The sequence below is a fragment of the Epinephelus lanceolatus genome, chromosome 15, assembly GCF_041903045.1.
Source record: "Epinephelus lanceolatus isolate andai-2023 chromosome 15, ASM4190304v1, whole genome shotgun sequence".
In the NCBI taxonomy this organism is placed as follows: Eukaryota; Metazoa; Chordata; class Actinopteri; order Perciformes; family Serranidae; genus Epinephelus; species Epinephelus lanceolatus.
In genome coordinates this window covers 12410233-12554411 of record NC_135748.1, presented here as the reverse complement: position 1 = coordinate 12554411, position 144179 = coordinate 12410233, and the positions used below count along the sequence as shown (strand labels likewise).

At 41.5% G+C, this 144179-nt stretch overlaps 2 protein-coding genes across 3 annotated transcripts; one reads left to right on the top strand and one right to left on the bottom strand.

The window, feature by feature from the left end:
- Positions 1 to 73884: 73884 nt before the first annotated feature.
- Positions 73885 to 122875, top strand: fndc5a (fibronectin type III domain containing 5a). 2 transcript variants are annotated; one of them, XR_013493332.1, is made up of 6 exons: positions 73885 to 74728; positions 104470 to 104585; positions 107708 to 107906; positions 116471 to 116560; positions 118148 to 118339; positions 118741 to 122875. XR_013493332.1 is itself a non-coding variant. In XM_033643609.2 (6 exons), exons 1-6 carry the CDS (start codon positions 74671 to 74673, stop codon positions 118798 to 118800), a joined length of 657 nt encoding a protein of 218 aa, XP_033499500.1. In that variant the 5' UTR covers positions 73885 to 74670; the 3' UTR covers positions 118801 to 122875. The 2 variants fall into 2 exon arrangements, 1 of the variants encoding a protein (XP_033499500.1); XM_033643609.2 differs by having other exon boundaries at positions 118148 to 118281.
- A 12633-nt stretch (positions 122876 to 135508) lies between these two features.
- On the bottom strand, positions 135509 to 143178 carry kop (askopos). The gene is made up of 8 exons (XM_033642420.2): positions 143110 to 143178; positions 142855 to 142942; positions 140723 to 141520; positions 140384 to 140523; positions 139411 to 139565; positions 139028 to 139128; positions 137225 to 137321; positions 135509 to 137113 (listed from the first exon to the last, which is right to left on the bottom strand). Exons 1-8 carry the CDS (start codon positions 143140 to 143142, stop codon positions 136990 to 136992), a joined length of 1536 nt encoding a protein of 511 aa, XP_033498311.2. The 5' UTR covers positions 143143 to 143178; the 3' UTR covers positions 135509 to 136989.
- Positions 143179 to 144179: the final 1001 nt, after the last annotated feature.

The window sequence follows — 144179 nt, the reverse complement described above, 5'->3', positions numbered from 1 at the left end:
ATTGTCACTCATAGGAATACAGTGCATCAATGTGAAACAGCTAAGAGCAGTTGTGTATTAGTAAAAGTATCACTAAGAACACATATATGGATCATTGTTGGCTGAATAAAGGGGGTGTAATCAGTCCTTCTCTTACTCCATCACTATATGCATGAGCCTGATAAATCCTATTCTCCTGCTCATTCTTATTCTTATTCATGTGTTTGCTGAGGCAACGGGCCACACAGTGAGACACAAGGATCTCTCAGCTTTGTATTTTACAAATGAAAGCGTAGCCACCCTCCATGTTTCCACATAATCCGCCAATTTTTAACCCTCCATCAGGGTGTTTGACTTTCTTCTCTGGATGCCACCTTTCAGGACCCTTCATCCAATTCAAGAGTTTTTTTTTTTAGGCTTTATAGACCCCCTCTCTGCTGCCTCACTGGGTGCACTCCAATGAAAGTGCTCAGGTGACCAGAAAATGAGGGCATTATCACAAGCATATGCTTGTAGTGACAGAGGATCAGGCTAGATTAAGGCCTATCATGGCTCAATAAAGCACTAAGCTGAAGAGCAAACCTGCGCTGTGTACCATAAGGCTTCTTTCTCTCTCCGCTGGTCATTGTTTAACAGGATCAGTGGCTAGATCTTCTGTATACACACACTGAGCTTTAATCTGGGCATGTGGTTGAGAGAAGAACCCATAGAGAATGTGCAGAAGCTTTTGTTTACCGCCATTTTTCTCAATGTCGCTTAGATATTGAGGCTCAGAGATCAAGATCATAGCAGAAGTGATCAGCAGGAGCAGATATATGAAATTGGTTCGCTTCATCTATGGATCTTAACGTTTCCCTCTGAGTACCAATGTATGGGGAGAGAGATATAAAATTGTTTCACAAAGTGTCTGAACGGGCTGACAAGTGTTTCTAAGAACTGAGAGTGCTGCCCTTTGTTATCTCTCACCGCTGGGACAAACTACTCGGTGATTTATTCATTTACACTGCCTGAAACAATTGCATTATCTGGGCCACAACAAAAAGACACAAAGGCGCTATGAAAATCCCCTAGGATGTTTATGAGTCACTAAAGAGTCCAATAACTTTCCCCTTCATCTTTAAGCGGCCACGGAGGGTCACATGCTGTGGAGAGCTGCGGGGCGAGAGGAGTCAGAAGGGGGGATACAGGCCCACGGAGAGATGCTGATTATGGGTAGGATAAAAGGAGTCCAGGCCTTCTCCGCTGGAGCTGAATGGGGCTCGGTCAGCAGGCTGTCCCATACACTGACCTGCTCCATGCTGCTAGAACTTCATAAATTACCCCACAATTACCCCGGGGGGACACCGAGGGAGGACAGACAGCCGAGAGGGGTAGAGAGTGAAAGGGGAAAGAGCAGAACCGGTTGCCGAGCAGACCGTCATCAGGAGGTGTAGGGCCCGGGTCCAGATGTTGGCCTTCAGGTTGCTGGGACCCAAATGATGGCGGCCTCCTGAAGACTGTCACTACTAAATGAGAAAGATTCACACCCTAAAGCGAGACTTTGTGCCTTTGTACTCTAAAAGAATAAATAACATGCTCTTCTTCTTAGAAATGAAAAAAGGTACCCAATAAAATGCACTCAGTAATTTTACTGTGACAGCCTTATTTGGTTTGGATTGACCAGCAGCTTATTGTGGTTAATGTTAGCTTATATTATTTACGATAATGCTGTAAATTGGACATTACATCACATCAATCAGATTGACTTTATGAGTCTTTTCATTTATCCTTCTCCTACTGTTAACTTTACATTTATCACCTGTGTTTAGTGAAGTTAAGCTCACTAGAGTAAGCTCTAAAGTTAGCAAAGGTCCAAGATGAAACAGGTGCTGTGTCCAAGAACCCTTCCTTATGCAGTCATTCATCACTCGCTATAAAATGGACACTCAATAGTTTTCAGAGTGGTTATTTTTGATAATATATACAATGAAAACAATTTGAAGATACATCTGTGAATTACTCAGAGAGATGGGGGCACCATTTCTGGAAGGATACCTCACTGCTGTTTTTTTTTATGTAGTTTTTTAAAGCAGTGAGCATCACACATAAAATTCCATTCAACTGCAATTTATTTGGGTGGAGACGGATATCTTAAAAGTTGGGCAAATGAAATCAAACTCATCTGCATGGCTATTATACCAATAGGGTTAAAGGAGCCATGTGCCATTTTTAGTGGGGATTAAGTGGTGAGAACTGCAGATTGCAACCAGCTGAAACTTCTCCCGGTTAGAATTTCGTCAGTGTTCTTTGAGATGAGTTACCTGCAGAGGTCTCTTCCTCTCCAAAACAAGTGGACCAAGTGATTTAAACTGGTCTAAACATGAATAACGCAGTTTCACATTACAAATCAGTGTTTCTTCAATACATGTCGGAGATGGTAGCCCAGCACCTGCTCGCCTTTTTTCTCTGATCAGAGAGAGAGAGAGAGAGAGAGAGAGAGAGAGAGAGAAAGAGAGGAAGCCGCAGAGGACTCTCCTCTCCAGCACAAACGGACCCGCTGATTTAAAGTCCATTCTCACTGAGGGCGAATATCTGCACGGATTATTCTCGTGGAAAAATATAAAAGTTGATTTCATGGGTTCTTATGGAAGTTTGCACACCGGGGCGGAACTTTCATGTGGTGAAAAAAGTTTCAGGTCAGACTTTGACCCCCCGCGGAATTCGCCAGCGGAACTACACAGCTGGGCCAATGAAATTGTTTGTTTATAGTCACGCAGACCCAGGAGAGTCCAAAATCCAGTCAGGCAGGACAGTATGGGAGAAAGGTTGGTAAACCTCGTTTCACAGCACCCCGTCCTTTTCGATAAAAGACGGGATGATTTTATGAACAGTGAATTAAAGGACAACATCTGGCAGTCCATTGTCCAGCTTGGTGGCTGCAGTGAGAGTGGTAAGCATTAGCTTACATTAGCTGGTACATTAGCTTGCTAGCTCGCTGCTGCTGCTGCTGCTGCTGCTGCTACTCGCGTCCATGTTCACCCACACCCGCACACACTGTACGGAATTGGAACACAACAACGCGAAATTCCGCACCGCGTCTGTACCGCGCCTGTGTGTACTCTATGGTTTAAACATGGAAAAGCGCTGCTTTGCGAATATTCCGCAAATCCGTCCCGCATTTCCACATCGCGGCAGTGAGAATGAACCTTTAAACTGGTAAAAACACTGAATGAAACAGTTTCACGTTAAAAAAAATCAGTGTTTTTTCAGACATTTCAAACGTGTTTTCTCATCGTAGAGGGGCTACTAACTACGGTCGTAGACATGAAAACATGAATGACCCTATCTGGAGCCAGTGTTTGGTTTGTCCATTCTGGGCCACTGTAGAAACATTGGGATGCAATATGGCGATGTCCATGAACAAGGACTCCCTATGTAGATAAAAATGGCTCATTCTGTGGTAACAAAAACACAACAATTCTTATTTTCAGGTGATTCTACTCTAAAGAAAACATTCCTATTATATTATATTCCATATCTGCCAATCTAGCCCCCTAAATCCTACACACTGGACCTTTAAGTAAAAGAAATATGATGGTGTTTTTTTTTTTGTTTTTTTGGTCATTTCATTGAAATGAGCTTGTTTAATAAATCAACAGTAAAATAATATGGATTGATTTAAATACAAGGGTAATTATATATACATAAGAATAAGTGTTTGAGTCTGTAAAGTTGTGATAGATTAGAAAAGGGATTACAACTGTAACCTGGCAAATCCTAATCAATCAAAAAAGCACACACACACACACACACACACACACACACACACAAGCCTGCAAGCCTATACAGATGCACACACTTCTACACAACACACACAAAGTGTATCTGTTCAGCATTGTGCTGGTCACACTTTTGAACAGTTGGCCGCTCACTGGTGCATGGGGGCGGCTTTGTGTCGGCGGTCTGCAGACTTCTGCCACTCTTTGCCCCCCCCATCCCCCCTCGTCTCTGTGTTATCCAGCCTGATAAAACAGGGGACCTGCTCACCCAATAATCTCCCTCCCTGAAACCCAGGCACGACTCCTGCCTTTCATCAGCACCATTGTTTCAGTCTGTTACCTCCACATGTGCTCCTTCACCACGGCAACACATGCACACACACACACACAGCCCCCCCGCCCTCCCTCCCTCGTCTCTGTCCCATCTGTGGATAGGCCTGCCATGTGTCTATTCATAAGGGTGCCGGCGGCGACGCCACTGTATATGGATCGTACATGATGCTATCCCTTTGTGTGGGGCTCAGTCCTCAGCTACTTACTGCTGACCCCGGGGTCACCGCACACAATAACCTGAGTGTTGGTGGCCACTGGCTATCCTCATTGGCCCGTGATTGATGAGCCGATCAATGGTCGGTGAGAGTGTGTCTTCACCCACATGTGTTTGGTTTCTATACAGCCACTGCAGACCCATTGAATCAAGTGTGTCTGTTTTTAAGTAATGGTCTTTTGAAGGCATCAGACTTGTTAGTGACACACAATTGAGTTCTTTGGCTGTTATCTTGATGTAGTGAAATGAATAACTGCAATTTAGCTCAATGGGCACATGCCTTGTCTGAAAACTGTGAAAGTAGTGTTTATGGAGCTTTATTGCTGTAATATTCACTTTCTGTATCTCTGTGTATCTAATTGGACTGGCATTAAAGTGCAAAAACTGAATGTGAGATCCTCCATTTGAAATTCTACCAAATCTCCTTAGTCTGTCATTTTCATCTTATCTGTTCCTTTCTTGCTCTTTTGCTCTCTTTACCCCCAGCCTCTTTCTTTCATGACACACACACACACACACACACACACACACACACACACACACACGAAGGGCTCAGGTGGGCGATTATGGATGCACATTAAACCTTAATTCACATATGGCTGGATCTGAATACTGATGAGGAGATCTGCTCCCGTGACACATTATCATCCAGTGTCCAACATGGCTGTAACATGGACAGCACCCACTGCGGATCTGTGACTGTGTCCCATAGGAGTGACTGATGAAAGAAAAACACACACACATACACACACAGTGACACTCAAACACATAATGTGAAGCACAAACTCAGAGTGGCTGTGTTGCTCTGCTGACAAAAAGCAGGCCATGACCCTGTGGTTTATAGACCTCTTGTTGTTTAACTAGTGGAGGGAAGAAGGGGGGCAGTGTTCTTAATGTGTCACACTGATGTCACTGAGTAAAGTTGTTTCATATTTTGGTTCAGATATCACCTTTAGTGATCTCATGTCAGTCTTTTTCCATATTTTTAAGATATAAGACCTGACAGTCATTATCCCACAAGGATTTTAGATAAGAGTCACTTTCAAAGAAGATGTGAAAGGCAGCTAATGGAGTCAGTGGAGTTATCCTTTAAGAACAGGTTTTTTTTCCAAGTCTGTTTGAAAACAATACTCACATGCTCACACTGAAAGGGTTACTGGTTGCTGTAGTTGTTCTTCCTTGATGCTTGCCATGAAGAGACCTCCTCTGATATAAGAGACTGAGGACGCAGTGGTCATCCTGTGCAAAAATACATTTCAGAGTTTAGCCAACGCTATAGTGAGACTTCACCAGTCTAATTTAGTCTAATCAAATGGGTAAACTCAAAAGTTGCAGTGTTATTAGTGGAAAATTCCCTCTTTGTTTTGCTTTGCTCCCTCTTCTGCAGCTCAGCAAGGAAACACAGTGCCTATTTCAAAATTCATACATGTTATTCCTTTGGTCTTAGACAGTCCAAATATATTAGTGAACAACTTTCTCCCATATCCAAAGCTATGTACTAAACTCTTATTTGTAATGCCATCAAGTATAAAGTGTGGAGCTGCTCCACACACAGTGAATTGGAAAAGATGACACAGAGAGCACCCAGGGGAATGCTCTGAGTATATGGGTAAATTTTCTGTTTCAAATCTAAGAACACTATAACAGAGTAAAGTTCATCTGAGTATGGAAAGAAAACAAATATTCTGTGGGTCCCCAAAATCAGACTCCCATTCGCTGTCTATGGAGCAGCTCCAGACTTTATACCCTATGACATCACAAGTTTTTGACTAACTTCTCATGTTGTTGGCTTTGAGATAGAGATTGAATTTTCCCAAGCCATGGAAATATACTATATCATTTTTTATAGTGTAGGAGAAATATTAATTTGTAACACAAAACTGCTCTGTTCAGTTTTTTTTTTTACCAGTTTTAATAACCTAAATATACAATACAACAATATACATTTAAAATAAACATTTCTTTTATTTTTTTTAAATTACACTTAATATATTCTATTATCTTGGAGGTTTGTATTATTGGTGCTGCTTGTTCTAATAACTTTTTTATTTGTTGTTGCACGCATTATAATTACACTGTTGTTTGGATGTTATTTATGTGTTTGCTGGCACTCTGTAAAGCACTTTGTGACCCATTTCATCACAGCTATGTTGTTATACAGTTGGTAGCGCAATTATAATCATTACCCTTTGATTATTTTAATCTTTATGTGGTCGCTAAGCAAATGTTATAATGTTATATATGCGAAATCTTCACATATGCAGACATATTACCAGTTCTTCATGAAAAGAGGCACCAAGATTCCCCCTCCGAGCAAAGAACAACAATCCTGTTTCTCAGATGCCAAACCAAGCTGTGTCATATGGCTGTGTGGCCTCTCAGTGGCATGAGTGTAGATTTATAGCACCTTTGTTATTGATATCATTCTTTGTCTCACTTTTCCTGTCTCGGAGAGGAACGGGCCTCTAAGTCTGACCCAGCAGACCCTGCTGAGCGCAGCATTAAATATCAATACACGTTTACGAGGGCCCATAAATGCTTGATACAGAGAAGAAGCGATGAAAGAGAGAGCCAAGCGGTGCATTTCTCCCATGTGCATGAAGATGGAAAAATGGGGCAGCGGAGGAAAGGAAGAAGAGAAAAGGAACACTTCAGGGTATCAGATAATTATCCACCTGTTGCAGCTGTTGTTGGATGGCATTCTGTCTGACAAACCAAACCGTGATACGTTTCACAACCTATTATGTATATCTTTAATTTTAGCAAGCATTAATGAATGATTTCATTTACATGTATCAAGCACTATTGATTACAAAGCATCCCTGTAAGTTTTCTCTCTGCTTCATTTTCCAAGTAATCTATTATTCATGATGTGTTGATTCCTAAGGAGATTTAAGGATCTGAGAGTAATGAAGGACTGTAGACCTAAAGGCAAAGTACGCGGCCCTTAAACAAAAGGTCCCGTAAAAGTACAGCTCTAGTGACTGTGTGGCAGTATATTTGGGGGACAGTGGGCAGGAGGGGGTGAGCCCCAGCTCCGGCCTTTAAAAGATTAACCCTGAGCCCACAAAGGCACAGGGGGCTATGGGGCCAGGCAGGGGCGTGAGTGGGCCGCTCACTGGTTAAACATTGGCCCTCTTGGATCTCCCGTCATTGTCTAGTTAGCAGTTCTACCCGGGCCCCCGTTAGCAGCGCAGACGCATATCTTGGCAGCCGGAGTGAGCCGATACAAAGGCTGTCGGTGCCCGAAAGGCAGAGATGGAGATGTATGGGTCCAGGGTGGGGTACTCGCCACGTGGGGCCCGTGGTCGTAAAGCCCAAAGCGGGACAGATTGGACAGCAGAGCCCCCCCTTCAGTCCTCCTCTTTCTGTGTGTTTCTGTGCTCTGACAGTGATAAACGGGACACACAGCCATCCAGAACAACAAACAGACACTGCCTCATTTCCCCAATGTGGGCGAGGGCAGGCATAAAGGAGGTGCCATCCCATTAGAGCCTGGGCTCAATGCTGCTGAGGCTGAGGCAGAGAGGAGGGGGGCATTTCACTAGTGCAGAGGGCCACTTGACCAGGGACCCCCAACCAGGAGGGGACAGCTCTGCTGTTTTGTTTTCTCAAAAAAGTGTCATAAAAAACTCTCCTTAATTGGTGCTCCATAAAATTAGCATCTCCAAGCTGATTAGATTTCCTCTCTCCTCAGTTACTATTGTGCCTCTCAGTGACCCCATCCCTGCCATTCAATTTCAGTCCTTTCACCATTTTATTGGGCATCAGAGAAAGAGGAAACTCATGTAAGATTTTGCCCTTTGCCCTTCACTTCTCCTCCTCCCATTTGAGTTAACACAGTCTATCATCCCTTTGAAACAATCGCCCGCTGCTCAGCTACTGAAAAGTCAACTCATGATCATGCATTGAATGTTGTTATGCTAAACTGGCCAGAAGGGATGCCTTTAGTGTCATTTCACTTTCTGGCCTCGAATGTGTGCAACACTTTCAGTGAAAACTAGTGTTTTTTATTAATGGTGCAAGACACATGCCTTTTTGTTTCCCCCAAAACCTAACTTCAGCAGATTTATGTGAATAACCACAGGGCCGGAATGAGCGATTGAAAACGCATCTAAATAGATTAACCACACTTCCTGAATGTAGAGCCATTGTGTCTTGATAAATTTAAGACTGCAAAAAAGTTTTCCCCTCAGCAAAACCCTGTTTATAGACATGTCGGAGCGGCACAGACTGAAATATAATCCCATTAACTTTGAATGGCAAGTCTCTTATTCTGTTGCATAATGTGTCTCGCACGGCATGGATAATCGACATCTCAGTGGAAATGGCGGTGAGATAAAGGGATTTGTGATGCCTTGACATCTTTATGGATGGTGTAATATGGTTGGTGGGACCATAAGCTCCCCCAGAAAAGTTTGGGCTGTCTATTTCCTCCGATCTAAAATGTCATCCGGCGTTGAGTGATACTTGACAAAATAACTTCATTATGGTTTATAATCTCATTTCACTGGATGGATCTGCTTTGTACGTTTTGGAAGCAAAGTAAGAAAGGAAATTTAAGAACGATAATCGGCAGTCAGTATATTTCTTATTGAAAGATTAACATACTTAGAAATGTCTCGAACAAAAACAATGTCTAGTTTTCAGACTAATAATAAAAGAGGACATTTAAACCATTTGATAGTTGCAGAGGGATTATTTGACAGTGTGGTCCCTTGCAGCAAAGTAAGCTGATTTCTGACATCACCATTATCCAGACAAAGTATTTTGACAGTAATAATAATAATTTCAGATTTATTGCTAACTCCGAAACCAACCTGACATACCCCTTCCCTTTATCAGATTTTTATCAGATCTTTAGGCAGATTTTCAAGATAGAAAGAATGCCATAACGAGAGTCAGGTAGCCCAGAGTGTGACCTGTATGTCAGGCAGCAGTGGGAGGGACACATGAGGTTGTTAAGGGGGAGGGAGGGGGGCATCATTGATATACGCATATCACGGGGAAAGTGAGGGTTAAAGAGTGGGAACGTACCAGCACATTGTGATGCAAAGGGCACGGGAGGGTTAAACCAGGTTCTACTCGGCCCCCTGACCCGGGAGCTCTTTGATGCCGAAGCTTTCAGGACATGGGCCTCCGAGGGGGCTCAGTGTGGCGCGGCCCTGGGACCAGGCCACTGCCCCAGAGACAGCGGGATTTGGGTACATGCCTTTTGTCCCCTAAGAAAATGTACGTGGCTTTGGGTGGGGCTGGGGAAAGGTCACATACAGGGAGCATGGGGAGAGACGGGCGAGATTAAAACAAACAAACTGGGGGGAAAAACATCAGATAACTTTCTCAGCAACAGGTTGGTTATATGATGCATGAACATTACTTGCCTTCAGAGACTGTGGCATAATGATAATATCACAATTTCCAGAACCTGAGAATCATACTATTTGTAATTTTTAAACAAATACATAATTGTAACTTTCTAATTGAGCAACAGACAGAAGACTAAGAATACTTACTTGTGTCAGATAAACACTTTCAAGCTTGTATTATGCTGCAGCTGTAGTCAGCAAGAGTGGGACATCATCTATTTCAGTGCAATTTCCTGTAAATCTTACAGTTGAAAACACCACAGAGGGTAAATGTCACATCCCCCAAGACACAAAATGCATCAAAACTTAAGATCAATAGTGGCAACTGTGAGGAAGCTAGTATTCTACTGAACATGCTGTGTCCCAAGTCCTTCTGGGAAGAGAAGAAGATGATACTCATTGTGTGTCCTGTTGGATGTTGGTTAGAGTTAAGAGAGTCTACAGAGAACAACTGGTTAAGACCAGAGACTGCACACCTAGTACTTCACTTTGACATTTGGTGTTTGTCTTAACCTTTCACTTATTTTGCATTCATTTCCTTGACTGTGGATTGCTGCTGCTCACTGTCATTAGTGTATTTCTGTGACTCATGTATTTAAACTGTAGGAGGTAATTGTCTTTTTTAAAAGAAAAAAAAAAAAAAAAGTTTGTGACCCATCCGCCATGCTGGATACCCACCAGCCAGACTAACTTTCAGATTTTACAGCTAAACAGTACACTAAAATATGTTTCTGAAAACAATTGAGATGAGGAATAGGCAACACAGTTACAGACGCAGTGATTGATGTGATTGACAGCTGTGTTTGAGACTCCCCGGCTCAGCCACAAAGGATTTTGGCAAGTGTTATTAGAAGCAATAGGAGGAGGCAGAGAAATGTGATTTTTTTTCACAGATGATCTGTCTCATGTACTGTTGTGTGGATGTAGTGACAGTTTTGCAAATATCACAAGACTTTTTTTTTTTTTTTTTTTTTGTTAATTTAAATGACCACCCACTGTTTTTAATACATGGTAGCTGCTGTTTTTGATACACTACTGACAGTGAGCAGCAGCAACGTATACTCAAGGAAATAAATGCAAAATAGGTGGAGGGTTTAAGAAATCCAACAGCCCATCCACGGGCCCTCCTCAGGTGATTTTTGATGATTGTGATATATAAAACAACTACTGTATTTGTTGGTGTTCAAGTGGTTTACTTATACAACATATTGTTTGAAAGCTACGCTCCTCACGGTGCCATTAATGGTGACCATTTCAAGATACAACCACCACAGCAGGCTCCATTAAGGCTTCCGTCAGACAAAAATGAATAAATAAACAGTTAAAACTCACCTATGAAGTGTTATCATAATCCACAGATCCATATTATCTAGACTGAATCACAGATGACACAGCTATCAGTTCATCTCACACACTATCAATAGTTAAGACAATCTAAATTTAGTCCGAACACCTTATTGCATGTATAGATATCCACAAACTCCTGTAGCATCATTTCAATATCATTTCATATATTATCCATAATTTCTCCCATTCTGCATGTAAACAAACAGAATGGCATATCTCAGAAAAAAAGGAGAACTCCTTGCCTTTCCACTGACACCTCACTTAAGCCAAATTAAGTTATATAAATAACTCAATGACCAAAGCACTTACATGTACTAAAAATGGAACAGGAACAGCTTTCAGATTGCGTATGCCTTTGATGGACGTTTTAGGTGAATTTTAGTGATTTTTACGAGATGTGTATGAGGTTAAGACAAAAACCAAATGTCAAAGTGAAGTTCTAGGTGTACAGTCTCTGGTCTTAACAAGTTATTCTCTGTAAACTCTCTTAGCTCAAACAGACATCCAACGGGACACACAGTGAGTATCATCTTCTTCTCTTCCCAGAAGGACTTTGGACACAGCATGTGCAGTAAAGTACCAGCTTCCACACAGCTGCCACTATTGATCTTGAATTTTGATCCACTATGTGTCTTGAGGGTGTGACATTTACCCTCAGTCTGTGGTATTTTAACTGTAAGATGTCTTTTACAGATTATCTGTCTTGTGTACAACTGTGTAAATATACTGACAGTATCATTAAATATGACAAAAAGTTATTTATATAAAAGTTAGCAACTCCAGCTTTAATGTTTACCTACAAACACATTTTCCTCAATAAGGGGTTACAGCTTCTAATAAATGCTCAGATAATTTGCAGCAGATAAAAGACTGAACTGAACTGTTCAAACTTGCTGCAGATAAGTTGGCAGGAGGTTGTCAATCTTAATGATGATTCCAAGAGCATCAAGAGAAATGAATTTGTTTCTATTGTCACATATGCATGTTAGAATTTGCTTCCTGAGTGTCATTTCCTACTACTGTTTCCACCCCTTACACTTTTTAAACTGTGTGTGTTTCGGTGTTATTTTAATCTAATACATTTGTAAATAGAAAAAAAGAAATTTGATTTAAAATTTCAGCTTATTAAAACATATGTCTTTGAATTCCAGGGGCAATGATAATGATTAACCCCAGAGAGAGAACTGAAAAAGTGCATTTTAAGGAATTAATGCGCCCACTAGTGGTTGCACTTAAACAAGTCACCATTTGCCTGCCAGACACAGAACAGGACACTCCAGTCCTGTGTAATATAAATGATTTATCTACAGGATCATATTTATCTATACATATTCTTGACAAGCTTTTTAAGATATTACATTCAAATGTTAATTAGATTTTTTTTCCTCATATCAGTTGTTTTGTAATACATGATAAAAATAGAGAATAATTTTAACTTCTTTGAGTGCATTTTTTATCAGCAGGGGTAAATGAAGTGCACTTTTCAGGTGACCACACACACACACACACACACACACACACACACACATACACACACAAGCTCCCAGCCCAGACCTCTCTGTGCTCTGCCAAAGGCTAAGACATTCATTTAAGATAGATGGAGTGTATTTGAGTCACTCATTTCCACTCTTCCCATGAATAATGCAGTGAAGACAGCTGATGAGGCACATTTGGTTGTCAAGTTGAGAGGCAGGCACACGGTTACATAAGAGCGCTGTGGCTGAGGATGTCTGACAAGCCCGCCTTTGAAGAAAGTACCCCCACCACCTTCACCTCCCGCTGGGACTCAACGTCATCCTCAGAGGGCCTGAACTCACCACCTTGGCTGGGTTGTGCGGGAACGATGAAAGAAGGCACTTTAATATCATCCTGAGGCTAAATTATCCCAGAAGACCTCATTTGATTAACAAGGTTCAAACGCAGGACTTTATCCTGGATGGTGTTCTGATTGTGTCTGCTTTCAAATGAAGTCACTTCAATTTTTAGCCCAGTTCTGGTGTTTTTTATGTATTTTTTAATTCAACTAAACTAAGCTTTTCATCACCTCGATCCACTTGTTCTCATATCTCGACGGTGAATATATGCCTTTTTTATATTTAATAGCATCAGTGTGTTTCGAGAAGTGGCCCTGACCGAGGTCAACACGTGCCTCTTCAATCATTTATGAGAGTTAATGCAGGGAGCGAGGGCAAGCAACAAAAACCTCCTCCCCTGGGAGACCTGCAGGCACCAGGAAATTACAAATCAGCAGCACTATAAACCATGCTGCCAGCAAGGGAGAGCTGTGGGCTCCGCTGGTGTACAACCTGCTTTCTTTAAGCATATGTTAGAGAAATGCTGATAAACCCAAAAAGACTGAACCTCCTGTTTGTGCACTAACAGGCCCGCAGCAGGCTTTGCAGGTGCTAATCTCTTGCATTTCTGATGAAGGAACACCGGCAGAAAGTTCTGCGTAAACAACATGACTTCCCTCCAGGGTACTTGTCCCTCCTGGCAGTGTGGATGTTATGTAATTGCAAACTTTCAGTCACTTTTATTTATGTAGGAGAGACATTTCACAAAGTCCTTCCAAAAGGACACGAAGATCATCTGCTCATCTTCAGCTAATTCCCTCACCTTTAATTTCCCTTCCACTCAAATACCATTTGGCACAAAAACACAATCACCCAGCCTTAATATGACCATTACCAATAGCACATCCCTGAGAAAAATCATCCCATATTTCCTGGTGAGAGCGGAAGAGGATTATGGAATCCCACTCATATTTGGCAGATAAATTGTCATATTATCGCCTCCCATTTCTCTGTAAATCTACCGCTCTAAAGCTCCTCAACTTTGGGGAAAGGAGACCGCGGCGATATCCTGGGGCGGAGGAAGCCTCTTTCTCTTCTTTTCCTCTCCTCCCCTCCTCCCCCTCTCACTCTCTGAAAAGTAATTTAATTCTGCTGCCAGTTTATCCTGTGAATAAAAGAGATGGAGAGGAGGAGAGGAAGAGCTCGAGGGGCTCACGGTTGTGTTAACTTTGTCCTTCCTTTTAATGCCTTTCAAGCTGAATTACAAAAGCTTGGAGCTAACAAGGATGTCATGATCACGGCTCGGGCGGCTGTGAAACATACAATCCCATGTACATCTGACTTTGTAGCTCATGGGCACAGCTAATCATCCAAACTCATCTCAGGTGAACTCAAGCCCTTAAAAGCCATTAAAATGCTTACACACAAGTACCTTTTAAATTACACCTGTGTATGATGACATAAAAAAAGAATATGAGGCTCAGACAAGGACAATGAAGGTAAAACATACTTTTAGTATCAGTCATCACACCCTGACCTTAACCAGAGGCCGTCTGGGGCGGCCTTACCACAGCCTGTCAGAAAAGGTAAGCTCCTGATTAATGATATTTCTCAGCAGTGGAATATTCATCTGTGTACAATCTTGTGCTTCCATCAGCACTCTCGCCCCAGCTCAGCAATGTCACTGTGACTTTGCAGAACCTTTTCCCTACTCCAGGACTGTCTATTTTACTGTGCGTTTACGGGCGAACAAACATTACGCGGCATTTTTAGTGACCTCAGGGGAGCTGCAGAGAGCTGGAGGGGGAGTCCAGAGGCAGGCAGAGAGCTGGGAGGTGGGGGTTGCAGGTACAGTGTTTCAGAGAGTTAATTGGACTTCGCAAGAGTTATTTCATCTTGTATGTGTGTGTTTGCCTCTATGTTTTGCTTTTGTGTGTGTGTGTAGTTAACATACAGACTTGTTCCAGGCTAATGGAGTGCAATAAAACATGTGAAATATCTGTCTTGTACTGTTGCCTGTAACTGACAGGGGGAGCTGTGGGTCTCCTCCCCAGTCTGACTCCAACATGTGAGGTACAGTGAGCAGACCCAGCATGCTGTCACATACAAAATCACACATCAGCGCTTACCATGCTGCGTGGCATCCTTTGCAATGTGCTGTCAGTGTGTTTTGATACAAAGATTCTCAGTAATCACGGGGGTTTGATTGCAGCTTATATAATTCTAGTTGCACACTGTATTAATTGGTCGAGAGACAGAGAGATAGATGGAGAAAGAGAGAGTGAGAAAGAGAGGAAGAGGTAGTATGTTGATATCAAGTGTCTCTCCATGGGGGTTTTCAAATCTCCTTAAACACCCAGCAGTGGAGGAAAGCCGCAGGGCGTCCCTGGGAGCTGTTTTACCTGCAGTGTGTGTCACAGAGGGAGCGGGAAGATGTCAGCGTGAGAACCATTGCACATTATGTATGTGAAGGCTACAGAAAAGATTATAAAATGGAAAATGTTTCCAGTACCCATAACGATACAGACACAGAACAGTGTTTCCTAACAGGTTTGGCAGGATGTGTAAGCAGAAAAAAAAATTATAATAAAATTGTGCACACAATTAGATTTATTTCTTTTTTATAATCTTTTTTGAATCTTTCTTGTTAGTTGCTGGATAAATTATTTAAAAAAAAATGGGAAAAGTCACTCACTGTGACAATTTAGACATTGCTTACTTTTAAAGAAGCATTTTAACATTTTGGGAAATATTTGCTCTCTTTGTTGAGAAGTTAGTAGAATTTGTTGAGAAAATAAAGACCACTTGTCTGTACATTAAAACTGTGGCAGACAGTTTGATTTTGGCTCCACTGGGCAAAAACCCCATAATAACCTTTGAGCATATTGTAATTCAAGTGAACTGAGAGAAAACTAGACTTCTTGCCTCCTCTTGGCTCTGTATTCAGGCTTTAGAAAATCTAGCTCATGACTTTGGTCAATCACAGGTCATTTCGGATAGAGGGCGTTCCTACTGGCTGTTCTATGAATGTAGATGCATGTGCACGTCCTTTCAGTGAAAGCCTGATTCAGTGGTTGAGAATCCTGCAGAGAAAATTGCTATTCCAGCATTGGCAACAACTGCCTACACTGCAAAGCAACCCAAAAAAGGAAGACTGACTTATCAAAAAGACAATCTGAAAAGGTCTGACAATAAACAAAATAAAGCATGTTGCTAATAGTTTAGCCTTCTGGTGCTAAAGGCTCACAGCTGCAGCTTTAAGTTCACATTTATGTAGCTAGAGTTAGCAAGAGCTTCGAATCACAGTGTGTCCTTCACCTCACTCCCCACTACGACAGACCATGTCGTCGGGAGGAGAGCGGGCAGCAGCTCAAAAGTGGCCCAGTCAGTGGCCACAGCGGTCCGAATCCAGCCAGCATAAACCCCAGCTCCACGGGACGGGGCAGCTCTGACCTCTACAAGAATCGGCAAACTTTCTGCTGCTGTTGTTACACAGGTTACACCAGGTGCAGGGAGGTTTGCACTGGCTGAATTCAAGTGTCTACAGCCGCTAACAGTAGGTCCATCTCCTAATCTGCATCCTGCTCTTGTCCAGGGGAAGCAGTCCACAGCGTCAGGGAGCGAGGTGAAGGGATCATGGGGTGGACAGCATGCTAAAGTTTGTCTTATTTGTCGTCTGATAAACGGAGAAAATCATGAAGGAATGCACGAATGAGCTACATGCAACTGTACAGTGATATAAGATTGAATAAATCACTGTATGGGAAACACTGTTACTGTATAAGGTGAGTGCATACAGTACAGGCCAAAAGTTTGGACACACCTTCTCATTCAATGCGTTTTCTTTATTTTCATGACTATTTATATTGTAGATTCTCACTGAAGGCATCAAAACTATGAATGAACACATGTGGAGTTATGTACTTAACAAAAAAAGGTGAAATAACTGAAAACATGTTTTATATTCTAGTTTCTTCAAAATAGCCACCCTTTGCTCTGATTACTGCTTTGCACACTCTTGGCATTCTCTCCATGAGCTTCAAGAGGTAGTCACCTGAAATGGTTTTCCAACAGTCTTGAAGGAGTTCCCAGAGGTGTTTAGCACTTGTTGGCCCCTTTGTCTTCACTCTGCGGTCCAGCTCACCCCAAACCATCTCGATTGGGTTCAGATCCGGTGACTGTGGAGGCCAGGTCATCTGCCGCAGCACTCCATCACTCTCCTTCTTGGTCAAATAGCCCTTACACAGCCTGGAGGTGTGTTTGGGGTCATTGTCCTGTTGAAAAATAAATGATCGTCCAACTAAACGCAAACCGGATGGGATGGCATGTCGCTGCAGGATGCTGTGGTAGCCATGCTGGTTCAGTGTGCCTTCAATTTTGAATAAATCCCCAACAGTGTCACCAGCAAAACACCCCCACACCATCACACCTCCTCCTCCATGCTTCACAGTGGGAACCAGGCATGTGGAATCCATCCGTTCACCTTTTCTGCGTCTCACAAAGACACGGCGGTTGGAACCAAAGATCTCAAATTTGGACTCATCAGACCAAAGCACAGATTTCCACTGGTCTAATGTCCATTCCTTGCGTTTCTTGGCCCAAACAAATCTCTTCTGCTTGTTGCCTCTCCTTAGCAGTGGTTTCCTAGCAGCTATTTGACCATGAAGGCCTGATTGGCGCAGTCTCCTCTTAACAGTTGTTCTAGAGATGGGTCTGCTGCTAGAACTCTGTGTGGCATTCATCTGGTCTCTGATCTGAGCTGCTGTTAACTTGCGATTTCTGAGGCTGGTGACTCGGATGAACTTATCCTCAGAAGCAGAGGTGACTCTTGGTCTTCCTTTCCTGGGTCGGTCCTCATGTGTGCCAGTTTCGTTGTAGCGCTTGATGGTTTTTGCGACTCCACTTGGGGACACATTTAAAGTTTTTGCAATTTTCCGGACTGACTGACCTTCATTTCTTAAAGTAATGACGGCCACTCGTTTTTCTTTAGTTAGCTGATTGGTTCTTGCCATAATATGAATTTTAACAGTTGTCCAATAGGGCTGTCGGCTGTGTATTAACCTGACTTCTGCACAACACAACTGATGGTCCCAACCCCATTGATAAAGCAAGAAATTCCACTAATTAACCCTGATAAGGCACACCTGTGAAGTGGAAACCATTTCAGGTGACTACCTCTTGAAGCTCATGGAGAGAATGCCAAGAGTGTGCAAAGCAGTAATCAGAGCAAAGGGTGGCTATTTTGAAGAAACTAGAATATAAAACATGTTTTCAGTTATTTCACCTTTTTTTGTTAAGTACATAACTCCACATGTGTTCATTCATAGTTTTGATGCCTTCAGTGAGAATCTACAATGTAAATAGTCATGAAAATAAAGAAAACGCATTGAATGAGAAGGTGTGTCCAAACTTTTGGCCTGTACTGTATGTCCGAGGTCATCTGGTGGGAGGGGCTTCAAACAGGGAGAAGGGCTGCAGGAGGAGGGTGTATTTTCATTTTTTTTTCCTGCCTACCCTAGTTTATGTATAGACATGGTTAGCCTAGCTTAGCATAAAACCTGGAACAAGCGGGAACATCTACCATAACTGTTCAACTTGCTTTAAGTAAAATAACACTCTCTGAAAGAGTCTCTACAAAAAGTGAGCATAATAACCTGATAAAGGTAAGATTTACTGCAGTGCTGTTGTATTAGACTGCATTCGTTTTAGACAGAAGCTTTTTCAGCCTCCATAGCTTTTAGTTAAGGCTAAGGTGAACTTTACTGGCCTGCTGTAGCTCCTGAAGTCCTGCACAGAAATGTCTTAAAGGATGAAAAAAGGGGATTCAGCCCCCCTGGTGTGAAGTACTCTCAGTGCCTGCGATGCCTCTCAGCTCTTGGCATTGTCACGTACGTTTCCCGGCTTTACACCAGGCCACACATCTCTCATAAAAATCCCCCTCACGTTCACTCTACCATAACAAGCCCAGTACACTGTAGCTTCTATTTTTACGAGCCCGTTAAGCAGAAGGCTTTAGCTCTCTGGTGCACCAGCCCCACACAGTAACTGAAAGAAAACTGGGGGCACATTTTGGAGGGAATCTGATTCATAATTTCACATTAATATTGATCATTTTAGGGTAAAAAGTTGCTGGGGAAGAGTTGAGGAAAACAACAGATAGAGTTTGTAGATTAACAAGAGAAAGGAGTGGAGCTGGAGCAGTCATAATGTTGGGTGTCAGCTTGAGTTAAGGTGGCCATGTGCAGCTTCCAGTGGCTTCACGCCAGCCAGGCAGAAAGAGAAACACTCTGTTCTGCTTTCATCTTCTGTTGTTTTGGCTCAGTAATTCTCTGCCACACTCCATATGTGACTGTAGAAACCTTAAACTGTAAATCATGGACACTTCAACAGGTAAATGATGTTTAACTGCCTTATGTCTGATAGTATATCACCTAAGAACATTTTTTAACTGTCAAAACTGGCATGGGATTAGATCAGATACCAGTGAATGAGCCGCAGGCTTTGAATACAATTGCGCAGCTACTGCCCATATCAAAGCTACAGTAGGGCCCCTGGGTGTACTGTCATATATGATCTAAACATGCTGGTGTCAGATAGCTGTGAGCTATGTGGATAATATAATCAGAGTGCATATAAAAGACAGTGAGATGGGGACAAACTCAAACAAACTGACGCGTGGTGCATATGGATGATACCGATTCCCCCAGGGAGCAGAGGCTCAGTGGGGAGCAGAGACACAGAGGGAGAATGTTCAAAAGAATATCTGACTTTGTGTCTGTGAAGGAGAGCGCAGGAACACAAGAATGTGCCATTGTAATTTTCACCGGGTCCTTTTTATGTTGAGGTATTGTTTGGGCAATTTGATGACCAGGTGATGGAAATCAAAAAAATATATACCATAAAACATGAGAAAATGAAATAAACCAGAGACTATCTTGCTATGGGATCACTCCAGCCATGAAACAGGGCTCCATGGCTACAGTAAATGTCAGCCAGGGGCGTAAATAGGGGGGCCAATGGCACCATCCCTACTTCCTACCCCTTACTTTCCAGCACCCAGATTGAGCAGAGGTAGAGCAGGTCATCCACATATCGGAAGATTAGAAGTTCAATCCCTGCCTCATCCAGCACGTCGAAGTTGGGCAAGAAACTGAACCCCAAATTACCCCCCGATGGCTGTGTTGTCAGTGTGTGATTGTATGTCAATGTTTAAATACTGACATCTCACTGACAGCCGCAGGAGATCGTTTGCATAATGCCGTTTAAATAGATCTAAAATAAGAACCATAACAGCTACAGTATTCATTCTTTTAGCAGCAGAGAGCTAAAGCGTATGTCTTCTGTGTCATCACATCACTACCTATGTTACCGTACCTCATGGCAGTGCATATTGTGCTGTAATTACACCGAAACATTAACCATGGTAGCTAGAGCATTCATTCTTTTTGCAGCAGAAAAGTAAGGCCTCTATCTTCGCCATCATCATGTTGTATGCTCGTAATGACGTTTGCACTGTTTGCTCAAAAAATGACCATATCTCAAAAACAAAATAATGTACATAGTTCAGATAACTTGTGACGTGTTAAGAAATGTATTTTTGTATGTTTCTGCATTTTTAAAATCTTTTGGATCATTATATTTTAGGCATTTATTTTATAAAATCTGATGGAAAAAAGTCACAAATGACACATTTTCAACATTCATCAATTATTAAAGTTTATTAACTCACACACCCTTTTAGCTTAGGTTGCACACATTTTAGGGTTATAAAGAATTCATGTGTGTGAATGGGTGAAGGTGGCTCTGTAGTGAAGAAGTGCTTGGAGTGTTGGAAAGACAAGTCATTGGGATGTTGCCATGGTCTGTATTTGTGCCATTGACTAATGTCTCGTAACTCTCTGCAAACCAGTGCCCTCTTGTGGAACAGTTTTTGCTTCGACAGAATATAGGTTTAATAAAAGTGAATTGTGCAACACAGCTAATAAACTGCAATAGCTTCCTCTATTTTGAACTCTCCAGCTCTTTGCCCAATCAAGCCTCAGCGCTGCTGGTCGACAGCACAAATTTGCATGTCACAGTTCATGGAAATTGAACTATGTGTGGTACTTCACACAGATTTCACCTCCTTGAGCAAATTCTCTGACTGAGCCAGTTCCATTGGAATTAATGGCTTTAGCTGCAAAAATAAAAAAATAAAAAATTAAATCCTGGTGCTCCTATGCTCATCTGGAAAGACATGAAAGGGGAGAAAGGTATTGTCCATGATGCATGGTAGCTTTAGTAGCATCCGCTCTGACAACTCCACCAGAGAATCAAGCTTGGCCCTCCTGCAGACACAGCATGCCTTCCTGATAAGTCTGTTGATCCTGTTTGTGTCAGCTGCAGCAAAGCAAAGAACAAAACACTGACCATTCCTGAATGATAAAACATCTGGAGCATGATCCTGCAGACATTAAATCACAAGAGCCTCCTCATCCAGTGTTTGTAGCACAACAGGCATTTACTGTGTGACAAACAACCTGGCATAATACAAAATACTGATTTGCTAAAGGCCACATTAAAGCCAGACCTCCCACATGAACACCCCTGCCCTACAAGTGCACTAAAGCACCATCAAAGTAAAGGTTAGGTTGAGAAGGGTAATAGATCTCTGAGGAGGAGCACTTGAACTTACTGGTAATGTGTCCCAGGAGGAAGTCACTTCAATCTGTATTTGTCAGGATGTGCAGTGCATATGATATGTCGCAGCCGAGTGTTCAGGCAGAAGGCTGTGGAGTTGAAATAGTCTGCATTAGAAGATTACTGAGGATTACTGAGAAATATGTGGATTTGTTGTACAACACTGACCTTGTGCATCACCAAAGGAATACTTGTTAGTCTTTGCAGATTTAACACGAGATGTTTTATTTCAGGGTCTTGATGGAGTCTTCTAACAGAGGAATTTCATCTCCTAGAGGCAGTTAGCTGCTTGGTTCAGATGGGAGGCAGTCCAAACTGCTTCAAGGTGTTACTGGCACAAAACCCCACCTCTTTAATATACATTACACACATTACTGTTGAATATAAGGCCCACAGTGGTATTACTGTAGGCAAATTTATGAAGTTATAAGCAGAGGAGTAGAGGAGTGGGAGGAGGTGAGAAACCCTATGGAGAGATCGCAGATAAACAACAGAATATCACGCAGGAGTTTGGGTTAATTGAATAAATCAGTGTTTGCAGGCAGTGTTGCCTGCTAGGATAACAAAGGAATCTTGAAGTTTTGTTTCTCCAAAGGATGGAACATATCATGACCAAGCTACAAGGGAAAATATTCCTTTTTCTTTTTATTTCTTTAATTTTTTTTTCAGTTAAAACACAAAACAGTTTAGATGAAAATGGGAAAAATGACCACACTGGTGCTGAAAATACAGTAAAAACAAGTTCAAAGTTGAATTTGTCATCAAACAAAGCAGTAATAGAGGAAAGATTACAAATAGGATGCTAATTAGATCATCAGAAACACTGCCAAACACTTCATTATGATTCTGTGACAGTTTTGTTTTTTCCAAATTAAGAGCATCTTGACTACAAGCATTGAACCTTGGAGGCCTTGGAGGCCTTGAAGTCCTCCGTCACTCCTGGAACTTAGGAGGCATTCAAAGGAACCCAAACCAGCTAAATGACTCCATTAGCTCAGGTGATAACGCTGTGTTATTGGTGGATTCATGCTATGTACAGATGCCTACTGGGAGCAAACAGCTCACTGGGTCTCCACGGTGATGAGAGGGAGAGTTGAGGTATCCATGGGAGAAGGTGGGCGTGATGGGATCCCCAGGGAGCATTGTGGAGGAGGTGAAGGAGAGCTTAATGTCTCTACTGTGAGAGAAAGAGAGCTTCAAAAACCCACAGGAGGAAAAGAAGCAGGGGAAATACATGTGGTGCAGAAGACACACATCACAGCACTCTTAACATTTTAATGACTTAAATGCTAAACATAAATGATAATTTTATGCTTCACAGGTCTTTGCAGGATAAAAAATACTTTAGTCATTAACACCATGAGACACTAAAACCATTAACTGTTGACATGAATGCATTATAGGCAGCCACATTGAGACTGGCATAATTGATGTCCCGAAGCTAAACATCCATTTGTTAATGATTTTTTTTTCCTTATCAAGCTCCAGTTTTTTTTATTCTTTAATTTCTTTGGATTGATAGTTTGACGTTTTTATTCTTGGCCACTTGGGGGCAGTACAAAAAGCAACAACACTGACATGTATCATTGTTAAGGTCATATAGCTAATGTATTATCATACAATCTATTCATACGTCTAGCAGACATGTAACATTAGTATTCAGCTAAAGCTGATGAGTGAATGTAATTTAAAGTCTTCCTCCGCTTTTTTCTTTTATTCATGTCCCCTAAAATTAAAAATCTTGACTTTACTGACTCATATATGTGCAAAAATCACATTCCTCTACTGAAGGGGGTGATGTCTGTGCACTTCCCCAAATTCTGAGATTCTAACGTATGCCAGTAAAATTAAAGATACATCACTAATAGGCTACAGAAGCCAATCACTGTTTATTAAGGAAAACACATATTGACCTGAGAACAGACTTCAACACAACGAACAAGGGTGGACTTGTCAGTACAGAGAGCAGAACTGCATTTGCATAGGGAGAGTTTTGACAGCCAACATTATATTTGGGGCCCATGAGGGTGGTATTTGGGGTGAAAAATGGGCTGAAAATGGGCCCTATATGGGACTATCCATAGGTTTCATAATGGCCTCATGAAAAGTACCTACATGGGTGGGTTTACCAAAGTGGGATCCACATGGGTTATACTACCTGGGCACCAAGTGGATATATGGGCCCAAAATAGACATCTTATCATGGGCCACTTCGGTAAACCTACCCATGTGGGCAATTGGCATGGAGCCATTATAGAACCTGTGAACAATCCCATATAGGCCCTTTTTCCAGCCCATTTACTACCCACATAGGCCCCACATACAAATGTTGGCTGGAATCAGACATATGTGAACACACTGACATGGAAGCAGATATTACTGTATGTTTCACAGCCATTAACACTGTGTCAAGAGTTGCTAACTAACAGTGTTGGGGGTAATGCTTTCCAAAAACAACGCATTACAAAAGTAACGCATTATGTTACGTTTTAGCAGTAATGAAGTAATATAATGCGTTACCTACCAACAGGATTTCAGGTAATATTATTACATTTACAGTGTCTCGTAAGTCTTTAACACCTGAAATAAATCGTTAATTGTTTTCATTTTTCATTTATCCAGGCTGATCTCACCTCCGCCAGTGTGCCACCAGAAAAAATATCATCCAGAGGTTATTGTGTCTTGTCATGGTGTTACAGACTACATTATAGAAGGGTTCTGGTGATCCACACATCTGGGTCAAGCCATGCTGTACATTATCAGGTTCAGTGTGTTTTCATGAATATACCTGCAACATCTACAACGTATCCCATTCTGCTTTTGCATTCTAAGGCTGCTATAAAGTAGGTTATGTTTCCATCCACATCTCCTACAACTGCAGAACAACACCGTGACACTGTCCCATTCTTATGCACAACTCTCTCTCGTTGTCAAGTTCTGCCTGTTACGTGCATTGTCTTTTATCAAAATACACTTCCGTTTTAACAGGAAATGTACCATTTTCATACAGTCTCTTTCAAAATAAACACAGTAGATCAGTACAACACCACAAACTGACATCTTTTTTCTCTCAACAACAAACGCATGTGGTTAGGTTTTGCCAACAAACACACATGGTTGGGTTACGGCAACAAAAGCGGGTGGCTGAGTTTAGAGAAGAAGAACAGGGTTTGGCTTTACAATATTACAGGAGGCTAACCGGTTGAAAGTCTGCGGTTGTTGGACCCATCCACCACCCCTCCCGTTCACCTTACTCAGACTGCCATTATAACGTTCGTTTCTGAGCCACCGCATTTCCAACTAATGCTGCCAGGCACCATTACAGTATAACAGCAACAGGCGTGTATCTTGCCGACATGAAAGGATGGCTTTTTAATGGGCGTCTGACGCCCGAAGTCACTGTCCAAGTGCCAGATTTTGACAACTTCAGCGTGAGCCCCTCGCTTCTCCACAGCACCACCCTCTCATCAGTCTCCAAAACCGGAGTCCACAAACCACTGGGTGATATCACGGTGGCCACGTCCTTTATTTTTCCAGTCTATGGTTTGACACCACATTCAGTCCGTTGTTAATCTAAAAAATGTTATCTCTATAGATATTGCTTTAAATAAACAGTGCCTCACCAATGTCTATTTTCATGTACAGATTCACAATGTAGCCTACATTATCTACCCGCCAACACATAACAATACCATCTCTCCTTATAGCATACACACTCATCAGCCGCTCTGTGTCTGCTCCCCTGTAATCTTGTGTGTCTCGGGTCCGGGTCTAATTGGCTGCAGTGTGTGTGGCCGCTAACATTCTCTGGAGCCCAAAGAGGTCAGCTAAGTCAGGGTTCATTAGTGGTAGAGTTGCTTCCATACTCCCTCACGGATCTGTTCTCCCTCCATCTATATAATTGCATGCGACTGTCACTCACAGATTCTGAAAAATACATGAGAATTTGCAAGAATGTGTCATGGTTGCAGCAGTCACAGTGTGGTGTTTAGATCCTGATCTTTGACCTACCTCATTAAACCACATCTGATCTCTTAAACACACCCTGTCGTGCTCCAGCACCAGAGAATCAAGGTCACTGACCTTGTTTTGTCTGCCTACTAAAAACTGTAAACACTACGGTCCCCTCTGTGATAATGCCCAGCCATGTCCTATTATTAGTTTTCTCATTTTCAGAGATGGGGATGGAGGGAGTCCCAGAGGCTATGCGCTTTTCCCACTGCCTTTCAATGATGGGCTTCTGGTGATGGATGAGGTGAGCCCGACCAAAAGCAGAGAAAATGAAGCTTTCATTAGACAACGCAACCAAGCAGTTGTGAGCCATCTCCAGAGTCCCTCTCCCCACACTCAGACACATTACCTACACCTATACAATGGCGCCTTTTAGATGCAATCAATGTGTTGTTCTCTTGCAGCCACCTCTGCACTTTTACACACTGAACCTCGAGTCAATTTCCAGGACTTGTCTGCGAGAGGGATGGAAGGAGACTCTTTAAGCTTCAGTAGCTGCTCACTGGTTTTTGCAGTGAGTGGAGCTTTAATATCCTCCTACTGGCTATTTTAGGCACCTTGGTGTAAAAGAAGTGTAGAGAAGAGAGTGGGAAAAGAATGAGAAGATGAAACCTAACTGGCTATTCGGCCAATGATTATTGATTGATAGAACAAGATGTCCCTTGAGGATACAATCAATAGAAGTCAGAGAGGAAGGGAGAGATTTAACTGCAAAGCAAACATCACCGCCTGTAAATCTGAGGTGGATAAGAGGCTCAACTTCATGAGGCTCATATACTCTGTAGGGCTTTGTATGCAGGAATGATGTAACCTGGTTAGGGGCATTCACACAGAAATCACGAGGAAATTTCACCCTCTGTCTGGCGACACTTCCGTCCCCAGGGCTGACGTTTGCCGCTTGGTTTTAGCCATGCATGACTCCTCCCTATCCATCTGCGCACAGTTTGGGGTCATGTTTTACTGCAGCATAACACTTCATGAATGAAATTTTAATGCTATTTTCTCTTGACAGCCTCGTGGAAGAAGTTCCTTGAGTCTTGTCCCAGTCCCTATGCAAGCTATTTGTAAGTGCACCATGAGTTCAAGGTGAACGAAGTGTTTGGTAACACTTTCTTAGAAGCAGGAGCAAAGACTCATCTCTTCAAGAGAAGAGAAGAGAAGCAAAGAGAAGCAAAGAGAAGAGGAGAGAAGAGAAGAGAAGAGAAGAGAAGAGAAGAGAAGAGAAGAGAAGAGAAGAGAAGATGACCCTGTACTTCATAGGAGATGAAAATTATCACTGTTTAATTGCCACGGCCTTGATAAAATATTCAACATATTATAAAAAGGTTGGAACCACATTTAGAGAATCTCTTTACTATTCTGTCTCTCTCTTCTCACTCTCTCTTCCCCCTCAGTAAGACAGCGGATACGTCATCCTTAAATATTGATGGAAATTTCCTGCGATTTGCCGGGTTTATAAACACCTTTGATCTTCGCTCATTTGCCCTCGCTTGTGTTTTGCTCAAATATATCCTTTCCTCTTGAGCCCAGAATTTCCACAAGAGTTCAGTCATGATGCAAAATTGTGGCTTCATCTCACTCATGTATGGAAACATACCCGTCTGTATGTTGCCCTCAGGTACTTATACTGTATGGCTGTAAAACACAGGCTTGTGCTTGTGTGTCTGTGTGTGTGTGTGTGTGGGTGTGTGGGTGTGACCAAGTCAGTGAGTTTACATCTTAAATCATGGTCGTTGTTACAGAAGCAGTGAGGCAGCACGGCCCTTTACGGGTCAAGCCCATCACTGGCGTCACATTTCAATCAGGCCCATTTAATCAGTGACACATTCACAACCAAGGACTCTGTCTGTCAACACGGGGCTCCATGTAATGACCTGGTCATTGACGAGACACCTCGCAGCACAATTACACACGGACACTCCACACACATCAATAACTCACAAGAACACCAGACACGCAGCCTTTACCCCAGAGCCATAAACAATGTCTAATAAACCTCAGAGTTACACACACAGCGATGATGAAAGTGCCGTATAACACACCCATTCAACTGCCACAATGAGGAACGCTGCGTGGCTGCTGTTTGATGAAATGTGAGGCACTGCATTTAGTGATAATGAAATAACTCAAACACCCACAGCTATAGGGGTTATATACAATATTTATGTGATAAAGTGTGTTTTATGTTGTAGAACAGAGTTCAGGTCACCCCTGTGCACACACACACACACACAAAAATGCATACATTTTAGTAATTGCTCGAGAAAAGATAAAATCGGAGATGTACACACTTGTTGTAATAAAACTGGAAACTTGGAGACTTTATATAAACACACAGTGAATCTATAAACTGCAGCACACATAGAGTATTTAGAGGAACGACCTCTTTGTCCTCATCACCATGCTTTCTCTTCTCTCTTCTGGAGTGGGTTTTATCAACTAGTCATAAATCCTTTTCAGAGCTTGTGCGTTAAGTCTTTCCTTAGCTCTCAGTGACAACTAGCTGGCTTCAGACTTATGATTTATAAATCAGGTTGCACTGATAAAGATTCCTATCTAGTCAAGACTTAAGTAATGTGGTATTTGTTTCCCTGGAGAAGTCTTAGCATTGTCTCATCAAACATAGTTAACTATATTAAGAGGAAGTCCCTGTAGCATCACAGTCTGTATGATCCAGTAACTGTTTAATGGTGCCAAGGGTTATAAAGTGGCTATAGTTAATATATTATATAATAACAGTGTATCTAATGACAATGTGAAAATAGTCAGGTTTCCATCCAAATGTATCACCGATTTTATCCAAATTTTTATGAAAATTAGCAAAACAAAAATGTGCACTAAATGTACTTTTCCATCCACTACTGTTTTCAACACCGGAAGTAGGTTTATCGGGATATGCATTAGGTGGCCAAATCTTCTAGTCAGGTACCACTGCAGAAGAGGAGGGCACAACAGCATGACATGACTGATAGCGTGCCAGTCAAACCTTAAACAAAGGGAAGTAATGGATGTATTATGACACAGAGCACAGTGTGCAATGGAAACAGTCGTTCTGAACAACTAATATTAGAGCTGTGTGCTCTCTGAAGAGTTCTGGTAACAACCCTGTGTGCAGACGTGTGTATTAAAAGCCATCCAGAGATGAAGACAGCTTGCATTGGCCTATGCAGTGACGGAAAGAATTTTTTTATCCACTAAATCTGTTTCCATTGTCACATCACTGTCACATTACTGATAAACTTTTCCACTTCCTTCAAGCATGAAACCTTTTTGCAATAATCCAAGATTTTTTTTTTTTTTTTGTTTTGTAGAATTTTTGGCATCTCCACTCAGTTTTTTTAATGCCTAATTTTAAATTTAAATAAATCAAGTGGATGGAAATTCACTTAATGTCAGTGGAGTTGCTCGCGCTGATGAGCTCCCCTCAGCCTTGTGGAGCTTTATAGTGAGTTTTAACTTATTGATTAGATGACTTAACTTTTTATCCACTCTCACCAGTCTCATAGTGTTGCTTTTAGTTGCAGCAGGCAACTGTTTTCGGCAAAAATAGCTGAAAACCCACTGTACACTGCTCAGTACCAAACAGCAGACAGTTAGCTAGTGAACAGAGTGGAGCATTTAGCAGCTAAATAGCTTTATATTTCCCTCAGGAGTTGGTAAAGACCAAAAACAGAGTGAGTGTTCAACATATGGACACAAGCATGACCCCAAATGACAGATAATGATTTTCTTAAACTTTTGGATACTAAGCAGCTGCTTGCTATCAGCCATATCAGTTTTAAAGGTCAAATGTTTATCAGTCTTATGTGTACAACTGCTTTCCACTGCCCCAGATGGTAAAAAGTAAAAATAAAAAATCAGTGATTGTAGGTTTAACTCCGATGCTTAGTAAATGTAGATATGATTTTGTCTTATTTACGTCTGCATACACTGAGAAACATATTTCAGAGTGAGTCTTATTTATTCAATCTATACTTTAAGAATGACTGGAAAATATATAATAATGCGAACCTGACTGATGCTTAACGTAGTTTTACATTATTACATTATTACATTACTGTATTTGTAAAATTTTGTAATTTCAGGTTATTTTTGTAAAACCAAACATAACATCTTCCCAGTTTACCTCATTATCAGTGTTTAAAAGTGTCAGGCCAGATATATCGACCATTATTTACTCTTCAATCTAAATGAGTCATATAGTCACAGTAACTACTGTAGTTTGTGTGCTGTAACAAGTGTTGGAAATTACCTTTATCTTTACCAGCCAAAAGGGCTGGTGGATTCTAAAGCTACTCATATGCATGGACGTCGGAACTATTTTCTGAGAGGGGGGGCCAGAAGCACGCACACTTATCACTGATTAAGGATTTGATTTGAAGTTATTAATAACATGCAGTTATAAGAGAACTAGAATGGATGAACACGGCATCTTTATTGTTAAGAACATGAAACTTTGATAACTAAATCAAGCCATTTAAGGAACATAACATTATTTGTAACCTTGAATGTAAAAAAGAAAAGTCTGCACTCCTGACTCAGGGCCGAATTCACAAAAGGATTGCGTGGCTTTTGCGGCCGCTAAACCGGTAAAAATGGAGCAAACAGATACCGTCTATTTCACAAAGCACGCGCAGAGGGTGAAATGCTCCACTAACTGCGCTGCCAAGCAGATTGCATCTCAGTGCTCCGGTGTTATTTGCACGTATTTAAATGAGGTAATATGCATATATTTGGCGCAAAAATATAATATATATTTATGCAAATGAGCCTCATTGATAAATAACGTCTAATTCACTAACACCAGCACTAATAGCCACACGCAGTTTGAGTGAAGTAAATAACGTCTTTAGAAAGCTGGTGCAAACTGGGCGCTCCTCTGTGGAAGCCTCTCGCCCAGACCTTCCAGTGATCGTGGCAGCAGTGATCGTCTGTTAAATCAGTCTGTAAATAATATTTTGACATTATTATTATAATCATTATTACTTTAATGGCATCAGAAGATACTGATGCGTTGAACAGGTGACAGTCTGCGGTCGTTCTCAAAACGCACTTCTGTCATGCACTTCAAAAGCAACTTTCAATAATTTATTTTACGAAACGGGGCAAACAAACGTGAACAAAAACGGTTCCATAATTCATATTAAATTCAAAAGATAATAAAAAAACAGCTACAAATGAGAGGGAATAGTGATAAAGTGGTCAAACTTGGTCAAATCCACAGCCTCAACCCATCCGACACTGTTAGACTGACTCACCAGCAGACATCACTACATGAGGGTATACAGTATTCAGTACTTTGCCAAACAAAGTCTGCCATTGTTCTGCCACGGTGTTCTTGGTGCAAAGCCAGCATTTATACTTTGCCATGTGGCTTATTGCAGTCAGGGGCAAATCAGGGGCAAACTGCACTCAGCTGCCAAACTTTGTGGGCGTGTTTGCGCTGGTATATCATTAGCGCAATATCCTTTGTGAATAGGATGTTAAGACGGAGCAAACTGCGGGTGCAAGTGAAGTGCAATTCAAGGTGCTATCAGTGGCCGCAGTTCATTCTTTGTGAATTCGGCCCTCAGAGCTTTCATGCATTTCCAAAAGTGGACCTTCTCTCAGTTGACCTACTGATGAAGATTTTAAGCAGGGTTGAGACATCGCTTTCATCCATAAGGTCACTGTGAGCGTTCATAATGGCCAAATGTGTTAGTCTCTCCTGCGTCATGGTGTTGCGCAGCCAGGTTTTCAGCCTGCGCAAGGCTGAGAAAGAGCACTCGGATGCCGCGACAGATATGGGCAGGGCCAGACAGAGCTTAATGAGCTTCTCCACCTCCGACAGCATGGAGCGGGTTTGGGGCTGCAAGGTTTGCAGGATGGACACAACATTCTGGATGCCAAGGCTACTGTATGTAGTCAGGCAGGTTGCATATTACATCAAAAGCATAGATCTATGCATTAATGATATTAAAGAGATAAATGTAAGTCAGACAAATTGAGTTTAAATTCAGATTCTTTATTTTTTTTAAAGCGTAATGCAGTGGGTAGGGAGGCTGGGGTGCGGGGGTGCGGAATTAGAGGGGGTGCGGCCGCACCCCCGCACCCCTAGTTCCGACATCTATGCTCATATGCCGTCATGGTGCCACAGCTGAATCATGCGCACAAGTTCATGCAGAGGTCACCACAACAAGCTAGTCAGTTACACTATAGCAAACGCAAATGAAACAGCAAAGCAGGAAACTTCGTCTGTGGGTTCCCAATCGGCAACCACAGCAGCAACAGAGAGAGTTGTGTGGGAGAAGATGAGGACAGTGTACTGGTGTGTCTCCATCGTTGTAGCTTATGTGAATGGAAAAACACTGAATATTCAAATGCACATTCAACTGCATTACCACATGTGCCAATCGCTAGGACGAGAAGAAAAAAAGACAAAGCCCAACTTAGATTGCAGCCTTTGTTTGCCCCTTTGCTAACCCGCCACCATGGCTGGTAGCTTGATCAAATTCCCCATTTGGCCAGTGGCAGGGGTTAGTTTCCATCCCTGGATGTGACCTATTTTAATTTTGTGATGTATCTACATTTAGTAAACACCTTAGGCTAAGTTTGACAAGCTGTTGCAACTGGCTCCTGATTCCCAGGAGATACTAAGACAGGGTTTTAAATTCTCTGTGTGGGCATAATTTACGAAAAGTGTGCTATGAACTATTTACTTGCAGTTTTTATAGTGCAATATGTTTCACAGCTCTCTCTTTCTCTCTGGTGCATCTGAACTCTTGTGGTTGTTAGATGTGAGCAGCTGGTGGAGTGTTAGACTGATGAAAGAGGGATGACAGCGGGATGGAGGGATGGGAGATGGAGGCGAAGTGGAGGGTGTCGGGGGGGTATCAAACGCTAGTCTAATGAGCCATCTGTAGTGGCAGCCCTGTGGAGGCCACTCTGACCTGCTCACTTCGAAAATTGTTCACCACTACGCAAGGTGACACCCACACACCAGCACATGTATTCCATTCTTGGGTTACTAATATGGTACAGTGCATTATGTTGGGCCAATAATGTCATATTACTAACAACAACTAAATGACTAAATGCCTAAAATTGAATCTTATTATTTGAATTATAATTATTTGTTTCCATGGGGGAGCTTTTGTGATACCTGAATAAAGTAAGAGGCTGTGGATACATTTTTGTTGCCTTTTGGGAGTGTGTAACATGCCTTAAGTCTTTAGAGACCTCATCTAACTCATTCATTTTCATCAATAGCTTGTTTGCAATTACATGACTATTATGCCTTAGGAAATTCAGATGGAGGCAGGAAGTAATCAATCCACATACTGCTTGAATAGGAAATAGAGCAACATGACTACCTAAAAGGGTTGGGTGAGTAAATGTGCTTGAGTGTCTTTGATATTTCAGCACTGTTAATGGATGCTCCGTTATCAGGCTAACATTAGTGTTAGCTAACTTCAGCTACTATTTTCTACCTAATAGTTGAAATGTTCCAACAGGTCTGGGTTAATGCTGTTAAAATCTGGGTCACGGCTAAAAACACGGAAGTTGTTGTATCCACACCTGCCACAAAGAAATGGACTCATTTTTATCCTTGAGTAAGTGCTTTGCTGTAAAACTGACATTTTTTTCTACATTATTTCTAAATCATACTCATATCTTCCCCCCCTCCCACTCCCTCACATAGTCCTATATATATGCAATATATCCATCAGCTTAAGTGAGGCAGGGTTACAACCCATTGCCAAAGAATCGTTCCTCCATTAAGGTCGTAATAATCACCCTCTGGGATATTGAACTGACAGAACATGATATAGACTGAAAGACAATTGGCTCTGAATACACCTAAGGGGCTCTGAGTTGTTCCCAGTCAATCACAGCAGTTTAAGCTTTAGGGACGGACATGTAGGTCACTAACTCCATGTGCACAAGGGCAGTGGGTTAACGTTTGATCCATAATACATAAGATTTAGAAAAAGTCAAAGTCCAGAGATTGTGGTAAAAGAAAAAATAAATGTTATTATGCCACATTGCCCTTTACCCAGACGTTTTCCGGTGAACCGATGAAGAGGAACCACTGATGCATCTCCTTAAATATCAACTACGTCAGCTCCACTTTCATGGAAACATTGTTATCAGCCAACCCTGCTGTGCATGTGTACAGAGGCAGAAATAAACATCTTCTCACACAGAGGCACGATGAATAGGAGGAAGCTGAGGAAGCAAATGTCGGCCTCTATGCTGATGCAGAGCTGAACACTTAATGGAATTATTGTGCTCGACGTCCTCCAAGAGCAGCCAGCAGCCACATTATCAATGCTTAGGTTGAACAATCTGGTGCTATTTTCTGTCCAAAGGCTGAATACCCCAAAGCTATGGAAATGGGGGGATTACACACAATGTGGTTTAAAGGGACGCCGAGCCTTGTCTACTTTCATGTGGAGCCAGCGATAGAGAGAGAGAGAGAGAGAGGGAGGAACGGGTGAGCTTGAGGCTAAGGAGTCGATTTGTCAATTGGAGCACTGAATGGACGCCTCATCGATTGAGGAATTGTGATGATTACAGGGTTCGCTGCTGTGTGGTAATGCAATAGGCAAAGCCATCACAGCCTGTACGGTTATCAGGCCCGATGATTTAGACCCTGCCTCGTTAATGACGGTCATCCATTCTGTTCAAATGGCTGGGAATTTATCCAACATGACTCTGTCACACATGAATAAACAGAAAGGCACACACACACCCTTGGAAGAAATGAACATGGAAAGGGAATGTGCTCTGTCCTGCAAGTGCTGACGTTGGTTTTTGCATCCAAACAGCAATCCAAGAAGGTGTCATCGGCCCAGGGCTCTGAATGATAATTGGCAATGAGGGAAATTTATAGAAGGCTAAAGGCAGTCGTGTATGTTTTCATCATGCCATGTCTGAACTAGAGTGAGGCTTGGGCCGCATATTTCTGTCCAAACTCAACCAGAGTCCAAGAGAATAGTAACCAAGACCCAACTGAGCCTAACAGATAATCTGTTTCTTATGTCCAAATCCAACCAGAATCCAAGAGAGTAGTAATCAAGCCCCACCTGAGCCCAACAGGGAATCTTTTTGTGTGTGTGTGTGTGTGTGTGTGTGTGTCTGAACCCGACCAATCCAACAGGTCATCTGTTTTTTTTTTGTCCTCATGCCCAAACCTGACCAGTGTCCAAGAGATTAGTAACCAAGTCTGACCCAAACCCAACAGGTAATCTGTTTTTATTGCCCCCCTTCCAACCCAAGCTCCAGGTTTGGAAGGAAGTGGATATTAACTGGGAAGCAAAGCATGACGCATGATTTCAAGTAGGCCAAACCAACCCCAAACCCAAACATCATTTGTCAATATTTGTCCACACGTGGCAAATATTGACAATATTGGGTCCTGTCGGGCTTGGGGCGGGTATTCATGAGATGCATCATCCCTGCTCTCATGACGAGTGTGCCACCTTGCTCTCCCCTCAGCACATTAACCAATCAGCACCTGAGGCCACTCTATATAGGAGGGCAGTGCCCATCTTGTCGCCCTCTCGCTCTTTGGCTCTGAGGCCTGCCCACTTCCTGGTTGCCTCACTTCCTCCTTCCCACCGTTGCTGGTGCAGGTAATGTGGCAGTAGCTGTCTTGCTTTGGTACCTGATTTCACCTGATTCGGCATGTTATTATATTGGTCTCTATGTTTGGTTTCAGACGTCAGATTGTCGGACACCGTGCCGACGTAACCGCTCATGGGGAATCTCCGTTCCGGCACACGTGGCTTATTGGCGGCCATGGTTTGCAACCGCAGCCATCTGAGCGTGAAGCTCTCCTCTCCTCTCCCTCATGCGGTCTGACGCAGCCTGATCGGTATGTACAGCGCATGTCAACCTGTCTCTCTGCTCTCACCCTTAACATTTAGTTTGTCTTTTATATTAATTTAGCTTATTTCTTTTTATTTATGGCAGACACTGACAGGTGGGCCATGTGACGCTGCTGATTGGGAACCACTGCTGCTTCGCTTGGGTCTGCTTTGCTTTGCCCCTGTTTTGCTGTGCTTTGCTGCTGCTTTGCACTGATTTGTGTACACCGCCATTTGCTGTGCCTTGCCTCTGGGCTGTGGCTTTCCTGCCTTGCTTCTGCCGGTGTCAACTATGCTGGCGTTGATAGGAGGCTCATGCAGCTAAACAAACGAACTGTATATGCTGACGTTCACAGCCCATTTTCCTTGGGCCCATATTGTGTACATGTGTGTGAGCTGTGGGGTTAACTCCCTTATTTTCTCATTTTTGTTCATTGGCTTCCCATTTGCTCCTTTTGTCACCACTGGAGGTGCACTCAATTGATTAGTTTCAATTATTTTTGTTTTGGTTATCTGATGTCATGTTAACTTTATTTTGATCAAGTGCCGTTTATATTGTGTTTGAATAATTCTGATTATTTTTATGTACATTGTTCTTGTTAAATTGTTTTGAAATATTTATGGCAGCTAAATTATTTTGTTAATTTGGTTAAGTTGTAAACTTGGTCGCTGCCCCTTTGTTAAAAGCTTTGTATTTATTTTTGTTTATTGGTGATTTGATTATTTCACACTCTAGTCTGAACATCCACTGTGGGGCTGTCCTGCCTCTGGCAACACATCATCAGGGTCAGTACCTCTGAGTTGGTTTAAGATTAAGCTGAATGATGAGTCAGAGCACCCGAAACCTCTCACACTTTAACAAAGGCTTCATGATTAAACACACATCCATTTTTTAAACAGCCTTCCCGCAAATGAATTACCTCGACCATCAAACAGCGCGAGTAGTCACTAAAGAAAGATGAAGGAGAGAGCAGAGTGGAGGGCGCTTTAAAAAAAAATGACATATTTGCTGCATTGCTATTCATGGTTTTTGTCCCGTCCATTAATTATGCTCCAGAGCGGTCCTCAAAAAACGAACCTGTGTGAAGAGCTTCTTCATGTTCCACAAAAAAAAAAAAAAAGAAAAAAAAAAGAGTCCTTCTTGGGATAACAGCGTTGACTCACCACGGTCCACAAAGTAATTAAGGCTCAGACATTAATAACTCTGGCGAGAGGGAGAAATTAAATGAAACACAGAGAGGATTTATTTCCTCATTCCAACTTCTATAGTGAATCCTATTTAATCTCTTTCACGCCGGTGTCTATTTTGAAAATTGCTCTCTCTCCATGTTACTCACTTCCTCTCTTATTCTGTAGGAAAAGCCCCAAACATTCCTGATCAATAATGTGCCAGCAGAAAAAAAGTAATTCTTTTTTTTCTTTTTTCCACTTCTACCTGCATTTCCTTTGCTCATATCGATGGATTTCAATTCCAGCAGCAAGGCATCTTTGTCTGAGGCTGTAACATGCTGACAGTGGGGGCAGCAACACTACAATACAGTAATCTTCATCTAGATAAATGGCCATTAAGGTGATACACAGCTCCATATATACTGTATTGCCCTGTGTTAGTGTGGAATAAAAGACTGGCTGATAGTTCTGTCCCAAGGGTTAATTAACTGGCCATCAGCACAAATGTCCCCTTCTCACCATTACCTCCATATCCCAGCTGAAGCACCTTTATTACTGCTGGTGTAATAAGTGTATATTGGGAATAATGCCGGTGGCAGCGCTCTGCTGTTGCTCCCACAGAACGTGGGAGTCGGTTATTATTTTGGGGAGTTGTCAGCTTGGAGTCCTCCCAACACAGGGTACCGTTAGTATTCCTGTGCTGATGCTGGCAGTGATTAGAGGTGGGGTGAGAGGCTGGCTGGGGAAAATGGAGGGGTGGCTCAGAGAGGTAATGAGTGCTGACTTACAGCCAATGATGAAGGAATGACAACATTAGCTGACAGAAGGTCCGGGCCAGGGGCCAACTTGATCGGATCAGGTACACACATTGGACTTTCCTACTACTATACCGCTGGTGCAGGTGAATCAGTGAATGTTTTGTTGTAAAATTCTGCACCTTACGATTTGTGTCCAATGCTAATGTTCAGCACCAATGTAGGACGTAGAATTACCTATATGTAATAAGGCAGAGGGTAAGGCACTGTTCTAGTGGAAACCCAAAATACAAGTATAAACCTGAAAATGAGCATAACAGGTCCCCTTCAATGTTTCCTTTTTATTAACTGTGACCACAATCATTCAGTGATCACAAATGAGACACACTAAATGTTTAATTGGCGAATATTGTTGAGTATATAGCCAAAGAGACAGATTTTTTACCACAGGAGTCAGTGGAGACCTCTTAAAAAACAGACATAAAAGGAGACCGAATATTGGACCTTCATCAATGACAAAATGATTCTAATGTTGTTCCGTGTCTGCTGGATGTGTGAATAGAACCCATTTTGCTTTATCAATATAAAATGTGATAATATGTGAATAGTTTGTTTCTGCCACCCCAAGTGACCAGTGGACTGGAAAATCATGTTTAAGTCCTTTTGCATCCTAGACTTTGATTCTGATGTCTTCTCTATTTTTAGGTGTGTTCAGGCCAATGTTCCCCCTGAGCATCAATGTGTGAGGGGGATAATACAGTCTTGCTAATAATCCCCGCCATTCCTCTCAGAAATTCATGTAGTGTGGATAAACAGCCATTCAACTGCAAAATAATTTTCAAAATAGATCCTTTGAGCTTGTGTGAGAAGTGAGAGCCCTCTTCTTCTATGGTGTCAATATTTTTTTCTAACTCAGCAGCATTGCCACTTTGGTAAATGGAGGGAGTAAAAGTCTAATCCATTTAGAGTATCTTGTGTGACCAGACTGAATATGAAATTTTACGTTTGAGGGTATAAATGGAGAAACCCTATGGAGATTTGAACCCAACAACATTTATGTTTCTTTGTGTAGCAATGCTTTAAATGTTAGGCATTCCTTCATATATTCACTTAGTGCATATATGATGCGTTTTTTTTTCAAGGTAAAACAATTAAAAGAAGGCTTGGTTAGTTTAACAGTGCAGAGGGGTCATGTCTAAACCTGTGACTATAAGTCCCCCTCCACTTAAAAGTGTGTTTTACTTCTGTGTATGTCCCCTAGATGTCTGACCTTAACTATTCTGACTTGTATCTGTTTGTCACTAGACAGGCTGTTCTCATGCACTGTTTGTACGTTATGTATGAATAGTAATGCCCCACAATTTATACATATTGTACATCATCATCAGCCAGTAATTGGTGTATAGATCATGTATTTGAGAAGTCTGTGATCGAGTGACCAATGCGCTGAGGTGTATAAAGTAGAAAGCAGTCTGTTAAGGAGGCCGGTTGGGTTGGTAACAAAACACAGGACTTTTCCCTAGGAGGGCAGTGTTCAGAACTGTTTTACCTCTGAGTGAACTTAGAGTCATTATAAGTACATCTTACCATGTTTATTTTCCTAAATCCAACCTGTGTAACTTTATTTGCCTGAACCCAACCTGTGTAACTTAACGTTAGATATGCAAATTCATGTGTGGGACAATAATATTATACAAACTGTTGTGAGTGCATTTTGGTAGGATGCGAACCGTTGTATGAAGATAAGTTGAACTCAAGACATGTTTTCACATTCCTCTATTGAAGGGGGCAATGTCTGTGCACTTCCCTAACATCTAAGATTCCAAAATACCCCAAGCAAGCCAGATTAGGTACGTCACTGATACGAAAGCCAGTTGCTGTCTAATACTGAAAACACATATCGACAGGGGAACAGGGTTCGACACAGCACTGTCAAAGAAACCTGAAACCTCCAGCATAGAGCGGACTTGTCAGTAGAGGGCAGAGTTAGCATTAGTAGGCCTACAGTAAAATTTGTGACAGCAAACATGGTAGAGTGTGCAGTTTTTGGATGTAAACGGGACCCTGGGGCTTCCTTCCACCACCTACCAAAGACCCCATCGTAGCAGATGTTTTTGATTGTTTCAGAACCACTAACTCTATGTTCATCACTGCCAGTTAGCCTTAAAGCTAACAAGCTAGTAAAACAAATGAAGTTGCTAACTACACTAGGTCTCACTGAGACTCACCACATGTATGGTTGAATCTCGCCACTGTTTGCTCCCACACTATAGCTAACTATCTTAAGGGTCCATGTCATTGGTCTGACAGCCCATTGGTCCGACATCCCATTAGTCCGACAGTCCGCGATGCTGAACGGCTCCCGGGTCAGCTGGGAAAGGCTTGAGGCGGAGCAGGCTCACAGCTTATGTGTTTGCCACTTTCTTTTTCATTTTAACCCACACCATGATCTTTTCCTAACCCTAACCAAGTGGTTTTTATGCCTAAACCTAACCAGACCTTAACCACAGGGCATCATGATGATTTCGGAACAGACTTCGGAACAGTGGGTTTAATATGGTCGGAACAATGGGATGTCGGACCAATGGGCAGTTCCCCTATCTTAATGCATTGGCAGCCCTTTCAGTGGTCAACCAAGCACAAGCGCCGCTACAAAAAGCGAAAGTGAGACCTACTGGGAGCACGGTGATGGGCAGGGCAGAGGCTTCAGTGAGAGAGAAACTGCTTCCAGCCCCTTTTCTTTTCAACTATTATGTCGGAAACCATGTTTAAAAAAAATATTATTTTTTAAATCTGGAGTGGGACTTTAAGATAAGATGAGGTTTAGTCCTTGACATAACATCGTAGCAAAAAAAACAAAAAAAACCCCAGGATAAATACATAAATGCAGAGGTGTCTTTAATGTGCCTTCTGCAACATCACCTGGCCTTTATGTTTAAATCTCTTTCCGTTATGCTGCACACTTGATCTCTCCCTTTGTGCACATCATAAAATAAAACTTTCCAGCATAAAAGTCTATGTGCACACACATGCAGGCACACATACATTTTTGAGTATATCAATCAAACGAGAGCTATGGTCACATTGACGTGTATACACAAACAGATGTTCACCCCGACAGAGTCATAATTTACTGTACCAAGGTAACATGGTGAAAGGTACACTCCATCACTGGGTTGTATTACAGAAAACACAAACACAACAACACATTATTTATGAACAACAGACATGGTTCATTTCATTAAATTTACCCACTGATTACAGCTACTGCAGTTAAATCACATTAAATATCATAAGAGGTGCCGGGCATACAGAGCAGCTTGAAGTCTAACAGTTGCTTCTTACACATTTCAAACATTCACATATAGCAGGGATGTTATCAGTTACAAGTGTATAAATGAGATTTTAGTTCATGTCGCAACAATAATCAGTGTGCTGATAAGAGGAAGGAACTGACTGTATTACTACACTTGGCAATTTTCAATATAAGCTTAGTTCATTTATAAAGAAAAATCTGTATATCAGTACACACTGTTTGATTGGAGAGGGCCAAAATCTGTTGTTACAAATACTCTTTGGGGCTGCAGTTAAATGGTTGCAAACTAAAAGCCCCAACATATAGCATCTGTACTCAAAAAGTTCTGGAACTATTTAAGATGGAACAAATCACATATGTGTTAAGGCCGCAAAGACCCACATTTATGAATCTGTGCAACAAAGAGTGACTGACAATCTTGAAAATATACCTTTAAACATTTTATTGTGAAAAACAAAACAAAAAAATAACTGGATAGCGGTCTAGGCAGCTGGAAACTTTGTAAACACAATAATGGAAAGTCAAATGATACACTGCATGTATGAAATGCTTTAGTAAAAGTAAAAGGTAAGTTTAAAAAAAAATGCATTGTTTGATTGAGACTTACCTCAGAGGAACAGCATTAGTTGTTTAAGCCATTGCCTCAACACAACATACAAAGTCCATGAATGGAAGAGATCAGGGAGGATAGATCAAACAATGTATTGATTCCAGTCTTTTTTCTAAGCCAGGCTAACTGTTTGGTGCCTGTAGCTTCATATTTAACGAGCAGATATTTGTCATGAACTTCACAAAATGTTGACCTGGCCCTTTAAGCTACATACAATACTCCCCTGTGAACTATAGCAAATCTAGCTGAAGCTATAAAACATGATCTTTAATTCAGAAAGACCAGCCACTGTAACTGCACAGCTGCATAAGCCAATATATCTTGTAGTGGAGAATAAAATAACTGATAACTAAAAATAACATGTATTACAGTTTCACGCTTCAGTGTAAATAAAGACATTGTACGTGTGCTTTTGTTTCAGAGGTAAAGCAGCCAGGTGGATGATTTAAGGTCATCACCTTCTGATAGTGTGCAACGGCATCACAACCCTGTATTTCAAAACTAAAATCCCTTTCAGGCTCAAAATAATCCAATTTACAAAATGCCACCACTACTGTTTATTTATCGATTGTCACTGTGAACAAATGCAATCGAATTTTCGTCTGAAACATGCCGACACCCCTGTGTGACTTCCATCAGACGCAGCCTTTTCCTTCAGGCAGTGGCCACACCACAACCTTCCTCTGGAGTGCAATTAAGTAAAGCTGGGCAGAGCCGCGGGCCTGATGAAATCATTAAACCTGCTCTCCTCTAATTGCTAATATGTCATTAGGCTTCGCCAGCTAAATGCTTCAGGCAGCTGGCTAGCATGAGCGAGCAGATGAAAGCCAGTGAGGATTAGGATCTGGCTGTTAGTGTACAGAAATGGCAAAGTTACAGTTTGCATGTCACTCATGCACTTACTCATGGCAGGGGATATTTATCCAAATGATGTACATAATAGCTAACCCCATGGGTGCCTTTTGATTTGTAGTCGAAGAAATTCACAGGTGAAATCATTTTGCCTCTCTATTGATCCATTCCCCTGGTGTGTGGTGCCCATCAATAAGGAACCACCCATCAGGTCTCCATCTGGCCTGGTGGCCTTTTGACATGGTGAGGAGGTGGTTCGTCCATCAGTGACAAACCCCTCACTGTCACCTGCCACTCCTCAGCTGAGAAGGTGGGCTGCTGTAGTAACATTGTCATAGTAAAACACTCACAGGAATTCAGGTAAGACTGTAGATGATTTAAACCATGTTTTTAGTTTCAGTTTGTTGTTTATTATTTATGATTATTTCTTGTATTTTGTCTCTTACCGACCCACTTGAGTGTCCTTATGTGTCTTAGAATAGGAACAGGAGAATAAGTCGCCCCTCAGAAAGAATACTCACTCAGTGAAATGTGACAGGAGGGAGCTTCCATCCTTTTTTATGCTAAAGTTTCGTCTCTGCTCTCTCTGAAATTGCATCTATAAAGTTCTTAGCTCTGTCTTGGCTGTCACCCTTTGAAGCAGAAAAGATGGAGGAACCTAGAACAAAGATACCGCCTTCTCCTACTGCCCTGTTCTTTGCTGTGCTGAAATTTAAGCACGGCTCCGTGGAAGACCGTGTATCTCTTTCAGTGGGTCCATCACTTAGTCAGAAATGTCTCATGAACATATTGGATGGATTGCTACAAAATTTTGTACAGACATTTGTCGTACCTTGACAATGAATCCTGACTATTCAAATGTTAGCATGCTAATATACTAAACTAATACAGTGAGCGTGCTAAATATAGACTACCTGCTATCAGCATGTTAACATCGATGTGCTTAACTATACAGCCTGACACAGCCGTTAGCGCGGCTGTAGACTTTTACATGTTGTTAAGCAAACACAGCAATCAAAACAATATGAAACTGGATTGCAGAAGAGTCCCAAAACGCTTTCCCATTATATAACCACTTTTCATTTAAACTATATTAACTTGGAGTTTTGTCAACCTTTACAAGACTGTTAATCAGTTAACCACTAAGAATATCTTTGGCTGGTTTTGTATGTAGCTGCCAACCCCTTTTAGCATAATTAACTACAGTATGTTATCACTGTTAGCTCTGTTAGCACCGACAACACAGCCGGCTAAAATAGTTAAGAAGAGGGGTTTACCGGCTCAAAATGAAGCTGCCTACTCAATGGGTGGCCTGAGAAGAGACCTGAGGATGGCCACCATGTTTCCACACCAGCGGTAATCTTGGCATGAGCAACACTGCTGCCTAGCTCCCACCCAACCCAGGTGGTGTGCAGTGCAGAGAGGCCAAGGCAAGCTAACCCATGGAGACCGGAGGGTGGACAGCGTTGATATATAAAGAAACCTGGATACAGTGTTGGAGTTGGGGCCCTGTTCATTCCTATGAGAGTTGCTCAGTGGTGCATGAAGCCAAATTGGTTCGTGTATAAAATTACCTGGCACTTCTTCTACACTGTAGGGCCGGTGGAGCAGGCACACTAGAGAATTACAGCGGCTGAGCGTGGCTAAATGGCTACCCCCCCCCCCCCCCCCCGCTGGCCAAGCTGACTATATCAAGTTTTACTTTCCATTAGTTTGAATGGGGATGAAATAATTCAATTATGCAGCTTTTGTAGACATTCCAAATGTTATTGGACCGAAAGGCTTAAATCCCGAAAGCAAAGCAAGTAATTTTGCAGGGGTTGTGACTCTCAAAAAAAATGTATCCACTGATTTACAGACATGTCTTTCAGCATGTCAGTCAATGTAAAATTTAATAAAACTGACATCCCTTCTTGAAGTAGTCTATACATGCTCATTATGTCCTTTTTTGCAGACATTCCTCTCACTAATGCACAGTTTTTTTCTGCTGAAAATGACCTGTCGACCAGACACACAGCACAAGTCAGTGGCCATGAACATGCATGTGCGTGAATACTAATGCAAATGCAATGAATTTCCTTTGCAATTTGAATTTAAATGACATCTCGGTGTGTAATTACAGCTGAACTGCACACATTCATGCATATTGTACCTTGTGGACCTCATCCTTTCTCCAAAGGCACTTCACCTAACTGTCACTCAAGCCAACCTCATTTCAAACTTCCTTCCTCATTCCCAAGACACTGCACGTGCCTTCTCCTCTGACTCTACTCTCGCTCTCGTGATATCCCTGCCTTTTCTATCCCATAAATCATTTTAAGTGTGTAAGAAAAGTCTCATCTGCACCGCAGACAGATATAGTCTGTGCCGCCCCCTCCGTGTAATCCCTCCAGTGAATGGAAAAGCGCTAATCCTGCCATTGTGCCACATGAATTGCATAGGGAATTGTCCACACCGTCACATGTTCAGCCCTGTGTGTCTTATCTTACTGTTGCTTACGGTGAAACGGTGTCATGCCTGTTATATAAATACATTGGCAGTAAACGATACAGTACTTGTAGCTTCAGGGAAATTTAGCAGATAAATTCTTTGTTGATCTTCATCAGGCACATTAGATGATTTGATTTTTTTCCACTGCATGGTGTGTTTGGAGGGAAAAATCTGACTTTTATTCACATGGATCATCGAAAACTCCTGAAATAGCACAGCTTGCAGATGTGCCAAACTGTCAAATCTCCCATCTACCACAACAGGAGTGGTAATACGTGAATAAACTCTTGCAATATGCACGATAGACGATTGGCAGGAGAGGGATAGGAATGACAGACAGGCCCAAATGATGTGTTTAGTTTGAGCATCCTTTCTGAGAAAAGTAAGTTTTACAAAGAACTGCTCGTTTGTCCTCCTCCTTATGGGTGATTTATACTGTAACTTCAGGCAGAAAACAGCACAAACTGTCAGTGCTCCTGAATATGGCATTCAGATTGCCGCACAGTGGCTGTGCTCTATACAAGCTGAGGGCTGAGGCTCATTCTGCTGAGCATGCCTGCCTACGGTAGCCTACATCACATTTCCCCAAAAAGCTCATTTGCAAGTGAAAAACACATAAGGAAGCACAGATTTGTCCTGTAGAGCATGTCATTATCTCTGCCAGGATTAGTGGTACACCTATAACTGGAGGCAATCACACTAAAAATGCATGCTTTATAGTTTCTCTAATGTCACATTGTAAGCCACATTATAATCACACTAGTTGCTGTTCTCTTGGTTCAGACACAGCAACCACAGGAAATGGATTGTGCTCACTTTGCATTTGCACTGATGTTTTGACATTGTCAAAATGCAGCTGTTTTTCTCTCAATTGATGCATCATGCATTAAAAAGTAAGATTGTGGTTGTTATTCATTTACAGGAGTTGTTGTCTTCCTGCCAAATGGGACTCTTAGGCACATTTAACTTTTCTTTTTTTTTTTTTTTACAGGAACTCCCAGCTCACTAAAAGCTGCTTTTGTTGTGCTGACACATCACTTTCCAATTTATTTATTTCACAGATGGCCCTACTTTTCCAGAATAGTTAAAAGAAGAGTTGAGGTTTTGTTGCCAAATAAAGAACAATGGAGACCGTGAAACTTAATGCTCTGAAGTGATTTTAGAAAACTGAAATGGCATGTTTCTGTAGGTGTGTGTGCCAAAACCATGAGGCTGAAATTTTCAGAAGAACTGGACCAAAACATGGTCCAGACTGTTGTTACTACCTGTTGTTTATGATGTTGTTTTGTTATCAGCATCAGTTTAGTGCTTACTTTGATTGGGATCTTAAAGTGTCTTATAGTATCAGCTATCAAATAAAGAACATAAACTGTAAAGCTAATAAAGACTTAAAGGTATACTATGCAAAAACAATGTATAGAAAAGTAAGTTCCTCTCAGTCATCACTTATTATGACACACTCAGGGCCGAATTCACAAAGAATGAACATGATGATAGCACCTTGAATTGCACTTCACTTGCACCCGCAGTTTGCTCCGTCTTAACATCCTATTCACAAAGGATATTGCACTAATGATATACCAGCGCAAACACGCCCACAAAGTTTGGCAGCTGAGTGCAGTTTGCCCCTGAATTGCCCCTGATTGCAATTAGCCACATGGCAAAGTATAAATGCTGGCTTTGCACCAAGAACACCGTGGCAGAACAATGGCAGACTTTGTTTGGCAAAGTACTGAATACTGTATACCCTTATGTAGTGATGTCTGCTGGTGAGTCAGTCTAACAGTGTCCGATGGGTTGAGGCTGTGGATTTGACCAAGTTTGACCACTTTATCACTATTCCCTCTCATTTGTAGCTGTTTTTTTATTATCTTTTGAATTTAATATGAATTATGGAACAGTTTTTGTTCATGTTTGTTTCCCCCATTTTGTACAATAAATTATTGAAAGTTGCTTTTGAAGTGCGTGACAGAAGTGCGTTTTGAGAACGACCTCAGACTGTCAGCTGTTCAACCCATCAATATCTTCGGATGCCATTAAAGTAATAATGATTATAATGTCAAAATATTATTTACAGACTGATTTAACAGACGATCACTGCTGCCACGATCACTGGAAGGTCTGGGCGAGAGGCTTCCACAGAGGAGCGCCCAGTTTGCACCAGCTTTCTAAAGACGTTATTTACTTCACTCAAACTGCGTGTGGCTATTAGTGCTGGTGTTAGTGAATTAGACGTTGTTTATCAATGAGGCTCATTTGCATAGAAAGGGGCAATTTTTGCGCCAAATATATGCATATTACCTCATTTAAATACGTGCAAATAACACCGGAGCACCGAGACACAATCTGCTTGGCAGCGCAGTAAGTGGAGCATTTCACCCTCTGCGCGTGCTTTGTGAATTAGACGGTATCTGTTTGCTCCATTTTTACCGGTTTAGCGGCCACAAAAGCCACGCAATCCTTTTGTGAATTCGGCCCTCAGTGTGTTGTGGTGTATTTATCTGCAGAAACTCTGCCCCCTGTATTTTCTTATTTTCATCTTATTTTGTTGGGGTCAGGACATTGTTGAGCATCAAATTTTGTGCAGTGGTGTGTAGCCCCCAGCCAAAAACAGCAGGCAGGTAAGGTTGGGACTTTATGAAAAGGTAGTGATCAGGTAGTACCAGCGTGCATCCATGAGGAAGTACGAAAATCACAGACACAGTGCAGAAAAAACGTTAATATAGTGAGGCAAAATGCCAAGTGGACAAAGCTTGTTCCAAAATGAGAGTGAAGCTGGGGTTTGCTTTCACTTTCACTGTCACAAGCTTTGATGGAGATAATGTGGATGAAGAGCAATGTGAATTTGGCCTGCTTCCAGGTAGGTACCAGTGATTAGCTTAGTTATCTTGTTAAAGTATCAGCTTTAAAGATATGTAATGTTGTTAAAATAGTATAGTAGCTTACAGTGGGCGTACAAGCAGCAGAGGTGGGACGAACTCATTGTTTTGCAAGTCACAAGTCTCCAGAGTTTGCCCTCAATCCCAAGTCAAGACAGTCAAGTACCAAGTCTAGTGCCAGGTCCCAAACTTTGAATCATGGGATGCAGTCAAATTGGTTCAAACAAAACGGATCTAGGAATTAACAGTCTTAGTTGATTCAGGAGAGGAATTGATTCATGTCATATTTTTTAATGAACATACTTTTTAACTGTTAGGATTGAGGGAAGGTATCAAGTATTTTTAAGTCAAAAGGCTCACATTCAAGTGAAGTCATGAGTCACTGTTGTTACATTCAGTGTCAAGTTGCAAGTCATTTTTGTTTGTGTCAAGTTGAGTCTAAAGTCATCGTATTTGTGACCCGAGTCTGTCTCAGGTTAAAGTCATGTGATTTGTGTCCACACCTCTGAGAAGCAGCATAGGAAAAAGAGGCTGGTTTTGAATGATGACTTGACAAACAATAACCAACAAGTCCTGCACAGTATACCTTTAGCAGCACACAAGAGTTATGGTGGATTGGACATAGTGTCATCTGCACACACAGCTGTATGGAGCTCAGGCTGTGTGAGCTGCACTCTTATCTGTTTAGTAGAGCCATGCATGTTCACTGTCACTCTGCACACACTATGTGCACTTCAAGCTGCACGTTCTGCACAGCACTGGTATTTAGTATGAGCTCTGTGTTGGGCTGAGTGCGGTACGGTGTGTGCTGCTTGGGGCTACCAGATGGACAAAGTCCTGTACCAGTCTGCCTGCTAATGAGTGCAGAGTAGCCAGAAGACACTGGCAGATGCTACATTGAAGGGGCACTTCCGAAAAAGCACATTTTGAGATACACTTCATTTTTAATCTCCTCGCATGGCCAAACAACACTGTTACACTGTTGGTTAATATTTCAAAAGGACTGCAAGGGTTTGTCAGGTCAATAAGAAGCGTATAGACTGTTGGTTCAATTTGCACAACTGGTGAAAGAATCACATATTCAGCACGGCAAAATCACGTGTAGATTTCAATCTGCAATGCCTCACACTGTCACATTAAAGTGTTAATATTCAGCACACAAAACCTGTATCCCTTCACATCACGTACTGTTCTCATCTCCTCACACTATCTGCAATTTGCCAAACTGCCCTTTTACCTCAGTCAGAATGGAGTCGGTGGGTTCCTAGCCCCCCTTCCCCACTGCAGGATTAGATTTAACCTGGCATGTCGCTCCCGCTCATAAATCATTCGCTTTATCATTTCTCCAGCCTCAATAAAACTCCTCTAAATGGAAATGCACCACCATCGTCACTGGGGCTTACTTTACGATAATAACCATATAAATCAAGTTTGTTTAAAAACCAAGCATCATAACGTGGCATAAAGTTCTGCGGCCCACAGATGATCAGAAACACACACACACACACACAAACACACACACACGAGGAGACAGCTAGTTTTCCTGCTCCAACCTGACCGGCTTCCCTCTGGCATCTGTCTATACAAAAGTGAGTTATCTACTGGGAGCTCAATCAGAGAGACAACACATGGCTACAGGGAAAGTCTTACAAGTCTGACAACATACTATGTGTGTGTGTGTGTGTGTGTGTGTGTGTGTGTGTGTGTGTGTAGGAGAGAGAGAACAGGAGGGACTATATTTAGAGCCACAGCCTGGCAATGAGGTGGGGCAGGGCACGTGGTGGATGGGGGTTATATAAATGATTAATATGCTCGATAATAACATTGTGCTGTAAGTAATATTCTTCAAGGCCACTTCTCCTTGATTTTCCCCCTCATTTAATTGGACATACATTTCAGCTTATTCCTGTTTCTGAATAACACATCATTTATTGATTTCATGATTCTATATGGATCTCTCTAAACAAAATAAAAACAATGCTGTACGTACGTAACTCTTTTGTGATTCAAGAGTTCACAGTCTCTCCTTTGATAATGACTGAATGTGACTTTCCCAGTTGATGCAGAACAGAGAAAGAGCTGCCTCTGCAAAGAAATATACATTTTGCATACATAGAATGAGAGATTGCAAGTGTAGCGCACTAACCTCGGAGCACAAAGGAACCAATCAGTTAAAATGAGAGCTTAATTCAGAGCTGGCATATGAGAAGAAAGACCTCCCAAAAGGGAGAAATAATTCACGGCTTGACCATTTATCACAGAGCTGAATGTTAAAGTGGTCAGATCGCCTCGACCGCTAAGTCCCGTCCTCTGAGTGTGCCCAATATGGAACAAAAGAGCCACTTTCATTAGGGAAAGAGACTCTTTATTAGTGCAAAGGGCCTTTGCTCGTAGTTTTCCCTTGTTTCCTTCCTTCCTCTCTTCTCACCGCCCTCCATCCTCAGTTCATTAGGGGCGCAGTGGTGATGAAATGACCGATCTGAGATGAGACATGGCCTGGCCTGAGCCGAATTCCGCCAGAGGGGCTTTCTGAGGCTGTTTGGGCTGGCGAGGAGGTGGCGTCTCCGAGGACCTTAGAGAAGGACATGCTTCATTAGGACGATTGAAGCAGATGGCAGGTCAGGGGCTATGAGGTGACCGATCATGAGCAAAGTTTTTCTTATTTGTCAAAATCAAGTGCAATCTTTTGTTTTGCACAGATGAACAATACCAAGTTTACAGTTGAACTTTTTTTAAAATTATCCTGATGGATGGATTTCATACAGAGATGAATCACTTCAGATCAAATAACAAACACAAACCTCGAGTCACCACAAACTAATGCAGCTTTGATATAGCTGTCAGAAGACAGGACCACCAGACATCAAAAGAAAAGCCCTTTGTTTTGACAGACACCCTCATTAAACTCAGTGAGTCACTCAGCTACATGACACAGCCGTCCTATTGAAGTTTGGCTTTCGGGTGTTCTCCTGTGCTTTAAAGACAACAAAGAAAAAGACAATCAGTGTATCTAAAGTGGCAAGACAACACTCTGATGCTACGCGGGGGATCATTTCTTGTTTATGATCAGCAATCCTCTTTTCCAGCCCCAGCGAAGTAGTCTTTGGATGTGGCCCTCACTTGGTTCAATTACAGTAGTGGCCGGCAGCGTTCTCTTTCAGCCAAAGAGCCAGGAAAAGGAGGTCAAGCGGGGCTAACCTCGTTCGGCTGCCAAATTCCACTTTGCGATTGTGTTCCTCATCATTCACACAGTAGTCAGAGTGCTGTACAGTATATTCTAGCAGTGACGTTGACAGCCCAGCACACTATTTCAGCGACGTGCCTTTTAGTCGTCCTCAGTGGATTCGAGTGAATGACAGATTGATCGCCTGCCTGATGGATGTCATATCCGCACTGTACGTTGTTTATGGCTCATATTAGACTGAGATGTACTTTGTGACAATTAAGAACAGCTCTTGTTATCCATCACCTGCTAATGAGTACTTTATTGAGCTTGGACACATTAAATAAGAAATACTTCATCTGTGCTCTGATCAATTTGATCAAACCGAGATGCTTCACTTTCCTAATTGCTTCCGTACTTATCTGCATATTTCTGAAGGGCATTTCTTCAGCAATGTAGAGGGGCAGGCGGAGAAGTATGTTTATGGTGCTAACAGGGTTTAAATATATGAGTGCTGAAGGTATTTAGATGGAAGGCTCACTGCCAAAGAGGAGCTCCAATCAGTGAAATACATGTTGGAGTGAACTGCACTCTGTCACACTTGTTTATATTCCAAATTTCTGCCAATAAGTGACAACATTTTTTCTAAAAGGAGCTGTACGTGACACTCAGAGCATACCTATGAGCCTGCGTATGGCCTCAACATGGAGGTGGCTAAGGTGACCAGCAGCTAATGGTGCTAACAGTGCAAATATTGCTAATTATGACAGCAGTGCTGACACAGCTAAAGGTGTTAAAATGAGGGGGAACTGGAGGGTGGGCTTACGATTCTGTGACAATGACAGCAGTGCCCCCACAAATTTTTCACAGGGGTGGTCAAATGGGGCCACTGAAAATCTTTGATTGATTTGATTTGATTATGCTGTTGAAGTATATAGGTTAGTTGAAAACTATATCAATATACTGATATATTTGGTTTCTTATTTTACAGTCACTAGTTATATGACATGCATGGAAAAGGGGGGGGGCCATGGCCCTCTTGGGATGCCACTGGACGACAACATTCCGTCAACATGGGTTGGTATGAGGTTATCGCGGCTAACTGAAGAACAGAGAAGCTTGGATCACATCACAGAGAGTGGAAAGCATGACTTCATTCTCCTCTCAGGACAGCATTACTCCACTATATCTTCACTAAACAAATAGCAGTTTGCTGTTATAATAATGTTCTGAATGTCATATAGGCTACAGCGCCTTTAACTCTCTTCTCAACAGGAACGCGTGATGTTTCTCTGTATGAAGCAGTGGGGTACACAACAGCTGCTGCTGGACCCACATCTCACAGCCCGGTCAGCCTGTGAATCATTGTGTGTTGTGGTGCTAAAGCTGGCTTCTCACTGGCTGTCTGCACCCTTCTTTTCTCCTCTGCTTCTGTTCCCAGTTTTACAAATGGAAATGTATACAAGGTGGAAAAGAAACACATTTATATTATATCCATGCATGCATGCACTTATATAAACCCATAAATGTACATATCTATGCAAATACATGCTCTATTCCACATACATGTGCACATGCTCAAATATTTATCTGTCTCACATGGGAATGCAGACATGTTACTGTGAAATGCATTTTTTTCCCTTTAATTTCCTTCATCATACATATTTTATATTGCTGTATGCTTTTGAGTTCACACTTTTATGCAAACTACATGTGTAAAATATCAATGTAGAATTCCAGTTTTTTTGCCATCACCATCAGATGAATGCCTTTGTTGAACCCATGTCAGTTGGGCCCCAGTCACACTGAAGCTCCATTCATGGTGGGGGACATAATGAGAAGGTATAGATCTGTTTACCTTGGATGTTGTTTGTTTCTGTTTCCAAATGTTTGCTTTAATTTTGATGATAAGCTCAAGAACACCTTGAGGGTATCTCTTCAGATTTAGCACAAACGTCCAGTTAGACTCAGTGATAGGTCAAGGTTTTTCAAGGTCACTGTGACTTTGCATCTGACTCTCTTGGATGCAAGACACCTTAAGGGAATTTTTTCAAATCCAACACAAATATCCACTTTGACTGAAGAATAAACTGATGAGAGTTTGGTGATCGAAGGTCAAAGGTCATGGTCAGTGTAACCTAGGGTTGCAATATTTGATTTATGAAAAACCTAGATATTTGATGCCCAATGCATGGTGTTAAACCATACTAGGACTCCCTACTGCCTCTCTTACCTCTATTTGTCCTGATGTGCAGCCAAACTGGTAACACTCAGCAGTCAGACGCAGCTGTTGCTCTCCTCTTTGACCATTTGTGGATATAAGCTTCAATAACTACACCTGACAATTTACTTAAGTAATAAGAAATTAATGTATGAGTAATGTGAGTATGCTGGGTTCATACCATGACCATGACAAAAACATGAGCACATAATCTCCATCCAGTCTTTAATAGGGTAGAGAGGCTGGTTGCCATGGACTCAGACACACAAGTTGTTTCAGAGCGATCCAGGCTTTTGATGCATGCGGTGATTTGTTAAAACTGACGTTACACATGTTGATCATCCCAACAGCAACACGAGACTTTAGAGTAGCCTAACTGCAACTTCCAGTTAGGGGCTTTCAAAATAAAATGATCTCTACACTCCAATGTGTCAGTTATGAAGTGTAAAGCTCTCACAGTACAGCAGGGAATACAGTAGTCTACTAACTGCACAAAATAATGTGAAATGAGTGGAGAGCCTAAATAAGACAGTGACAGCCCACGCAGCAGGTGCTAGGTGATAATGTAAACTTTAATATTTCTGCTACTAATTAAAAATAAGTATAGACATATGACCAATCTTTGCTGAGTTCTATTCATTTTTACCCTGTTTACAGATGTGGGATTGGATGTCTAAACGTAAAGAGGAAAAAATAGGCCATTTTTCAGGGCAGTCGCTCAAAAAAAGAGAACAATCCCAGGAAAACCAGAACATGTGGCATGTTTTTACTTCATGAATTCTTGTGCTAATTATGACAAAACTTCACACACATGCCTTATAGTATCATAATGATGACGTGATGACGTTTTATATCCAAAAGGTCAAAGGTCAACTTCACTGTGAAACCCAAGAACAGAAGGGGTGACATTTGGTCAGACACTGAATTAGTGACTTGGGTGCCCACCTTGAAACTGCTGATTGTATAGATCTGTGCTGCAAAGAGGAAGATGTGCGTGAAGCATCCATGTTTTCACAGACATGGATGTACAACTGTAAGCGAAATCTGGCTTGGACAAGGAGGCATACAATCACAAGGCAGTAATTCTGGTTAATTATAAACACAAAAAAAAAACACAGGCTGTCTAACATGCATGTATGTGTGAGCCTTTGTAACAATAGCACTCCTCACGTTTTGGTACAGAAGTTAGCAGTGGTTGGCGGTACAGTATACTGTGACTTAGTGTTCCAGATCACCCAGACTTACCTGGCCTGGTTTTGTTTGGATTCAGTACAATAGTGACCTGCTTCTACAGACTGAGGAGGCAGGTGTCAAGAAGACAGGTCTTCAGCATCATCAGATTCTCTTGATACCACAAAAAATATATTAGTGTTACAATTACTGCCCAAAATTTTTCTGCTTGCACCTGAGGGTCTCTCCATCTCAGTCCCAGTATTCCCTGGGTAGGCTTACTTCTTTCTAACTCCACACGTCCACATATATCAGTTCACACAGATCCCCCTGGAGACAGAAAAGGCTTTATACAACTTTATTTTCAAATATGCAGTGGTGGCTTACTTTCCAAGATCTGTGCGCAGAGTTCCCCTTTAATGTACTTTAGTTTGGGTTCATGTCACAGTGGTCCAGTGGTGAGCATTGTAGCCTCACAGCAAGACAGTTCCTGGTTCAAACCTGGTGTGGGGGGCTCAAACCCTAGGGTGCGGGAGCCCCTCTGTGTGGAGTTTGCATGTTCTCCCTGTGTCAGCGTGGGCTTTCTGGCTTTTTCCAGGTACTCCAGCTTCCTCCCACAGTCCAAAGAAATGCAGGTTAATTGGTGACTCTAAATTGTCCGTAGGTGTGAATGTGAGTGTGAATGGTTGTCTGTCTATATGTGTCTGCCAGGTGATAGCCAGACAACTTATTCATGGTGTACCCTGCCCCTTGCCCAATGTCAGCTGGGATAGGCTCCAACAGGATAAGCGGTTGTGGAAAATGAATGAATGAATAAATGAGTTTGGTTTGATTTACTCACACACATATGAAAAGAATCACAGATTCAGTCAAATTAACATTAAAAATATAACAAAAAAATGAAACTTTACTGTCTCTCTTCCTCCCAGGAAACACTCACAGTAACACTACTTGCATCAAGGTGCTCTGCTCTGCCCATCTGGCAAGTGTGACATTTTCCATCTGATGTGAAAATGACTACAGCTCAGGGTTGCATCTCTTTTTTTCACTTACCTGAGTGAATCAAACTGACTTAAAAATCCATTTAAGCTTGCTTTTTGTTTGTCTCTGTGATCAAACTGGATCTGATTATGTTCACGGTTAGCCATCTCATGATGTAATGTCTCTGCACATTCTCTTTTCCTTTGGTTTTCCTCTTTACCACATATTGCTAATATGTAGCCAGTACACTGTCTGTCTCCACCTTTTCGATGCTGATAAAGCTGCACACGGGTCATGTGTGTTAATATATGTCACTACACTTATGGCGAGGCTGCACAGTGTGATACTTACTTCACTGACCCATCTAGTCAGGTTCATCTTACACACCCCTTTCTACCCCTCTTTTTGTTCATCCCTCACTTTGTGGCCACCATCATCAGTATGTGTCACTTCAAGAACAATTCCCATCCTCTCATTTTTCACTGTCGCCCACCGTCTGCGTTCATCCATCACTGTCTGCAGCCCTTCGTCTGTCTGCGGCCCTTCGTCTGTCTGCGGCCCTTCGTCTGTCTCCCAGTGCACTGCTATCCTTCTTTTGGAGAATCTAAATCTGTGTTTTATGTCCATTGTCCACTAAATTCTTTCACTCCTTTGTTCTCTGGCCAAGCAAGGGAAATTATATAGTTGTTAATGCTTCAATCCTGTCTGTCTTTCTCAGTTTCTTCACACACAAACACACACACACACACACACACACACATACACACCACTGCTCTAAATATAAAGAGAATTTATTGTGTGTATGTGTGTGTGCATGGCGTAACATCAGAGAGAAGAGGTTGGAGCAGTGCTCTGTGGCTGTATCAGCATGAAGCAGGCAGGTCTTTGTCAGCCCCATGCTGAATAATGTCTAATAGGAATAACCTGGGAGACACAAAGACAATGAGGGGGGGAAAGACGAGGATAGAAAGAGACTGACAGAGGGAGAGCGAGAGAGAGAGACACAAAGAGAGGATGATTTGGGTTTACAGTGCAGCAGGAGAAGGTGTTTACACATTTGGCTTCAGAGTGAACTAGCATAGCATAATTACATGGCTTTATTTTTGTCATTAAGAGCAGGTTCTTTATCGTTCAATCAAAACTGAGTCTACTTTAAGTAGACTATGCTTCAAATGTGAAAAACAATAATAACAGAGAATAAGTGGGACAGAGACATAACGAAAGATTGGACAAAATGACAATATCTGTATTTCTGTGATTGCATAAGACTGATTGGCCTTTGAAGTGTTTCCTGTTAATTAACATTAAGGGTAGGACTTCTAGTGCATAATGAAATTAGTCATCATGATGAATAGCAACATCTTTTTCTGAGCACAGAAGTTTATGACTGAAACTCCGGTCAGATAATCTCTTTCAATGTTAATTTGTCAGACCAGCAGGGAAACAAGTCATGTCTAAAGAGTGTCTTTTCCTGCCTGCACATCATCATCACCATCACCATCATCATCATGGTACGGAAATCAGTTGGCGGTCCTCCTGTGATAAACATATTTTTTCCACAGCAGGGTTCTGATGTGGAGGGTGGCTCTTTTTGGTGGTGACACAAAAACCTATTACAGCATGATGAAGATTCATATTCAAAGAGCTTTGGAAAAGGAGCTGATATCAGAGTGGCAGCATATTCAGAGGACATGTAGCTAGCGGATCGTGAGGAGATGTTTGCTGTATGTGACAAAAACTTTTCAAGCTTAGGAAGACTTAGAGAGCCTTTAAAGAACATAGCTCAAGATAATCTATATGTTTAGAAGCCATGTTTGTGGCTACAAAACATATAGGCTGGGATGGCAAAGACAGTCATTACTTGCCGGTCCAACACTTTTCTCCAAAGTTAAATATCTGAATATCTGAAGAACTTTTAGATTTGCATGAAATGTTTGATGATATCTTCACTTTTACCTGCCAACTTTATCAGGTCAAATTTTTTAGTTGTCCAACACTTTGATTTATGATCAAAACCTTGAAAAACTAATGACATTTCCATCCGCCGCAGCTGTACTTTATGTTTCATGCTTATAAGCACATATTAGCATGCTAACATGCGAAACTGAGACTGTGAACATGATAAAAATAATACGTGGCAAACATCAGCATGTTAGCATTGTCATTGTGAACATGTTAGCATGCTGTCATTAACATAAAGATGGACAACACATCTCCACTTCCTCCCACTGAACAAAAATGAAGCCATAATATACGAAATGGGCACTGTCACCGTGCATTGGTGACATCATTTGGCGCTAGAGTTTGCGCAGTAGAGAGCAGGATGTTGAGCTGTCTTATTGAGTTCCTGCCCATACACCCATCTGACCCAATCCCAAGCAGTGCCACTAATCGTGAGCACACCAACTGACACACTGCTGTCAATCATGAAGTCAGACCTCCTTTTTATAGCATCACATACCTGATTAAAACCAAACTAATCAGAAAAACAAACACTTGCGCACACATCAGCATTATGCAAAAAATGACAGAAACCATCTTTAGGAAAAATTTATTTGACATATATTTCTTACTTGTCAACCCTCTTGTTTTTCCCAGGAGACTTCCATTTTTCTTTTCCCTCTCCTGGTATCTTCCTGGGGTCACAATTCTCTGAATTTTTGGCAGACTGTCACACCTTTTTTCCTTTTCATTGTCACAACTGGTTTCTGGCACTGTATGGCATGTACAAGCCATACTGCTCTGTTTTCTAGCCTTTGGCACTTTCCCGTCTCTCCCTCCTTATCCAAGTTTCTAGGGCCACACGAGTCTGGCACAGCTGCCAGTGGACACCTCCTCTCCATGCTGACCGCATTACACATGCAGAAGTCCAACAGCATGTTCTAGCTGGTGTTTGAGGGGTACCTCGGTGGTTGGGGGGGGACCCAGTTTGCCCTCCTTCGCCACAGTGGGGAACTTAGCTGTCACCCAGAGACAGTGAGCCTCCTGTTTTTGCCTCACTTAGGCATCCAGGATTCAGGGGTGTGTGGGAGGGAGGACAGCCAGCTGTGGGCCTCCCTCCCTCCTCCTGGTACTGAAGTACCAGGGTCATGAACCAAAAACCCAAAAACTACTGTAAACCAGATTAAAGGTATTTCACATAGAAGTGATGATGACTTATTATGCTGTTATTTTCTTTCACCAGAATACAGAAAACAAAGTCTCTTAAACTCAAAAATTTCAGGTGGATGACCTCCAGACGCCCCCCCCCCCATGGTGTACTATGATCTTTGAGTTCGGCCAAAGTCCCATTCATTAACATGGGGTGTGCAGGGTTTATGAAATGATGCCTACCTTTATATACCGTCTATGCTGAGGACTCTTAGTCTTGTTGTTTTCATCAACAAATGCAAAAAGACAAATAAAAAAGACAGATACACACAGTGCCTCAGTCTACCTCTCACTTTCTGACTTCCCTACCCTGCCTGCAGCTCTCAGCCCCATGCCAATTTCTTCCTCCTGAAGACATAAATCTTTAAAAACAGATCATAAATACATCGTTCATTTTTGAAAAAATACTAAATAATTTCTCTGAATCGCTGGGGACTGTAGTTTTTAGCTAGCGTTACTCAAACATGAGTAAAATGTCCTTTTGATCGGGACTGCGAATGTGGTGCACATTCAGTCTCTTCAAAGTAAATAAAATTTTTCTGAAATGTTCTCCCAAAAATGAGACTCTGCTGCCAAAAACACTTCTATATGAATAGCTCATACTACTACTACTACTAGTACTACTTTGCAATTGTGACCAACTCAAGTTCAATGAAGGATGAACAACAGGGTGTTAAAGAGTGTAGGTGTGTGAAAGTGACCTGTTACATCAGAGGGTGGACTGAGGGGGCGTTTGGAGAGAGAGAGCCTTTCGATTGGAGGCCAGCGTACAACTCACACTATGAAGTGAGCATTGGTGCTTTGCCAGCTGCAGCTCCCCAGTGGGCTGGTTTCCTTCAGTAATGTTCCTCCCTCACTTTACTATACACACACACGTAAACAAACACATGTATGCTGAAAGACAGAGGCAGTAATATCAAGAGACAAATCGTGTTCATTGACTCTGAGGAAGCCATCCAAGACGTGTCATCAGACACGAGTTTCGTTTTGGATTCGAACAGTGTAGCTCAGCTCAGCTGTTGGCTTGATTTCACAGAGACTCACAGTCCTGATGGCACAAATCTGATTTTTTTTCCTCATGTCTGCCTAAACAGGGTGAGCCCACACAGGATCGGATTGTTCCGTGGTTAGACAGCCGTGAAAAGATCAGCGTCACTAAGGCTTGTAAGTCAGGTTTGCTGTTCCTGTGTGACTACAGTTGTAGACAAAAACAAAAACATATGATCCGGCCAGCCCGACAAACACAAACACATGCCTCTGTCCGCCCTGTGGCTCGGCCCCGCCAATCCACAGTCCCTCACCTGGAAGGAAATCTCTCCATGGAGATTAACACTGGTGCTTAGTGGTCCATTTAATTGAGAGAGGCACTGAGTGACAGGTGAGAAGGATGATGGGGAGGCTGCTGCCAGAGTGAGGTGGGTTGTGTAGATGCACTCAATTTACTGACCTGCCATGGTCACAACACAGACAGATAGAGGCTGCTCTTCCAGCTCCTCTTCTGTGTAGAGAGAATTTTTCCTTGTGCCATGTGTGTGTGTGTGTGTGTGCAAAGAATTGTGCTTTTTAGTGTCTTAAATCGCTAAAATGTGAAATGTATCTGGCGGGTTGCAAGGAAATTGGTGATAGAATATAACTGCCACTGTAAAATGGAGCATATAGCAACTCTAAGCCTGATGGATGATGTGTTATCTGTGTTTTATGTCAGTGTGTGTGTGTGTGTGTGTGTGTGTGTGTGTGCGCGTGTGTACAGCCATTTGAGCACAAATGCATGTAAGCAGATGACGTCAGAGCAAGGCATTTGTATATTGCCTGTGTATGCAAGCACACGTGTATGTTGAGGCCAAACAATGCAACCTCTCAGATTATTAATGTCTGAGGGGGAGACGAAGCGAAAAGGCCGACTGAGTGAAAAGGGCAGCCAGCAGAACACAGCTGCAGCAGCATCCTTGCAGCACCTTACAACAGGAGGGCACAGAGAACAAGACACACACACACACACCGAGGGCAGTGTCGCTGTGAGTTTTTGGGGAAGCACATCAGATCAGCAGGAAGACAAAGCATGATTTTGAGAGAGGCACTACAGAACTCAACAGCCGATGCACTATTTCAGGAAGCAAATGAGCGCTGTGGTGTGTCAGTAATTGTGTTCCTCAAGCCAGTGAGTCCGCCCACACAAGCACGCTGTGACTGTGCACAGTGCAGCATGGAGGGTTCATGTAGATTCTCCTGTTGCTATCATTTGTGTTTATTCCTCCTGTTTTTGTGTGTGTATTAGTAGTATTTTGCAATAAGTTAATTGTGGGGAACATGGCGACATTGCTGCAAGAAAGTCAGAAGAAGCGCAAGCGGACAGCAGGTTGTAAACAAGCCAACAGTTTAGCCTGATTGTCTAAACCACTTAGAACTCAGGGTGAGAGCGCCTAAAATGTAGGAATACAAGCACAGCAGGGCTGTCACTTAAAAAAAAAAAAAAAATCAGAGCTAATATTTTATTGGTTTTACATCATTTTAATGGGATATTCCAAGAGCTAATCCTAAACTAAGTTGTACAATCAATGTTGTATTAGTGATTCATGGTGCCTTTGCAGCCACACATGATTAATGCTACTCCAAGACAGTTGCATTTTATATAATAAGTAACAACCCAAATAGCAGAATAAATGTTGGCACTCTTTTCTGCATTATGTTACATTTGTACATCATTATGTAGCAAATATGTTGAGACTTTAAGCTTCTTTACATTTCACCACAGTGGTTAACATGTGGTTAGGTTTAGGTACAAAAAACACTTGGTCATGGTTAGTGAAAGATCATCTTTGGCTTTAAACACCCTCTTTTCGTGGCACTATCAGGTTGCTAAAAAGTTCATTTTTGTTGGCTGAGAAGCCGCAGAAAACTCAGTGACGGGGTGCTAAAAATCATCATTGGCAGTTCACATGTCAAAGTATCCTTGGGCAAGGTACTGAACCCCACATTGCTTGTGTGAGTTCGTGTTAACTGATGTGCATTTAGTACCTTGTACAGTAGCCTCAGCCATTAGTGTATGAATGTGTGTGTGAATGGGTGAATGAGGCATAGATGTGGCATGAAGTGTAGTAATGCTTCGATGACTCAGAAGATGAGAAAGACATTCTACAAATGTTAAGTCCATTTACCATTTAAAAAGCCACTGCAATCAGTTTTGCTGGTCGCGTACAGTGGTCTGCAGCTTGGCAGACATCTGGCCTAGGTGACACGCCATCAGTGTAGGAATATAATTAAGTAGATGTACTTACAGAAGGTACTGTACTTATGTACAATATGAGATACTTGTAGTTTACTTAAGTATTTCCATTTTGTGCTAAACACTGTGATGAACGTTTACAGCAGACACTTTGGATAATAAATTGAATGCTTTGCTTCATTTCCTCTTACTGTGATCTGTTTGTGTAAAGCTTGTCTAATCCTGTGACTTCCTATATTTCCTGCCACGTAGGACGTGTTTTTGGTGACGATGATGAGTGCAATGTCAGAATTACAAAGAGAGGGAGACAAAAACTAACAATGAAAATAAGATCTAAGTTATGTTCACATGTACAGTATGTTGTGGCAGGTGGGTAAAACTTTATCCACTTTTTTATTTGATAGAGACTTTTGGATGACAATGAAATTTGTTGTGCTTGTGTGCGTGCGTGCGTGCGTGCATGTGTGCCAGAAGGAGGGTCACTGACGTCAGTAGAAGTGACAATCTCATCCATGCCAAGAAGGTGACCCCTCTCCTGTCACAAACCACTTTGAAGCTTGTCAAATGTGCACTTTCATCATGTCCTCCTCTTTTTTGTGTACACACAAACACTCTCACACACACAAATCACACCTTCACCACTCCTCCTGCTTAATGAATATTCATCAAACAGCGGAAGGTGATGTCAGCCCTTTTTTTATTCCTTTCTTTTTTCAGCAGCCGCATTAGTTTTCCTGAGTGCTTTCTTGGAGCGCTGGAAATTCAATGACATTGCAGATCAAGAGTCGGAGTGGCAGAAACCAGATGCAGAAGCAGCTTAGGGGATTTCTCTCAATCAATCGCTGCTGTTTCATCTCAGATGATCTGTGCACACTTTGAGATTTTAGAAGTGGCAGGTTTCGATGTGACTTTGATGAACACTAAGGGGTGAATTTGAAAATGCCAATTTTTGTTTGGATGTTGGATCATCATCAGTGCTGGGTGTAAGCGCAACATAGTTTGGCCATCTGAGCGGCCCAGAGAGTGAAAGATTTTACTTAGGCTATTTGGCTGTGAATCAGAAGGTTCAGCGCGCCCACAGAGCTGCTCTATTTTTTCTGCTCTTCTAATGATCATTTAAGTGAACTGCTATCACTGTAGTCTGAGCACACTGCAAAGTTCTACTCCTAAGAGCTGTTATAAAAAAGAAAGGTGAATAAAAGCATATCTACGTATTAGGACAGTACTTTCAATCATTGGGGCGTAAGGTGCAGTTAAAATCAATAAAAAGTTCAGAGCACACACACACCCTGCACATAAAGAAGGATGGTTTACTATTTTTTCTTTCTAATGCACAGCAGGCAGGTCATTTCCTCCACTCCACAAAGTAAACATTAACTCTTCCCCATTAAAGTAAAGATTACAGTCTTGATGAATAGGTGCTGCAGCAGAAGTCAGAGAGCTTTATTCCAATGAGGCCTCTCATAAAAAAACAACTATGCAATTGTGCTCTGTGATGCAAAACGTGGCCAATTAAATTGACTTCTCCACCAAGGGAAGAAACGCTCCCTCTCCACTGTAACTATTCCACCGAATCAAATCATTCAGCCCGAGCTAACCTGAGAGCAGACGCCCGCCACACTCATTTCAACACAAACAGCCTGCACTATACTTTTATCGTCCACTCGTAGGGTTAGTTAAAAGCAGAAGTGCTGACCGTGGTGCTGAATCCAATGGCTGCCTCATTCATGGGGTGATTCATGACAGTCATTATTTTGTGGGATGGCCTGATTGCCTGCATGAACAGGCTGAACGGCCCTGACCCCCAGACCTGCTCTAAATCTCACTGTCTCGTATAGGCAAACGCTTAAAGACTCCGAGATGGTATCAGGAAGCCATTTTACAAAAAAGATTACAAAACAAAAACAATGAAGATAGGCTGACTCAGTGCCAAAAGTCAGAGATGATGAAAGAGAGCATAAAAGATGGAAGACAATACCGATGGAAAAACCCAAACGATGGTCAGAGAGATAAGATGTTCCTGTGGTCCAGGGCAGAGACGGGATGTCATTAATGAGGCTGTAATTCCTCCGACTCAGTCAAACAGAAGCTGCAGAGGTTGGAGAGACAGGAGACAGCGGGGAGGGTGGAGACCGAGATGGCAGCAAGGAGGGAGGAAGCAGATGATTGTAATTGCATCCCTGACCTGAATTCTTTTATCTGCCCCAGAGAGAGCTGAATGTGGCCTCTGTGCTTAGGAGAGAAGTCAGAACTGCCTCCTGCCTTCATTGATTTACAGTCTTCTGGCCTTCATTCTTGTTCAGCCGCTCACAGCAGCTGGTGCAGGAAAGCTTCCACAAGCACACAATTATGCACATATACACCAATGTATAGGGTGTTGCTCATAATCCTGGACCCTGTGCATAGGCCTTCTCTATGGGTCCTCCCCCGCATACACAGCTCTTCTTTCTAGTATCTTTGTGGGTACAAATAGCTTGATAACTTGTCATCAAAATAACCTGACAAAGTCAAAAATAAGAAAAACCCAACAAACTGCACTGCAATCTAACACTGCCAGCCTCTACTTTCGTATAATCCAACAGACGTGTGCTGTCCCACGTCTCAACAAAGCATGCTGACAGATAAAATTGCCCCTCATCAAATAGAATTACTAAAGCAACAAACAAGCGTAATTTGCCTCAGGAGACAGCACATTGACAGAGAAACGGGCTTACTTTTTGCCTGTCAGAGGTGGCTGTGCTCTCTGCTACTGTTGAAATTCATTTTGTTTAATTTTTGGTCAGTTTAGATGCCTCATCTTCCGTGTTCTGCCATAAGAAGCTTTGAGTCAGTGAGCTGCTGCCAGTTCAGATTTTCCCCATTTTCAGACGAGAGCGTGTCTTCCCACAAAGCTACAAATGAACTCTGAATCTGCAGCGCCGTAATGGGATTATGAGCAGGAACTCAATCATCCAAGAGCTACAGTTGCCCCACGTGTGAGCAGAACCAACGCATCCGCTCCTCCGAGCGTGTCAACAGTGGCTGCCAATCAAAATCTTCAAACTGAGTCTAAAAAGGGGGAGACAAAGTTTTTTGAACTTATTCCATGTGTGAATTATAACTCTACACTTCCTCACAGGTTTAATCACACCTTCCCCTGCCATCACAGCTCAGTATTTGTTGTGTCTCCTCTCCCTGGGCCTGAGTCCCAATCCTATCAAGCTGAAACAGGAACAAAGACCGCTGTCCCTCACTCACTCCATGCCTGCTTCCACCTCACACCAATCTCTAAAAAATCCCCTCTTGGTCCTGGTCCTCACCTCTGAGCGACCTGCCAGAGCTCATAATCCAAACTCATTTTGAAAGGCATAAAAGTCCCGGTAAGCTCCAATGTCGCGTCAGGAAATATTGGTGCGTGTAAAATATTCATGCCGGGGTGTTCTGGCTGCTGTTTCATTCTGTGTTTAAGAAAAATGCTATATCAGGATGTGGATTTTAGCAACTGTTTTGGAGTCTTGACTTTTTTATAATCCTCTAGTGCTTGGTCAGATGGAGTTCTTACTTTGTGTCTATAAGTGATAATAGCTGAGCTTCATGCCTCAGCAGTTTCAAATTAAATGCATAACAAAATGTCTGAATTGTCTCAAACAACCATGGACTAAAGCCCCGGGGCTGCAGTATACATGGGATTTTATAGTTTATATCAACTAAAAATAAATATATGGACCATAATAGAGGTTCAGGATTGAGCTGATTTGCTGACCTTTGAGCAACCACCTCATCATTTTGTCATAGTGGCAGCAGACTAAGCAAGATACTCAAGATGTTTTTGTCCAGCCATGTCCTCCAGCTCCTCCTGGGGTATCCTGATGCCATTCTCGGGTGGGATGGGAACACTTTAAATGTCTAGTGAGTAGGATTTAGTGGCATCTGTTGCTGAGGTTGCAGAACTGAACCTTCTCCTGTGTGGAAGCACTACAGTAGCCTAAATGAAAACATGAATGTCCCCAGTTATGCGTTCTGGGCTACTGTACAACAACATGGCAGACTCCATGGAAGAGGACCTGCTCTGTGTGTAGATATAAATGGCTTATTCTAAGGTAACAAAAACAAGTTGTTTGCTGTTAGGCAACTATAGACCATTGAAAACATACTTGTGAAAATTATATACCATTTCTGTCAATAGATGCCCCTAAATCCTACACACTGGACCTTAAAGGTACAATTTAAAATCCAATCCATCATTTTTTGTCCCCAAATATTAACCATGAACAAAGTGCATTGCATTTATCTGCTGTCAGTCAGTAACTGACTCATCTGTCATGATATCTTTCCTTTGGATTTTTGGCTCATAAGGTTGAAATATTTGTACTTATTGCTTTTTATCTTCATCTGTTCACCTTTATGGGCTATAAATGGTGGAAAAATGAAAATTAAAAGCACTTCACTAGGTGTGTTTCAATCCACCCATTTGCACAGAAAAATCAAGAGCAAAAGGTTTAAAATTTGAAAAAATCTTGGAATATCACAAAAAAATGTATGCTTTAGGTCGGTAGGAGAGTTGGTGTATCTCTAAAAGGTAAATGAGACTAACTTAAATGAAAGCAGATTCAGCGAATAAACAATGATGTGAAGTCATGACATGCAATCATGTCTGGATGGTTTTTAATATGCACAAAAGGCTGTTTGTTAAAGACCTCAACCAAGAGCTCATAGCTCCAATAAACTCTCTGGTTTTCATTGTTTAATGTGCTCTCCATCAAATACATCCATTTCCTCCTTCCATTTTCTGCAGTGATACAATGGCATCTGACTGGAGAATTGCCGCAAACGTAAACATGATTGTATTTGCAGCAGCAGTTAATGACTGCATTGATAATAGAAATACTGAATATAAAATGTGGTTTATCAAACGTAGTTTTGCATTTTGTATTAAACTTATTATAGTACAAATGTATTAACAATTGTGTATTACCGAAAATTTTTTAATTAACATTTTAAAAAATCTCACATAGCAGCACTCCAAAGTATCCCTAGCAGTACCCACACCCCCATATGAGAGATAGTCTTGACTCTTTACTAGTTAAAGCTGGGCATATACTGTATGAATTGAGCTGGTTTCTGAGCTAGTTTTTGTGCTTCACGACTCATTTTAAAGTCTGACAAAATTTCAGCTTAATGGGGTATCGTTTGCCATGCAGTGTAGGGGGAGCAAGGACTGACTAACTGGCTGTTAAATGATCGGATAAATTTGACTTCTCTGAAATTTTGGTTGACCCTCATCAGGCTCTCACACAGGTGAAGAAGAATTGATTCCCCAAGGTCAGTGCCTTTTTTTCTCACTGTGCCCATGCAGTTGGCAAACAGGGAATCTGAAAGTGCCATTGCAGCATGGTAACTTTCCATCATGTGGACACAAAGCATAAAGGGCAGGTTGGTCAAACTGTGGCCAGAGGTGGACCGGCCATCTGGCATACCAGGCACTTTCCTCGTGGGCCAATGTGTCTTTCCGGCCATGTTTTGTCAGACCAGTTCATAGAACAGGTAGATCGGCCCATTGGTTTATTTTCTTAATTGACACTGGGCTGGCCCGTTCACATCCTCAGACCCCTCCCCCTTTGGGCTCAGTGCTGTCATTTAACAGTGCATCTGAAAAAAAAGTTGGCTGCTCAGTCTAAACTCAATCAGCAGCTCTTCTGGTAGCAACACAGCTGCTGCAGCTCCCTGCTCACCAGGTAATTTTGTCATAAGCCTGTTGTAATGTCGACAAAAAACTTATGTGTAAATGTGCAATAGTCCTTGTAATATACCAGTCTGTCAAAATAAATGCAGGTCTGTGTGCGTGTGTGCGATCTGATGGTCTGATGGTCAGGGGTGAGTGACACAGGCTAGAGCAGGAAGTAGAGGACAAATGGCACAGCGTACGGGTTCAGGTGAAAAAAAAAGTACTGGATTTTTCCAAAAAAAGAATGAAGGAAGGGTAAGAAGTTAGTCTATGTAGTAACTTTTCAGTAATGGTTGAAATTGCCTGCGGCATGACTTTTCCACCATAAATTGATGGCACAAGTTGGTGCATTAAGGTTCACCACAAGGCAGGAAGTGAAGTGCTTGATGCTCAAAATCTCTTAGAAGGACGCCCCACAGCCCCCCTGCTTGATATGTGTTCCCACATGTTTAAAAAAACACCCTTGTTGTATAGCTTGAGTTGAGTGTCAGCCAAATTTCAGATATTTCAACCCTAGTGTGAAACTACCTATTAGTTACTAAGAACTTAGGAAGTACTTGTGGTAAAAACTCAGTAAAGGATTTATGAATAGCTGCCGGGACTTGTGCTACTCAGTCCCGATATTTCCCCTGAGCTTATTTCTCTTTAGTCTGCACTGGGCCATTTACTGTTCCCTGGCCTCTTGTTCACAAGACTGAACAAAATTTTATTCCATAGAGTTTAATTGAGGAGTGAAAAAGCTTTCCAAACTAATGGACATGATAACAGCTTGCTAACTAACAGATGGTTAGAAACATCTTACCAGGATGCCTCACCAAATCAATTCTCACCCTTTGCTGATGTCTTCAGTGTCTCTCAACATATCAGTGACCTGTCAGGTGTGACGCAGACCATTCTGTAATTATATAACCAGCCGCACAGTCAGAGATTCCTAAAGTCAGCGTTAGCAGAAGGGACACTTCAAAGAGCTGGATAAGCTGAGCGTAACCTCTATAACTTTGGTCTAATGTTCCACTTCATGCCCCCCCCGCTCCCCCTTTGAAAAGTGATTACAGGGACCATACAAATCCTTTTCCCTGACCAAACACAAACACCAATACACACTGAGATAAACAACGTCTCCCTCCACTAGGTTGAAGCTCACAGGAACATAGATGAACTAGAATGTCCATTAAGACATCAGATTTATTGCAGATTTTCTGCTTGATCTGCGTTTAATGTAGAAGACTGTAAAGTATCACTGAGGCCAATTTCCAGAAGCAAATTACTCGCTTGGGCTGAGTCCGTTATGTGTTTGCTGAGTGCTGAATTTAAAGACCATTAACATTCTGTTGGCCCAGGACTTTGAGAGATCCCTGAGAGTTCCCCTCGGTGTGGAAACTGTTGACAGTTCAGTGGGCTGTCTTTGTGCTGCCTGGGCTTTAAATGAATGAAGTCAATTTGCCGTAGCTGTGTGCACTTCACTACTTTGCACATTTTCCAACGGGCTGGGACGATATGCTAATTTTGCAATTCTAGATGATACTTGGGGGCTGATTCCATATTTATTGCAATTTTTAGGTGTTGTGATTCGATACTATGATTTATTTTGATTTTTGTTTATTTTTTTAAAACTGCACCATGGAAAAAGTTGAATCCTACCTATTTTGAGACATAAGGCATAGATCCAAACACAATGCAAACTGTGTCAGTCAGGCTTTCTGATTATTGTTTTTATGGTCATAATTTTAACTGTTTCATTTCTGTGAGGTACTTTGTCACCTTGCTCTGTGAAAGGCACTATATTAAATAAACTTCACTTGCTGACTAAAATGTGCATGTACAATAGAATGAATTAAAAATATATATTCTTTTTGAAGTACACTTAAAGTTTTAGCTGTCTCTGCTCATCAAGCTAGTTGCAGTGTTTCCAACACAATGATTTATTATGAATCCACTACATACTGATTTATTTATTTTTTACAATTCAAAATGGGTAAAATATTATTTTATTGTAGAGCTATGTGCAGCACATTGTTTCACTCAGCCCCTCCTCGTCCTGCTCTCACTCGCTCTGTTTATGAGACCACAAATGAGACAAGAATTCGCTCCAGCGACAGACTTTCAGTAGCAGCTATAGCAACTCTAATCCAGCTATCTGAAACTCCAGTGTTAGGGGTCAAAGCTGGCTGGGTCTAATCTGTGTAACTGCAGCAACAGAAAGATTGCTGATCCATCAGGGAGTTTATGCAGGCAGAATCTGAGTTGCTATTTAAGGCGCTGAAGGTCTGTATCCTTAGACTGTCAGCCATTTTGCTTTCTCACTTTGGCTTTGTGTTCTTACAACGTGACCTTATATGAGATCAATTAAGCCATTAACAAATTGATTCAAAAACTGAAAATGCAGTACTGAAGTAAATCAATTTTCCTTCCCGGCTTTCCATGATTATTAGTCACTAAATCATGTTGGTGTGATTCATATGCCTGTCTGGACTGGAAACAACTTGTTGATCCTCACATCTATCTGTGACGGAAATTAACCTGTGATTTACAAAAGCATATGCAAGGGAGAAGTGTTTTCAAAGTTTGTATGCAGGAATAGTAGTAGATTAAATAGACAGAAGACAGACCTGCACTTGCACATAAGGCCTATTTAGTGTTCCAACCACTCAGAGCACTTCTAACACTACATGTCACATTCACCCATTCACACACACATTCACACACTGCTGGCTGAGACTACCTCACAAGGTCCCACCTGCTACTCAGCTTCAACACACTCACACATCAATGGAACTGCCTTTGGGAATAATTTGGGGTTCATTATCTTGCCAAAGGATACTTCAGCATGTGGACTGAAGGAGCCAGAGATCGAACCATCAATCCTTTGATAAGTGGATGCCTCGGTCTACCTCCTGAGCCACAGCCAGATTAACACTAAAGGGCCTTTAATTTTAATTTAGCAGCTAGTTAAGGTCCATATTTATGAATGCAAATTTATCAATGAACAGCCAGGACATTGAATTTTGGAAAGTATGTGAATATATAGCCACACAGAAAATCCCTCAGCTCTCATCATTTGTAAAATATGTAGCAGTTCCAGCCTTCATTAGGGTCATATTTTAATGGATCATGTTTTGCACTGATATGATGACATTAGTACGGATAGATAGAATTTGAGGACCTCTGCAGTGGCTGAAACATTAGTTGAATGCACAGAAATAAAACAAGAACCATGGACGTGTTTTTTCTGATGCTGGAATGAATAGATAAATAAAATAAAACTTTAGAGCTTGCTGTGGGCAGAGATTAAAGAGGAGGAAAATAACAGAAAATCTAAAAGTAAGGAAGGGGTGCATGTTTGAACTGTTTTTTAAGATTTCATTTTTTGGATTAAATAATTTTTGCATGTTACAAAAGCACAGTTTATCAGGTCTACATGTGAATCACTGGTGATGTCACATTTTCTGGCCCAGTGTTATCCATTGTCCCCAAACTTGGAAAACATCTGCTGAATGTTAAGCGCCCACCGCCATCAACCCAGTGAAATCCACTCTGGAAAGACAAGTCAAGAGGAAATAGGGATCAATTACCATTTTTCTGTTACTCAGTATTTGTTTCATCCAATCATCCATCAGTTCTCCACATGTTCTGCTGCCTTCTAAACAAATAGAGGTGTTCAGCACTCCCCGTACCTCTCTTGCCCCTGAGCCAAAATCGTACTCCATACACACTTTCCCTGACCATCAAACACAGCACTCTGTCATTTTTCTTGTTGCTGTGTATTGACACCAGAGCTGCCTTCACTTGACTTACAGTGTCGCTGAAACAAACTGAAATAGTAGCAAAAATTACATGCATTACATCCTGGGTGATCTTCATGCATCGCCTGTCATCCAGCTGGTGCTGTTTAGTCCCTCCACATTTTCTCACTGGATATTTGCTCCTACAAATTTCAGCAATCTGTTGTTCCATGCCATCTTTAATACAGATGCAGGTTTGATTTCCTTTTCTCTGTGTATGACATTTGTGGCTGGGTGAGTCTCACCTGCGCCAGTATCTGGCATGTACATCAGCACCAGCAGAAGAAAGGAGGGGGCGTGACTCAGGGCTCACTAACTCCCACAGCACACTACAACTGCATCGTACTCTGGAGAGGTTACAGAGTTCATCTCTGTTAGAAACAGCATTCACTGCCAATAAATTGTAGCCGACATAGAGTCAGATCCCGCAGTTTATTTCCATTTTCTACCTCAAAGATCTCAGATACAACTCCTTTTCTGTTTCTTTAAAACATCGCAGAAACAAAAGGGTTGGGGAAGCTTGCCTAGGGCGCAGAATATGCAAGGATCATTCTGGTTTAGAACAATTTGGGTCTTTTTTTTTGTAACTTGAGCAAACAGTGTGAACAGCTGTGTTAACATTTTACTCACCAAGACAATGGCTGGGATCTGTGCTGAAAGCGAGTTAGATGGAGCAAGAAACATGAGCTGTAAGACAAGTTTTTACAAAAGTAAAGGCAAACATCTCATATGTCAGATGGGAATGTATGCACAAAAAATAGTCAGACCTGATGAACCTAGGGGCCAACACAGCACAGGCTTGAAAAGTTACAATAAGTCTTTTCTGTTTCATCGCTCCATCTGTGGTTTTTCAGTTCAGCAGCAGAAAAAGCAGCGTGGCATGAAGCCAAGAGATCCGAGCATTAAAGAGAAAGAGAGTTAACAAAGGATGTCCAAACCACTTACAGATTTGGGTTAAAGGCGCGATGACAAGGAGAGTCTTAGCACGATCCTTAATGTTACACCTCCTTTAACGAATGTTTCTTTACTCAATTTTGGACATATCTTGTATGTCGTACAAGCGTAATTAAAAAAAAAACATCATTATTGATGCTATTAAAAGACACCAAATGTGAGAGTATTATACAGATGGTGTGCTCCAGCTCTGCACTGATTGCAGTGTCGATAAACTCCCTATCATGCAGATCATTAACACCTGGAGGATATTGAGTGAATAGCATGAAAATGTTCCAAGTGCATTATTACTATACTTTAGAATAAAATTAGCTACTTTTACTTTACTTGAGCAACCTATCTCCATTTCCTGCTACTTAATACTGTACCTCCACATTTCAGGTGAAAACACACCCAGTCACCAGATTAAAATGTCGGCATGTTACATGTCTGCAAACCACAGGTACGTTACATTTGTATTTTTATGAGGTAGTTTTATGGGCTGAGCTATTCATCAGGAGTGAGAGGGGACGGTGGATAGCAGGACCCCTAGGTGAGAAAGCGGCGAAGCAGCAGCTGACCACTGTTCAAGACCAACAAAATCGGGTACTTTTAACAACAAGTCAGGGCATTTCCAGCCATGTTTATATGGACAAAAGTGGGTATTTTTTAAATGAGAGGACAAGACATTTCCAGTCATATTTGTCAGACTTCAGAATAAAGTCGGACAAAAGTGAACCTTTTTTAATGGGAAATAGGGACTTTTTCAGTCATGTTTGTAAGGACAAAGGCAGATATTTTTTGGATGGGAGGTCAGGACTTTTCTAGCCATGTTTGTAGGGACAGAAGTGGGCATTTTTTAAACTGCAAGTTTGGGCTTTTCCAGCCATTTTTTAGGGACAAAAACAAATATTTTTTTAACTGGATGTTGGGACTTTTCCAGTAGAGTTTGTAGCAACAAAAATGGGCATTTTTAATGAGAATTTAGGACATTTCCAGCCACCTTTGTAGAAACCAAACCAGGTATTTTGGGCTAAAAGATGTTGTTTTCCTAACCCTAAAACTGACCACATGTTCCAGCGCTGTCACAACTGATATTAAAAACTGATTGGTAAGGAAACGTACAGTTTCAATATATAAGCCTCATATGAAACGTACAAATGTAACATATCTGTGGTTTGCAGAAACATACGCCATTTATTCTGGCAAGTGGGTTGCAAAAACGTACCTTGTATTTCTCTAAATTTAGCTTTTTCATGCAATATATAATCAGACTAAACTCCCCAAGAGTAAATGGCACAGCTAAAATTAGATCCACCTTGACCAACATCAAAAACACATACATGGATCAGTAAGAGTAGACTAGTAATATAAAATATAGCCACTGTAACACTCACAGGCATATACTTTCTTGGTGCAGGACTTTGACCCCTACATGATACATGATACCACTTTAACTGCAGTGAAGGGTGTGAATGCTTCCTCCACCACTGCTGCTGATGGATACATTAAAGTGCTGATAGGGGTGTTTGGTACAGGGCTACAAACTCTCTTACTCTGGCTCTCTCTCTCAGTTACAGATGGAGGGGGGGAGCAGCAGTAGCCTACAGGAGAGTGAAGCATGCAAAAAAAAAAACAAAAAAAAACAGCACAATAACCCCTCCACCACCACCAACAGTGTTTTCCTCTGAAGCACGTCAGAGGCGGCAGGCTATGAATCGAGGTGCACAGCGGGGTGAAGCAAACACTTCTTGGGGACACAGCTAGGGGACAGTGCGGGTCTCCTGACTCGGGACTGACACTCCCACACACACACAGGCAACAAACACACATATATCCCGGGAAGCTTCAAGTCCACAGCACGCTGCAGGGAGACCATCAGGTACTGTATGCAGACTTTATCCACTTCTCTACTCGCTTCTTCATGCGCTCTCTCCTCTCTAATGTGCTTTGGAAACAATGTGAGCAGTAACAGGGGTCAACCCAGTGCTGAAATCAAGAGGCACGTGTTTGTTTTTGAAGTGGAAGGAAAGCAGCGCCACAGAGACTTTATCTTTGCGCAGGCGACTGTTTACGTGGGCCAGTGTATGCATATTTAATCGATGAGTGGGCAGCAGTAATTCAGAGTACTGGCTCACCAAGTGGGCAAAGAAAAGAAGAGGATGGGACAAAGTGTAGCCGATCAAAGAAGAGGGCTTGTTGTTGGTGACAAGTTTTCATGTGATCAGCTGGTCTCTCGCTGTTGTGCTTTTGGAGGCCCGGAAGAATTTTTAACAGCTGGATTTGCTTTGATGGTTGCTTTGTAATGTGAAATATGTGGTGGGAAAGTAGGCCATAACTACTGAACAATAGAAAACTGTGGAATCATTTATAGAAATCATTCAAGTTTCATTTTACATTCCATTTTTCCACATTTACTTATTTGTATTTTATGAATTATTAAGCCAGGTTGTGCTGCCTGTCCTGCAGCCTCCCTCTCTCACTGTGCAGCCTGGAGGAGTCAGTGTGGCAGGCAGGACCAGTCCAGACGCTCATATACAAAGCCAGCACGTTTCACTCTGTCTGCAGCAGCCGAGCGGCGCTGAGCACCACCTCCAGCATCACCAGCAGCGGCAGCAGCAGCAGATCGGGGAGGGTTTTTTTGGAGCACAGTCGGAGGACCGACGACGCATATGCTCGAGAGCAGTTGATGATAATGGCTCGCTGGCTGGTTGCCGGTGGCTCGGGGAGCAGTCGAGGCTGTTGAATGAGGTGTTGCGCTGTCCGAGGTACTGAACAGCCGCCGTCGCTGTCCCCCTCTCTGTTTTTTCCTTCCACCAGTCGAGACGATACGCATGAACTGACGTGAACGCCGAGCAGCACAACATCGGCGCACCGGTTAACACAGCAGCACCCCCGGCCAGAGTAAATGGGACCGCACGTCGTCCGAGCGTTAGAAAGATGGAGAGATTTTCCCTGCTCGTCCTCAGCTGTCTCTGCGTCTCTCGAGTCACAGCGGGTAAGTTTATGTTTATGTGCAAATCTGAGGGATGTTTCCATGCATTTTTTTTTTGGAGCTGCAGCTCACAGAGTGGTAAACGAACCGTGGAGGGATTGCAGAGGCATGTGTGAGAAACACTGCTGGCTTACATGGAGCTGGGTTGTGCAGGGGTTCAGATCAGAGCCGGGTTTATTGTGAGACGTTGCGTATTGTATTGTGTGGAAAGGGCTGACTGTGTTTGCAGGCTATTGGAAGCATTTCCGTGTTGTCATCTGAGGAAACAAACATGAGGGGCTGCAATTCATTCCCATCTGAGAGACCTACATAGAATCATAATCAGTTATCATGTGGATTGATTAAGATTAGTGGGGCTGAATGGACCTGTTACAAACTATGTTTTTGTCTGTCTCTCAAAGCATTGCAGTGTGTGTGTGTGTGTGTGTGTGTGTGTGTGTGTGTGTGTGTATGTGTTTGATGTAAGCCAAGCTGACCTTTGAGGCAGGTACTATAAACTGCAAGCTGCAACTGCCAGCTCAATGTTGACCTGAGCTGTATATTAATAACTCTGTCTGTCAGTGTGAATATTAGAATACTGTATGGACATTTGTTGACTATTATCACTGGACATTTTTTATACACAGAGTGTAAATGTGGCTGTAATGAACTGCCGCTGGCTACTGGAAATACATGATTGCATTACTGAGGAGCGACAGTGGCCCTCTACTCTCACACAGATCCATGGAAACACCACTGATGCGTGCTGTGCCTGTCTGTGTGTGTGTGAGTGCTGATGTCCCACATATACTGTCTATATGAGTGCATCTATAAAACATGCTTTTACAGCACAAACTCTACACACACACACACACACACACACACACACACACACTCCCATTTTGACCACTCACTGCGATGGAGTGCCACACTTCACTGCTGCCATCAAAATGCACCCCTGGTTTCGCTCGGCATCCTCCCACTCCTCAATCTTCCCACTGACGATGGATCACCATGCTGCTCTTCTCTCTCACACACACACACACACACACTCACACACTTTAGCCCCTTAGCATTTTTACTGGTAGGCTGTGGGATGTCTGTAATGGACGCTAGCACTGGCACGTTGCTATATTTTGACTGTATGTGCTCCACTATATTACGCAGCACTCGAAAAGAAACATACAAAGTAGTCTTAATGTTTATGATGATGGTTAACACCTCATAAGTGGTTCACAGCACACTCTGATGTAACTGTAGGCTTTGCTCTGTTATATACATGTGTGTTTATTAATGTTACTCCTGTTATGAAATATCCATAATTGATGGACACAGTTAATGAATGCTTGACAATCATATTTCATGATATAAGATTACACACATTAACAAATCCCTACAGTGCATAATTAGGCATTTAATCATTACATAATTACAACTATAGTGTATTGTGTTTTCAAGCATTTGTTATCTGTTCATACACCAGTTGTTCATTGCTTTATTAGTGGAGTTACCATTGGAGACAGATACATGAATAAACACTTAAATGCAAAGACTACCTAAATTAAGATTTCCAAATGTTATTTCCAAGGGAACTTCAATCGTTTTTTGTGAACGTGGGCTACTCTCTCTCAAAGACAGAAACCAGATCAGTGAGTCTCAAACTTGTGATGTCATAGGTATAAAGTCTGGAGCTGCTCCATAAACAGTGAATGGAGGACTGATTTTGTGAATGCACAGAATGTTTTTTACGCCCAAATGAGCTTCTCTACCAAATCACAATGTTTATTAACAATAAGGTAGAAAGGTAGAAAATCCTTGCATCCTAAAATGGTCAAGTTTAGGTACCTAAAAACGTCCCACCAAAAAAAAAATCAATATCAGTTTAAGCGTGCGCTGTATTGAGAATATTTCCACAGCATTACCTTGCCATCAGACAACCTTTTCCAACAGGGAGCTGAAGCCATTACATCAAAGCCAGTCGGTTAGGTTGTGGGGTAAAGCAGAGCAAGTATTCAAATATACTGTACACTACACTGATATTGATTTTTTTTTTTCTTTAGGTGGCTAAAATGCACTTTGCGTTGGCCCCATCCAGTACATTGTTCAGCTTCAAAGATGATAGCAAAGCAACAAAGTGCATAAAAAAGCACAGCAGACACATCAGACTGGTCAGACCAAAGTGTTTAACTATGTATCTTTAAACATTTCAGTAATGGCTGAAAATGACAACAGAAATAACAAGTTTGCAGATTTTACATATCACACTTGAAATCATTTGCCAGTTGTGTACCTGGAAGTGATTGTTATTGTTAGCGCGTCATGGCGATTCAATCAATACTCAGAACATTCCCCTGGGTGCTCTCAGTGTCATCTATAACATATTTCACCATCCATCTTCCACCATTCAATGTCTGTGAAGCAGCTCCAGGCTTTATACTTGATGACATCACAAATTTGAGTTTTAGCCCTCTAGTTCTTGATTTGTGAGAGAGTTCATGTTTACTGATATTTTGGGGCAGTTTTTGACCATAGGAATAACATGTATGAATTTTGTTTTTGTTAGCTTACAGCTACATTATCAGCCAGTAATGAAGTGTTTATATGCTGCTTATAAATAGGTGTTAAAATAAAGTATAAGTAATATTAGTTAATGGCAGAAAAAAGGTTATATTGTGTAATCCAGTGGTTAAAAGTGATTCACTCTTAATCACCGATTTGCACAATATTAATAGAGTGATAGTTGCATGTATAGTAAAAATGCAAAAAATAATAATAATAAAACAACAAACGGTACATGATTTGTCACCACAGTCAACAACAACTCTGTCACCTAGTGTTTCCAGAAAAAAGGTGTATCAGAATACAAGAAGGGGGATATATCAGGTCATCATGTGGTCACTGGTTCAGTGATGTGTTTAAATGCTGACAAACAGCCATTTAGTAGTTGCTCTAGAGCTCTAGCTCATATCAATAGATCCTCATCTGCAACTTTAAACCTCAACTTTTAGGCAAACCTGCAAGTTTCTAGATAAAAAAGGGCCTGACTGGAGCAACCAGCTGTACAATGACAATTGTACACCTATTCTAGCTTAGCTATCTAGGGGTTTATGTGGTGTCTTTGTCCATCTGGACTCTGATGAGGACACAACAGTGATGAAATGTGTGGCCTGCTTGCATTATTGAAGACTGCAAATCAATTAATGTGCTTGAGTCCAATTTTTCAGATGGATGCAAAGTCCTTAAAGTGCGCAGGAATGGCTCCCCTGTGACTTTGGGGTCAAGGCGCCAGGGCCCTCAGCTTCTCTGGTTTGCTGGAACTTTGTTGCATTTTTCTCCATTGTTTGCTTTCATCTCTCGACTGCAGAGGCAATCCTAGACTGTGGGGGGCCCCAGGCAAGGAAGTCTATTGAGGCTCCCTACTTTTTACTTTGACACCAGATCCTCTGCCTTGTGGTTTTGTCGTCCGATTCTACTTACTCTCATCACGTGATTAATGCAGTCTGATTGCTGCTCAGTTTATAATTGTGGCGACTATTGTCTGACAAAGTCATGATTTTAAAACGCAAAACGATGGTGGGGGTGGTGGGCAAGTAATGTAATCAATGTATGCCTGAACACCATACAATACCAGTAAACCGCTGACTATTGTGGCAAACCTAGTTTATTGCTGTCATTACAAAATGTGGCAGTATCATGGCATCCCTTTGCCCTTTTACTAATTTTTTTTCGGGGGACAGTGCACCCCTGCTTGGCTGTATCCAGTAAAGACATTAAATGCCCCAAAAACTTATTGTACCATTCTATGACAAATAAGTAAACTTTATCTGTGGATGAAGGTTATGTGAAATGATCAAAAGCTCCAGAACAGCTACTAAATGAACCCTGAGGTGAGATTGTTGTGACAACTGCTGTTTTCAGGGTCAAAAATAGGTGTGCTGAAATGTTTATGTGGCCAATTCAGAAACCTCCAGACTAGGGATGTAACGATATGGAAAATTTGATATCTCGATTATAGTGACCAAATTATCACGGTAAACAATAATATTGCGATATTTTTTTAAGCGCTGTAAAATGTCCAAAAAACTTCCTTATCATACTAAAATGTTAACAGCCAAAATCTTATATTAAAATGAAACTTTCACATTAAAGGGGCAAGGGATTGGCACAGCAACAGAAAATTTTATTCTAAATGAAGAAAATATGTAAACACATTACAGGAGCAAAGCTTATTTGTCTGGTGCATTTTAACAGTCAGCAAAATATGTAAACAATTTATATATTAATTATTCATTTATTAGCACGAGAGGAAAAATATATATAAAACAAAACAATACAAGAGTAGAACAAAAAGCATACAATATATAGAATAGATATCACAAATGTGGAGGAGAAACCAAAAAACCCTAAGGGCAATGGTCATCATTATACAGAATAATTCACACATTAGAAGTGTGCATGTGAGTCAGAGGATTACCTGTATGAGAAAAGGAGTGCATGCTCTCGGTCAAAGGTTAACACGGCAGCGTTTTATGTTGTTTCCTTGAGCTTATGTCGAGAAAGCATAACTGGCCGTCTATATCGATTCTAGCTCGCCATACAATAACCATAATCACAGTGATTTAATCATAGTTGATCTCAATTAGCGTTACGTTACGTCAGTTTATATTCTGTCGGCTCCACTCAGTGTTTTCAGCTCCGTTTCGTTTTGAAACTCTTAGCAACATAGCTGCTAATACGGCTATTAGCTACTCAGCTAGTATTAGCTCCTAAGTGTCTTAAACGAAAACGGAAAACCTAGTCGCCGTTTAGGAGGACAGATACGGCTCAAATGTCCTGTATACGTCGAGAGTTACACATTATGACAATCTCAGTAAAACCGAAGTCCCTCACACAATAACTGACGTTTGCATGGCATAACTTGCATTGGCTGTAAAGCTGTGGATGATGGTCACGGAGATGAGCCAGCAGATTTGTAGTGTTGCTACCCTTCGCAGCAACTTTCTTTCTGCGTGTTCTGCACACAGGATAGTTGTCCTCCACCAGCTGTCCCTCGGCATTCTTCAGAAACCCAAAGTACACCCAGACCTCAGACTTTGTGCGTTTAGTTGGGGAGGAAAATGTCCTGAGTGCCGCTATCACCACCTTCCACCATGTTTTCATTCTTTGTGTTTACACATGCTACGCATTCACGCAGCGCCTGCATCACGAGACTTGAATGAGGTTGTTATTACATATCTTGATAATCCACTGCGATAATGCAGTTAATTTAAACATAAACGGTAATTCTTACCGTGTAAAAATTAACCGAGATTTACCGTAATATCGGTAATTGTTACATCCCTACTGCAGACTGACATGTAACTGCATTACTCTTGATTCACAATTCAAGTCGATTCAAGTTTTTGTCTCTCAGTTTATTTTAGGACTCAGTCAGACACCTGCACCAGAGAAAGCAGGCCAAATCGATGTCGAGGCAGAGAGGTGGACTAGCAGGAGTGAGTGGGTGCGCGCCTCAGCACCATAAAATGTACACTACGGTGACGTCTTTACTGTGTTTGTGTTTATAGTGACTCATAAACACTCAATTGATCCTGGGAAAGGAAAGGTAATGTTTCCATTTAAAATGTAAATCGACTCTCCAACACATTTGTCTAAATGAGGCAATAAATCCTCACAGGCAATTTGTCCCGGTCCCTAACAGTTCTGCATTTGGAGAAAGAAAAAACAAAGAAAATCAATGAATCAATCAACAAATTGAACAGTGATGCAGTCGGTGGAAAGGCTCCAGGCTGTTCTCTTTGTTTTGAGAGGTGCTTATAATGATGATTGAAGAAATCTGAGTCTTTCAAAGGCTCAGAGGTTATCTTTTATGCTGTAAACAAAAAAACTGGGAACATTTTGGCAATTACCTGCCAGGTGATAAATTCTCTGTGAGTGCCAGTGTATTACGTGTCAAGTGCTAAGCCATGTAGCATCCATAGAGAGGAGCTGCAGGTCTCATCTGTGAGAGCCAAAGTTTGTAAAAACTACCAATCTTCTCCTCCTTCACATCAAATTAACATCAAACAAGAAACAAAGTGTGAATATTTCTGAGCTGGCATTCAGTCAGAGCGATGCAAACAAAAGAAGACCAAATCAAAATGAATGTGGTTTCATAAGATTCTCTGTGCTATTTGTCGCACACACATACACACACACACACACACACACACACGCACACACACAGTTCCTCAAACACAGAAGGACTGTTTGGTAGACACAACGCATTGCATTATTCATTTTTTAAAAACAGCCCTTGGGTCTTTGATGTTATTGTTTCCAGATAATTCCAGTTTTGTCACATGTATGAAATGAGAGGACTGAACAATGTCCATCATCAGTGTCAGAGGATCAGCAGACAGTGTGCAGGGCTCGTGGTCATGGTCTGAAACTGAAACAATGATGTTATGAGCTTTACTGTGCACATTAGAAACAGCAGCAGTGTCTTTTGGTGGAGTTTTAATCCTCAGAATGCAACGCTGCTGCCCTGGTTTTATTTAAATGTGTGTCCTTTAGACCTGCTGGATATCTGGGGCAGTCTCCTGATCCGAAGGAATCATTACTGTTCCCTCTGAATAGGCACTTTAACAGAGCAGAGGAAGTACAGGAGCGTGTGTGTGTGTGTGTGTGTGTGTCCATGTAAGAGACGCGGGGGAAGCAGAATTGTGTGTGTGTGCATGTGATTATCTGTTCATTAGTTTCCCTGTAGTCAATTGTGTGCACACAATTAGCTGTTTGTAATTATTAGCTCTTTGTAATCTTGTTTGCAGTTTTTTAAAAGCAGTGTACTGCACTTTTCTACCAGGGGCTTATCACCACACAGTCACTGCATTTTCTTCTTACAAATATGTTGCATCAGATTTGGGGGATTTGGCAGAGAAACACCTTATTATGTCGCAATTGCATGCAACATTGCCAGAACTCCAGGATGTTTTGTGACTTTATTTTGCAGTGCTATTTCTACCATATTATTTCCAAGAAGACATAAATATACATTGGCAAGTCGCCACAGTGAACTTGAATTTCCAGGCTGCAGTGGACACACACAGTATGGAAGGCTTTACACCAGTCCATCTCATCCACACTTTATTTTAACAAAACAGGCGATGACGGATCCTTATTACTTCTTTACTGTCATGCCAAAGTGTTGCTTCATTCATTCAAAGAAAAAAAAATGACAGATAGAAAGAAATCCAAACGTTCAAAATCTAATTTTCTGAGGATGTCTATAACAAAACTCATAATTTTTTTTTTTTTTTTAAACAGTCTAATTTGGCTCTTTTTCCAGACTTCTGAGACAAATTTAGCAAACTAAAACACATCAAATTTGAAGAGCCAGTTCAATGTTTGATTGTCTATACACCAAAATATTTCAGTTTTTTTAAGCCATTTCATGGGAAAATGGCACTCTTAAATCATCACAGTTTGTAGAATACAAAAGAAAAATGTCCCCCCAAATCCAAGTAGCAACCTCTGAGGCTGAAAAATGAAGTCAGTGTGAAAGTGCCAAAATCTGCAGTTCCTCTAATGGCCACTTGAGGCTGGCTCCAAAACAGAGTCAATCCCCATAGACTACCATGTTACAATGTCCATGTTTACAGCCTGATACAAAAATGTTTCTGGTCTCTGTAACTAGATAGCCCCGTTACATTCTATTAAGGTTTAAAAGTCCAGCATGTAGTGTTTAGGGCCAGCTATTGGCAGATATGGTACAAAATATTCATAACTATGTTTTCATTGGTGTATAATTAAGTGAAACTAAGAATTGTTGTGGTTAGGTTACCTTAGAGTGAACCAATTATATCTATGGAGCAGGTCCTCCTCCACGGAGGCCGCCATGTTTTTTTACAGTAGCCCACAACAGACAAACCAAACCGTGACTCTAGATAGGGCCATTTGTGTTTTCATGCACGAGAAGTACTACCAGTAGAACTTGCAACGCAACTACAACACACACCGCCACCAGCGTGGCGCTGTGGCCATCAAGTGCCGCCCCCCAACACACACTGGCAGCGGCGCGCAGCGGCACGGTCGACGTGTATTTCCCAGCCCAGCCCGCTAGGTGGCTGTACCTACACTAGTTGCCAACTGCTAGTAACGGAAGAAGAAGAAGATTGGATTTCACAGGTGAGTTTCTTATCAAAGTTGTCTTACTAATAATTGTTAAGTGCAGTTACGGTTACTTTAAATTGGCACTACTAACACACCTTCAGGGCTTTCTTTCAGAAAGGCTTTTCTGAAAGAAATCTTTTCACTTTCACTCAAACCATGATCTTTTTCCTAAAACCTCAGGACTGTGTGGCTTAAAGCCCTGACAGCAAACTTTCCGAAACAGCCATAAAACATGGACTAACAAGAACATTCAACAAAAGTATAAAATTCGGCTTAGTAATATCTGTGAAGGTTCATTATTTTTTGCTTCTCACCCATTATTAGTTTATCACTTTAACATTGCATAAATTAGCCTAGCAACTAGCAGACTTCTTTTTCCACTCACAGGTTAACAAATATGTCACTGCGTCTTCCTACAAACAGCACTGTTGAATTTCTGCCTGCATGTTTTTTCATTCGAACATTGTTAAAACAGAGCAGCTGTTGTTGTCTTGAGAAGTGAGCAGAGTGAGATGCCTGACCAGGCAGGTGATGTTACGTTGTGTTTCCTGAGTATTTTATCTCATAACGGCATTTTTTACATACAGCCTGAGCTGTTGGCCTTTATATTCTCTTAAATCCAAAATATTTCCACGTTGATTTATTCCCGATAAATAACTTTATCCTCGTCATCTTTTTCATGGCTGCACACCTGCAGTGACACTCAAGTTAATGAAATCGATCTATGTTTTCACGTTACATTAATGAAATTAGATCATTGATCACTGAATCAATACAATGATCAAGATCAATGGATTGTTACACTCCTTTTGGCCTCTAGATGAATACATTTAAAATTTAGTGTTTGACAAGAAATCTTTCTTCAAACTTGAATAAAAGAGTCATATAAATTGTGATGGTTTGTTTCCTGGTATTTTTGTTTTTCAAGCTGTATGCAGATCTGTGTGTAAATACAGAACAAGCTTTAGAATATAAAAATGAAGCAAGAGGTAATTTATAAGTTGACTTGACAGAGCTGGTGTATTTCTGGAACATGGAATTGGAGCTGGAAGACAAAAAAGAAAAAGCTGTGTTTAAGAAGTCTGTCCTCCCCATAGCGTTGTAGCTGTGGTTACCGTGTCACAGCTGCCCAGATAATCTTCCTTCATCTTACCTTCACCCTGTCACATTTTAATTGTCACCTGACAAGCTAAATTAAAAGAAGTGAGAGTACATTTTTATGATGTCCCGTCAAAGTCCTCTTACATAAGTGTCGCTTAGTGTTTGTATTAACGTACTAGTGCTGCTGCTCTTTCCTCTGGCACCTCATCAGCCTTTTCTTTGTTTCAAAAAGCCTCTTTGAGTTCCTGTTTGAGAGCTCGCCAATGGCTTAGTGAGATGCAGATGAATAGAGAGATGGCCTTGTGGTTAAGAACGAGGGCTCGTATGTTCTTAAGCTCTGAGATCTGGTAGCAATACTCAGATTAAGACCAAACAGCAGGAGCTGGAAACACAAAGAAAATAATTTAGATTTTAATCTTTTTCTCCTCAGAAATTGTTTTTAATGTAATTTTACTTTTTCTTAAGCTTTTCTGTAACCATGTAACCACGGCTCTTTTCAGTCAAAAATGGAACGAAACAGGCAGTAGAGGACAGATTGGTGCGATCATCTGGACACCAGGCCTGTGGGAGAAAGAGATGGCAATGCCAAAAGACTGACGTGGCAGCGGCAGCTCGCTGACGCAGTCTGTCGTCTGTCCAGTGTCACGTATGAATGTGTGCAGGTGGGAGGGGAGGACCCATGCCATGAATGTAAAGGTATTTGTGGGGTAATCTGCATCACAGACTTATTTGTATGTGTACGTGTGTGTGTTCTGAGATTTTTCAAGAAGTCCATGAGGCCTCATTCATCAAAGCATTTGTAAAACAAGTTCCAAATATGTTCTTACAGGAGTTGTCCATACAATCAAGAAAATTTGTATTCATCAAATAGGAGTTCTTTACACAGTGATCAATGATGAACTGCTTGTGCACATACAGGCTCATTTACATTCAGTCCAGAATGACATATGGTCAACATCATCACTGAAGTCCTAGCAGTGTTAATATAGAGTCACTTGTTGTGGACAGAAGTAGCAACAGGGAAAGATAAAGAAACATCACAAACAGACAGGAAAAGATACTGCGGCGTGTCGAAAGCAGACATGCATGGCAGCTCCCCAGCATACACTGGAGCAAAGGATTTATCGACATAAGTCTCAGTTTATGTGTGTTCCTGCATTTGTACTTTGTATTTTACAATGTGTTCTACAACACTCCCATTGCATCCACATTTTATATACAGTTATACAATCAGTTATTATGCACAAATGTGGTTATATCCAGAGTGATGTGGTGTGTACAGCTGGTACAGATTTCCTTCTGGCAGAGGGTGGTTTGACTAAAATGCTGTTCTAGTTGTTAGTTACCTTAATATACTGTGCAACAGCAATTCCTCACGCTGTTAATGTGTCACAGCTGAAAAATCACTAGTCGTAAATGAAATTCACAAGAGACTTTTCCAAAGAAATATTAATACTGTATAGATACAGTATGGGGAGAGGTAAATTCATTCAGCATATGGAAAATGTACCTGTCGTAGTTAGGGAAATTAAAATGAATGCTGCTAAATGTCATTTTTAATCCAGATCTGTTATGCTTATATGCATAGTGGTCCTATACGTCAAATTATGAGACTCAAGGTAGCCCTCCAGCGTCAATTTTGGACACTCCATGACAGTGTGTCAATTTAGGCTCATTACATGCTTTGTGTTTTCTCAAAATAAACTTCCATTTTCACTGGAAACTTACAGTTTCCATTTGCCTCTTTTCCAAATAAACTTGGATCATATGTTGAAAACTTTGTGTTTCTGTTTACTTCTTTTAGATAACAAAAGCATGTGGTTAGGTTTGGAAAAAAATATGATTCAGCCTAAAATTCGTATGTTTGTCACTAATGTAATGCAGCACCACCTGCACATGACATACGTCACTAGTGTATTATGCTACAAAAACTAGCAAACTATGTTGTTCTTAAAATAACTTGATTGACTTTTTGTTTCACATGAGACACGAACTGTGGTCCCCTGGGTCAAAGTCCTGAGTTTGTTTGACACCTCCGATCAGCCCTATGTTGACTTTCTCTCCCTTTATACAATGGCAGTTGCTCAGAGTGTCAAAAATGCCTCATACAAAATGTCTCATACAGCCGCTAACAGGTGCCTCTGTGAGTCAGTATCTGCAGTATGTGTGTCTAATATGGGAATTGCTCTACCCATGATTACACCTGCGTGCCACTGGGGGTTTGTTGGTATGCAAGTCAGGATTGGTTCCAATGGGACGCCCCAGTAGCTCACCTGGAAAAGCATGCACCCCATGTGTTAAGGCTGAGTCCTTACCGCAGCAGCTTTGCTACATGTTGTTCCCTCTCTCTCTCCCCTCTCTCCTGTCACTCTTCACCTGTACTAAACAAAAAAAGGCCAATGTATGCACACTGTAAAGCACAAGAAGGAACTGATACCATGAGTGCATGCATGTATTGGGGCCGCTCAATTTCTCTCTCTCCTTCTGTTCTCCTCAGCAGCCCAGCAGAGCATAAAAAATACTGTTTTTATTTGCCACCAGGCAGTAAAATCCTGTGGGGCGGTTGTGGTGGCCCAGATGGTGCGTTTTACATCCGAGCAGTCTGCAGCACAGGTGGGCCCTCTAGGAGTTCACCTGTACCACCTTCACCAACACACAGACACTTCTGCTCATTTGTCTCCTCTTACAAAAGTCTCCTGTTCCAGGAGTTGTGTCCGACACAGATAAGACAGACTATGTTTTTGCGCATATGTAAATGTGGCAGAAGCCTACATATGTGTTTGTGCTCTTCACTGTCAGTTTCCAATGTTTAACCCTTGTGCCTGGAGCTGCAAGTCTGGTTTTGGGGGCGGGGGCTCAATCCAGTCATCAGCCACACAGCATGTGTTTTTCTTAGGGGAATACTTTGCTTGAGAGAGACACAGATGGATGGAGAGAAAGCAAATTAATCTATGCAAAAGGGGAAGAGTGCTAGTATTAAAGGCACAGGAGAGAAAGACAAATCCCAGAGAGAGACAGGGAGAAAACGCTAGTGGCAAAAAGAGAGTGTGAAACAAGGAGGAATCAGAGAGAGGGTGTTATTCATGTTCTCCCCCTCCACCTGCCTGTGACACCAATCTTCCCGGGCTGCTACTATAGGCTTTACTTTACCAGCTGTGCCTGAGTCCACAGAGAGAGACAGACACAGTAAGTCTGGAGTGAAAGACAGAGAAAAGAGGACAGTTATGTATCCAGCGCTAATATCATATTCATAGCCATATATCAAGCTGTGAGCTCCATTCGCGTTATCAGCCCCATCCCAGCTGATTTGAGATTTCATTAGCAGTGGGCCTGTCAAATAATCAGCCTCACGGCACTCCTTTGCCTTTCTGAATTAGCTGGCATGCATTCTCTCTGCACACAATGCTGCATTGATTTTCATACCCTGCCTTTTGACATTTAATTAGAGAAAAGTGTGTGTGTGTGTGTGTGTGTCTGATGGAAAGAGAGGGAGAAAGATTCTGTTTTGCAATCCCACCCTGCATTGTGGTGGCCAGCGGGGTTGGAAAATTCATTTCCTATGAGTAAATAACTCATTTCTCTACAAAGGGACAAAAAGACCCTTAGGTGTGATTATTTGACAGTGCCGGGCTGCTGTGTGCAGGAGCAGAACAGACCACAAAAAAATGCATAGGCTCTTTTCGACATGCACACATGCAGAAAACACACATATACAACCACCTACACGCACAAGCAGGAGCTCTGTGGGCGTTAAGGGAAGACATGATAAATGCATCCAAAATTAAAATAGGTGGACAGTAATCTAGCCACCAGGGTATATGGTATATGACGGTACTTGTGTAACAAACATACTGATAGAAGACATTGTAGCATGTATATCATTGTCCCATCTTCAATGTTGCGTAGACACGTTTTGCTGGATTTAAATAATAATAATAATAAATTTTATTTGTATTGCACTTTACATTTTAGCAATCTCAAAGTGCTACAGAGCAGAAAAAAAATTAAAACAGAATTAATACAATTTAAGAATTATTAAAAATGATTAGAGACAGTGAATAGTTAAAAGGAGAACCTATAAAAGACATTTAACAGAATGCTTTTGTAAAAAGGTTTTTAGGTCTCGTTTAAAAACATCAGTAGTCTGTGGGGCCCTGAGGTGGTCAGGGAGGGTGTTCCACAGCCTCGGAGCAGCAGAGAAAAAGGCCCAGTCACCCATGGTGCGGAGCTTGGTTCTGGGAGCTTGGAGGGTGTTTGTGGTTGCAGAATGGCGGGTGCATGAGGAGGTCTGGGGGTTGAGGAGTTCCTTGAGGTAAAGGGGGGCATGTCCGTGAATGCACTGGTGGGTGAGGAGGGAGACCTTGTACTTAATTCTGAGTGGGACAGGGAGCCACTGAAGCGATTTCAGGATGGGGTGATGTGATCATGTTTGCACACCCTCATCAGGATCCTGGCAGCGCTGTTCTGGATGTATTGCAGTCTCTGTATGCTCTTGCCAGAGATCCCGATGAGGAGTGCATTACAGTAGTCCAGCCTGGAGGAGACAAAGGCGTGGATGAGCTTCTCTGCATCTGCCAGGGCCATAAATACTTATGGCCCCGACAATAATGAATAGATAGGAAATAAGCGCCCTTCTTGCTGGAAGACGTGATGACACTTTATGCCGCAACGGATATCAACACATCAGTGAGCTAAACAGAGATGATTCATTTCATTCATTTTCCGTAACCGCTTATCTTGCTGGGGGTTGCAGGGGTGGCTGGAGCTAGTGAGGGCCAAATGAAGCCTCATGAAGCATTTTCTTTATTTTCTGAGCCCACTAGATGGCGCTTTTTGTTCAACAAAAGGTTTAAAACACACTAAATTACCATTCTTTGAGCCTCTCTTTTTAAACCCAGAGTGCCATCTAGTGGGCTCAGAAAATGAAGAAAATGCTTCATGAGGCCATCACTACCTGGAGCCTATCCCAGCTGACCAGAGTTGGGTATAACGCATTACTTTGATTACTTTTTGCAGTAACAAGTAACCTAATGCGTTAGTTTGCTGTTTGAGTAATCAAATACTTAAGTACATTTTCAAACAAGACATCAGTTACTTCTGTTACTTTTAGAACGCTGGTCCTTCAGCTCCGAAACAGCAACGGCTGTCGTTTGGTTCTAATAACGGAGATAACGTTAAACCTATCAGTCTGAAAGAAGCCATGGAGCTTGTGGCTCGCTACGTGGTCGGAGAAATGCTGCCGTTGTCTACGGTGGAGTCTAAATAGGTGGAGTAGGACTCGCTGACAGACATATTTCAGACTCAGGATTTGCATTATGCCTGGTACACGCTAGACGATGGTACTCACCAATTATCCCCGGTCGTCTTTCACGGCGTGTGTGATGTCATCGGGTTATTCTTGTCCTGTTTTAAGGAGGTTATAAGGGGCTTTTAATTTGAAACAAGTGTTGATTTTGAAATGACGGTGAGATATGTTAACTTTACAAAGACAACGGAGCGGATAAAAAGTAAATATATAAACACACAGAGGGATTAATTAATAACGGACCGTCTATAATGTAGTTTGTTTCAAATGAGGCTGGGAGCCTCTGCAGTTGTGGTGATTAAAAGCCCCGCCGCTATTTGTTAATGTTATTACTTTATGTCCGACCGTGAGGATGTACCATTGTTTGCTAGCTTGATGCTAATGACAGTAACGTTAACTCAGCGGGTTGACAAAGTGCCTCTGCTGTTTCACACCATCATTTCCCCCTTTTACTCTGTGTGGTAACATCCCTAGAGGAAATATTAAAAACGCTGGGGTGTTGGTGTCATACAGTTGTCTACGGCAGCAGATCGTTCTGTGTTTCTACTGGTCAAAGTGACGGCTGTGATGGGAGAATTGGATCTCCGTGAAGGGCAAGTGGTCCATAACTTTAATTTTGGAGACAAAAAAATGTAGGCTTAGCGCCCTGTGGTCCATTGCCCAATAGGAAATGTAGAATACTCAAAAGTACTTTAAAAGTGCTTGAGTTACTTTTCTCAGGGAGTAACGTTGGAAGTACTTTTAAAGTAACTGAGTTACTTTACTCAGGGAGTAGTGCAGTAAAGTAACTAGTTACTTTTTTAGAAAGTAACGCAGTAACGTACTTTGATTACTTTTAAAGTAACCCTTACCTAACACTGCAGCTGACATTGGGCGAGAGGCAGGGTACACCCTAGACAGGTCTCTATGTGTCACAGGGCTGATACACAGAGACAGACAACCATTCATGCCCACATTCACACCAATTAACCTAGCCTGCATGTCTCTGGACTGTGGGAGGAAGTCGTAATACCCGGGGAAAACCCACGCTGACAAGGGGAGAACATGCAAACTCTGCACAAAGGGGCTTCCCCACCCCAGGGTTTGAATCTCCCACACCGGGTTTGACCAGGAACCCTCTTGCTGTGTGGCAACATAGCTACTGCACCACCATGCCACCCTAAATAGTGATGATGTGTTAAATAAAATAGTGTGGTTAAAGAACTGTGTTAGTAGTTGGAAGAAGTCATCTTAAGATAAAGTTTTATGTGGCAATACTCTCAAACAGGGGCAGAGGTATTTTTCTTTTTTACTACTCCTGTAACATCATCCCCACCACTCACAGTCACCATCTCTCTCAGCTCAGCTGCCTGTTGCACCTATAGAGACTGACCTCTGGTGGCACATGTGTACCACAGCACATCGCCTCTATACAGTGTCTCAGTGTCAGTTAAATAGAAAGAGGAGCGTCTGTATTTTTGACAGTATTGAAAAATCATACCTTTAGGATTTCTAAATGCCCCGATACTCTAATACCTTGATACTGCCCAAACCTATTAGCTGTTGCTATTTGTTGTTTATTTGCATTGATTTTTCATTATGTCTAGTTCTTGTTTGTAATAAATGCAATCAACATAGTAGTAGTAGTAGTAATAATATTACAAGGAGTATTTATTTTAGTGGTAGGAGGGCCAAGGGAAGCTCACCTAGGGCATCGAATGTGCTAAGTGTAATGCAGCCGATCAGCAGCCAGAGTTTAAGGAGCATGGGGCTAATTAATGGCAGAATAGTACATGAGTGAGTCACAGCAAGGTAACTGTCTCCCCTTGCACCCACCATCTCCACCCAGATTCCCACTGAAGTGTCAGTTGCAGGCTTTACACGCCAGGCTATGGAGGAGCTGCCAAAAAGTCCTGATTTAGTAGACATACAGATATATAGCGAGGAGTTTTGGAGAGACAGACAGAGGTGAAAAAGAAAGAGAGACAAAAACAGATAGACAGTGCGGGTGTGTGTGAGGGGGAGGTTTAGCACCAAGTGTCCATTACAGTTGGAAAAATAGGCGTTGAAAGCAAAAGTGAATAGAGGATGAAATAGAGGGAACCTGTGAGGTGGATTTCCTCTGATAAGGAGGTGGTGAATTCAGATCCAAACACTCTTCTGTGAAACAAATAATGGGACACAGAAGAAGAAGAAAAGAGGTTATCCACAGAGGAGCTCCCTTTTGTGGATCACGTAACAGTTCAAGCATGGAAAGAGATGGAACGGGTGTGAAACAGTAATAAAAAAGGCATTATGGGTGATTATAAGACATGACACAGCCTTACAGCGTGGCTCTGATGCATACACGAGTCAGATAGCACTTTTGTATTATTCACCAGATGTTTTAGCATATTAATGAGACACATTAACGCCTCATGTTTGTGTCACACTGTGATCCTACTAACTTGTGTGTATGTGTATCCACAAGGACGAAACCATGTGCCAAGGTCTCCTCTGACACATGCAAGGGCAAACTCCAGATCAGCACAAAATCCTGATGGCTCTATCATGGCACATTAACTATGGATGAGGGGGAGCCGGCGTCCCCGCCAGCTGCATGTGTGCTAACCCCCCGAGAGCACAGCACGACCGCAAGCTCATACACGCTCTGAGACTCAATGACATGTTAGCGGGGAAAACAAGCGGCAATAGTAATTCCCTCAGCAACTGCATCGTTAGACGCGGTGTGAGACATCGGCACGTTAATCAACATGTGCTAATTTATAGCCATTAATTCCCCTGTGGCCTCATGCTTTCTAGCCGTTATGGCTGCAGCACAAAGTTTTATGCCTTCCCCTTACTAAAGTGTTACTTCAGATGCATGACATTCACCCCCACCTGCTGGTTATTACACCTTCCATACAAAGTCACTGTTTACTTACTATTAGCAGTGAAATGAGCTAAAGTGGTTTAATATGCTAAACATGAATTAGTAGCACAGTGATTCCCATAGAGATTCAAAGAGAGGAGCAGGAAGTAACAAAAACCAGAGGCCTGAGCCTGCTTCTAAAATACCAGATAACAGAGGAATATGATGAAGCTAACAGGCAGTTTTCATGTTAGTTCACAAACCCACAGACTCACTCATTAGCATCCCAGGGAGCAGAGGCAGCCCAGAGGCCTGACTCTGAGAAATGCATTTCTAAGTACTGCAGAGCTGTAATAAGGTGGTACAAATCAGTTATATCTCCCCACGGGGGCGGATGGAGGCTGGAACACCACCCTGCTAGCATTCATGATCGTTCTCCTCTGCTGTCTGCTCAGGTGTCACACTGAATCTGACTGGTGCAGCTGACTGGGGTCACAGAGTGTAGTACAGTTGAGCAGGTTGCACTCAGAGACTGCACATTCAAAGAGTTAGTCATAGACACAGTGGAGGCAGCAGTTGGACAGCTTCACCAAAAACACTATCAAATAGGCCTTTTTCAGCAGGGCTGGGTATCAGTACTTGATACTGTACTGCTTTCACCAGAAATAACATAGTACCAAGTAGAATCAAAACGTTTCTAGCCAGATCTAGAAAATAATAGGACAATTTGTATGGTTTTGCTGGCAGCCAATCAACGCAAGCATTTTACAATTGAATGTGAGGTAACTGGCCCACTATCACAGCCACTACAGTCCAGACAATCTGTGGTGTGATATAGTCAAGCATGGTGTACTTGGCGTTCTAGCAGTTCAGTGTACTGACATGCCACTGAAATGCTCATAAGTACGGCTATACTACACACCTGTAGCATCCAGTGGCATTTTACACAACTAAATGCTTTATCCACATGATGGGTATCGACTGACAGAAAAAAGGTATCAACTAAGTAGGCTGCTCGGTATCAGCATCACCTCAAAGGAACTTTTATTGGTACTGGTATTGTGATTTTTTAAATGATGCCCAGCTCTACTTTTCACAGCAGACACTTTGACATGTCATAGTAAGAAAAGCACATGTTGTAGTTGTGCTTGCATAGTGTGTAATTCTTAATTAAAGGGCCAGTGTATAATATTTGGCATGGTTTATTGTCAAATCTGAGTCTGAATCTGAATATTCTACCCATTAATATGTTTATACAAGTGTATAATCGCTATAAAATAAATTTTTTTTGGTTTTCGTAACTTTTATAATTATGCTTATATATATATATATATATATATATATATAGCAAGGGCCTTGCTTTAGAGAAGTCGCCATCTTGCGCTACCATGTATGTAAGGCAGCCCGAGCGGACAATCCAGTCAGCCAGAGAACGCGTTTCGTGTGTATAAATAAACCAACGAAGACAGCGGGAGGAAGGAAGAAGGAGGAGGAAACAGCAGAGAGTGTTAGTAGTTCATCGATAGAGAGTAGTGAAAAGTTTTTTTAGTTATAAAGTTTGCGAATGGACCACACTTACCACGCAACAGGAAGGAATGAACCCGAACTGTCATCTGCGAGGAAAAGAAAACGCAACTTCACTCCTTGTGATGCACTCTGTGCGGCGCTTTTCCTCCTGATGATATATCTCCCCACCGCACCGAATCCCATTCTGTGCAGCAAAATGGGAGCGGAGGATTCAGCCTCTCTTCTCGCCCGCTCAGCATCAGTTCCTCATCTGTATGCTCCGGCTCAAACAGGTATGGCTCTGGGTCTGTGTCCGCTACAAGAAACTCTTCAAAATCGCGTTCAGAGTCGTCCATTGCAGCTACTATAATCCGGAGATATTGCTAGGCTAAATAAACAGCTGAGCTCTGTTTACAGGCTACGCTGTCAGTCAGTGTGCGGGCTGGAGATTGATGGAGCAGAGAGGGGAGGGGGTACCCGCTAGGTATTGTAAACAAGTATGTGTGTATGGAATGTGTGTGTTACGCTAGAAGAGTCAGAGTTTGGGACGGAGTCTTTTACCCCCTGGAGTGTTACCGGAGTTTTTGGAGTGCTCAAATAAACTGGCCTTTTTCCCGAAGGCTACTCTGGTCTCCTGCTCATGAGGGATTCATTACAATATTGTAACATAGTTTAGATTTCTAAATAAACATTCACCTCGTTGCTAGATAGACCTACTCCTGAAAAACTTGTGTCTGCGCAAGGCTTTTTGTCCTTACGAGGCCACTGTCATTTACCCGATGGGAGGGGTGCGCGAGTGAGCCCTGCAATCTAGAATTTGACCACTGATGTCACAGTTTTCAACCTATTTTACACAGTGGCCCTTTAATGTATGTTTAATCAATTTACCTCATCCTCGCAGACATGTAGCAACCCAGGCGTGGGGTAGTAAACCTGCTGACTGGAGTACTCGTTGTTTTCTCAGGCGCTGGGCAACTTAATTGGAGCTGCCATGAGTGGCCTTGCTGTATGCTCCCAATGATTATTTGAAGGCTAATGTATACACACACAATGCAAAGAGACAGTTCAATCTAACCCTGCACCCCTTTGGTGGGTTAATTCATTCCCGCCTCAACCCAATTTAGTTGGGAGAAGTTTTGCGAGAGGGCTTTCTACCAGAGGGGGGAATGCTTATCATATAGATAAGCATTCTTGTTATCTCATTTCTTCCCTCACTGTGATTAGATCTCAATATGCAAATTATGTAGCCAGAGCTGGCTGTCAACAAATATTGGACATCCTGCAGATGTGGTCTGACTGGCCGCTGACGTTCTGCCTGCATACAGCTTACATTAACATGTTTTTTTTGTCATCCAGATGTAATATCCAGACACAGATTGCATGTTTATACCAGCTGTAAATGTGGTCCCCCATACATGATGATTGTTGGTAAGAAAACAAATTCCATAGAGACCAGAATTATTTATCTGGTGCTCAGAACAACAAACAAAAGAACTATTTGTTCTTTATAGTATGCTATGATCTCCCCATTACATCATCTCATCTATAAATCCACTCAGGAATTCACTACCTTAAAAGCAGTGAACAGAGAACAAACTGAGCAGATTCAGAGGAGTTAGGAGGGAGGGATGGCAGCAGGCCTGGAGGAGGTGTGGGAGGAGCGATGCTGTCTCTCTGAGGTCAGAGAGATGAGAGGAATGTTCATTAAATAATGATAGGTTTCTTTATGGACCAGGACTGTTCGCTCTGTTTGTGTGTGTGTGTGTGTGTGTGTGTGTGTGTGTGCAGCTCGGCTTTCTCTCCTTGACTGTATACAGTCACTCCTGGTGTGTTCGCTAATGAACGGGGATATTAAGGAGCTGTCACCCTTCACACTCCTCAGCATGGGATAGACAACTAGCTGTCACTCTGATCATCACTGGGCTAACAAAGACACACACACCCACACACACACTTACACACCAGGGACATCCGCCATGGCTCAATGTCACCCCCATCTCTCAGGGTGAGGCAGACTGTGTGCCACCGCAATGAGCGAGAGTTGATGAAGACATCTGTCTGGTGTTTCATTAGAGCTGACTCTCATGTCATGTGGATATTTAAGGCCTGCGGTCACTGCCAGCGTCCGCTCTCGTTGTCCCTCAGCGCAGTGTGGCCATACGGGGGGGAAAGGAGATGGACAAAGACAGACAAAAATTGACCAGAAGCTGTAGGACGTGAGGGCACTCAGAGATGGTTTAACTTTGTTTTGCAAAAAGCTCAGAAATAACAAGGGCATGTCACTGCTTTTTTTCCCTCCCCACCTTATCGCAATCTCCTGCAATCTATACGTAATCATCTTTTTTATCATTTGTCTCGTATTTAATCTCAGTGTCGCAGACAGCTAAATGTCTGTTTTCCAGGCAAGACTCAAAAACTAAATAATTTACTTACACATGCCAACCGGCAGAGAGCAATATATACAATAAAGGAAGGAGAAAACAAAAGAAATGCTACACTTAGCTACATTATTCAAAGTTACAAACATAAAAACATGAGGTATCATTATTTTAAGATCATCCAGTGTGAGAGGAAGTTCTTATTTCAAAGGGCTGTGCAACAGACAGCTCCATTTTAAGGAGAAAAGAGAAAGTACTTTCACTAATACCAGAAATTTGGAGGCTTTATTAAAAGCTAACCAGCTCTGTGCAACATTATAGGATTTAAAATACATGAGGTGTGAGGAATGGAGCCTTATAGGTGAGACTGTTGCCTCTCTGTTGAGAAATGAGAAGGGTAGATTCACATTAGACTGATTCTTATCATGTCTGGAAGATACAATTTTCTGTTTAATTTTTGTCGTTAATTGAAGTCATGTTAAAAGTCAAAACCAGCTTCCATTTTTTCCGTTTCTTCACAGACTGCTCTTGAACCTTAAAGACTTGAAATGATTCAATCAATTCAACTGATCATCTGTCTCTACTTGTTACTATTCTTCTAAAAATGAGTAGTGCAGTAATGATCTGAATGACTTCCTCTGACTCACCAGAATTGGGTCTATGTAGATTATGCAAGATGACATCACCAAAACTACCTGCGAGTCCATTTGACTTCATACTACATTACTTGTTATGTGTAAATCAATGTGAACATGAATCAGACCAGAGCTAAAAGACAACACTGTATAATTTGTGTTCCTCAGTCCAGATTAAATAAACCAAAAAGTACAGATGTGAAAGTGACAGATTTTTGGTTTATTTTGATCTGTTTATTTATTCGTTTATTTTTGTCTGGCCCTCACAAGTCTCCTAATCTGATGAATGTGCCACAGTAAATCACTGGAGTCTCCATTTTAGGTCTGGTTCCTGTAAGGGCTGAAAGACGAGAAAGAGAACATAGATATTTGCAGTTCTGAGGGACTTTTCAGCACGTGCAAACATAGAAACGACCTGTGTCAGAGTCGAATCCCCTGGGGGGCATTGGGAGCTGAATGTTAACTATCACTGTGTATTTTGAGTGCAGCGTTAGTGCAAGAGAGAGAGAGAAAGACAGCGAGAGGGGACTAACTGTGAGATAATGAGTTTGATTTGTGAATTCTTCAGTCCCATCAGCCCCCTCTGCCCAAGACGCCCGTCCCTCAGGCTTCTCAGGAAACGGTAAACAAAAGCAAAGCCACTTCAAACATCAGAGTCCCCGCAGATGAAGAGATGCAGCAGGTCTCCATCCTGTCATCCACTGTTAGTCAGGCCATTCATCAAAATGCCAGCGGCGGGCGGGTGGAAACGTAACACACAGGCCTGCTTGGATATGGTGTGCTGTCTCTGAATGTACAGTGTGTCAGTGTGTATACGAGTGCTACAGCAGCCCATCATCCTGTAATTACCAGCTGTGTGATTTGTACCCGTCGAAGGGTAAGTGAGCGTTAACCTATTCAATAACTCATTGACTGCATTTGGTGGGCTGAATTAGATTTATATCCCATTAAAGACAGAAGAGCGGCATCACTGAGAGTGACCACTTCTCCTTGTTCCTATTCATCTCTTTCTGTCCTGCATCACATTACAAGCATCAATCAATCCCAAAAGGCCTCAGTGATGTCTGCTAGCCTGGCTCTGTCCAAAGCAACAAAATCTCCCTACCGGCAACTCTGAAGAACACTAATTAACACATTATGTCTTGTGTATATAATCCATATAAAAACTGACTGAGTTTAGGACGGAGCCAGGCTCGCTGTTTCCCCTTGTTCACAGCCTTTATGCTAAGATTAGCAAACCAGCAGCTGGCTGTAGTTTCATGTTTACTGTATAGACATGACAGGGATACTGACATTTTCTCATCTAACTGCAAGAAAGCAAAGTGTACATTAAATAAGGTTTTGTACATACGATTTTAATACATGAACTGAATAATAAAACACACCTAATTGAGAAAATCTTAAATTAGACATTAAGATAAAAAGCAAATGTTTTAGCAGTCACCTTATGCCTACCAGACTTTGAAAAGTCTAAAGACTGACACCCACTCACATCTAATGACACTGTGACTTTTTAGTCACACACTTTAAGATTTTACAAAGACTGGGGATCTTACAGAGTCACTACAACTACTAAGATTTCCCACCCTGCTCCTGGTGGAAAATATTAAGCCAAACTCCCTTTAAGAAATATGGGGTATCAACATTTTCTTATGTTTCTGAGGAAATACATAACTCTAGAAACACAAGATAAAAGGCCTCATATGTCAACAGTATTTTTGTCAATTCAGTTTCAGTATAATCCATTAAGATAAACTGTGTTTGCTTACAAACATTACATTTTGGATTTTGTTGCCTGAACTTGCTGCCAGTCTCAGTTGGTCAGCTGTGTTATTTTAGTGGGAGGAGACTGTGGGAATGAGCAGTGAACTGTTTCAAAAATTAAGATTTTTTTTTACTGAAATAAAAAGTGGTTGGTGGATCAGATAAGCACCAAATTAAACAGACTCTTGTTCAGTGTTGGGTAAGGGTTACTTTAAAAGTAATCAAAGTACGTTACTGCGTTACTTTTTAAAAAAGTAACCAGTTACTTTACTGTGTTACTCCCTGAGTAAAGTAACTCAATTACTTTAAAAGTACTTCCAACGTTACTCTCTGAGAAAAGTAACTCAAGTACTTTTAAAGTACTTTTGAGTCTTCTACATTTCCTATTGGGCAATGGACCACAGGGTGCTAAGCCTACATTTTTTTGTCTCCAAAATTAAAGTTATGGACCACTTGCCCTTCACTGAGATCCAGTGTTGCCAAGTCCACTTATTATAAGCGACTTTGGGCTTGTTTTTCTGTAAAGTCGCTTACAAATATTGGTAGTCGCGGGTCGCGGTTTTTTTGGGCTTGTCTCTAAAGCATAGTTGCTTATTTGGGTTTGTTCCCAGCTCCATAATAAGTTGTCAAGCAGATATTTTCGATATGTTATTTAAACGTAGGATAGTTTGTCTTGCCTGTTCCCTCTGTCCCTCCCCTTTCCCCATACACACATGAGACAGCAGAGTTTTTTCCCACCCGCATCCTGCTTCTAATTGGCTCTGACCCTGAGGGCAACGAGGACTAGCCAATCAGAGGCAGAGCAGGGTAATGTGTTTTTTTTCTGGTTAGGAAAACATCAGTCCTGTAACTAAAAGAAAAAAGTTAGATGAGCGCATAAAAAGCAATAATAAATAAAGAATTTGTGAATTCAGGATGATATTTATTTGTGTGTGCAAATTTTAATTATCAGAGGTTTACTGTGTATATAATGTACTTGGAACATCAGTCTATATTTGATATCCCATCTGTTTTCTAATGTTAAATAATGTTAAAAGGTGGTTTAACTCCCTCTTGTGGTCATTGTCCTGAAGCTCGGGGGGGAGAAAAATAAATAAACTGTGTACCGTGGGTACAGTTTTGCAAAACTGCACACAGTTTACTAATCTGTCCACATGGTTGTAAATTGACAATCTGTACCCACAGTTTAAAATCCGTCCCCACGGATTGTAAAACCGTGCACATATTTTATTTAATTTTCTCTCACTGGAACCTAGGGGAGCTCCGTAGAAAAAGTCGCTTGTTTTGGGCTTGTTTTCACAGGCCTGGTTGTTTATTTGTCTCGCGAGATCTGGCAACACTGCTGAGATCCAATTCTCCCATCACAGCCGTCACTTTGACCAGTAGAAACACACAACGATCTGCTGCCGTAGACAACTGTATGACAACAACACCCCAGCATTTTTAATATTTCCTCTAGGGATGTTACCACACAGAGTAAAAGGGGGAAATGATGGTGTGAAACAGCAGAGGCACTTTGTCAACCCGCTGAGTTAACGTTACTGTCATTAGCATCAAGCTAGCAAACAATGGTACATCCTCACAGTCGGACATAAAGTAATAACATTAACAAATAGCAGCGGGGCTTTTACTCACCACAACTGCAGAGGCTCCCAGCTTCATTTGAAACAAACTATCCACCTTATTTTTCACAGAAACACAGAGGCAAAACAGAACGCAGCCAGCTTCCGTTTTATTGTGCGACACTTCCGGTCCAGCACTCTTGACCACTGTAAATGGGAATCCCCTTATTGTTTACCTTGTTGAGTTTTGCTATATATCATTTTTCACGTCACTATAATCACCGTTTAGACTAATCTGATGTTTGTAAAGTCTATAAACACAATGATCGAACAAACGTTACTATTTCTGTGTGCACGTTTTGTTTGTAATTAATAACATGGTTATCGTAGATTAGCTGGGCTAACCGTTAGCTGTTAGCCGTTAGCGGTGTCTGTAACTCAATAAACAGTCCGTGAAAAAAATATTGTTTCCAGCGGATGTCTTAGTTACAACATGATTGAGCTAACTGGAGTAGTTTCATGTTGTATCTGACAACGGGAGGCTTTTAACGGGTGACGTCCTGATGTTAGCTTTGCTGCTAGTGTTAGCTGTTACTACCGTGTTTGAAAATAAGGTGGATAGACGGTCCGTTATTAATTAATCCCTCTGTGTGTTTATATATTTACTTTTTATCTGCTCCGTTGTCTTTATAAAGTTAACATATCGCACTGTCATTTCAAACTCAACATTTGTTTCAAATTAAAAGCCCCTTATAACCTCGGCTGAGAGAATCCCTCCATTTTCTAAATAGGCTTTTATTCTGAAACATTTGTCAGAACTTCCTGTGGAAGATACGGTAGCTTAATAGTTTACGTATGGCGTTTCAAATGTAGTTCCTGCCATCTGCTGACGCTTTTAGGTGACTACAACAACATGTCGGCTGGCACATGAACAGACACAGTGACTCAAGTAATAGTAAAAGTGCTAAAAAAATAGGACAAGAATAACCCGATGACATCACACACGCCGTGAAAGACGACCGGGGATAATTGGTGAGTACCAGCGTGTAGCGTGTACCAGGCATAATGCAAGTCCTGAGTCTGAAATATGTCTGTCAGCGAGTCCTACTCCACCTATTTAGACTCCACCGTAGACAACGGCAGCGTTTCTCTGACCACGTAGCGAGCCACAAGCTCCGTGGCTTCTTTCAGACTGATAGGTTTAACGTTATCTCCGTTATTAGAACCAAATGACAGCCGTTGCTTTTTCACAGTAGAAGAGAAACGAGACTTGTTCACATTCTTGCTCCTCCCCGGAGTCCCCTCCATGTTTACTGTTGACCTGGTTTGCTGCTTCCTGTTTGGTAGTGGAGAGAGCGCAGCTATTGGTTGTTGGCAATGGTCAAGTCATTGAACTTCAGTATTTGTATGAGTCCAGACTTAAAGTTATGATAATATTAAACATGTTTGAGTTTGTCAGGAAAAGAAGAAAAATACTGACTTAAAGCAGCTCGGACTGAGTTTCATGACCATCTTCCACCAAACTATTGAGAGCACAGGAACATGAGCCATCTGACAGAAAACTATCATGATTTTGTTGTGACATTGGAAAACGGTCTGCTTAAGTGAAACTGTTTAAAAATCATTTGGTTTAAGGCTGGCATTAGTTTGACACATATCCTAATTTAAATGTAAGATCTTAAAGAAACATGGTGTATGATTTAGGGGGATTTAGGGGGATTTAGCTGAAACCAGCTGAAACTTCTCCCGGTTGGAATTCCTTCAGTGTACATTGTACAAGAGGTTTTTACCAGGAGCCGAACTATCTGTAGAGGTCTCTTCCTTTCCAAAACAAATGGACCAGGTGATTAAAATTCGTAAAAACACAGAATAAAGCAGTTTCATGCAGAGGGGCTGAGAACTACACGTTAACTACAGCTAATGTGAAAATATCAAGTGTGTATGGCCCTATCAAGAGTCTTCTTCGTGGACAAGGACTCGCTCTCTGTGTTAATATAAACAGCTCATTCTAAGGAAATGAAAACACAACAATTCTTATTTTCAGATGATTATACACTACAGAACACATACTTGATATATTATTCAGTTTCTGACAATAGATCCCCCTAACTCCTACACACTGGACCTTTAAGATCAGCTGATTTTAATCGATTGATTTGCTGGCCTTTCTTTTTGAAAATCAGCATTTTTAGGCAGCATTACATTTAATTAGCCCCTTGGGCATTACTTGCATCTAAATACAAACTAAGAGCACACTTATGGACTCATAACTGATTAAATTTAAATGAAATTATGATCCATTTTAAGCTCCACAGTGCACACTGTCACAAAATGGAGCCACGATACATTGTTACACCTGTACTGCAAGGCAATGAATGTTTCAGTGTATTATATTTGACACACTCTACGCTTCAAATGAGTTTTATGAGAACAGAAAGCCCACAGAAGATGAGATTGTATAAACAGTGTGAAAGAAAAAATCCATTTCACACTCATTTGAGGCAAACTGATGTGTTCTAAGCTGCAGGCACTGTGATCATCTGACCTGCACCCGCTCATTAGGTGTGTGTGTGTGTGTGTGTGTGTGTGTGTGTGTGTGTGGGCAACACATACAGTAATTAGTGAGCCCTATATGGCGGTAGCTGAGGCCACCAAAGTTCACACAGAGACACACAATCTCACATTTTAATTATTTGAGTCATTATGGTCAAATCTTGCAGCCTGTGAACTGCCTCCTGTTTTTCCTTTCATCATGCTTGCATTTCATCCTGTTTCAGAACCACACAAAATCGTTCAAAAATATTGAAACAGGTCAGTGGACACTTCAGCAGCAGAATTTAATGAGGACTTACTGTAGTTGGTGTTAAATCTTTCATTGCATCCAGCTCTGAACACACTGTTTTAATGAGAGGTAGATTTGTCATGTGCCAATAGACTTTTATTATTTCTTTTGTAATGTGTTCTGGCATCAGATTTGGTGTTTCTACATGCAATATGATGTCTGGCATCAAAAAGCTCTGTCTACCTTTGAATCCCTGCAGCAATGTTTACTTGTGTTTTGTTGGGACTAAAGTGCTTTTCCAACAAAGTTATTTGGTGGTCAAATAGTTTGAAATCTCAGTCGTCATTAGATAACCTCAGACAGACAGACAGACACAAAGAAAATGATAAATCCAGAGTGCAATACAGAAAGAGTTCATTATTTCTCACTGGCACAGTTTGGATTGGTTGACCTCTTGCTAGCTCATGGCCCAGTTGATTTAGGCTGCTGTGTCTTTAAGGCTTTCATATCTTTTCATCATTAAAACTGTGTTATTAGAAATCCATGCATGCAACACTAAAAAGAAAAGTTTTTAATATCTGAGAGTTGTGTGCTGAATGTCAGAAAAAGAGTCTACAGGCTTGCTAGGAACTCTGAGAGGCTGCGTTTATAGGCGTAGTGGCACTTTGAGGTTGTTGCTACATGTTCGCAGCAACGGACAGGCTTAGCAGAGCAATTATAGTTTGGATTTTTCATTTGTTTTTATTTTTATTCCATTTTTAATTTTTGTTTTAAATTCAGTTTGGTTTCAATTAGTAAAAATGAGCATATGCACCAGTGCCTCCTTATGCTTGCTGTGTTGACAAATATGACCACATTAAAAAAAGGCTGAAACTAGACTAGACTCTATTTTATTTTGTTTTGTAAGTACACATTATCATTTCAGCTAGTTTGCTTTTTTTCTAAAGTCTAATTTTCTTTTTAATTACAGTTAACTAAAATATTTTTCACATCTAGTTATAGTTTTTAGTTTAATTTTATTTGAATGTAATAATCTTGACGCTTTGAGGGTGTAATGTTTACAGTGGTCACCATCTTAATTAAGCCTACATTTGCTTAACAGAAATCAAAGGTGAGGCTGATGGGAAGCTTTTCAGGGATTTTTCATAAATCATATTAAATTTTTGTCCTGCTGATGGCGCTAAAGGAAAATCAGAGGATACAGTGCTGAGGGGGACCAAAATGTCTTTATCAAATTTTCTGACAACCCCTCCAACATTTTTGAAACATTTTACTCAGAACCTCGAATGTCAACATCATGATGGTGCCAGAGGGGAAGTCAGGGGATCAACAGGAGGAATCATACTCTGGGCACCACAAATGTCAGTGCACACAGCTTTAAAGGAATCCCTCCAATCCATTTTAAACTTGTTTAAGCAGAGTTTAAACTTTCAAAACTTAATTTCAACTTTAAATCCTCATGGATGGTGGGGCTGATTTTACCTCACAGACTGCATTGATCCTTTCACATCATACACACTGCAGTATCTGCTCAGCCTTGGGCAGAAGCACTGTGACACTCTGAGGAATTGTTTTGCGTTTCTATACTCGTTGGTTCCACCTTACATAATGGATGCAGCTGAGCCGTTTATTCACACCACTGAATCTGGCTTCCTGCCACACTGGTGGCCATTTCTGCAACCGACAGAACTTCTCATTTCATACCGCAGACGATAAAACAAGCTTTCATTTCTCTCTCTGTGTGTTTGCAGATAGCTTGTCGCCTCCTGTCAATGTGACCATCAAAGCAGTGAAAGCAAACTCTGCTGTGGTGACATGGGACATCCCAGAGGGAGACCCCGTTATTGGCTTTGCCATCACACAGCAGGTGAGCAGCGCACATACAGTACAGATAACTCACACTGAATATATATACTGTATGTAAATGTTACAACAGGGTTGATAAATCATGCAAACACACACACAAACTCAATTAATCACTGGTTGTTCGCTGCCATGTGCAGTTCTCTTTACCGTGATGCTTAGAGTCAGTGTGCATTATGGGAATTATCTCAGGACGCTGGATCCTGTTGAACTGCCTGTCTGCTCTCTGACAACAGCAGACACTGATCGCTCTTTAACATGGTAAAAGGTGACATTACTTGCTGCCATTATGCTCACATAAAACACACACCAGGGTTTGCAGAGGTTGTTGAAATGCTGTACATGTGAACTGTGATGTTCTGAAGGTAAAAACAACACACATACTTGCAGCAGAAACATCTGTTTACATATTATATCTTTTTTGTTTAACCCATACAAAAACAGATTGAACAGAGCCAGACTACTTGTTGCCCTCAGCACCTCTGCTAAGTGAAGCTAACCAGCTTCTGTCTCCAACTTCACGTGTTCTGTACAGACATGACAGTGGTATTGAATCTCAGTCAAAATGCAGATAAGCTTATTTCCTAAAATGCTGAACTGTTGTGCTTTAACAGTGAAGTATGTATGTATTCGGACTTGTACAACAGTAGCATCACTCTCAGTATCACAATCGTCTTGTTAAGTGTAACTTAATTCAACCAGGACTTCTCTCTGCCCTTTAAGGACACTTGTAAATGTCATTTTTGCCACAATGTCACATCAATGCCACAATGTCACATCAATCATCATTCTGATGTGAGGCGTCCCTTCAGTTAGTTAAACTGTCATTCCTGTGTGAATTTAAAGCTGAACTATAATGCTCTACATGGGACTATGTTCTCATCCCAACTCATCTAATACGGACGCTTGGTCAGTGGCCCCACATGTCAAAATACGATGCACTAGGTGCCCCCCTGCGTCAGTTTTGGTTGTTCAGGGACAGCATGTCAATTTATGCTTGTTACATGCATTGTTTCTTTTCAAAATACACTTCTGTTTTCACAGGAAATATAGTTTCTGCGCCTTACGGGGAAATTCATGTTATTCTTATGGTCTAAGACAGTGCAAAAGTATCAGTAAACATGGATGACTCCCTCCCAAATCCAAAAACTAAGTTGCTAAAACTCAAATTTGTGATGTCAGAGGGTATAAAGTCTGGAGCAGCTCCATAGACAATGAATGGTGAAAGATGTTCTAGCCGACACTGAGAGCACTCACTGGAGTGTTCCAAGTATATGTGTACATTTCTGTTTTACAGCTGAGAACAACACAATAGAATAATTCTCATTCAGGTATAAAAAAGACAACAAACATTCTGTGGGTCCACAAAATCAGGCTGCCATTCATTGTCTGTGGAACAGTAGAGTACGGTGCAATCTAGTTCATTATACTTTTCTTCTGTTTCCACTGTGAAAAGTTGTGGATGGTACCAATGGAACTGTTCTGTACCTCCCCAATTTTTGGTCACCCCTTCTGCTGGGGTACCCAGCACACAGATCTGGCACTAAAAGGTGGAGCTGTGAAATGCAGTCTGTTGATTGGTCAATAGCAGATGGTCACTTTGCTCAGGGCTGAGTTGTAGTTGGTTTTGAGGCTCATGTAACCACTGTTAATATAACAGAGAGTTTTATCAGTAGACTGTAACTCTAAAATGAAAGGATGTTTTGTTGCCTCTTGCAGCAGCTGGATTCTGAGAGAAAATAACGTAATTCATTGGGCCGACTGCCGATGACTTTTAAGGTGGAACATTAACTTGTAATGTTACTCAATGCATGAGTTGACAACATGAATCAATCAACACACTTTAAATATTCCATATGACAACTTGGACCATTACTTCTGTTTTTATATGACATACACTTTTAGTAATGAGTGGATCTTCAAGCATTTATATATATTAATTTCAGGAGCAGCAACTGCATATATTCCAATCCTCACTCAGAGAAAAAAACAGCATCACCGTTCCTGTGGGCTCCAGCAACACTAAACCCCTGTGCTTGCCTGAGAAGGACTAATGCACAAACCTGCTATTTTTAAATATCCCATCGACAGAGACCCTCACTGCAGTTTTATTTTGCTCAGAAAATGTCAGTGTGCAACCTCTTTCTGTGGATGATAAATGAGGTGCATATTTCCATCTGTGTCACCAGTGATGAGGAAATACAGCAAGTGCTGGATGGAGCAGTGAGTGACAACAAACCCGCCTACATTTAAGGGTACTGTTTGCAGTGGAAACGCTAGGGTCTAGGCACCATGTCTGAAGGGTTACTTTTGGTTCCAAAGGTATCATACCGAAAGTGTGGCAGTGGAAATGGGGCTATGACATCACATGTTTGATACTTACTTCTGTTGTTTTTTGCTTTGAGACAGACAACTCATGTTCATAAATACTGATTAAGCTTTCCAAGGCCATGGAAATAACATATTGGAATTCTTAATTTAGGTGATGTTCCCCCTTATATGCATACAGTCTTTCTTTTTAAAAAAATAAATAAAAATAAACTCATAACGTAGGTGAAACACCTGGTTTTCAGGTTTACTTGACTTTAGGGAACATAAATCCCTGGTTTGGTTTCATTAAAAATATCAGAGTTTGGTTTGGATCAAGTACGGTTGTTACTAACATAATGTAAAGTCATGTGACATAGGCCTACGTCAGTATTGTTATTAACATAACTTCATTAACCTGTGGTTTCACACACAAAATGAACAGTGAGCTCCTGGGTGAAAGTCCAGAGTTTGTTTGACCCAATGATCTTCCCTCCTACCTGCCCTGTGCAGACTTTCTCACTCTTTATTCTGAAGTAGTTGCTAGCAGCATCAGAAACAGTGACCAGCCAGTGCGTGTCATACCACTGCTAAAGGTGCTTCTGTGCATCGGTGCCAGCCACCCAGGGCCACTGTCCAAGCATCGGTATTTAACAAGTTGAGAATGAAAACACGTGGTGGCCTTTGTTATTTTTACCTTTGCCCCTTATTGAGTCAGTGTACACCTCCGTTATAGAACATGATGACTGAACACAAAACATCTGTCCTCCTGCTGTAAACCATATTCACCATCCTCTCTCCCGTGTCATACTCCAACAGAAGAAAGACGTGCGCATGCTGCGATTCATCCAGGAAGTCAACACCACCACACGCTCCTGTGCATTATGGGACTTGGAGGAAGAGACAGACTACATTGTGCATGTCCAGTCCATCAGCATGTCTGGGACGAGCCCGCTGAGCGAACCCCTGCGCTTCCGAACGCCGAAGGAGGCCGAGACTCAGGCCTCTAAGAGTAAAGGTAAAGTGGCACCATGACAGAACACACACACGCAAATTTGCGCAGTCATCCAACACATCCACACTTAAAGGGAAAAAAAACGGCACACTTCCTCACTCTGTTTCTGTCCTTTTCAAGACAGTGAGTGCAGAGGGGACTTGGCCTTTTGACAATATCTTGACTGATTTTGTCTAAAGACCAATAAAAATCAATAGACACGCAAAGCGTGAAATGAAATTTCACAACAGAGTGCTCCTGAAGCTTGCCCCCGCTGACCACAACTCGGGGAATGAAACTGACGAGGGGGGTGCATACTTCATTGTGTATTGATGTGCCTCTGTGGGCCTCACCCTGCATGCACCCAGCACAACTGCACAGTAAACCACAATGAGGAGAGGCATTTATCAGACACAGTGAGGAGGCAGTCAGAGCTGTGAGGGGTGGCGAATCGATGTGCTTTTGGCTGAAACTCCGCTCCATCTATTCTTCCTCTCATTTACACTCATCTCTCATGTGAGCTATACTTCGATACTTCCCAGGGTGTGGAGCCAGAAAGAGTCTGAACTTCTGTTATGGTGGCCAGTTGGCTGGCAGAGACATGTACAATCATCGCAGAGCACCGAAAGCATGTTCTTCCCACCACTGAGGCCTAATTAGCACAGAAAGTGTTGTCTGTGAGTTGTTTCTGCACGGAGACGAATTCAGAGAAATCAATAACTGCACAGGATCCAGATAAACAAAAGATTTCATCCTTTTGTGTACATGCACATGCTTGTTTCCTTGAGTTTGCAGATATGATTCTCTCTCCTGCTGTTTTCAAAGGCAGTGAAGACAGAACAGAGGCTGTAACTCATGCACAATGCACAGAAAGAAACAGGAGTGCGTCATTACCACAATCACACACTCAGCAAACAAAGAGGCGCAGATATAGTTATATTGAGAACAGAAATTAATTTTTTATGAGGGATAGAGGCGACAGGAAAATTATGCACTCCTTAAAGAAAAAGTTCAACATTCACATTCTTGCAGGGTGTTAGATATATGATGCACTAAACATGAAGCTACCATTAGCAGCCAGCTGATGTAGCTTAGCATAAAGACTGGAAACAGAGGGAAAGGCTAGCCTGGTTCTGTCCATAAGTTAAAAAAAATCTGTCTACCAGCAATTTTAAAGGTTTAAAAGATTGCTGGACCCCCTCCAAGTGGAAAAAATGCAGGCCAACATTACTGTCCTTAAGAAGCTGTTTCATGCTCTTTTTTAAGCTAGCATGAAGATACTGGTAACTTGTGAAAATAAATGTAAAGAAGAAATAGAAAATGTTGAATTATTCCTTTAAGAAGGGCAGGTCATCACTACGTCACACTTCCATTTTTTTTAAATAAAGTTGTTGAGCTGAATGAAGTTGATGCCTCTATGAGGCTGCTAGAAGAAGCAGCACTCTGCCTCAGTTCAGTCATCCATTTCCCAAAAATGTAAGATTTCCACATATTGGCAGGCTCTGCACACACTCACACACACACACTCACACACACACACACACACAAAGAGAGACGCACAGCGAGTCAAAGTCCCTATCCCCTGCAAAGCAAAAGAGATTTCCCCGCTCCTCCACACATTTTCCACCATCCAAACATTTCACAAAGCGGATCTCCACAGAGAGCAGGTCTGCGATTCATCATCCTTCACTCGTACACAACAACAACTTCACAGTTCAACACCACACATCCTTCTTTGTCTCATTTGCACCGCCTGCTCAAGGATGTCTGTTTAATTTGCTTAGCTACGTTGGAACAATGAAACCTCTTGATGACAGATGAGCAGATGTTTTTCAAGTCAACATTTTGTAATTCCGCAGAAAATCAGTGTCGTTACAATTCAGGATCCACAACAGCATCAAAATGAATGAAACAGCAATTTGTTTAAATTCACCAGGATATGTTGGGCTTTAAGACTATATTTTGCATTAATTGCCCTTTTTATTTTTTAACTCAGTAGACATAACACATAACACACAGGTGATCACAAATGATGATGCAGTATAACATTACCTGTTCATCACTGTGCAAACTGACGACAACCAAAGTGTCTGTTTAACAGTTATTGAAAAGGACTGCTACACCAATGAGACAAACAGCGAAAAATAGAGTTTGTCATTTACTGCAGATAATTGCACTGGATAGAGAGTGTGGGAGAGAGAGTCTCTCAGTCCGACCATTGTCTCGATATGACAGGCGAGCGTCCCTAGAAGAAAAGGGAGGTTTTAACCATCCTCGCTCGACTGCTCAGTCCTTCTGTTCTGCTGTATCACGCTGATCTCAGTGGAAAGAGCAAAGGATGAGCCTGAAATGCGGGATTATTCCATGTTTCATCTAATTTCCTCTTTCACAATGGGTTTAAGCTTCAGGAGATCAAAGGAAGTGAGAGAGATGGGCAAAAAACGCACAAAACAGGAAGAGGAGACGATGCATCAGACAAAGAAAGGGGGGAACAGATAGCGACTGACACGGAGGAGAAAAAAGATGCAGGAAAATAAGAAATCCTGTAAATTCTACTGTTAGACCGTGTGTGTTTTTACACATATGTGCATGTTCACTAGCTCTGGGCAAGTTAAGTGCTGCACACAAGGCTCATTGGTGTCCTCAGATCCGATAAACAGAGAAACTTATTTTATCTAGCCCATAGGAAATCTCTCAAAAACAAGGATGGAGCAAAAGTTTCTCCTTTCTTCTGTCACAAAGGAGTTTCATATGTATGTCAAAACAGGGCTCTGTTAAAATACTGTGAGATCTCTCCATTGACGGCATTCCCTCAGCTCTGCTGCATCCCATAGGATGAAAAATACTTGGCCATTTAAAAAGAATAGCTCAACAGTTTGGGAAATGCACTTATTCCCTTTTATTCCGACAATAAGATGATAGGATGGATATCAGTCTCTGTGTGTTAAATACGGAGCTCAGCATGAAGACTTGAAACAGTTTATTTGTCCGACAAGCGGGACTTTTACTACTGCCTCTAAACACAGGGGTTATCTCTTTAGTATTGTTTTATGGGAATATAGGGACCTGAGGTGCAGTATACACTCAGCAATTAAAGTTACCCATAGTAGGTGTTCATAAGACAGACACTGGTATCTTTAAACCCCATAAATGTATTCAATTTATTCCTAGGGGAGTAAGAAACACTTAAGCATCATATAGAGAAACTGTGGGACAAACAGCTGTTTTTAAATGAATCAAAAATCAACAAAATTGTATAAAAAGCATGAATTAAACAAAGTAAACATCCAAATTAAAAGAAAAACTTCCAGGTTGCTTTACAGTGATCTAAGAGGTGGAAGTACCCAGCTATTGTTCACCCAAAAACAAAGTTACGGCACATATATCCCTCAAGAATTCTGTATGTCATCTGTATGAGACAAAGTTGCACTCTTTTGCAAAGGGTTATTGTCAAGTTGTGGACTCTCAAGAGACAGAATCTTTTTTTCCTTTTACCTGTAGTGCTATTTATCAGTCTAGATTGCTTTGGTGTGAGTTGCCAAATGTTGGAGATATCTGCCGTAGAAATGTCTGCCCTCTCTTCATCTGTAATGGAACTAGATGACACTTGGCTTGTGGTGTTCAAACTGCCAAAAGTACATTTGAAAAACTCATCAGCAATGTCTTTTTCGAGAAATTCAACCCTGTTACTCAAGATAATTGTTGTGAGCAATTTCATGTAGGAACAGTTTTATTTCTACTGAATTACACCCACCAAATAAGCTAGCTAACATTAAAGCTCAGCTGAAGAGGATGCCATTAACGTTTACATCTTGCACTGTCACGAGCACAAGCCTCTCGTCCAGGAGTAGATGCAAGCTTCCCTCTGCACTGTAATATGGTCAAATGAGAAAAAATGAGAATGATAAAACTGAAGCAACAGAGATGGAGATGTCCTGACATTTTGTCCCAACCTAAGGTCAAGCCCTTACTTTGACGTTGAACTAATTCTTTAAAGATGCATTTAATGTCATGGAAGCCACAATCTTAAAACGGATAATTTTATGGCCAAATTGTTGCTGATACATGATTTGGTCTAGTAGCATATCATCAGCTCCAACAACAACATCACCCAGTAGTAATGTAGGTCTATGGGGTTATAATGATCTCCATCTCTAAGGGTGTCAGACTGAAGTATCAAAACTGAATATCAGATTATAAAAGTGACAAAGCAGCAACACAGTCATGCTGAAATCCTCAAAGTTATTTGAACTTTAAAGCTGTTCATTCATAAAATCTTGTCGAGCAAATGGTCAACATGCATCAGAGGTGTTACAGCTGACCAGTTAGCCCCAGAGAGGCTGGCAGGCAACAGTGTCAGGCGCCTTGGGCTGTTGTGCTTTGATTAGTTAATACTGGCCAACGGAGGCCAATCGATTGGCAGAATTGCTTGTTACTGAAAGCTACTGGAGCGTGGGGTTCCTGCCACACTGGGCCCTCCAAATGTCACCCACTGCATCTAATAAAAAGATAGGAGCGCTCTCTATGCTACGGTGAATTTCAAGCCTCTGACTTCCACAACACTCAGCAGGACAAGAAGAAGTTATTACGTGTTGTTGCTTTGTTTGAGAAAGCTGCAGACTGCTGCAAAAAGCGAGAAAACACGTGCGTCTCTATTTGATATTTCTCCTGATGGTCATACGACTTCAAAGATGATGATGGAATTTAATTGAGGCTGGTGAGAATTGATCCTGAGTGCTGTGATTAGCTTTTTTTGATTGCTTTATCTCTGCATCGTGCTCTGGTACGAAGGATCCCCAGCGGCCCAGATGAAGCTTGAACTGTTCTCTTCATCCTCTGCCTCTCTGTGATCTTTTGACTCCATCAGGCGCTCACAGAATCAGTCCTATTAGCGATCACACAAGATACATCTCTATAGCTGCTCCTGCACAAGCGTCTGGCTGTGTTTATACAGCTCAAGATGCCTGCCTGTATGGAGTCAGTCTTTTGAAAATCGTCACTCCTTTTCTCGCTGCAGCCACCTGTGCTTCAGCTCCCTGCCATTACTTCACTGCACCTGTAATTTAAAACATAATGGCGACGGGAGAAGACTGGCTGACAAGTGCAGGTACTCCTTATGGATGTACAGAGTCTAGACTGAGATGTGAACGGGTAAAAGCACTCGATTCACAGAACATTCAGGGAATAAGACAGCTGTGAAATGGTGACACCAACCCTAAAAAAAATCTGTGCAAGGAAGTTCAAGATCTCAAGAGTAAGAATACAAATCTTGAACTGCAACTGTGTCAAATAAAAGAGTACGTCAGTGAAACCCCCAAATGGATAAAGTGACTGAGCAGTAAAGTTCAATCAGGTCTGCTCTGGTGCTACATGTGAACTGAGAACTTGGAAAGCAAAGACAGAGATGAATGTTGTCCTCTCAGGAACAGCAGAAAAAAAAAAGACTTAAAGTTATGTTGGTGGTGAGGAGCCCTACTGAGGCGCCTCTGAAAATGGCAAGAATTGGGAAATGAACACAAGTGAACTTTCCATTCAGTCCACAATGGTTGTTAGATACTAATACTACAGCACAGGCAAAGGCAATAACTGTAAGTGGTCAAATGTTAAGGAAGTCATCAAACTATAATTATGAGAAAGGGTGGCCCTTAAAAAATACAACACACGATAAAAGTCAAAGACACACACAGTTTACAGATAACCTACCCATCTACTTATCCACACCACCTCATCAACTACACCACTGGATATCCAAAACATAAGACGGTATTTAAGGTTATGTGATGAGATATAAATAGCAGGTTCAGTGACAAAGTTAATGATCTAATTAAAAACGGGACCATAAAATAGTTTGTCAGCCTGTTTATTAAACACTTAACAGTGTTCATAGTGTATTATTCAAGTTTGCAGAGATAGTAATGTCCCAGTTAATAAGCTGTCTGCAGATTGCTGTGCAAAAGTTACAGGGGAGGGCAGTGGAGGAGGATTGAATCTATTTTCTCCCTCACATTAACAGTGTTTGTTTTGGACGCTCCCTTTGACGTGTTTCAAAATATAATACAGAGCAGTTACAACTTGTTTCACTATTACTTACTAAAGGAAGCAACGCATAGAGAATTTAAGATGGTGTCATCTCATTTAAACCTCAATATATTTATGGTAATAATCACTTTTACAAAAGCCACCAATGCGTCCATTAGAAGGGGAAGTAGCCATTGTCAAATTTATGACAAATTTTATAATACGTGGCTAGGTTTAGGAACAAAAAACATTTGATGGTTTGGCTAGTTATGATTAGGAAGAGATTGTGTTTTGGCTTAAGATGCCCAGTTTTGGGGCCACAGTCCCCACTGGTAATACAGCAATGGGTCGCTAAAAACACAACCATTTTTGTTTGTTGGTCTTGAACAGAGTTCTGCAATTGTCCAAAGCATCTCACCTGACCATCCACCATACCATACCAAATGTAATGTATATGTGGTTTGCAGAAACGCACAGTGCCATCATTTTCTTCTGGTGACTGGGCTGATTTGACTTCGAAGGGAAAAATAAAGCCCTGAAACAGACTGTTGTTTCTCTGCTTGTGTTAAAGCACATCTCTATAACCCTCTCTGCACCTTAAAGCAATGTTGCTCAACTTTTTTCCTTTGGAGGGCCAAAAGTTAAACTTAATGGAGGGCCGTGGGCCAAAAGCAAACACTTATTGTTCTGTTTTTTATTGTAAAGATGCAAAATAGTAGAATCCCAAGTTCCTTTATTGACAAGCCTTTTGTCTGTGTGCCACCGTCTTTGCCTTACCATTTTTTTGCTTATCTCACTCAGACTGACTTCTTGTGCAAAGTGTCACTCTGCCAACCATGCTCAGATTATGAGAAAAAAAAATAACTCCATCATGCATGAATTATGACTACCTCGGTCTAGATTTTTTTTAATTTAGTTTTGTTTTGTTGAGTTTTTTCAAGGCGTTTTTCACGTCCCCTCAGGTTGACAGTATGCATTTAAGTTTTCAGTGGAAGAAATATAAACCAATGAAAAACTGTATATATTATGTGACTTTATAAGAATATATTTTTACTGCTGTTAAACTAGTGTGTTCACATATTTTAAGATATTCTAAGACTGTTTTGTGCAATGCAAAAGCATTGATCATTGCTCCTGACTCCTCAGCCTCTTCCCTCCCTCCCTCATTCATTAAGCTTCTTACTCTTGACTCCTCAGTAACAACTGTATTACCCCTTTATTGTTACTTTGCGTTACTAAATCTTATTAATCTGCAGGGGTCTCCTAATGTTAAAGGACTGTCAAGATATTCCTGAGCTGCAAAACATTTCTTGGATGCCTTCAGCCATCTTGGTTTCAAGAGATTTGTGTTGCACCTACAACACCTGGCCAGTGGGTGGCAGTGTATGGCATTTATTGTTTTTATCAAAACCAATGGCTATACAATAAAATGGATTTTAAATAGCTGTCCACTGTAGTGACCACCATGCGTTAAAGGGTTTAATTAGGGATCCTATGTATTATGTTTTTTTTTCCACTAGAAAAATCTGGCACTCCAAACTGAACCATAGGCCAGTCCAACTTTGGCTCGCAGGCTTCACTTTGGGCAAGCAATTTTTCATACAGGGGAAGGCTGAAATAAAATCTAAATTTGTGGTGAGGAAAAGTTTAAACATGCACCCCAACTCTCTCAAAAGTCTGACTGCTATCTCTGCAAAAAGATAAACGACAGAACCCACCCCCTTTCATTGCCATACAGTTCCTTAATTACCAGAGGAAGAAATGAATATCAGAAGTTGTTTACCATTTGATATCTGAATGTTATATCAGCCGTGTCACCAATTCTGAAGTTATTCAAATTACAAACCTCTTCTCTGATCACAGCACCCTGATCTGTCAGCCGCTTGACGTCTGAGGAGACGGTTGATGCAAAGTTGCTCTATCACACACAGGATTTGTGTGCTCATTCTGTGATACAGCGAGTCTTATTACAACAGAGCTGTGCTGCATCAACACAGCGATGCCAACTTATTTGCCTCCAAGCTCAGTGTGCTTGAAGTGTCAGTCATTGGACTCAGCGAAAATCTTGATTTTATAGGAAACTGTTTTGCTGATATGTTGAATCATTCTGTCGTTCAAAGCCAATTAGCTCCTCGTATTCCGAACAACTTGCTTCAAGGTTAGGAAACCTTGATGCAGAATATGAGAGGCTGCGATGATGCAAAAACTGTATGACAGGTCATTGAGTGTAAAAGGGAAATTATCCAAACTTCAGGTCAGGAGAGGCCATCTGAGTCAGCGAGACAGCAGACAATACTGTCATGCTGGCAGCATTAAAAAAAAAAAATTAATTTAAAAGTTGCTGATAATTATGAGCTCTGATGGAGATCAGCAGTTGTATGACCTTGTTTCTTTTACAGTTGCGCAGAGTGATAGGATGAATATGTGTCTGGAGCAAATCATTCAATTATCCATTTTAAATAATTGCTGCTTTCTCTTCTGTGTTTCAGTCATTATTCCGAATTTGACATTTTTAGTGATTCATAATCCACTAACACTCAGTTTAATATGTTGCTCCTTGACTCCTTCAGACGAAGTGACGATGGAAGAAGTGGGCCAGACCACCCAGCTGAGGGCGGGGGAGCTCATCATCATCGTGGTGGTACTTATCATGTGGGCAGGTGAGGACAAAACTGTTAACTGAACCATAATCACACAGCTTCACACACAGTGAGCTTCACACAGCAGCATTCTCTTAAATGTCTCTTATTTTTTCTCTTAACTTTCTAAGAGAAACAATAAGACAAGTCGACTCCAGATGTACCAAATGTTCTTAACCATCCAAATCTGCTCTTACCCAGGTGTTCTTAATGATGAATTCAATTAGATCATAAGTAACCTATTAGCATAGGTAACACCCCCTTAACTCTTTAAGAGGGCAGGTGTGGTGCTGTTTGCAAAGACTTTGACATATGCCCAGGGATTAAAGAAATGCCACTAAAAAAAGGCTATAAGAAGAAGAATATTTGCAGCAGTGAAACAAACATACTGCTAAATAAACATAAGCAAAGTATATGTGGTTTTCCAGAGTGTCAGTACTGGAGTTAAGGAAAATCAAAACATCGGAAAATGGTAAAACATTTGTGATACTGTAAATAACCTGTCAGCAGCAGTGACGGAGGAAGTATTCAGATCCTTTACATGAGTAAAAACACTAATACTATACTGTTAAAATACTCCATTACTGGTAAAGGCCCATTGAAAATGTTACTTAAATACGTGTTCCTGATTGTTCTTAAATACTTTTAATTAAGTATTAAAAGTAAAAGCCCTCAAATTGGAGGAGCTGACACCATTAAATGTTCCTGCATGAAAAATAACTTAACTGTCAATTAATTTTCTAATCAATCGACCAAATAATGTGTAGCCTACATTTTCTCGTCTATGGTGTTGAATAAAAAACTACAAGATGGAGAATCTCATCTTTACTGTAGTTATTTTCAAAAGGAAGACTTTTTACACATACTTCCATTAAAAAATGTTCTCAAGTTATAATTATAGTAAAAAAAAAAACACACGCTTGTTCAATCTAAAAAAACCCTTTAGTTTATATATCTGATGTTTAAAATTCTGATGGTAATAATAATAATAATAATAATTGTGTAATACAGTGAACCTGCGATACTTTATGAAATGAAAATCTCATGCTGTTGCAACCCTACTGGTCTGCAAAGAGATACACTGTAAATGAAGCTATCACTGAAACAGTAATTCAGATCAATAGACCAGGTATAGTAGTATTTCTTTAGTTCACAAATGTAATAATCCAATCATTATAGTTACTCTAAAACACAATCTTAGTTTGATTGTATGAAATTCATGCATTTTTTGATGTTCCTCAAGTTTAAAACCTAAAGTCTTCTCACTTTGGACAATTTGTGTTCTGTGTAAACAAGATGTTTTTCTCTTTTCTTGGTAAGAATGCTCTCAACCACTCAGTAAATTTTCTCTTACCTAAGAAAAGAGCAAAAATAGGAAGACCACAGTGAATCCCAGAAATCAGTGGGTGCTAACAAAATAAGAACAAACCATGGATACTAACAAAGATAAGAAAATATTTGTTCATACACCTCCTGCATGAAGCCCACTGTTTCTGTTGTAACCTTACTCAAAATAACCAAAAATACAAAAGCAGGTGCATTAATGTGCATTAATGTGTATTTAATGACAGCTGGCAGATCATGAACACACTCTGCGTCTCCTCCCAGGTGTGATCGCGCTCTTCTGTCGCCAGTACGACATCATCAAAGACAACGAGCCCAACAACAACAAGGACAAAGCCAAAAACTCCTCCGAGTGCAGCACTCCTGAACATCCAACAGGGGGGCTGTTGCGCAGTAAGGTATAACCCACCCCCCCTCCTCCCCCCCGGGTGCCTCCCCCACAGCGGCGCTGGGCAGGTGAATGGTCCCGGCCACTTCTAGATTTTTTTCCACTGACACTTCATGCACTATCATAGTGTCATCAGAGCCTCGGCTTCAGGCGTAGGCTAAACGCTGCTTCAACATGGCACCATTATGTGCATGACTTTGCAACATTGAAAAAACAAACAAGTCATGGCTTCAAATAAGTTCTTTTTTGGTCAATGCACAGAGCGCCATACCATATCCATTTCCTGCCGTCAAACCAGTGCAGAAAACAAGTCAAAACAAATCTTTATCCCTTTCACACTCTCGCTATAAACATCAATAAAACATCCGAGAACAGAGGCATCCTCATGCTCACTGAAGAAGCTTATTGTGTGATTCCTGTGAGTCCTCCAGCCTTCTCATACCTGTCATCTTCCTCTTTCCTCCCACAGTTCCCCAAGAACAACAACAACAACAATAGGATGCCATCTGTCAACATCATTGAGGTGTGACTGCCAGGACGTCTTCTCTTTATCCAAAAGACTTTGTGTTCTCACAAACAAGCGGGCCCCTTTTAAGCCCATCTGCTTGTCAGGATGAGGCTGGGACTGTGGGCCCCTCGGCGGCGTTTACTCTCCTTTGGCACGGGGCCTGCCGCTGAAGCCAAGCTGCATGACTCCAGGGGTCAGGCACGACCTGGCCGGAGCTGGTCTGAGAGCAGGATCTGCAGCGGAGTGACTGTGGCGAGAGTTCAGAGGCTGCAGCGTACTCAATAACTACTGTACCATGGGGCAGCAGAGATTAGGGCCAAATGGCTCCGGCGGTGGAGAGACTGCAGATAAACCAACCCCAGGGACCAAAGCCGATGAACAGAGCCAGAGACCTTTTCATTCTCTCTCTCTCTCTCTCTCTCTCTGTCACCTCTTTCTTCTCACTATCTTTCAGTGCATTAGCAACAACCACAAACCTGGACATTTCCCATTACTGGGTGGCTCTGAGATGCATCCACTTTGTCGAAATCCTTATCTTTGCGCTCATCTTCGTCGCAACATCCTGTTTTTTACGCTTTCTGAATTGGAGGTAAACACTGTAGATCATTCAAGTGTATTATTGTAGTTTTACTTATTTTACTTTTAACAAGGTGCCACCAGAGCAGTCCTGTTGTTCTGGTATCATTCTTTTTTGTTTTTCAAAGATCATCCCTCGGGCAGAAGCTCCTGTGGGAAATGTTTTCATTCTGGCGAGCTCATTTTCCCCCCTCAGGGAATCCAGACTCCACCTGGCTAACTTCGGAGCCATTTCTTAACGTGCTGTGATGACGCCAGAGCAGCTTTAGAGGGATCACTCGGCTCACTACCAGAGCTGAATCACTCGGTTTTGTCAGGAAAGACGAAACTCATTTACTTGCATCGACAGGCATGTCTGATCTGTACACATGTATACAGGATCGTGTAGAACAAGCCAGGTGTGGTATCATCTTGGCCACTTTTGCTTTTGTCCTCTTTCATGCTTTTATTATCAGAAATGTTACATTCCACGTCCAGGATGAGCCCTTTAGTATTCCCTTGTGTCTTTCTCTTTGATGGATTTCAAAGCATTCTGGGAAGGAAGGAAAGTGCATTCATCTAATTAATGAACTTTAAAAGGGGGCTGGACTCTATGGATGTCTATAGAGAAGCGGCCTCTGAAGAGATCCCTTATATCAGCAATAACAGGTGAAGCGTGGAAGCGAGGACTCAAACTCTGTAGCGTGTTCATCCAAAAAACTCGACCTCCCAGCATGCAACGTTCAGACAGATGAACAAACTGCACATTGAATATGAGGGAATTAATCCTGAGGTGATCCCTCCACTGAACTTTCAGAGCAAAGTCTTTCAGCGCTGTTGTAAAAACTTTCTGATGGAAAGCATGGGGAAAAAAAAAAATTTTTACGGGCCCAACATTCAACCCAGAGACTTCCTTATGACATCAACAGATGTCACCAAGACAGAAGGGCTTCTATCAAGACTTTTTCATGAATCAAAGTCAGCATTTGCATTGGAACTCCACGTCGAGGAGACGGAGAACACCGATAAGGGATCAGCTGTTGCCATACGGTTCTGTACACTGTAAGGGAATTTGTTTTAAGCAAACGGTTCATTTGAGGGCTGATCCAAACTCAGTAGTACTGCCTTAAAATAACTGTATCTCATGATTTATCTAATAAGACGAAAGGCCCTGTATCTCACATTTGTGTCACATTCATTAGCTTTCACATGATATTTAAATGTGTGTAAAAAGTTAAAGGAAACATTATAGATGTAGATGGAGCTGAGGTAAGTTTGAAAATCTGGAAGAAACGGTCGCCACAGAATGTGTAAATACATTTTATATTTCATTCTTGTTTGGTGGTGTCAGCTTAGAGGGCCTTTAATGAAATATGACTAATGTTGGAAAATGTAAAGACTCATAATGTAAAAGGGTACTGCTACTGGTGAAGATGTAGGCGATTTATTTAGTTGGAGTCCTGTCATTATTGAGCCCTTTCATAGCACTCCTCTACTTTTATGTATTTCTATTACATTATGTCATTGCGCTGTTTATGTACAATGAAAAAAGACTCTTTGACGAGGGAAATGATGAAAAGATATTTTAAATAATGATCCAAACATAATGTTTGAGAGCCTTTTAGTGGCTGATGGGCAGAATGATAAACACATCAGCTCTTGTCCTGCATGGGCTCCATCTCATTCTGCGCGGTCACTTATTGTAAACGCAGACAAATAGACAGGTGCACACAAACACAACAGGTCAAAACTCCCTTAGCCTTGAGTGTGGGGGGAGAGACAGAGGCAGAGAAGGTGGTTAAGAGAGAGCAATGAAGGTTACAGTTGAATGGAGTGGGTAGAATGATAACTACTGCAGTGGCAGGTCTCTATCACGTCCCACCTTCCTCTCCCTCCGCTTCCACTCTTAATAAGAGTTTCATCGAAAACTTCTGCGGCTGAAGGTTGAATCCATTTTTTCCCCAGGAACAGTGCACTCGGTAGCCGGCTCTCCAATCGATAGGCATCCATCCACACAGTAACGGATAATGATGATTGTCTCCCTGGATGGTTTCTTTGAACTGGGGCCATGTCTTAAGTGTGCCAACGATATATTTCTAAACGACATTCCCTGTAGGGGAACCTTTTTTTAAAAATATATATATATATATACTTCCCTCCTCTTTTGTTGCTTGAATGGGTAAAACTTCAGCTAGCAACATAAGAGGTTTAAAACTGTCAGAAGTTCAGCTAGGAATAAGTTCTTCCTTATTTGAGTCACGAGTCTAGGGACAGAGAGTGTGGTATCATGCTGTACAGAAAGCCCCTTAAGGCAAATTTGTGATATTGGACTATATAAAAAGAATTGACAACTGAATAAAAAGTGATACTCCTCTATGTTGCCGCTGTAAATACTATACTCCTTATTACCAATTTAAATGCAGGGCTTTGTATACATCCACTTTTGTGGTAGGTTGTTGCCCAGCTTCACTGTTCAAGAACAGCGTGACATTTTTGCGGAGAGTGAGATGGGAAGACTGATACCCCTCTACAGACATGAGTGGTATCGATCTTCCCATCCAACGCCTGGCACGAAAGCATACTTCCCAAAATGTCAAACTATTCCTTTTAGGGTTGCAGCTTCTGCATACAAGCGATGTGTTTGAGTGAGCTCTCCTGCACAGATAATTCAGCAGCCTCAGCTTGATGGTACACAGCTGTAGTAGTGTGTTTATGTCAAACTACGACACACAGGTCTTACATATTGGGTAAATCAGCGGAGGAAATCTGGTATCTAATTAGTCCGCACATTTCATACCTGGTGGTGGAGTGCAGTGAAGTTTGCTCAGTCAGTCACACACGGACCTAAATGTTCCTACTAAAGACACAAACTGGATTCGAGTTATTTATAGCTGTGAGGACATCCAGCCACTGTTAGTGTTTCTGGTTGGAGCAGGTGAAGTATAGATCTGTCAACCACAGGCGAAAAATCCTTTTCCTTAATCACTTTTGACAAACGGTGACTAAGAACTCAACATTCCACTTGAGCCCTGCGGTGGCAAACCACTCTTTTCTTAACAACACAGTGAGGACGTCCCTTCAGTGTGATGTGTTCTCATTGCTACTGTATGTATGATACAATGCCTGAAATATACTGTATGCCTGGTAGCAGTAATGGGACTACTTTGTGATGACATAACAGGGCAGTGAAGAGGCACTGGATTTTTCACAGCTTACACAGTGTGTATTTTGTCCACAAACATGCCTGGAAACTGAAACGCATGGTTGTGATATGACAGAGAAGTTGGACTATTTCATTATGGGTTCTTGAAATATAGGTACGAGATCTTCAAAGAAGCATGGTTTAGAAAATTGAACTGCTTTATTAGTGCTACCATGTTTATATTCATTGTATTAAGTGTACAGGAGTCATTGCTTAATGAGGGCTAGCATGGTTTAACTATTATGCACAAGGTTACACGACTTCAATTATGAAGAATATGGTGTATGCTTACTTGTGTATGCTTCAATAAAATAAAAAATATCTAATGTTTTCCACAAAGTCTGTGTTTGAGCTTAATTGTGAAGAACATTAAGTAGTGACGTAAAAACAGTAAAGATGAGATTGTGTCAACCTTGCTAAACCAAAAAAAGTCTGGGTGGTGACATGTTTTTTTAAGAAACTCTTTTACAGAACCGAGGAAGACAAGCTTATTCTTTAGTGAATAATACATGTGAAGCCCAGGCTTCAACTGTCACAGTTTTCTCCGTCAAAAAAATGCACACAGAGCTACAATTGGCCATGTTACTGTGACTGGGGAGGACTGGAGTTTTGCCTGAAAAAGACATTAATTCTCCTGAAAAACATGGTTCCAGGCGACTACATTTACTGTCGAGTCAGCAGCTTGTGTAAGAAAATGTGCCTGAATTTGTAATGACTTCGAAATCAATGAGACTTAAACAGCAAAACACAACAAATCACTTGGCTCTTAGTCAAGTCCCACATTAGATTACGTGTATCTTTGCATCAATACATGACCAATTGGCTTGACTGAGCAGCCAAAAGGAGGCTGTGGGATTTTGTAGCTGACATACATGACTTGTATCTCTCTGTTTTCAGCGCTGCACTGTTTTGACAAAACCCAACACAGCCGCAGAGGAACTGTGAGGCATGAACACAAACCGCTTCCTCACTGCCGAGATCCTGCTCATGCATCTGGAGGGGCAAAACATTGTTGGAAGGTGTAGAGAGGTGGTGTGGCTGCTCTGCTGCGCACGTGCCCTGCAGTGTGCACAGCATGTGTCACGAGGCCTTCACTGACACCCGTACACCTCTGCCTTCTGGATGGCTGGCCAGGGACAGGCTGGCCCACTATCTGTACAGACAGGAGTACTTTAGCAGCCTGTATTATTCAAAGGATGGGCCCCATGCTGATAAGGTCTATGTATTTAGGCTCCCCGGGGTCACTTCAGTCAGCCCGTTCCTATGCACAGCGCTCAGATGATGCAAAGCAAACTCAGAATAACGCTAAAAGATGAAGCAATATTCACGAAACATTAACAGGTGATGACAACTGTAGATCAAGTTGAACAGGTTTGGCTTTATTATGAGTACTTCATCAGCAGCAGTGTCTCGCCCCCACACAAACGCAGCCCTGCTTTGACTCTAGGGGCTGAGTTCTCCACTTGGCGCCTGTGGCACTTACACTTTTCTTACAATGTTACAGGGTTTAATGAGACCACAGTGCAGAGAATCCTCCAAGCAGCTGAGAGTACACTGTGCTCACTGCTGCTCTACAATTAAAAGGTCAGTTCACACAAATCACAAACATTTTACCATGTAATCCCCAAGGGTCATGTTTATGTTCCTGGTCAGGTTTTGAAATGGACGCTGACACCTCAATAAGGAGGTCCACAGGAACTTTGTGGAGCTTACAAAATTATTTTTCAAGCACTCAAAAGCAGGACTTCCTCCATTACAATTAAGGCTATACTTGAAAAATGTTTTAATAATGTGGGTGAACAGACCTTAATTAACAAACAATCACTTCTGCTAACACCTGTCCAATGTGAGGCACAAAACAATTTCTGCCTGCCCCCATATAAAATTAGGATATTATATAAATGAAAAGTTGTGTTGCCTTGATTTTAAGTGAAATGTGCAGGGATGTCTATTTACATGAATCTCGAGGCCTGTATGCAGGAACTAACTAAAACCTCATGTTAAACATTTCCGGGAATATGTAACAAATTTACATAACAAATTACTCTGCTTCTTTTCAATGCACTTGGCTTGACAAAACAATTGATGGTTGTTGGGTGACAAGAACACTTAACATAATGCAATCCACTAACCCTGCCCAATCTGTTCAATTGCACAACTTTGAATGCTTTTTCAGAACCACTTGCTGAAACAGACTTGAAGCTATCAGGACCAAGAGACAAGAAATCAACAGGATAAACACATAAACTTGTCGGTACAGGTTTGGACTCTTACAGTCATATCCACAGTAAACATGGACTTGGAATACCCATAGAAATAGAATGAATAGAAAAGACATTGAGCTTAATTGTTTGATGGTTTCATTTGACAAGTACAAAAGAAAATTTCGATTCTTGTTACGGTGAAAACACACGTCAGTGGCGCAATAAAGTGTGTCGCACTCACCAGTTTGAGAACCCAATTTAGCCCTCTTCTTACAACTAATTTTCTTATAAACCAGAAAATTACAAACAATCCAAGTTTTTCTCTTTCACCAAACTAAGACTAATGTTAGCTTTACTGCCTTGTTAAGACATCATAAAACACACTTCATTTGAACTCAAAAGAAACAAAATAAAACTGTTCAAAACCATCTTAATTAGTCTTGGTAGTCATCTAGTTAGTCAGACCACTGTTTAAACAATTACAAACTCTAGTTTGGTTGGAAAAAAAAATGTAATTCACTGTGTTAGATGTGAAAATATGCTGATCTCACTTGTTCTCACTTGCTTCGGCAAACATGCATTTGATGCCAGCAAGAAACAGATAAATATGGTAATATTTGAAAGTGACTGATTGCTTATTGGAAAACGTACTATTCACCTGCTTGTTGTGTCATTACTGCAGAACTTCAGCTCAGTGAGTTTGCAAAGTGCTCCAAGTCGGTTTGTTTATCTGAGTGGTAATGTCCATTCTACTTATTCTTTTTCTATGGAAATACTTTTGCACTCATTCCAACAAGGCCAACATTTCAAATAGCGAAAGAAGAACAAAACATACATAAAATACATATTAAAACAAGAACAGTTTCAACTATAGAAGAAGGGGGGGCAAGGCATTTAAGATGCTTGAACCCTTGGGTTCCTTGGCATTATTCCACAAAACGTGCATTAATTTTCTTAAACACTGACACGTTATAATATTGATATTGCTAACATTTATAGGTATAACATTAGAACAGGACTGAGTCCAGCATGCTGACCTCTTAAGTGCAAGTGTTTAGAAGACTGTACTAAGCAAATTTAGACGTGGCTCCTTTCAAATATCTTGGGGACCTTGGCGAATCGTTTGTTAGCACAGTTCTTGGCCTGCCATTCCTGGAGGGTCACCTTTGGAATTTGGTTCCCAAAGCGACTTACATAGTTCCTAAAAGTAAGAAAATATCCATATTTTACATTGGCTGAAACAGGTCTGCCTCAAGACTATTTTAAGTCCACACCTCCTCATAACTAAAGAAACCCACAGAGAAAAATGTACCTGCGAGTAAAATCAGAAGGATGCTGCCACCGTCTACCAGTGCCTGGTGTCTGGTCCGCCACATGGTTCATCAGATTCTGCAGCTCAGTCATGACATCTGCAGGAAACACAAATGTATTTCTTTACAACCACATTTAAATATTAAGTTTAAATAGACTAAATCACTAAGTGGAGAAAACATTACAAATATAACATAAATGTTCTGATGTACAGTTCAATGTACAGTTCAAATAATTGCTCAGTTGTTATATTGACTGCAGTCATTAAAAGAGACACATGAACACCATGATTCCTTAAAGTGTTTGTTCCGTACAGCCCTGCATTGCTATGAAAAAAAATTGTTAACGGCGGTCTCAGTGTGGTTCTTTGGTGTTTCTGTTAGAGCTCAGGGTCATACCTTCTTCTGCTCGCTGATGCTCCTTCAAATGTCTGTTGACTGAATGAACATACAGCTGTTTCTCACGGTCCCAGTCCTTCTCACTGTCAAATAACACCGGCCTGAAAGGGACAAAATTGTTACAAAAGCAGGCTTAACCACATTCAGCCATACAATAAATCTCATGCTGCAGAGAGCAAACCATGAGCATAGTAAAAACAAATCAAGATTAAAAAAAACATGAGCCTATAGACACTGATGACACAGAAAGGCAGACAGGTAAAAAATGGGATGATTATCAAGGATAGACACAACTGCCTTTACAATTATTAAGCCCTAGCCAAAATTTCCCCACTGCGTTTTATATGGATTTACTGCTCCCCCTACAGGTGACAGAGGATACTGCAGTACCTCTGACTGCTGGCACTGACAGTTTTGGCAGACATGGCAGCTCTGTTCTCATCTAGGCTCAACTTGGTGGGCTTAGCAGTCTGGACTGGCAGAGGTGCAGCATCTGTTTTACTGCTGGAGGTGAGCTGATTGGGAACCACCACAACCGATTTCACCTTGAAAAAGCACACAAGGGGTGTGTGTGTGTGCGTGTGTGTGTGTGTGTGAAAATACAGTATGTAAACAAGTGTTTGTTATTGTTAGTGATTTATCGATACATATCAATTCTAGAGCTGTGCAAAGAAATCAAATATCACCACGCAACAAATTCCAATTTGAGGTCCAGTACTTTGTGATCAGGTATCTGACACATAGGGCCTATTAGAACACAACACAGACATGGAAATTGGACCAATTTTAAAATATGCCGCTATTGTCATTGCGCCTCATTCGACAATATCCTCCCAAATTTTCTTAAGAACGAATTTGGGGAAAAAGTCCTGCTAACAGTCGAGGTCAGATTCACGACATGTTATTAAATGGCAGAAGTCTTCGCACCTGTATTCTTATAATGATGAATCTCATGGTCCTTGTAAGTTGATAAATGTGCAAGTTGATCCTAATAAGCATAGGTAAACGCCCTGCAAATCCATATACAGGAGCATAAGACTCCTCGGCCGTGTGCACTCTTGGAGACTTAAGAAGAAGAAAAGCAGAGAGAATTAAGTCAAGATTGCCCAACCACAGGTCTAAAGGGTGAAGTAATTATGTACTCAGAACGCTGCTTCATCACTTTTTGTCCCACCCGCCAGACTGTGATATTTTCTAGCTTGATCAATCACTAATAATTAGAGGACATGGTTCCCATTAACACAACTGATGTAAACTGAAGAGTTTGTGTTTTTTAAAAAGCCATATTGCTTCCTGTCTCACTGTGACACTGGGCTGTTCTGATTACTCTTTGACTCTTCCCCCTGCATTACAGCAAGCTCTTGCATTCAGTATAGTCATAGCTACAAGTGTTATTTTGCCTCCCCTCCTTGCTTCACCAAATGGCTAGATGACATGGTTTGTCTACATCTTGAGGAAATCTGGTAGGCTGTCTAACTCCCTCATCACATTTTCTAAAATTTGGGAACCTTTTATTGAACACATAAAAAGGATGAGGAGTCGAGCTGACTAATCACACTGGACTACTTCCTTGCATTAGACTACACTGTGTGCTTCGAACTACCAGGACACTGTGGGTGTTTCTCAAAGTCAAGGAACCTTCCCTCCTAAGAAAGGATTCTCCAGATGCAAGGCAAGGGTCCTTCCACACAGACATATATGGTAGTATTTTTAGAGACTGTGGCTTTTAGGGAGAATTTATCTCTGGATCATACTTCAGAGTAATGAAGTAAAGACAGCAGCTGAAATTATCACTTACAGTATAAACACAGACTCTCAAATTGAAAAGTGGATCTGATCTGATGAGCCGCGCTGCTCTGAAACTGCTGACCTGCTGCCTGTACACGATACCGCTGTGTAATCCTCCAAAATATGTTCACCTGAAAACAAGTGAGTGATGCTTTGACCTGCAGGATATTCCAACATATTGCATTTACTGTGGCTGTTCTCACCGCGATTCCCCCGAAAAATACACCAATTGAAGCTGACAGAATGAAAGCAATTATCATGTCGTTATCATGTGAATAGTGGGGGGAGGGGAGGAGGACACTTAGCACTCCATCTCTGCTGTAAATGATTAATTAAAAAACTTTTGTTTTTATCTAAATCACGTTATTTTAAAAAGCTCATTATTTTGCAGTGTATGCATTGGAAAGTGTGAATTATAAGCTGTCCTTTTTTTTCCCCACACTTGTATGATAAAAACAATTACATCCTGCCGGACTTCGCTGGCCCAAGTTTAATTGAAGAGGCCACACCTTCACCTCCAGCAAATCGTGTGCAAAGCATTGTGTGGATTTTATACCAACTGAGGATACACACACAGGGCTTAACGCTAACTTTTTTCCCAAGGAGCACATGTGCTCCTAAGTTGAAAAAGTAAGGAGCGCACAAAGAAATTTAGGGGCACAATGTATATTGATCAAATAATGTTTTCCGTAATAAACGTGATGCAAATAGACATTTACAAGCAAAATTATTTAATGAATTTGTACACAAAATGTACAGAAAGGTAAAATCATCAAGTTCTGAAAAAGTATTACAATTTAATTGTGTCTTTAATGTTATTATCTTATATATATACACTATCTTTGCAATATGATTATCTTATATATTGTTATTACTATTCTAAAACATTCTCCAGGTCCTCTGAAACTCTGCAGGACTCATTTCCGCCCTGCCCAGCAGCGGTACCATGGCAAACGGTCCCTAACTCCGGGGAGAACAGAGCAGGCTTCCCCGGAGGTCCGCCGCTTTTCCCGGTCCCTCTTCCCCACCACACTTCGACTTATTCCCACCCAGCTGACAGCCTGGCCGTGGAGAACGGTCCCTAACTGCGGGGAGAACGGAGCAGGCTTCCCCGGAGGTCCGCCACTTTTCCCGGTCCGTCTCCGCCACACTTTGACTTATTTCCACCCAGCCAACAGCCTGGCCATGCAGAACGGTCCCTAACTGTGGGGAGAACGGAGCAGCCTTCCCCGAAGGTCCGCTGCTTAACCCGGTCCGTCTCCTCTGCCACACTTTGACTTATTTCCACCCTGCCGACAGTGGGACTTATATTCATTGTGCCGACAGTGGCTTGGAAAACCGCCCATAACCGTGTCACACGGGGAAGAGGGAAGAGGGAAAGCGGCTGGAGTTCCTCCAACATTTGCGGTTAGATTATCATATTTTTTTATTGACAAAAATATAGGCTGCTTCGGCTGATTTTTTTTTATGCGCACATGTGCGCCTAAATATTTTTTACAGTTCGCACACACCTATTTTTAGTCGCAAATGCGAGTTAAATGCTCGCACTGTCGAGCGCTGACACATGCATCCTTGGAATTTCTCTGAAAGAAAGCCTCAGTCCTCTGTGAAATTCGGAGGGATCCTTGACACAACAGTCCTTCAGCAGGGTTCCATTACGTAGCCTCCTTGAAATTTGATTGAGGTTGCTTCCTTGACTTTGAGAAACACCCTATGTCACCACTGGACTTTCCCTGACCACTCATGGTCTTTAACCCATGGATGCTATCTCTCTGCCTCAAAGTTGCTGTGGACACACTACGAACTGGCGTATTATTACACTGTTTTTTTCTCTGTCAGTGCTTCTGTTTATCTTATAATATCTTATCATCGTTATTACTACTAGTTTTATTATTATTTGTTTTTGTCGTCATCTTTTTTTTTATGTCCAGTATTTCTTATGTCCGTGTTTGTGTATTGTTAGTGTTAAAAACTCAAATAAAATCTTTTTTTTCTTCTTTTAATTACACTGTATGCCCTCGATGTCAATTTTATTAAATATTAGTGTTTTTCAAGGTCTTGAATTAACGTTAGAAATTTCAGTATTGGAGCAACACTACTACAAACTATACATCATACAAAATTAACTCAGTGAACAAATGTGGCTAATGTGTATAGGACCACACCATCAGTACTTCCTGATCAAACAGCTTACCTGAACTTGGAGGGGTAATGTTGTCTCATAACTGGTGTCTAAAGTGGTTTCCTCTCCACCTAATGTGACTTGGCCGATGGAGGACTCCAGTATGGGGGGACCAATATTCCACTCCTCTTCAACATCTCCTTCTAAATGCTCTACGGGAGAGATATGAGAGATATCTGAGATATAAATCACTAACAGTGAAAGAAAAGTGCTGTCCAGACAGCTCAGTTTGTTTATGACAATCTAGCTCAGATGAACTTTCAGGATGGCACTCCTGACTCCTCAACCTAATCTATCCTGAGCAGGGGGGTAAGAGGCAGCTGAGAGTATACTGACTCAGGAAGGGTCTTACCTGTTTTACAGTCCTTTGTGTAGGACATGGAGAAATAGCCTTTGTCATCATCTACTTTCTGATGCCTTTCTTTTTTGAGCTCCTCTTCTCTGTCCTCCACTTTTCCAGCTCCTCGTTCCAGCTTCTGTCCATGCACCACAGTGAGAGTAGCGACTGGGTTGTTTGGAAATGTGCTGCTGCTTGGACTTTTGCAGCTCTCTATACTGTCAGAAAATCCTTCGCTACTATTTTTTTGGCCCAAGGGAATGAGGCACGAGATGTCATCAACACCACAGTCAAAGAGAGGTGCGAGGTTTAAGAGAACCTTCTCAGACTTCAAACTGTGTGGCTCAGTCCCCTTATCAACCCCTGGCTTTGTTGAGGACGCACATTCCTCATGCTTCAGGTGTACCTGAGAGCTCACACTTCGTTTTACTCCACTCTTGGCTTCTAGTGTCTTGTCTGACAATTTAGGCGTAGAGATCACAAAAGAGGACATGGAGTCCTGTCCTGCAACAGGGCTGCAGAAGTCCATGAAACAGCCGAGGTCAGGGGACAAATCCTTTGGACTACAGACTTTTTTTGCCAGAGTCTCATAACCATCATTTGGACTGAAATTCTTCAGTTTTCTCTTCATGGCACAACTGTTTACTATCACGATTTTTAAATTAATAAATGGGCTTGAGAGCCTTATCTGGTGATGGAGACCGGCCTTTTGCTCACAACTGCTCTTCCTTGAGTAGATGGACAGCGATGCCAGGTGTCTGGTTGGATTGAGCCTATTGAAAACTGTATTTATTGTTTAAAGTGCTTTTTTATCCATGTCTGTTGGGGAAAAAAGGGGAAAACACATACAGCAGACCATCAGTTAATTACCGTCAGATTATTATTTTGGAAAAATAAACAAACACAAAAAGAAAATGACTCAAACTTAATCATAGTATTAAATTTTTTGTTTACTTTTGCAGTTACTTCAAACATTTTCAATTCATTAGTAGCTCATGGGTTGCCAGAAACATCGAGGATGTATGGTTGAAAATTAACTGTGGCTGGTGGATTTCAAAATCGACCAGCCACTTAATAGATTACCAGTTGTTTTTTTGTTTGTTTGTTTTTTAGAATCCATTTGCATATTTTACCAGCATTTAGCAGGTGCTAATTCCCAATCCTGGTAGGATAACAAACACATGCACTGCAGACTACAGGCTTGGGCAAAAAGGGTCTGAATTCACACTGCAAACTGAAGAGACTGCCTGGATTACATTGCAAATTACACTGAATTGTACCTAATATATTATGTAACAAATGATTGATTGATTACCAACTATGTCAAGAAAGAAGACAGACATACAAGAAAACCACAAGAAAAACATAACATCATTTAATCTATCAGCCTACAACGAGCATAAGTATAAGACATGCATATCTAACCAAAACCCTAAATCTATCCCCAAATAAGTCAGAAATGATTTGACACATTTACTACGACCTACTGGTGGGTTTAAGTTATCTTCACAGACTCATATTTTGCAGATTTGCTCAAACCCACAGGGGTTTATCTTAGTTTTAAGATAAAGCAAATACTGACATGCTGTCAGTGTGCTTTAAATAGCCTGAGTATGAAATTATGCCTGACTTTTCTTCTGTTTATCTGGCATCTTAAATGGCAGACTCCTCTGTAATGCCTTGGAATTCAACAATATCTGCTACTGTCAGCATGAGCCAGCAATAAGTGCTACAGCAAGTCATGTTAGGCAACGTTACAGAAAGATATACAGCTGCACACAGTTGCATTTGCTGGCGTTATATTTTGGGACACCTTGTCATACATGTAGTTTCGGAAACAAGGCAAGAAGTGTCAGAGATTAACAGGACAATTCAGGGTTAACGTTAGCTAACCTATTTCTCTCACTGTAAGTTATGCTAACGTAAGAATGAACTTTGCGGTTAGCTGATATTAGAGCCCAAACAGTCAAAACACTTGGTGATGGAAAAAAAATTACACTTACTTAATGACATTGGACATTTACAAACATCAATTATCGATTAACGTTACAGTTTCCAACAACAAATTTAAATATCATTGAAGGTGGTTCCCCACGCTAAAAGTAACTGGCAGCGGCCGTTAAGGCTAGCTAGCAACAATACCTCAAAGTTTAGCTAACGCTAACTAACTTCCGTTACGTTACTAATAATTTGGCGCACAGAAGGGATGCGGTGAGCGGTAAGTTATGGTAAACTGATGTCAGTCAACTAAATTTTCTCTACAAAAATGTGGTAGCATGTAAATAAACTCACCTCCCACCAAAAATCGTTAGCCTGTGGTTTGATACACACAGGGTGCACTCTCTCTCTCTGCCTCAATGCGCCAGACGAAATAACGGGTACAAGGGGGTGGGGGCGCTGTTCAAGTTCAAACTTGTGTTCGGCCGTTTGATGTTGTTAGTTCGGCTAATGATTTTTGGCTCCTAAACCGACAAAACTCTAATTATAACTCTAAAACGAAATACTGTTCCCGAATTTAGATTATCAGCCAACACCTCCATCTTCTCACAACAGATATTTGGACGTTACAAGGTGGAAAAGCACAGGTGAAACATTAACGATGGCTCAGTTCCATTAAGTGTGCTGGTAAGCTAATACATTGAGCCAGAATGCACAATACCAGGACCTGCCCTAAATGGAACGCAGCTATCATTAACTTTATTAACTGTGACCTGACAAAATGTCTGCCGTGAAAAAGTTGTGTGACATAATCAGTAAACACGAGGATCAGTGAAAGATACCTAGAAATATTTCACACTGTATGAGTTTGAGTGTTTGTGTGCCTGCTGATAGGAAGCCAAAAATAAACGAGTTGTCTTGTAAATGCAGCTGATTGTACAGCAGTGAGCTTAACATATTCCCAAATCTGTGATGTTTATGAGATCATATTTATTAATTCAACTTGAAGACAGGCTTTTTTTTAATCTTGTCGTGGCTCTTCTTTTGTATCAATTTTATCCTCTACATTTTAATGTATCTGCATATTAGAGCTCACACCAATGCTGCACTTTGGGGTTAAAGCAAGCAAACTCTAATTTAGGTGGTTCAGGTTGAGAGTCAGGGCTTGGTGAATCAAACATGATTCTTACCTGGACTTGCATTAGCCAGATATGGGGGCCTTAAAGGATTTTGTTCAAATAAGAAAACAATTACCATGAGTGAGCTCAATCCTGATATCTGGGTGCAAAACATGCAGTCACAATGTCATTTTGGAAGTTTAAGAGAAACAGCTAATGAAGAGCCTTCAGAGATCAAAACTAAAGTAGAACCAAACTTCTCTTCTGTCCAAGACACCACTGGGGCTGAGAGAGAAATGTGCTTGACATGGACATGCAAAATATGATCCAAGTAGGATAACAGTTTATTAAGGCAAAAATAATGTGCACATGCAAAGATACTTAAAACATTTAGTGCAATATACATTTTAAATATTATAAAAAGGAAGCCTGCTTGTGTAGTCAGTTTTACATGTTTGAAATATGCCAGCAGATGGCAGTGCAGTCTCTCACACTGCAACAAAAATTTCCCCCAATTAAATACTTATTTACCCTCTGCTGCTCTACTGTTAAAGGGTAAATTCATATAAATTGCAGAGCTACATATTCCCATTTACTCATCACAGTATCCATCCCTGCAGATCTAATGTCATTAAGACATAATGAATAACAACTAACAACATCAAAGTATGGGAAGTTAAAAACTGGAGTGATCAGTGGACTGAAACAAAACACTAATGTAATCACCCCAGTCATGCTTCAGTCAACACAAGCTGACACACTGTAATGTGGTGTACATGAAACCATGCTCCAATTAATGTCTCTTTGAACACTGATGATCCTGTAACCACCAAACCATGAACGATTACACACACACACACACACACACACACACACACTTACTGGCACACTTGTATCAGATTTTTTTATTTAGCCCACTGCATGAAAGTTACCCTTTGCTCAAGTGAGGTGAAAACAAATCATGTCATCACTCCATTTGCACATGTAAATGACAAAGGTTAACTAAACTTTCTAGTGCAGTTTCTAGTCTTCTGACCACTAAAAGTGCTTTTGCACTACTAAGGCACATTCACCCATTCACACACTGATGGCCGAGGCTACCATACAAGTTGCCACATGCTACTCAGTAGGCATTCACAGACACTCACACAACAATGAAACAGCCCTCAGGAGCAATTACGGGGGTTCAGTATCTTGCCCAATGATACTTTGACATGTGGACTGGAGGAGCTAGAAATCAAACCTCGAATCTTCTGATTGGTGGACATCCCGCTCTATCTCTGAGCCATGAGCCACGTGGTAGGTTTATCCTCTCACCCTCATATTGTGCATGTATAGACATTTCAGTAATTTCCTAAGTATTATACCTAAGTAGTATACAGAGGTAAAGTTGAAATATTAAATACAGTCCGCTTTGAACAGTGTTTGACTGTCAAGTCACATAATGAATTTCACACATCTTTAAACTGTAAATGCTGTTGTTAGGCAGAGATCCACTAAATCATGCACTGACCTACAGTGTACAAGTCCTTATGCTAAAGAAATTACAATCACTCACCATGGTAGCTGGCAGACTTCTACATGTACTGGTGCCTTTTTTGAGTGCAGTCGAACATAATAAAGTAGATTTTCAGTTCAGTTCTGTACTCCATTTCGTTTGCAAAGTAAAAAAAAAAACACTATAAAAGCATGGGAGAAATGTTTTGTATTTTAATTTTGAAATGCTTACAGTCAGACAGGCGTGGTTACCATGGCTGTCTAAGAGGCCTGGACTCAGGGTAGTTCTCCTAACAGCTGCCCTGGCAGATTAAAGTTCTTTATAATCTAGAAAGTAGGATCAGAGTCAAGATACACATACACTCATGTTGGCCTCCATTTCTAAACTTTTTCAATAGCTTTGTTAGTTATTTTTCAAGACGCCTCATCCACACTCTCTCATCTCTATTCTACGAACATCACACAAACAGATGTTCACAAAGTCACTCTTAATTCACGACTTCTAGTTTACAATGAACACATGAAATAGAATGAACACAAAACATACAGAGCCATTAGCCATGGTCATTTGACTTGTACAAAACAAAATCATTTCTTGTTAATTGTCATGGTGATAGCACACATCAGCAGGGCCAAAAAGCGTGTCACACCAGTTTGAGAACCCAATTTAGCCCTCTTCTTACGCCGAATTTTCTTATTTAAACAGAAAAATACAACCGTACACCAATCCAAGTTTCTCTCTTTCACCGACTAAGACTAATGTTAGCTTTACTGCTGTAAGACATCAATAAACACTTCAAACTCAAAAGACACAAAATAAACTTACCAAAACCATCATAGTCAGTCCACTATTCAAACAATCATAAACTCTGGTTTGGTTGAAATAAACCCTTAACTTGACTTAGATGTGAAAATATATCTGCATGCATATTCGCTCTGCTTCTCAGCTGTCCACTGAGCAGCAGCTCTCACTTGTTCTCCAGAGGCAGCTACAGTAACGTCACATCATGCTTTAGCAAACATGCATTTAATGCCAACAAAAGAAACAGAGAAACACGCTAATATTTAAAAGTGATGGATTGCTTATTGGAAATCATAGCATTCATCTGCTTGTTGTGTCATTACTGCAAAACCTCACCTCAGTGAGTTTGCAAAGTGCTCCAAGGCAGTTGTCTATACAAAAGTAACCCCACTACAACGGTTGCAATGGCAAAAGTACACATAAAAAATGGCTGTCGCTGTGACCATCAGGCTATATTGATCTAAATGGCAATGTCTGTTCTACTTCTATGTCCTTCTATGGAAACACTCATTACAACAATTTCAAATTGTGAAAGTACAAAACTTACTTAAATATATATTATTACAGTCAGTGTTTCAAATGCAATAAAAAGCAAAAAAGGCACAGCATTCAAGATGCTTGAAACCCTTGGGTCTCAGCATAATTCCACAACATCAAAACATGCATTAATTCTCTTGTATGGGGACATGCATAGTTGAAAACAAAAGAAACACCACAAACTGACAGACCAAAAATACACACTACAAATTCTATTAAGAAAGAACACTGATATTTGTACCATTTTTGCCTAGTATAGCATTAGATACTCTGTGAACAAGACTGAGTGCAGCATGCTGACCTCGTAAGTGCAAGTGTTTAGAAGACTGTCCTAAGCAAATTTAGACGTGGCTCCTTTCAAATATCTTGGGGACCTTGGCGAATCGTTTGTTAGCACAGTTCTTGGCCTGCCATTCCTGGAGGGTCACCTTTGGAATTTGGTTCCCAAAGCGACTTACATAGTTCCTAAAAGTAAGAAAATATCCATATTTTACATTGGCTGAAACAGGTCTGCCTCAAGACTATTTTAAGTCCACACCTCCTCATAACTAAAGAAACCCACAGAGAAAGATGTACCTGCGAGTAATATCAGAAGGATGCTGCCACCGTCTGCCAGTGCCTGGTGTCTGGTCCGCCACATGGTTCATCAGATTCTGCAGCTCAGTCATGACATCTGCAGGAAACACAAATGTATTTCTTTATAACCATAAATACATTTTCACCACTTTGCCTTGCCGTCAGACAGCCCTGTCCAATGGGAAACTGAAGTCAGTGGGCTCTAGTTTCCTGGTGCGGCGCAGGGTGGTGCGACCCGCGCAGAGCTAGTTTCGAGCAGCGCAACCCGAGGAGCGCTCAGTTTGGTAGCTTGGCAGACTGAGATCCAGCTTGGCGCAGTAACAGTTTTGTGCCAAAAGGCTTCGCCAAAGGTGCACTAATGGCTCGCCAGCTGAAACCAGGTCTACTGTCAGTGCAGGTGGAGCGCAGCCAGTGTAAGCCGAAGTTTGGCTGACCGGTGGACAGTGCGCACACGTCACCAAAACCTCACAGGCAGGTTTCAGGAATATCAGGCACATTAATAATGCTATAAATACACAAAAAACAGTATTCAATGCAACTATCTGCAATCAGCACGTAAATGTATCTCTATACCGACTGTCCCGTCACATCTGACGTCAGATCAAAGGGGATTGGCACCGTTTGGCACATTTGGCACGCGTAATGGAAACCCAACCTGATTTGATTAATACAGCAGCAACCCAATGAGTTCACATCCCTCTCAGCCAACCACAAACAGCCACAGCATCAGATAAGGAGTATATATTAAGCATCTGTCATCTTAGAAAAGTCAAAAGAAAAGAAACAGAGTGAGACTGCGTGAGAGAAAAAGAAAGCGCGCGTGAGAGAAACGCAACATTGATTTACAATTGTGGTGACCTCCTCCCAGGCTACCTTTGTATCATCAGCCCGTGGAGGTCTGCTCGCAGTTCCGTATATTTGGACACTGCGAGCAGACTTCCCGGACCAAAACATCAGTTTCCTCCTGGGAGAAGTTTGGCCGTCTGACGCTCCTGCTCTCTTCTACCATGGCAAATTGAGTAAACTCTCATTACGCCTTCACGCGGCGCACTTAAGGGCGAGGAGATGGGCTCATTTGATTGGTGTGATGTGAATCGGCTGTGTAAAACCCACTCCACGCCTTCTCTCCTCCCTCTTTCCGACTTATGCAGGTAGGAGGGGCGGAGGTGGGAAAGAGGAGTAGCTGTGCCAGCGCACACGGTGTGCCAAACGTGCAAAATCCGCCTGGCCACACCCAGTTGGCGAAGCGCAGGTACGCTGCGCCTCCGCCTCGCCCAGTCTGCAAAACTAGAGGCCATTGTCTCAAAGCCACCAGACTCCACTGACAAAAACAGTAATTCTACTTTGCAGAACGAGGAGAGTGCCGGCTCGATTCGTTAGTGTGTGAGATAAAGCTGAGAAAATGTTGTTAATTTTTGTTTAGTGGCTACAATACGTGGATGTGTGTTTGTGTGTGTGGATGTGGATGAGGTCAGCATCGGCACAGAGTGCAGGTGAGAGGCTGTAGTATTATAATGGACAAAACCAAAATGTTTAAAAGTACAGATAAAAGAACCGATAACGTCAGAGCTTATCAACGGTCTGCAGTCTAACTACAGTCTTTAATCATTCAGTACCGGGTGTCATTTAACACCAGAATCCAGTACCCATCCCTACCTGTGCTACAAACATTTAACCTCTGCAGCATCATTGCTATGTGCAAAAAAGGTTCATGCACAGCCCTGCATTGCTATGGAAAAAAAATCCATAAATGGAGGTCTCAGTGTAGCTCTCTGGTGTTTCTGTTAGAGCTCAGGGTCATACCTTCTTCTGCTCGCTGATGCTCCTTCAAATGTCTGTTGACTGCATGAACATACAGTTGTTTCTCACGGTCCCAGTCCTTCTCACTGTCAAATAACACCGGCCTGAAAGGGACAAAATTGTTATAAAAGTATGCTTAACCACATTCAGCCATACAAGACATCTCATGCTTCAGAGAGCAATCTATGAGTACAATCAAAACAAAACCAAGATTAAAAAATATTAGCCCACAGACACTGATGACACAGAAAGGCAAACAGGTAACAATATGGGACGATTATCAAGGATAGACACGCTTGCCCCGTTTCACTAAGCCTTAGCCAAAATTTCCATTGTTTGCATGGGTTTACTGCTCCCCCTACAGGTGACAGAGGATACTACAGTACCTCTGACTGCTGGCACTGACAGTTTTGGCAGACATGGCAGCTCTGTTCTCATCTGGGCTCAACTTGGTGGGCTTAGCAGTCTGGACTGGCAGAGGAGGTGCATCTGTTTTACTGCTGGATGTGAGCTGATTGGGAACCACCACCGCCGATTTCACCTTGAAAAAGCACACGAGTTGTGTGTGTGTGTGTTTTGTGTGTGTGTGTGTGTGTGTGTGTGTGTGTGTGTAAATACAGTAATGTAATTTTGTACTGTCACTTTGTTACTGTTAGTGATTTATAGACATAAAATATCACCACATTTTTGCCAAATACCTTGATATCAAAATTGTGACATGATTGTAGGGGTTGACTGTTGGTTTATCCACAAAATAGTGATATACAATATAGTGAGATTTTGGTAAATAATTATCAATTATTTGGATATAATGATTAAGTGGGTAAAAACATAATACAGGAGCCAGAACAGTCTGGTAAATTACACTTTGCTGTAATGCAGCCATTAAAACATAAAGACAACACTTACGATATTGCAATATCCTAAATCTAAGACGATATCTAAAGGATACTGATGTCAATATATTGCCCAGCCCTAATCAATTCTGAGTATTTAAAACAGTTTTAGTAAACATTTTCTGCAGTATCAATACATGTGTTGTTTACTACACTCTGTTCACTCTGCTGTTGTCTGCTTCTGGCAAAGTAAAGAAAAGTCATTATTGCTGTGTTATAGCCTTATTATACTTATCTTTTAATAAAATATTTAAATCATATGTCCTCAATATCAAATTTTCACAGGGGTATGAAAAATTGTATTGAATATTGGAATTTTCAAGGTCTTGTATTGAGATAAGAAATACCAGCATCGTGACAACACCAATACTAACTATATATTGTACAAAATCACCTCAGTGAATAAAGATGACTGCAAGTGTACAAAACCACACCATCAGTACTTCCTGGTCAAACAGCTTACCTGAACTTGGAGGGGTAATGTTGTCTCATAACTGGTGTCCAAAGTGGTTTCCTCTCCACCTAATGTGACTTGACCAATGGAGGACTCCAGTATGGGGGGACCAATATTCCACTCCTCTTCAACATCTCCTTCTAAATGCTCTACGGGAGAGATATGAGAGATATCTGAGATATAAATCACTAACAGTGAAGGAAAAGTGCTGTCCAGACAGCTCAGTTTGTTTATGACAATCTGGCTCAGATGAACTTTCAGGATGGCACTCCTGACTCCTCAACCTAATTTATCCTGAGCAGAGGAGTGGAGGCAGCTGAGAGTATACTGACTGAGAAAGGGTCTTACCTGTTTTACTGTCCTTTGAGTAGGACATGGAGAAATAGCCTTTGTCATCATCGTCATCTGCTTTCTGATGAGTTTCTTTTTTGAGCTCCTCTTCTCTGTCCTCCACTTTTCCAGCTCCTCGTTCCAGCTTCTGTCCATGCACCACGGTGAGAGTTGCGACTGGGTTGTTTGGAAATGTGCTGCTACTTGGACTTTTGCAGCTCTCTACATTGTCAGAAAATCCTTCACTACTATTTTTTTGGCCCAAGGGATTGAGACACAAGACGTCATCAACATCACAGTCAAAGGGAGGTGCGAGGTTTAAGAGAACCTTCTCAGACTTCGAACTGTGTGGCTCAGTCCCCTTATCAACCCCTGGCTTTGCTGAGGACACACATTCCTCATGCTGAGAGCTCACACTTTGTTTTACTTCACTCATAGCTTCTAGTGTCTCGTCTAACAATTTAGGCGTAGAGATCACAAAAGAGGACATGGAGTCCTGTCCTGCAGAAGGGCTGCAGAAGTCCATGAAACAGCCGAGGTCAGGGGACAAACCCTTTGGACTACAGACCTTTTTTGCCGGAGTCTCATAACCATCATCTGGACAGGAATCCTCTTGTTTTCTCTTCATGGCACAATTGTTTACTATTTCGATTTTAAAATTTATGAATGGGTTTGAGAGCCTTCTCTGGTGATGGGGAGCGGCCTTTTGTTCACAACTGATCATCCTTGAGTAGATGGACAGCGGTGCCAGGTGTCTGGTTGGTTGGAGCCTATTGAAAACTGAGCTTGATGTTGAATGTGCTTTTCTATCCATGTCTGTTGAAAAAAAAGGGGAAAAAAACACATACACCAGATCATCAGTTAATTACCTTCAGATTATTTTAGAAAAACAGCTTACACACAAAAAAGTCAATGATTTACGCTAAATCAAAGTATTACAAAATATTTTACCTTTGTGGTGAATTCAAACATTTTCACTTCATTGATAGCTCATAGATTACCAGAATCATCGAGGTTGGAGATTAACTGGCTGGTGGATTCCAAAATCGACCAGCCACTCAACAGATTACCATGTTTTTTTGGCTGGTAGGTGATGCAAATCTAGCATCCATTTGCATATTTTACCAGCATTTGGCAGGTGTTAATTTCCAACCCTGGTAGGATAACAAACACAAGCACTGCAGACTACAAATTAAGGCAAAAAGGGACAAAATTCTAATTGCCAAAATGAAGTAAATGATGGGATTACATTGCTTATTTCACTGAATTGTACCATATCTGACTTCACGTCACAAATGATTGATTACAGAGCATGTCAAGAAAAACAAATACGTCTGTTTATTTAATCCGTCATCCTTTTCAAGTATTAGTATTAAACCAAGAACTTTAACCCCATCGCAAATAAGTCAGAAAGGAATCACTCTCTATAGCCTCTTGGTGGGTCTAAGTCATCTTCACGAAACTAATATTGTGCGGCCAAGCTTTGATTTAAAGGTCAATTTAAACAAATAATTCCCAAAGACACACTGTCAGTGTCTTTTTTAATAAAGCCAGTATGAAATGACACCCCACTCTGCCTGCTATTTCTGTGGCATTATAAATAGTGGACTCCTTAAAATTGTCTTGAGATTCAAAACTATCGGCCACTGTCAGCAGAGGCCAGGTTAAGTGCTACAACAAGTAATGTTATTTCCCAAGGTTAATAGTCACAGTTGCGCGTGAGCATTTTTCCACAAGTTAGCCTATAATTTAAGGAAAGCCGGTCATACATTTCTGAAACAAAGCCAAAGTTTTAGAGATTAACTGGTCAATTCATGATTAGCTAACATTACGTTACATAATTCCCTTCAATGTTATGTTAACATGAACTTCGCAAATGTCTGTCTTTAAAACACAAACGCTGAAAACGTTTGGTGATGAAAACAAATAAATTACACTTGTTGGACATTTGCAAACGTCACGTTTCCAATGTTAAACTAAACAAATTTATGTGTCATTAAAAGGTGGTTCCCAACGCTAAAAGTACTGGCGGGCATTTACGCTAGCTAGCAGCATTCGTCATAGTTTAGCTAAGGTTAATGCTAACTAGCTAGCTAACTTCTTTACGTCACAAATGATTTGGCGCACGAAAGGCAAATAAATAAACTCACCTTCCACCGAAAATCGGCAAACATCAAGTCCTGGGCCTGTTGCTTGATACTCACACGGTGCTCCCTCTCTCAGCCTCCTGCACTGCGCCTGATTACAGAACGGACACAAAGGGGTGTTCAAGTTCAAACTTGTGTTCTCTATTGTTGCCCTTTTGTGTTGTTAGCTCGGCTACTGATTTGTGGCCTCTGAACTGACAAAACTCTGATTCTTAAACTCTAAAACTAAATATTGTTCCCAAATTTAGATTATAGCACCTCCACGGTGTAAAATCTCTTCACAGCAGACATTTGGACGTTACACAGGTGAAAGGTAACACAGGTGAAACTGATAACATTAACAATGGCTGAGTTCCATTAAGTGTGCCAGTACGTTATCCCAGTGAGCTAGCATGCACAATACCAGGACCTGCCCTAAATGGAACGCAGCTGTCATTAATGTTATTTATACACTTGTGCTTCTCCAACTGTGACCTGACAAAATTGTGTGTGACATAATCAAGAAACAAGAGGATCAGTAAAAAATACCTAGAAATATTTCACACTGTATGAGTTTGAGTCTGTGTGTGTTTGTGTGTGCTTGCTGTTAGGAAGCCAAAAATAAATGAGTTGTCTTGTAAATGCAGCTGATTGTACAGTGGTGATCTTAACATACTTCCAAATCTGTGATGTTTATGAGATCACATTTATCATTTTAACTCGAAGGCGGGCTCCAGCTCTGTCTCATTATGCTCACTGTGATGAACAACTTCAAAAGTTCCTTGTTTTAATCTTGTGGCTGTTCTAAACTATTAATTTTATCCTCTGCATTTTAATGTATCTGCATATTAGAGCTCACACCAATGCTGCACTTCAAATAATTACCATGAGTGAACTCAATCCTGATATCTGGGTGCAAAATATGAACAGTCACAATGTCCTTTTTGAAGTTTAAGAGAAACAGCTGATGAAGAGCCTTCAGAGACCAAAACTAAACTAAGAACCAAACTTCTCTTCTGTCCAAGACACCACTGGGGCTGAGAAAGAAAATGTACTTATATGTGACATGGGTGAACTGACATGCACAATGTGATCGAAGTAGGATATTTTAGTGCAATATACATTTTTAATATTACAAAGAAAGACTGCTTGTGTAGGCACTGTTTGACATTTGAAATCCTCTAACCTGTCATAACCAACATGTGTAAACATAGCTACTGTCATAAACATCAGCACACTACATTTCAAATGCCAGCAGATGGCAGTGTAGTCTCTCACACTGCAACAAAAAGCTATCCCACATTCAACATTACTTTACCCTCTGCTGCTCTAAGTTAAAAGGGTAAATT

Excerpts from the sequence above, each read along its gene's own strand:
- fndc5a (XM_033643609.2), top strand. The coding sequence starts at position 74,671 with ATGGAGAGATTTTCCCTGCTCGTCCTCAGCTGTCTCTGCGTCTCTCGA. Across the intron at positions 74,729-104,469 it reads CGTCTCTCGAGTCACAGCGG|ATAGCTTGTCGCCTCCTGTC; the intron begins GTAAGTTTATGT and ends GTGTGTTTGCAG. Across the intron at positions 104,586-107,707 it reads GCTTTGCCATCACACAGCAG|AAGAAAGACGTGCGCATGCT; the intron begins GTGAGCAGCGCA and ends ATACTCCAACAG.
- kop (XM_033642420.2), bottom strand. The coding sequence starts at position 143,142 with ATGTCTGCTGTGAAGAGATTTTACACCGTGGAG. Across the intron at positions 142,943-143,109 it reads AGAGATTTTACACCGTGGAG|GCGCAGTGCAGGAGGCTGAG; the intron begins GTGCTATAATCT and ends TTCTGTAATCAG. Across the intron at positions 140,524-140,722 it reads CTCAAAGGACAGTAAAACAG|AGCATTTAGAAGGAGATGTT; the intron begins GTAAGACCCTTT and ends TCTCTCCCGTAG.